Here is a 143,095-nt window from a genome sequence, read left to right as displayed (position 1 = left end):
GATTGGAAGAAGCTGCCAGATGCTTTCCACACCTCCTAAAGTAAAACTGAGTGTGAGGACTGGCCTGTGTTGCCAGCAGGGAGCAGAGCACAGAGCTCTTCACCCCTGCAGGCTGGGATCTGTCCTGCTCAGAAGGGAGCACTGCCCAGCCCCTGGCACTGTGGTCCACTGCAATTAATTAATTGAAATGCAAAACCACTCGATAGGGTTTTAAAATCTTCCTCCATGGCTGAGAATGATATGGGGAGAGCAGGAAGGATGACCCATACACTGATAGTAAAAGAGTGGGGGAATGTTCTCAGGAGCTATTCACGTGGATATTGTGGCATTTAACCTCCAGCAGGGAGTGAGCAGAGCATCAAAGACAGGACTCCTGTTCCCTGTCCTGCAGGGCCACTCACACGATGCTCCTGTGCTGTAAACACCATCCTCACCCTGGCTGCCAGGTGACCACAGCTGTAAATCCAAATGCAGCCTTTTGTTGTGATGCTGGTTGTAAAGTCACCCAAGACACTGAAATGTGGAAGGTGCTGTGGCAGCTGTGATGTATTTTTGCTCTTATTTTGCCTTGCAAGCAGTAAATTCGTCCGAAATTAATGGGAGAAACTTGAGCAGAATTGGAAATTACAGAGGTGGCACCAAACTTGGGGTAAAACCATGGGAGGTCTCAAGCTGGAACCACCCTGGAGAAGGGATATATGATACTGGCACTAAAGGAATGTCACTTAAAGACGTGTATGTGATAAACCTAGGGATAACTGCACTCCTCGCTGGAGAGTTGAATATCTGAAGTGTCTTCTAGCTAAGTACTTGCTTCAGGATCACAATTAATTGACATGCCTGTCTTTAGATCTATGGCTACATCTTTTACATCTTCTACAACTTCTTTTAAATGCTAGGAATCCCTCATAGAGCCCTCATGCAAACACATCTGGCCAGAGTGTGTTTATGAAATATGCTCTGCAATACAGAAGAGAGATTTTCTATTTTCCTTTTTTTGTTGTTGTTTGTTGTTGTTGTTGTTGTTTTGTTTTGTTTTGTTGTTTTTGGTTTTGTTTTTTTTCCTCTATCTGCATCCCTACTGTTTAGCAAGAAACAGTAGAGTTGGTCACATAAAAGTAAACCTACTTTTACTTACCAGTCACTGAAACACCAGGGTATTCTTAGCTGTGTTTGGAAATGCTCCTAAGATATTAGGTAAACACTACAAATTGGATGTAAATGGAATCAGAGGAACAGCTGCCACCTCTTTTGCTAGCTGATTAATTTTTTTCTGAGTCACAACAATTACATTTCAAAGTGGCACACCCATCAGGTTCTGAACACTGCAGTGGTTGCCACTGCTGCTTGTTGACGGGAGTGGGGTGGGGGCAGCTCCCCAGCAGTGAATTTTGGATTATTCTCATCCCGTTTTCCATGCCCTGCAGTTTCCCCTGGCCCCCGGGGAATCTCCCTGGCTGGATGTACCTGGGATCACCTCGAGATGAGACAGGCGTGGGCAGGTATTTACACACTGAATTTCCTGCAGCAAATCTCCAGTTTATTTCCCAGCACCACGGGTTCTGCCACGCTTTTTTTGAGCTTCCACTGTCCTCTAGTGGTGCTTTGTTGGCAAAACGAAGATGCGTAGAGGGCTGGAGCACCTGTGGAGGCAGGATGAGCTGGGGATGCTCATGGGGAGAAGAGGATGCTCCGAGGAGACTTCAGAGCCCCTTCCAGTGCCTAAAAGTGCTCCAAGAGAGCTGGAAAAGCACTTTGGACAAGAGATGGAGTGACAGGACAGGGGGAATGGTTTTAAATTGACAGAGGGCAGGGTTAGATGGGATACTGGGCAGAAATTCTTCCCTGTGAGGGAGGTGAGGCCCTTCTCTGGTTGCCCAGAGAAGCTGTGGCTGCCTCATCCCTACAAGTGTCCAAGGCCAGGCTGGAGCACTCTGGGATAGTGGAAGGTGTCCCAGTCTAGCAAATGTAAAGCTTGAATATGTGTCTGTGCCTCTCTCCAAACCTTTTCTCCTTCAGTGGTTCCCCAGCCATCACTTGGAATATCCAGATGTGCACCCCAGTGCAGACACAGCACATCCACTCCTCCTGCTCTCCCTTCCTTTCAGCAGGAGCAGTTATCTGTTTGGGTTTTTTCTTTTTTTTACCAGGCTGTAAATTTTGAATTAGCCTGGGTGTCAGCAGTAGTATTTAGATGGAATTTAATGGGTTTATTTCTTGCCTCACAAAGGGGCTGCCAATGTGGGAGGGAGCTGGGTGCTCAGCTGAGAACTCTGCAGCTGGGGTGGTACAGGAGGAGGGATTGCACTTAAGATGTTGTCTGCATGTAGTTTGCAAAATGCCTTAGGGCATTCATGGGAAAAGATGTTTGCAAATATAAAATATTAACCAGCCTTTGTTTTTAATAAACTTGATTACTCCCAGGGAACAAATAACATTTGTTGTAATGTGACTGTTTGTCCTGTTTGCTGAGTTCATTTTATGAGGATCTGTCTTATCCCTCACCTGTAATAGGAGACCAGCTGAATATTTAATAAAATCAGTATTATAGTAATATTCATATTATTGTATCAGTATTCCTACAGATGGTGCAATATATAACAAAATGAATAATTCTCAGAATACCACTTATTCAAGAAAACGAAGCCCAAATTCCCCAGAAACTCAGGTGTGCAGTTTCCCTTTCTCAGGGGAGTACTCTGATTGGATTCAATGTCAATATTTGCATGTTAACAACTTTAAGGCTTTTCCTTCTCTGCTATATATTTACATAATATAACAACCTTGAATTAATTAGATGACTGATTCTTTGAAAATCTCCTTTATTTCCTCCTTTGAGGTGCCTGTGAGTGGCTGAGCTGTGATTTGCCTTGGCTGGCTGTGATAACTTGCTGATTTGTAGTGGGATAAACACACAAACACTTCTAACAAGAATTCTTGCATGAGAGCAGCTTTCTGCATGGTTTTGGTTGGCTGGGTTTTGTTGTAAAAGCTAACAGGGAGAGGAACATAAGCCAATAATTTGCCTTGTGTTGAACAAAGGATAAGGTGTTCTTCTCCTATCCTTTATCTGGCTTTCCCAGTGCACAGGCTCTGCAGTGGAGACATCCTCTCCCCATCTGGGCTTTGTATCCTACCTTAAGCCTTTGTTATAGAATTTATCCTCTAGCAATAATGAATTTTTGATATTGGCTGTCTTTCTCTGAAATTCCTTTTCTTGAGTGCTGGCAAGGAGGGAGATTCAGCAGGATGACTGGTGGAGACTGGTTTAAGGATTCAGTGATCCAAATGATCACGGCAGGAAAAAAAGGAGGAGGATATTGATATCATCTGACTTCCAGTACCTGAGGCTGCAGGTTTTTTAACTGCTTAAGGGTGCTCTAAACACAAGCTGCTACTGAGCCATCACCTGCCCTGTACCAGTGTTTGTGGGGGCAGTTCAGTGCAGCCTAGCCAGATGAAAAGTAAGTAAAAATTTAAAATAAAATTTAATACCACCTCCCCCCGCTCAAAAAAAGTAGAAGCACTGGTGTTGGCTTGCAATAAGCAAAAAAAAAAAAAAGATCCTGCATCTCAGAGCAAGAGCCTAATTTAGCTCCTCAGACTTAAAATCTTCACAGCTTACTAACTGTGAAGAGGAGCCTGGAGAGTTTAACCTCAGCAGGCTGCAGCCGTCCTTGTGAACCCCCCCTGTCTCTATCTTACCTCAACTGATGATTAATTAAATTTTTGGGGGTGCCTTTCTACACTGCAGTCCCTATTTTTAATGGGAATTATGTCCTTGGGAACTGCAGCAAGTTTTGCAAGAGTGAGGAGCAGGGTGTAATGGAGGTGCCCAGCCACAGCTCATCAACAGGTACAAGAAAGGATAAAAAACAAGTTGTGCTGCTCTGACCATGCTGTTTACTCTCCTGCACTGCTGTTTGCATGTGAATATGAGAGATATTTGTTATGCCCTTCAGCAAATGTTGTTCCATCAATATTGACGGGTGTATCAGCTGTGGATTAGCAGCACTCATCCTCTCTGGAATGATGTATTTAGTTACTGGAGACCCTCCAAAAGGAAGATCCTTCACCTCTGCAAGCACTTTCTAGAAGAGAAAAAGAGCTCATGAGTTTTGATTTCAAAAAAAATTAATCTTTGAGTGTAAATCCATACTCCTGGAAAGGAATCTTGTAGTGGAAGGCCCCAGCAGTTGTGCAGAAGCAATGTCTCCTCTGTGAAAATACAGATCTTTAAAATGTGCAGTGGAATCGGACCCACCCCACGAGACGATGACCCTCAGTGGGGCATCCCCTGCACCAGGGATTGGTGTCTGGTGAAGTGCCCATGGTATTTCTAACCTCAGCCTCCAAAACTGTGCTGAATAAGAGAAGAGAAACACCCAGAGATTTCAGTGTTAAATGCAGACCTGTGTTTTCAGTTTTATTTCTGATTCGCACTCTTCATGCTGCATTTCAAGGAGAATTAGATATGAAATATATCTTGTTATTTAGGCAACACTTTAATGTGCCACTCTTAGCATCAAAATACTGCTGAGTGCTCACCTCTATGTGTGTGTCAACTTTTGTCCAGCCTCTGTAGATGCTGAGGTAGTTTAGGAGGAATAGCAATAATTTCCCTCACAGTTACATTCCAGTGGTTTATTTCTCCAGCTTGTGCCATAAGCTTCTTCAGGGGAAGCTGAAGAGCCAGATTTATAAAGAGAATGGATAATTTCATTGCAAAAAGACAGAACTAGCATTATGCATGTTAAGGGTAAACAAATCTCATGCTTCAGGGCACAAAATGATTTCCTATTGGGCTCAGGAAAGATGTTTTACTTCATGTAAAGCATTGTATGGTTGGCTAGACATATTGCTAAGGGGTTTATTTATTCTGCTGCCCTCTGAAGCATCAGTTTAGGAGACTTGGTTTTAGGTTGTGCTAGAGGCAGAATGCCAGATGTTGTTATAATTTTACTTAAGCATGGAGAGCCTGCTCTGTAAACTTCCTGCTCCAGCAGACCTGTGATACCTCACAGTGGAGTCCCTCAAAAGCAGCCCAGGCTCTCCAACCACCTCACCCAAAATCAGTAGGACCGAATGAGGGCAGAGCTGCTACTTCCCTGTACTTAGGAAAAAATCAACCTAGGATTCATCTAATTTCCACCCTACAATTCTTACCAGCTGCTTCCATGGTGCAAGCAGTCACAGCAGAGACAGGATTCTCAGAATGTGCTGTCAGGGCAGTGGGAATCAGCCACTCTTTGGGGTCTGTCTGCCAGGAGAACTGAAATACCCCACAAAAAAACATCCCAGAGAAGAAGCCAGCAAGGTTGTGAGACAATCTTTCAGCTGAGGGCAAGGAGCCTCCTGTGAGCATCCTGCCTGCTCTGTGCAGGGAAAGTGCCTGTGGCTCCTGCCTGAGAACACCTCCACAGTCCCCAGAGCCAGGCTCTGCCCATCCTCCCGTGCCAGCAGTAATTCAGCCTGTGACTTCAGCACAAAGAGCAGCAGACATGAAAGCAGCTTTGAAAATCCCCAGAAGAGCTGCCTTTGTATTTGCTGCCTGGAGTCAGGTTCCCTTAAGGAAATGGAAAGAGAGAGAAATAACTTCTAAGAGCCTTGGTGGATTTTCTTGTAAGTGGGAAGCCTATGTAACTTGGTAGAAACAGAAGGAATCCAAATCTGTTAATCCAGTGAAAGCCACAGGAATTTGTGTGTATGCATTTGGGAAATTCACTGACAGGAAAGGGAAGGCTTTCAGTTAAAACATTCCCATACACATCTGAACTCCAATTCAATTCATGTGCTTGTCGTGCTTGTTTTGTAAAGTCACCTCTCTCCCTGTGACTGTATTTTACATCTGTAAAATGAGGGTGACAACACCACCTTTGTCCAATTTCAGATGCAAGCTGCTATGGCCTGGGGCAGGTGCTTTATACAGAGTTTAACACAATATTTAATATAAATAGTCACAGTGCTTTCCAGACTGAAATTATTTAATTGTGAATAAGGCTGAAACACTTTTATCCCATTTGAAATGTCTGGGTCTTGTTGTCTGTCATTTCCTCCTCTCTCTAGCCTGACTTACGCTTTTGAAAGCTCTGACAGTTGCATGAGTTAATTGCACCCATCAGGCTGGGTGCAGCTATTTTTTAATGAATCAATCTGCTGGGTGAGGGGAGCTCTGCCTGTGGGTCACTGGCGTTTTGTTTGGGTGACAGATGATGAGCCTGACAGGTCTGTGTGTCCCAGGCTCTGTCACAGTGAGGATCAGCCATGCTGAGCTGCAATTGAGCTGCAATTTGAGGTGAAGCCACCCTTCCCAAGGGCCAGGGGGGTCTCTGCTCATTGGGGTCTTGTGGTTGAGGTTCTGCAGCTCAGCCAAGGCTCAGGGCACAGCAGGGCAGGGGACACAGCTCTGGGCTTCTCCAGGTGAAAAACTCAAGATTTGCTGCTGCTTTTCTGTGCAGAAGCTGAGGTGGTGATGGGACAACTCCCCTTGTAGCCTGATGAAAAATATTTGGTTTTCCACATCTTCACGACCTGTACAGGAGTCTGCAAGAAGAAATCTGCTTTTTCTGAGCACTGGAGGAGGAAGAGATGCTGCAGAATGATGTTTCCTTGTGCAGATGTCTGGGAGATTTAAGAATGTTTCTAAATGTCTGCCTCATAATTATCCCCACATTCCATTTTGCTACACAGCAGAATTGGGATGACCTGGAACTGCAAAGGATTTGGTTTGAGAATGGGGGGTACAACTGCATATAACAGGATTGACATGCTGTGAAGGGAGGTGGCCATGAAATAAAATCAACAGCTGCTTTACTGGGAGGCTGCTGGTATCTGGAAGAGGTGCCTTGCTTGAAGGTTATATGGGTTACCTTTTTTAATTTGAAATATACATATATCCTGTGTTAGACACTTCTGGTATCATAAAAGTACTTTTTTTTTTTTTTTTTTTAAGGTAAAAAGCTATGATTTCCTAAAATCTAAAACTTCTGAAGAGCAGCAGATTGCAATTTCAGGGGCACCTTGTCTTTAACAGAGGCAAATATTGCATCTCCATTGAGAACTGCTCTTCAAATTAGAAATTCAAGCCTTAATCTCTCAATCAAACAGCGCTAAATAAAAACAGCATTTAACTTTTGCTGTCGCTCTTCCTTGAAATAGAAGATAAAAAGAAGAAACTGTGTTGTTGGAGCCTACTCCAGAAATTCCACATTATTATGTTAAAGCCTTTTCATGTTGTAAGAGAAGCTTCTGAACTGCAAAGAGCTGGGCTTAGAAGTAATAAAAGAATTCCTACAACACTTCAACCGAGGGCACAAATGTTACTTTTAAAGATGCTGCTGAGATAAGGAGGGAATTGGGGTGTTGAAGGGCATCCTTGGTGGAACTGTGTTATCCCTTGGGGCCACAGACCATCCCACAGCTGGGACATCCTCCAGCACAGTGTGATATAATCACAAATAAAAAACAGTTCCTGTCCAGTGACAAGGGTGCACAGGAGAATTCCTGTTGTCAGGTTAGAGGTGGTAAAGTGAGGCACGTGGCAAACTCCTGACAAGAGTCTGTAGCAAGAGCTGTTCTTTCCTCATGGAATTACCTGCAGGTTAATCTCAAGGTCTGCTCTGCTCCTTCTGCTTGGGGCACAACTCTTCTGTAAAACAATGAGTAATATGTGGCCTCCAGAAAATTTGCTCCTGGTCTACAGGATTAAAGGTGTCCATCAGCAGATGTCCCTGTGTAACTGAGCTGTCTAGGAAAACCTTATAATCACTTATGGAAACCCATAAATTTATCTCATTTTCATCTCACTCTTTGCTCCTAGGCTGGACTACAGAGCAAAACCTGCCAGTCAAAATTCCCTCAGCAGCTGCTGTGAGCTCACTGGGGTCAGGTTTTGCAAGCAGGACTCTCTCATTCCAAGGCCACACGTTCTGCCTTTACTCACAGCCAGAGCTCAGCAGTTCCTGCTCAGGAAAACACAGCAATGTCATCTCCACGGTGGTAGAATGAGGCCATAACTGCAGCAGATGTGCCCAGCAGGAAACAACTTCAATGCATGGAAATATCAGAAATATAGATGAGTAACAGCAGCCCTGGTTAGAGCTCTGCAGCTCCAGCTGCTGCCAGAGTTCCTGCAGCCTGGCCAGAGCACAGTGAGTTAAATCAGCTCTGACTTGGAGCTTCTTTGTGCCATAAATCAGGGAGGCACTTGAGAGGTGCAGAGGCAAGGGCTGCTGTAAACCTGCCTGCCTCCAGCGCAGCTTGGATAGAGGAGAAAACTGACATTTTCTCCTTTATTATGCAATGCAGTGCTGGATGGTTTTTGCACAGAATTAGTTAAGGATGCAGGAAAAATCAGCTCTGAGACAAAAATGTCTCCCAGTGTAAGAATTCACCTGAAGGGGGAGGGAAACCATTAGCTCAGGAACAAGCCCTGTCTTTTTCTTCTGCCAAGTTTTGATGATAAAGCTTTCTTGCAGGAGATGTCAAACTAATTTGACTTCATTTTGCAAATATGTGGACACTGTTCAGTGTGTGATAGGAGTTGTCTGGAAAATGCTGTTCAGGAGGATCAGAAAGCTCTGAGCAGCTGTGCCAGGTGGCACATTCAGGGACATTTGCTGCTAATTTGGAGGGCTTGAGGAGCCCATCCCAGGCAGGCAGACGTTTGCAGCTCAACCCTGGGCTCTGTGACAGTGTGGAGAGCTTGGTTTCTTGTGGGTTTAGGTATTTTTTCCATGTTTCCATTCAGCTAAAAAAACCCCAATGAACAAAACAAATGGGTTTGAAATGCTTATCCTGGGATCAGCACTGTATGGAGCAGCACAGGCAGAGTTTCAGTAATAAAGGAGAGGCTGTCACATGAAGAGTGTGAGTGATGTCAGCTGAAGATCCACTCTCCAGACTTCCAGTGCCCCATTTGTCTGTCCCCACAGATACTGCAAGTTCCCCAAACCCATACATCCAGTCACTATAGGGAACATTCAAATTTATTTACTATTTTAAGATGACTTCATGGGTGAAGTCAAACCTCCCTGTACTCCTGAGGTCAGAGTCCTTACCTTGGGTCCATCTTTAAGCTCCCTGGGGCAGGACTGGCCTCAGCAGAGCCACAGCTTTGGAATTCCTCCTATAACAGTGTATTTATTGATTTCTCCTTTTTCATAACGTGACTCTAAAAGAGCCTTCAGGAAAGAAACTGTTAAATTCTCCCCACTGAAGGAACCCTTTCTTCTAGTTTGTAACTACACACAGTAAAAGCTGTTCCTTGTAAGCACAGAGAGCTTAAATGAGTGTGGTCTGGATCCTTCTGGGGCTTGCATATCATCAAAAGCATTTCTTCTATGCTCTAATTCTTCCTTTTTCAGCACCCAGAAGAGATGGCATAGCTGCAGGCCATTTGATGGGCTCTGTGGGCAGACACAGAGCATCTTTTGTTTTGTTACTGGCAAGGAAAATCAAGTTGAGATTTGATTTTCGAAATGGAAGGAGTGATGGTCTGAAGATTTATGAAACAAAATACTCAAAAGAAAAACTGGATGGCTCCTTTGGTCATTTCTTCCTGAGTGTTCATCCAGTTCACTCTTGCTGTGGTAATCACCCTTGGAAGTGCCCTGTTTTCTTCACAGTGGCTTCAGAAAGTCCTGGTGCTGCTCACGAGATCCCTGAGGTGTTTTTGAGGAATGGGAGAGTTATCTTTGTTTTTGAGGAATGGGAGAGTTATCTCTGTTTTTGAGGAATGGGAGAGTTATCTCTGTTTTTGAGGAATGGGAGAGTTATCTTTGCTTGCCCCCTGTGCCAGCAGCTGCCAAACAAACTTCCCACAAAGAGCTTTTACAAGATCAGGAGGAATTCTTTGTCAGTAGCAACGAATTGAAGAAAAAACAGTTCCAAGAAGAGCCTTTCATCAGAACTCCCTCTCTTACTCTGCTGATTTGGGGCAGAGAAATCAGAGCTTGGATGTTCTGGCTGGAGGCATGGAAATTTATTACATCTGCCATCTACTGTGAGTGCAATTTTCTGGGAGTCTGCTGTGTGCTGCAAACAGTTCCATCTTGGTTTTGCTCCAAATGTATTAAAAAAACCCCACTGTGCTTTGTCATTGTATTTACTCCTGCATCTCACCATCTAAAAATAATTTGAGCTGAAAGGTTATGAATTTTGTTTGTGCATGGAAAAAAAAAACCATAATGGTTTCAACTACTGTGATTTCAGGGAAACAAAGATGACAATAACTTAGAAAGTCAGTCTGCCTATGTTATCTATGGATTCAAGAAATGTTTAAAGTAGCAAAATTTAGTGCCATTTTTCCCATCACTTACACCTAAACAAAGAAGTCAAAAGCAACTATAAATCAATGCAGAATTGTACCAAAGAAAGCAGCTTGAGAAAACAGAAGAAACTGGCAATTATTTCAAAGAAAATGGCTTTAGATTTAAATTCAGTAACAGCAAATGGTGGCAGTCATGGTGGAAAGCTATAGTTTTGTTTTAAGCCTCTATTTTTTTTTGTTCACCACTGTAGCAACTGTTTAGGAAGGAATATACTGTAGATGAAGCTTGCTGAACTGGAGAATGGAGTATTTCCCTGGTGTCTCTGAGAAACTGTGGAACAAATTGGACTATGACAAGCTGCACAGTCTTATTTTAGTGGCTGCAGATAACTGGATTTCTCCTTCTAGGCATTAAATGTCACAAGTTCATGTATTAAGAGTCAGATCCTGCTGCTGGCCACAGAATTGAAGATCTCCAGTGGAGACTCAGCAGGGACTGAGGAAACTCAGAATTTATTGCTGTGCCACCTCAAGCAGGGGCTGCCCCTCAGGGCTCTGGCACCAGCAAACGTGGCTGTGTGTAGTCAGGTAAAAACTGAGTTTATTAAACAAATCCTCCACTGTTTAATACAGGTGTAGCTTATTTGTGCAGGTCCATCATGGTGATAGAGGCAAAGGACCAGATTTTCTGTGCTCCTGGACCAGGACAATTTGTTGGTGGAGTGATGCTCTGGTGATTTAGTTTTGCCTGTGCTGGCTTTATCTCCGCCTGTGTTACAAGTTTGCAGCTTCTCCAACATTTTATGTGTGCTGGGACAAGGGGGTGGTTGTGCTTGGGAAGGAGAACATCTGGTGACTGGGATGAATTAAAGCCAACTGGGCTCTTCTCGTGCTTCTGCCTTTGATTTCTGGTACGACCTTGAGCAGGGAGTGCTGCACATGGTTCTGAGCAAGCCTAAGGGGGGGCTGCAAGTCAGCTCCAAAACCAGGGGCAAAATAGCTAATTACCCCTAATTACTCCTGGTTCTTTGGACCTGATTGTATTCTGACACAGCACCATGACTTGGGCCAAACTGCTTTTGGCAGCTTGTTAGACACAAGCACAGATTCCCTAAAACTGGTTTTACCCTGCTGCACTGCAAAGTGCAGGCACGTCCTTAATCTCTGTATAGCTCAGTCCCAGGTTGTTCTGATCATCCTCTGGTTTGTGAAATGGTGGGGAAGGGTCTCACAAGCAGGGGTGAGGGGGAGTTAACACCAATGCACAACAAAATGTACCAAAGAGCAACTCCCTGCCCTGCTGTTTAAACTGGGATGTATTTACCATATAGGAAGAAACACAGGAATAATGAGCAATATTTTGAAAAGGAATTTAAAAAAATCCAAGGAAGCTCCATTGGCCATATTTATAATCATGCCATTGGTCTGTTATAGGGGTGACAGTGTTTAAAAGACAACGTGTTTACTTGTGCTTAACAGTTGCCTCCAGCAATTTACATCTGCTAATCAAAAATGGATAAAGTTGTCTCACAAACACTGGGGACAAAGCCCAGCATCCAATTCTTCTTTAGTACCTAAACACAAGTAAGATTTTATGAATCCAGAACAGTGTATGCCATTTCCAAACACAGACTGCACTGAGTGCAGCCAAATTTTTTCTTTATTGCACCTTGAAGTACTATTTCATTAGTGGAGGAAAGAACAAATTTGCTTTTTATCTCTTCCTTTACATTGAATTAAACTAGGTACTTTTAAATTATGGCCCTGAAATTACCAACACTTTGGACTTGTGCAGTTTCCCATTAAGTGTGCTAATACTGAATTATGTAACGTGTATTATTTCAGGTGGATTAATACATCAAATCTGTCTACATCCATTTAGTGTCTCTTAAAAGTGCAAATGTATTTGATCTGGGAGAGGTCTTATGTATTTTATGTGTAAGGGAGAGATGGCAAAATTTCTCAAATCTTTCACGTGCATTTATATTTCTCAGAACGACTAAGGTCAAATAGAAGTTAGAGCCACATCTCTCACCAAATAACAGTTGAGTGCAAAATTAAATATTTGCAATCAGAACCTACCAAAAATGTGGCTCTGTGTGTAGCATTCAGACAAAACTGTTTGCTCTGCTCTTGAATTTGTTTTTAGGGCAGACTGATGTTTGCATTTTTTAGCCACTGGACTGTGAGAATTTCAGTTGATAGTTAACAGTGCTTGTTCTCTAATTAACTGTCATTTTTGTGATGGTATGCATTAGGAAAATAAAAACAGCTTCTAATTTAAAATTCAAAGAGGCCTTAATAATATAAAATGCAATCCCGGCTTACTTTCCTCTGTAAATAATACAGAGAGCTCACGTGTAAGCAAGATCCCAACAGCTCAGGCACAAGCAGGTGAGCCAGTTCCCCTTTTGGGTGATAATCTGCTTTTCCTGAACCACCTCCAAATGTGTCTGTTTTATACAAGCCCACGAAGGCACCACAGCCCTGGGACCTCTGTGGTGCATCCCATTTGTAAATGCAGGCTCAGGGCAGGGGGGAGGACGTTAATGCCAGCAACCAGGGGAGCAGCAAAACAGGAATGAGTTTTCCAAAGGTTTATACCTGGCTTGTCTTTATTAACTGCTGCTGTTGAAACTTTTAACAGCCGCTCTGGAAATTGGACGGACAGCAGGGAGAAGCAGCCAGGATCATAATCTTCTGAAGGACGCCATAAAGATGGAACTCAAACTCCTCCTGAATTACCTTCCTCGCACACACACACAGGTTATAATAGAATTAGTAATTCTCATGATTCACTGAAATGACAGCTTCTTGCCCGGCATGATTTAATGGGGTGGTTGTTCCCTGCCAAAGGCTGCCACCTAAAATACTGGATTTATGAGCTGGCTCTGTGGCTGAAACTCTGTAAGGTCTCATTTTTAAAAATCTAAGGTGCTTGAATAATCCAGGCTGGCTCTCTCACATTTGGGAGGAGTGGTGGAGAGGTAAAATGAGTTGCATAGAGTAGAGCTGCAGAAATGTTTCTGACAGGAATATCCTTCCAATAACCAGTACAGCCATTACTGATATCAAGGTATCAGGAAACTGTATTATTTTTCATTTCTGTTCATAAGAATTTAATCAAAAAGCCACTAGAACTTATTTCTTTCCTCTGAAAGACTTCCACCAGGTGCTGTTAGCCCAGCTTTAACTCCTGAAGGTCTGTTGCAGTGTTATAAAAGACTGATGAGAAGAGGGAATTTTCCTACTAAAATGAGAATAAATCATCATTTTTCATTCTGTAAGACCTGCTCATACAAATGGGACACTGCCACCACAGAAAGACAAATCACTCTGTGTTACTGCTTTAGTCACTGAGTCCAAATTACCTCTGGAAGGGCAGGTCCCATCCTCCAGGCCCTCCTTCAGCCAAGCTCACAAACTCAGCGAGCCAGATGGAGAAGAGCAATTTGCTTTTTGCTGTTGCAGAACACTAATGGTTCTTAATGGAATGAGCAGTGGGTTTTGTCTCTTGCTCTGCTTGGCTTGAAGGAACCAGTCTGAGCAAAAGCAGCCTCAGAGCTTAGACCAGATGGGTCTGGGTAAGGGCAGCCTCAGCTTAGTCCCAGGTGACACAAAGGCTCCTGCTCTCCTTGGTGTGCTGGTTTTGCATTAATTGGCATTTAGTAAGCAGAGAAGAAGCTGCTAACCAAAAAGTGCCTAGTTTTGAATATTGGGGCTGGAGTATTCAAATTTACAGACATGAGCAAAGACATTTATGTTGAGTTGAGTAAATGTTGAAATAGATGTGATCTCACAAGAAGCTTGAACAGAGAGAGGGAGAGATGAGATGAAAACCTGCCCCAGGGAAGGAAGAATATCTCTGTTCCTAGAGATGCAGGTGATCCAAAAAATAAATGAAGAGGACCTGTGCCTTTGAATAGCTCATCCTTAAAACAGTACCCCATGAGTTTATGTGGCCCATAGTGCAGCTGGGGAGGCTGCGTGATACAGGAGGGACTTCACAAATGCAGATTCCTGGGCAACTGGGATTTGTGAGGATTGAAGCCATAAGAGAACTTTTTTTCTTGTGACAAAGTTTCAATGGTATGGAAAAAGAGACTCTTCTCTCTAAAAGAATGGATGAAAAACTATTTTAGAGGTGGTAAACTGACTTAAGTTTTGTCTCTGCACATTGTCAGTGAGAAATAAAAGAAGCTGTTGAGGGGAGGAGAGGTGTTTCAAAGGTTTTATTCTGGTTCTTACTAATTTTTTTCTCTCTTGGAGTTTTGTTAATAAACCTTTCTTTATACCCCTTAAAATTTTGAGCCTGCTTTGCTTTTTCTCCTAATCCTATCTTACAGCAGAAATGAGTAAATAATTCTAGTGGGCACTCAAACCACTGCAGTAATTGGTGCATTGGTCAGGAAGTAGAAATAGGGGAACTGAGACATTTAGGAATGATGAAATTTGGAGATGCAATGGCTTTGAACAGAAGGGAGTTACAGAGTGCAGAGGCTCTGCCATCACTTGCTGTGTGGCTCTGCACAGACCTTGCCATGCACAATCCTCTTCCTTCATTATTCTCCCCTGGAACGTCCCCTCCTTCCTCACAATTAGGTGTTGCAAATGGCAATTAATATTTATAAACTGCTTTGTTGTTTTCTGGTGGGGAGGCTGGATTCCTGCTCAGCAGTCACCCGTGACTGTCTCCCAGCTGTGCCATCCTTAATTAGTGTTACCCAGCAATTCCCTGGACCTGCCCATTGCCATGGCAACATTATTTAATTGCAGAGTCAACTGGTCCCTCTCACAGAGTATGGCCTGGCTCCTCTGTGTGTTCTGCTCTCGGTGCTATCAGGGGTGATTTCATGTTTTATTCTAAACTGGTAATAATTATAATTTCAAATTATGAAGCAAAAAAAAGTACTGAGAGAAAGGAAAATAAGAATTATTAGCTCCTTGTCAATGTCAGGGATAAAAAATGGGCTTTCAAATAGTAAATAGCATAAGTGGGTTGTAATTCCTGGTGCCTTAAGAGATGTCACAGGGGGGTAGAATTCTAAAGAAATACAAACAAGAGGATTTGAGACTCCATAAATTTAATGGAAAAGTTTCATTAGTTTCAGTGGGAGAAAGAAAATGATTATGTGTCAGAATATTACTAAATTAAAATTAATTAGAGCAACAGCCTAACCTGTGTCTATTGCTGACTTTGGCTGCAGGAAGCCCTTTTCAATACCATCAGAAAAGAATTTCAGTAGCATCCACCTTACACATAGTGAGCCCTCCTCTTCTTCTGGAAGGAAAAATGTCACAAGGATTATTTTAATGTCATTTTTCTTCTCAGGGGATATGAAGTTTTTGAAGCAATATTTTATAAGTTGTTTTTTCTTACTTTGGATCAGAATCAGCCATCCCAGTTAGACATAAATGTACATGCAGGGCAATGAAGCAGGCAGACAGCCTGGGACAGAGTCAAAAAGGGAATTTCAGCTCCAATGGTTTAAATCTGGAAAAGTTACTGGCAGCAGAAAATGTAATGGAAAGAGTCTAATCTGCTGAGGTGGATATTTTATGTATCCAAATCATGAAATAGGCATTGTTGTTATTGCTATTAGTGTTGTTGCAGACTTCCAGTGTGAGTTCACAGCAGGGTTTTTTACCACTCTGTACCCAAACTTCTGAAATCTTACTGGCTCAGGAAAGGAGAGGAAAAGGAGAAAACTTCCCCACTATTTGTGGTATATTTAAAGGGTAATTTTCCTTTGTGCCTTTCTCAGGACTGTCTTCTCTCCAGACAATGCCAGTTCTGCTGCCTCTCCTATCTCCTGTCCAGAACACAGTGTTATTTCAGACAAACTGGGAGCTCTCCTAATTAAAGTAGCTATTTTATTTGAACTCACATGCAGTTGAATCTCAAACAATTTGGCCAGTGAAACTGGAACTGCAAAAAAACACTGAGTTTGTCGCTACTCCTAATTTCTTATTTTCCTTCCCCTCCCTTCCATACTATTTGAATCTGACCCCAGTTTGACCCAGTGTAATTCAGCAGGAACATGTGCAGCACCTTATGGCAGTGAGGGAAGGAAAGCTGGTGCCAATTGCAGATCCAATTACAGCCAAAACAAAGTTGCTCCATTACTGCATTTGAAGCCATAATTAAATTTGCTAACTGTGAAGAGGTACCAAACCTGCCATTTCATTGGAACGTGGGACATCTGTTTAGTGCTAATGCTAATATGGGATTTGAGAAGAAGCATCAAAAGTCCCACCAGTTTCTGCTGTTTCATTCATTCATTTTTAAAAAATTCTAGTTCATATCTCCTTGGTTTCAGTTTGGCATTGCTGGAGGCATTTCTAGTGCAGGCACCCACTCCACCAGCTGCTGTCCAAACAAATGCCCTGCAATGAGAGATGCCCCTTGGTATTTCAGCATCCAGGTCCTTTATGGAGATGAAGCTCTGTCCTTTGACCCTCTGTTCTAATGCAATTTAAAACAGATTTAATGCATGTGTCTGTCTTCACATTTTCTTCTTCACAAGCCTTCTACTGAGATGACTCACTCTTAAAATGATAACACAATTTGCTAAATGGAATGTCAAAATACACAGGGAGTTGGATGTACTCTCATGGTGTAATTTTCCCCCAATGAGTTAATGTTTTTATGAGTTAATATTCTTAATGGTAATATACAGTGTGGTTATAAAAAATGAAAATAGAGCAAGTCTGTGTAGGAGAGAGAAAAAGCATCAAGGTTCAGGTAAAATGCCTCTGGAGATTCAGTTGGAGACAGGATGATGGATTCAGCTGTTCATTCCCAAAATATGTAATAGCTGCAAGAACAGGCATTGAAATATTAAAAAATTAAAACACGAATTTCATTCCCTTCAAATGGCAGTTGAGAAATTGGTGAGGTTTAAGGTTGCAGAGTGCACGTGTTATGATCTGGCCTGTGTGAACACCATTGGCTGCCATCAAAAGGGAATTACACTTCTAATCAGAAATTCATGTTTCATAATCACATCACACTTCCAAATGCATTTTTCCTTTTAGAGTTTTAGTGAAAAAACGAGAGAGAGAACCCAAGAGAATGCACAGCAGGTATGTTTATAACTATTTCTACACAAGCATTTGGTTGGCAGCCTCTGAAGGGGAAAAATCTGTGTCTGGTGGTGTGGAGCACCTGCCTGTAAATCAGGATTTCCTGGTTCTCTTCTCACCTGTCCCTCAATGAATGAATCCAGAGAAAAACCAGGTAACACCTGGGGTCTTTTTACTGGTAAACCTGAAATTCCAGTTACTCACCAGAGCCTGATTAAATAGTTAAATGATAACAGTCTCTAAAACCACAGCAAATGCTTCACAATTCTTTACAGTATTAGAAATCCTTAGAGATGGCAATGAACAAACACATGGCACATCACAGGTGAGTTACTGAGTGCTGTTAGGAATGAGGTCTGGAAGGGGCTCACTGAGTTTAGAGTTGGTCTTTTGCCCTGTCCTGTTTCAAAAAGTGGCTTTACCAACACTAACCTGTGTCAGATCACGGCCATCCAAATCAAATCAGCTTTCTCTCTTTTCTCTTTTTCAAAAAGCTGTGTAAAGCTTCAGAGAACTCCAAATAGCTCAAATGAATAATAATTTATTTTTATTACACTTACCCTCGCACAGATTTCTCCAAAAGTTGGCTATAGGATATAATTATATATATCCTATTTATAATAGGATACCTACCTTCTTCAAAAGAGTCTTTGGAGCTGGGTACATAATTCAGTTTTATTGTTGTTGAGACAATTGATCCAGATGAGTGCTTTCCTTTGCTCATTTCACAAATTCTGTTAGGTTGGTTTTTTTTTCACTTGACCAAGAAACAGAAGAGCACAGGTCAGGACAGAGACTTGTACAAATAGAATTGGATATGAGTTTTATACAAGGACATCTTCTGGGCCAGTGAAGTGCAGCTGATGCTCTTGGAGCTTAAGAGAGCACTTCCAGGTAAGCAGTGTTTCTCTGCCAGGCCATCTGCTTTTCCTTGAAGGACTCTTAACAAATGCTTGATGTTGAGATGATGCTTCGTTTAAAGCAGTTGAGCTCATCCTCATCACCACCACCTCAGAATCAGTCATGTAACAGGTCTGGACTCTTGAAAGGTGTGGTTTTCCTTCACTGGGGATTACAAGGACATGGTAAGGTATCACTCACAGAGACAGCAAGCAGCATTTCCACGTTCACAGTGTGTTACACAGCAGAACAGTTGTTCTCAGGAGCACTGAGGTCACTGAAGCTTGGATGAAAAAGTGATTTTCACTTTTTAAATGACCCTGCAGAGAAGACAACACTTACAGATATGAATGTCTTGCCCATAAGTTCTACTAGCCAGACATTTCTGATTTGAATATCTGTTTCTGTGGAGCCCCACAAAGTCAGTGCCACGACCTGGTGCATTGTCAATACTTCTGGGCTGTGTTTTATAACATAGATCTACAGCATAGATTATTTTTTGAGAGTTTTCTTTACCTCTGACAGGTTTTATTTTATTGTGGGGTAGCCAGGGTTTGACAAATCCGGTGCTACAGAGCTGAATGCAGTTAAGCTGCTGAGGATATTTCCAGCTTAGGTGTTTGATGCAGTTTCCTGCAGTTCCAGGGAAGTGGCTCAGTGACCTGAAGGATCCTTCCCTGTCAGCAAGACAAATACTTCTGGATTGAACCTGTAATGTTCTGATTTCCTGTAATGAATCACTGCTACCAGCCTGCCATGAAACAACAGAAAAAATGCAAGGCAACAGAAGTGTTAAATGATACACCAAAAAGCAATTTTCATACCCAATTTCTTTTGTTTCCAGGACATTTTGTGGTTTTGTTTCAACATAGATTAATAGGTGTTTAGAAATGGTTTGCAATGTAGAAGTTGTGGGATTTGATGAGCTCTTTGGAGTAAATAAAGGAGGTTTGAAATTCAAATGGTGAGACATGGCCCAAGCCAGATTCAGTGTGGCTCCTGCTAGCTAGGTGATATTTCAATAGGATATTTTACCCCTCTGATAATTTTTTCTCAAGTATCCATTCCTCTGGTTTCAACAAAACAAAAGTAGCAAAGGATTATGCACCTTCTTATTTAATTCCGTGTTAAATTACGAAAGAGTATTTTGGAATAAATATTCCTCTTGTAATCAGGCTCCAAGCTCACAGTAGCTGCCATTCTGCAGCATTAACCTACAAAATTAATGCACATTTTGCTTTCCAGAGGAGTTTGGGCAAGTGTACCAGGGCAGTGAGACTGGATGTGCAGGGATGTGATAGGAACAAAGACCCATTGAGCACTGAGGGGATTTGAGTTCCTAAATCACTCTCACACCTCTGAAAATGCTGCCCAGAGCTCTGTGGGTCTATTCTCACAGCACATCTGTCAGCAAGGGAAATGTAAGTGCTAAAAATTCTGTCTTTTCATCTTTTTTTTTTTTTCTCCAAAAATACTGGCCTTAGAGCAGATCCAAGTCAGCAGATTAAAAGGGATTGTTCCCAACAAGAAGTCTAACAGAAGGAACTTCCTGGAATAAGCTGGTCTGGGAGGAAGCCAAGTTAATAGCTCTTTTTAACAGTACTGCAGCAAGGCAGCAGGGTTACTGCAATGCCCAGTGCTTAATGAGAATCCCAACACTGTGTCAGGAAGGATAACTGAGCCCTGTGGTTATTAAGGATGCAGTTTTTAAGTAATTTGGGGGTTTCAGTACTTCAGCCTTTCAGGGGGACTTGCTTCCCAACAAGCCAGTGCTGCCACAGGAGCACCATCCTCGTTAACCCTTGGAGGATCCAAACGAGCCAAACTTCAAGGCACACACTCCTAGAAATCAAATTTCAGTGTTTCAGCTGTTCACAAAGCTATGGATTTTTCAATTAAAATTAAAGGTTCCTAAAAGGTGGAACGAGGACATGATTTGACCAGCTCTAGAGCTGGGCTAAGAAGACAGAGACCATTGATGTTTGTCAATGAAAATATCAGCTCAATATGAAGTGGAATTGCAGCCAAAAATATTTTCAAGTAACCACAGAAGCCTTGAAAAACAAACACCAGTAATGATTTCCAGAATACCAAAGACCTTCCTCTTAGGGAGAATGTTTAATTTGCTGATGAGTCTGTACACTGTTTTTTTGGAGAGTGGTGGCCAGTGTGTTCTGCAGCTGGAACATCTTCTCTGGCACATCAGTTCTCGTGGGTGAATTTGTGGTCACTCTTCACCCATGGCTCCATCAGGGGATTTATTGTTTTCCCTTTGAAGGCAGGGAACAGAGGTACCTGGATTTCATAGAGAAATGAAGACCAGAGAAGCAATTTCTGTGAGCTTATATGTTCTGGACTCTGATAGGTATTGAATATTGTTTCTTCTGTGAAACTTCATGAAATGGATTATCCAAACTTTTGTTTAATTGCCTGGTTGAAAAAAAATCCTGAGAGTAAATAATATCTCATTATACCAAGTCAGATAACATTATAATAAAATTGATGTGATGGAGAATAGCAAGAATCAATTTTTATGCCTGGAACTAATTTTCTGACCAGGGAACCACTGAAAATTTCCATATGGAAATTATTAGCACATTGTTTTCAGGGCTAAACTTCCCATGGAATGCTCACCATCATCAGCTGCAGCCAGAATTCTGGGGACACAATCTCAATGATGACACCAAGAAATTGGCCAATTTCTAGATCTAAGAATGAGCTCACTGTGTTTGCTTTTTTTTAATTTCAACTGATCCTCACCTCATTAAACAAAAATAAAGTAACTTGTGGGGTTTTTTCTGGGCTTACAGGATACTAAAATAAGGCTTAAGGCTCCCATGCTCAGTCCTGGCTGTTGGAATAGAAAGACAGCAGAGCTTTTCTCACACAGGTTTTCAGTGGATTTGTGAAGTTGGGCATTGATTGCAAATTCTACCCCCATGCCATCTTTGTGTGCAGGAGACTTAGCATTCATGGTGTCACTCAAAGTGAACTTTTACTGCCCACAACAACCTATTTCTGTAGCAAAGGTCACATTTGTTATCTATCAGGATGTAGCAGCACAGTGGAATAATGAGTTGCCACAATGAACTGGCCTTTTTACATCCTGAATGGGCTTCTAAATCAAGCAGAGGGAGCATTGACTGAAAATCATTGGGTCTGTCTACTTGAAAGGTCATAGTCTGAAATACTGCAAGATCATTCCACCCTGGTTTATGCAGTGAAGAGTGCAGAGCCCACCACCTACACCCATTGTGCAGATGTCTGCCTTCTTGGGATCTGAGATGGTAATGGGAAAAAAGAAAGACTACTTGGATCTGTCACAGCCCCTAGTCAAGGAAAGATAAAAATCAATAATGGTTTGGTGCTTTTGATATATTTTTTTTTCTTTTTTTTTCTCTTTGTGGCAAAATCCACCAGAGCTCTCAGTGACTTTCCTTGGGGAGAGCACCCACTTCCCAAAGTCCAAGCAGAGCTGCCTCTCCCAGCCAACAGTGGATCTCACACAGCCACGTGTGGGCAGTGCATCTTTCCAGGCATTTCTTTTATCCTGCTCAGTGCCCAGTTAATTGTATCCTTCCAGCCTTGCTTCCCAATTCTAAAGCTCCTCTCTTTTCACTCCCCAGTCAAGACAGGGCATTTCCTAAACACAGGGCTGCCATTTCCAGTGTAGCTAAAGGAATTCACATGTCCTTGTGGCCTGTGACAGCAATTTCTTGTTTGCAGACAGTCTGACATTCATTTTGTCACATGGAGATGCTACATAAAAGCAAAACTTAACATTATACCAGTAAAATATAAACTTCAGTGTCTGGCAATTTAGGGTCTTAATAAATTCAGTTGCTGCTTGATTTGTCTTGGAAGGGTGTTTGGCCCTTGACATGTGAGTGAGCATCCAATGTTAGGCAAAATCTTCTCTCTTTCCTCATTCCCATTTCTTTTACAGATGAGCAAAAGGTTAATTGTCAGTAGCATCTGAAACAAACGAAATGCTGCTGTTTAAATGAAGAATATTGGTGAAGGCAGGGTCCAATTCTCTACCCGAAACTGGCTTTGCTCTGTTATTTACCTTTACAATGTCATGTCAATATACTCAGGTTTTCCCAGGAGCCATAAAAATATTTGGTTTTACTGCTGCAAGACATTGCTGTGACTCTACAAAACATCCTGAGCTTCCAGGCCTGAGAATTTGACCTGGATGGATTTGTCCTCCTGACACAAACCCCTCTGGTGCAAGGCAATGTCCTCTCCTTGGTGCAGGAGGCAGAGCTTTTCTGGCTGCTGGTCTGAGGCTGCAAAGCAAAGCACTGAGAGTAAATGATTCCCACAGACCTCTCCATCTTCCCTATCAAAAGCCACCAGGCATCTCTGAATATCATTTCCTCGCTGAATACAGAGTGGATTAAAAAACCCTAAAAGCACATGCACCCCATGAAAATAAAGCAGAGCACTCCATGTCTCACACAGTGCTCTCCAGAGGCAGGATGAAAGAAAAAGGAATAAACCGTGTCTGCCTGATGTTAATGAAGCTCAGAGACCCATTTTAATGAAGCACTGGAGAGTGGCCAGTGGTGTAGCTGGGACATCATAAGCCATACAGAAAACAGCCATGAAGAACACCTTTGCTTTTCCCAAAAGTGTCCTTCTTTAAAGATTTTGGGAGAGTTTTTTGTGGCATGCTCATGGATAGAGAATCCCCAGCTCCTGCGAGGCAGAAGAGTCCTGTGCTGACTGGACATTTCTTGAATCTGCCTATTAAATCCTCCTGCAGCTGCTTGGAGAACACTTTCTAAAGGTCAGGAAGCACCACAAATTCCAAATGACAGTTCTTGAATTTGGCTCTGAATAACGTGGCTGGATCTGTTTCTGTTCTCTGCTGTAAACTCTGCTCAAGCAGTTTAGAGGGATGCGGCAGAACAGCTCTTTCCAAAAAACCCCAAAAAACCTCCAGCCCTCCTCAGCAAAGAATCAGCTGGTGACAGGGACTGTGCCTGACAGCTCTGAAGCAGGCTCTGTGTTGTTTGCAGCTTTTGTTTTATCTGCTATCACCAGGGAGATTGGGTTAAATAAATGTATTACATTTGAAGCAGGAATAAAATATTAAACTGAATGCAATAAAGAGATAAAGAAATGTGCACAAGGTAAAACGCCAGCTTTAGATACTAAAAGAAAGCCTAAACCAAATGAGTTGAGGGAACTTGTGGACCAGCAGTCTTAAGATGTATTCCACATTATTAAATTAACTTCAGAATTTAAATTTGGCTTTTGTTCCAAGCAGTCTTCTTAAGGAGTTGAGGCTAATTTTCAGCCTATTTAAGAATGTACACTGAGCCCTCCCCAAAGAGTAATTTCATTACTTGCTTGGTACTGCTGCTGCTTGGACTTATAATCCTTTTGTTTCAATAACAAAATATTCAAGCCACAACAACTTCCTTACAAGCAGCACCACAAAAGATTCTCCACGATTCTGCTGTGGCTGTTGACACAGTGCTCCTCTGCAAATTTCAGAGTATTTCTGGAAAGGGATCTGTTTATAATAATATTTGTGTGCACATGATCCCTACAAGTCTTTGCTCTAATCTTGGTTAAATAGCAAAGTAATTAAATAGTAATTCCTGGAGCTCAAAAAACATCATCTTCCCACGAGACAAAACAGGAACAGGGAATGTTTACAGCACTGGCATTTTAAAGCTAATTTAAAGAGGATTTATCACAATTAGAAAAAGAGTTAATGAGGGATATGTGCACATTGTCTGGCTAATGGTGATTCACATTCCACCACCATCATCAGGCTGAAGCAGAGGTTGGAAGGGCCAATTCTGCCTGCAAACATCCTGGTGGCTGCCAGGGCTCCAGCAAAGCATCTCCAGCATCCCTTCCCAAAGAACCACTGTGAGAGCAGCTGTAAGGAGCATTTAATAGCCCACGACAACTGCAATGTTCTTGAAAAGGGAAAGCCTGTGGCTTAAGGCAATATAATTAACCCTGCCTTCCACTCTGGTTTATCTATAGAAGAAATGCCTGTGACAAATTTCATCGACTGCGCTGATGATCTGTGGGAAGAAAGGTTTGTAGAAATGTGACTAAATCTTCTCTCCAGCAACACAAAATGCACTGCTTACAGAAAAGAAATTAGTAAAAGTGCTGCATCTGGGCAATGGCACCTCTCACCATTGCACTGCTGTTTCAGGTTGTTGCAGTAGAAATAATTTCCTTTATTATATCTGTATTCCATTGCCACAGGAGTTACTTAACAAAAAAAAAAAACTAGAACTGATGTCAAACACTGAGAAACCAGTGCAGGTGAACACATCTGTATTCAAAAGTCTGCTGACAATATTGCACATTTTCTGCTAGTCATTTGAGCAACGTGAACAAGGAGGGTCTCACTGTGGCTCAAGTGCCCTGTTCACAAGAGGATGGTACATTGTTAACCAAAACAAAGACAAGACCAAACAGCACTTGAAGCTTAACACCATTCAAGTGAGTCCAAAGCAAGCACAAATTTCCAGGTAGTGACCTTGATCTGTGGGTGTTGCGTTATCAGCTCCAGCTGAGGGGTAGGCATGGACTAACAGCAAAGAAATTTTAAAAAACAAAGCACTGCATGAGATGCTCGGTCTTGTGACAGCTACAGCTAGACTACAGCTGCACAGATAATTCGGCCTAACAAATACCAGCTCAACCAGCCCAGCTCATTAGAATATAAAAATTAACAAATCCCCAGGCATGTTTCTGATAGGTCAGATTCAAACCCAAACAGGGGACCCAGCCAATCCCAGGAATGCACCCATCCCATTGGCCAGTGAGCTGGGCGGAGCTAACACCTTTATCCAATCATGTGTAAGAGCGGGAAATTTGAAGCCCCTATTAAAGGGGACACCCAAGAATTAAAATTTGGGTGCTGCTGCACGATCTCAGTGTGGTTTTGTTGCCTTCTTGTCTCCATCATCAGCACCATGTCTGCCTTGCTCTCAGTCCCCATTCCCCACTAAGTCAGAAAATTGATGGTAACTGCACAACGTGTTATCACTCATGGGTGGTTAGAGAATTCCAATTTGAAAGGGCCGAGGTTATTCTTGCCTAGCAGACTAAAAGCTAACTATATTCCCATCCATTTGTGTGTAGCAATGGAAAACATGATTTATCTGGGATGTCAGGGATGACATTGCCTTTCATTAGCCATAAATAATGTTATGAGGCTCTGCTCTACCACTAGGTAGGTTCATGTACTATCAATTTCTGGGCATTTATACACATGCAGATTTAGGAAGGTGAAAATGCCTCAAAACCTTGCCAGGAGAAACCTGTTAAGAGCTTATAGGGGTATTTATTTTATGTTTCAAAAATTCAATAGACCCCAGTTAATCTGCCCTCTGGTAATCCACAGAACAGTGATTGAGCCAGACACTTAGCTGGTGTAATGTACTGAAGCTCTTCTGAAAGCAGCAGTCAGGCTGCTCCTCTGAGATATAAGAGGCTTAGGCTCAATTCTCTAATTCACAACAGGTCTCCTGTGTAACTTTGGCCAAATTCCTTCTATCTAGATAAAAATAAGGATTTACAGGTAGTGAACAAAGTTCAAATCCCAATGATGCTCAGACTTCCTACACAATGCTTAAGAGAGAAAGGCTCAATTAAAAACACAGTGGCTGCATACTAAGGAAGCACCCTCAGCACCCTCACGTAATTCCTATGTGCTTTAGGAAGCCAGTTCTATGAAAGAAGGCATAAATCTCTGTATTTCCAGTGAGAATCCTCTGTTGCTGTTAACAACAGCAGAGCACCAGTTCTTACTGCTCCTGAAGGCAGGTGGAAATTAGGGGCCAAGCAATCCAGTTCAGTCATGACAAAAGGCTTTGTGGGCAGGCCAAAAGCAAAATTTTCCAGTCTCTGGTCAAGCCACAGCTGAGAACAAGTTTCAAGCATCAGTTCCCTGGAAATAGGCATCAGAAGAGGGACTTTGGAGAATTAACAACTCCAACATTTAATCTTCCTATTGTTGCTTCAGAACTTCAGTGTGGGATTGAAAGGTAAGTGGATTAAGGAGTGTAAAGCATTCATTATTGTAGCAATGGGGAACATCTAAGCAGCTAAAATTGATGGGTGCTGTCATTTATAATTGCTGAAAGCTTGAGCACCAGAGTGTGTTACAAGTGAGTGCAGTGGGCAGGTTTGAGCTCTTCAGGGGTAATGGACTGATCTCTGATATCCATACAGGTGCAGCTGTCTGGAGGGGAATTGTGTGCAGATATGCCAGGCTGGAAAGGTCTGCCCTGCAGACAGGACTGCAGAACAGGCACTTCCACAGCAGTGAAGCAAAGCCTGGGTGTAGGTGCTCTGCAAGCAATGGTGTCAGTGCCTTTTTGGTAGCTTTGTGTTTCAGTTCATTACAGAAGAAATCTTTATTGTGGACGTAGTTCCAGGAATAAGTGAATGAAAACACTTTAGGGGACTATTCTGCCACAGAAAGGTTGGAGAAGTGGGCATGACAAAGATTCTAGAAGCCAAAAGTAACTGAGAAACAAGGCAGGGAAATACGAAATCAAACAAGGAATGTAGAATGTGGCCCTTCTGTGAAATGAGAGATAGGTTTTGGGGCAAATTCTGCAGAACACGAGAGGACGAGTATCTGAGGAAGGGGAGTGTGTGAACATGCTTGCAGTGCATCAGGAAAAAAGTTTCTGCTTCTCTCCTGCAGGATGCTGCCTTATCAAATGACATCTCACCATGAGCTAAAACGTTATTTGCTTCCTGTTACACTTGACAGCATTTTCTTCATTCTCATCTTCTCCCCTTCTTCCCATTTGACCCATGACAGGTATTAATATCCACTTTGACTATTCAGGAGCATTTTCTGACACAAAATCTCAATTTGAGAGAAGTGTGGCAATTTATAGTTGAGTTTCTTATTGCTGGATCTCAAAATCCCCTTACAGCAGGGCTGTCAGAAGGCAGTGATTTGTCAGTGGGAGCCCAGGGTTGTCCTTAGTGATGAGAACAGCCTGCACCAAGCCATGGATGGCTCCTGCCTTTTGACATTTCCTGGAACCAAACATGCAGGGAGAGTCCCAGCCATCTTTCCTTGTCTGCTGGATGTGTAAATCCCCACCAAAATTCACCAGTGGTGCTCAGAAAGCATTAGTGCAAAGGTGAGTGATTCTCCTAAGCTGAGAGGCCAAAAGTACAGTTCAACTCTGCATTTCTTTTTGAGCAGAGTCCTATTTGTACCATTTAGGAGCCTGTCAGCTCACAAGATCAGAAGTAGGGGATGCATATAAATGAGTGTCACTGCAAGGAAAAATGAGGGTACTGAATGAGCAGAAAAGATGGAAGAACTGTTTTCAGGAGTGACCATAAACACAAGCAGCAGCAGACTTGGTGTGATGGTCTAATATGGGAAGACCTCTGACATATTGACCATGGTGAAAAAAGCAAAGCATCAAATAATTTTGATACTCTTCTGTATTAAATATTTCAGTTTAAAAAAACCCACTGCTGACATTACTGCATCATTACCCAGAGACAGCTGTGGTGAAAGATGAAGTGCAGACAAGCAGAAATTTCCAGTTTGTCTACAGGACTTGTGCTGTCTCTCAGAGTATGCACAGAGCATCCCAAACCATCCTCAGCTTTTGGAAACAGCAGTGGGATTCCTGCAGTGCATGAACTGTGCCTTTTACATGTAATGATAAGTGTTTCACACAACATTAAATTACTTGTAGCTGCATGGTCTTGCAAACACCACTGCTCCAGCTCCCTGAGTAAAATGTTAAAACTCTCCAAAAACACTGCACTGTTTGCCAAAAACATCAGTGTGGAGGTGCAGCCAAAGCAGGGAGTGTGTTCTGAGCTTTATAGCTGCTCTGAACGGAGATTCAGAGATTTTGACCTTAATTTTCAGAGCAGCAACCAGCACTAATTCCACCCTGGTACAGAGGATGTACCTGCTGCAATTTCTCTCCTTACTGAAGCTAATTTCAGTGAGCTCAGGCTCCATGACAGGGCACTGTCCAGCAGTTTCTATAAACCTGCAGTGCAAAGAACTCCCTGAGAAAGGTGTGTGTTCCTCAGTTGACAGACTGGAGCCTCAGGGTGGCACAGAGGTGACAGGGCCACAAATCTCCATTTAGTGTCAACCTGTGAGCCCCCAGCCCCACAGGTGAGACCCACCTGCACTGACCCCGCCCAGGTGTGGTGGAAGTTCAGGAAATCTGAATCCTTTATGCTCAGAAGATTCAGTCCAGCCACAAGCAGACTTTGTTCCTGTGTCCAGGTTAAGAACCCAAGTGAAAATTTGCCTCCCTTAGAAAAAGGTGTTCTTCAGCTTTCACTGAGTTACAGCATCAAAATCTGCATTTATTTGTTTATTTTCTTAACTGGCAGATATATGGCTGATTCTTCCAATTAAACAAGTTGCAAAATTTTCTCTACATCCTATAGCACTCCAATAGTAGGAAAATCACTGCTTTCAAGTGGGGTCTTTTGGCTGGTCCCCATAACTGTTTCCACTAGTGGAAAGAGGTTTTGGGTTGGGTTTTTTCACTTCCTAGCTGTGAGATATTTAATGTGTAATAAAACCTGCAGCTGATGGGAAATTTTTCCAACAAAACACCCCTGATGAGCAAATACTGACTTGTCAAAATCAAAACTGTCCAAAATCCTGGTTCTGAAATTGTCAGTGTATCTGGTTCTGCATGCTCAAAATGAAACCTAATGATTTTATTGTCTTTGAATAATTTTTGGATACACTTGGATGAGAAGCATAGTTTAAACTGTTGTTTTATTTAAAAAAAAAAATTAGGGAAATCCCAACACTTTCTCATTTTTATATGGAACTAACACGTGACAAAACCACAGAATGGATTTCTGAAGAGGATGGAGCTATAAATTGCATATGTATGTCAGTGTGAAAAGAAAAAAAAACCTCAAAAAATAAAACTCAAAGCATGCAAACCCTATAACTTTTTCTTCTAAAGCAGAAAACCACCCCAGCAGACAGAACCTGCATCCAAATGACCCCTCTGTCTGCTGAAAGCCTCTTTCCTCAGTTCACCTGACATTCTCCATGTCACCACGATGGATGAGCCTTGCTGAGACCATAGATAAAGACTCCCATGGAACAGAATAATTGATGGAGAGCTCAGAATAATGGCACTAGGTTCTTCTTGTTTTTCTTAAAATCCTGACCTTGGCATCTTTTCAGGCCCTGCCTGTGTTTGCTGTAATGCATTTCATTTCATTCAAACTTGTTTTGAAACTGCTTTGTCAGGTGATTGAAGCTATTAGTAAAGTTATGACCTTTGTTATCCCTTAGAAGAGATGAAAAGTAGTGGTTTTCTTCGTGAGAGATGCTGAGTAACAAACTAGTACCATTGTTTACCTTGGCATCACACAATTCTTTAAAATTAGCAACCTAAAAAAAAATAGTGGTTTTTATTTTTAGAGGAAAAAGGAGCAAAATTACCCCAGAAAAAGCTAAAAACCCAATTAAGTACACAATTTATAAGCTTTTTTTAAAAAAAACAGGGTCAAACCTTTTGCAATTGTTATTTTTATGCTGAGAAGTCCCCTTGCACTGCAGAGGAGTCCCTGGTACTATGAACGCTGCTTACTGAAAGGCAGCTAAACCTCCACCACTCACTCCTTTCATCATTCCTGAGTTTTTCTGCCAAGCACCTGCCTTTTCATTTGCTACAACCAGCCTGAAACATCTGTCAATTTTTTTTCCCTTCATGAATTAATAATGCTGTAATTAAAATCCAGCAGGGAGCTCAGCTAAGACTCCTGGTTAATTAGGGCAGTGTGGCACTGCATGGCTTGGGGAGGGCTGGGACTGGAACCAGAGTTCCTGCCAGTCCATGAAGCTTTTGGGTGTTTGTTCCAGCAGCCAGTACAACTATTTGTGGGCAGTCAGATACTCATGAAATTATTTAATTTGGATGCAGTGCCCCCAAATTATTTTCTATATATGTATTTTTAAAGGGACTGTGTTTAGTTATTGTTTCTCTCTAAGCACTAAGAAAATGAGGAGCAGCAGTGCTGACCTAAGCCCTTCCTGAGAGGTGTTTTACACTTCAGGGGGCAGTGGGAGTGTCACAAAGAGAAAAATGAACTTTGTGGTAAAGGCCATACCTGCTGCACTGGGCAGAGATTGAGCAGGGGAGGTTCAGCCAGGATTGATTTCCACGCTGATAATGGCAGTGGTGCCCAACTAATCGAGATTGTTCGTGGTACTGAAAATATGAGCTTGATTCAGGCTTGATGCTTGTTGATTCCTGTAGCTCCAGTTCTTACACCACACAGTCAAGATGTGGATTTGAGTATTGGCTGATTTGTTTTGGAACAACAGACAAAACTATTTCTAGTTTTATTTCTAGTTTTATAGTCTCAGCACGCCTAGAAATGAAAAATCCATCTGAAGACCTCATCATTTATCAAGTCATTTTTTAATTTTAAAAAGTGGACAAATTAAGCTTTTTCAAGCTTGCTCATTGAAGGCAGAGAAATTTATATTGCACCTTGGAGTGAGATATAGGAAATTTTTATCATGAACTTAAATAATTTGAAAACAAAGCTAAACTTGTAGCACATAGCAGTGTACTCCATGTGTAACCTCAGTGTGCACCAGTGCCATGAAACTCAAAAAGTATTCCTGATTTAATTGGGCAAGTGTGTTTTACAACTGTTCAAATTCCCAAGGGATCTCCCACAAGCTCTAAACTTCTTCAGGTAGCCTCTAATGCAAAGAGAACTTTGGCTAATTCATATATTCTTTATTGTTAGCTTAAACATGAACCACTTGTTTTCCACTTTCCTTTGATGATAGAAAAATTCCCAACTTCTCATATGTTAATTTGCTATAAATCTGAATTTTCCAGTTCATACTTAATTTTCAATTGTGAGCTTTTTTATGCAGCAGTATATGTACATATATATATTTATGGATATATATACACATACATACAGCACTCACATCCTACTAATGAGAAAATTATCTACAATTCTTGTAATTTAAAATTAAGGGAGTCTTTATTTCTTAGTGAGTTCTCCTGTGAGAGTCAAGCTGAGGATTCTACCTTCCAGTGGATAAGATATATTTAATATTTACCCTCCTACAGAAAACTTAAGTCAAGACTCACCATATTCTGCAGTATAATAATAATTTCATAATTTTTTTATAAATCTAGAATCCATTTGAGGAAAATACACTTCTAGAAAGAAGCTCAGAGAACTGGATGATGCATCTTTGCCTCTGAGAAAGTGAAATTCAGAAAGGCTTAGGTAAGTTTCCTGAATTACAACAGAATATTTATCTCCAGCTTTGATCCAGGAAAAAAGGAGAGTTGTTTCCTGAAAGGGAGGAAAGTTTGTTGGATTAACACCACATGGCGAAGGTAAAATCCCAGAGGGGAGTAATGTATAATATGTTAAAAAAAAAACCCAAAACCAACAACAACAAAAAAAGCCCCACCCAGCTGAACAACAACAAAAAGCCACAACTCCAAACCAACACAACCCCCAACAACAAACAAACAAAAACCAGAAAAATAAAGCCCTGAATAGATGCAAAACAGAAAATTAAAGCCCTGAATAGATGCAAAATACTTATTTTCTGCAAGATTCTAGCCTGCCTTGTGTAAAACAAGGTAGACATGATTTTAATTTCAAATTAGCTGACACTCCTGTAGTGTGTTATTAAAGAAAAAAAAATCATTTGAAATTCTCAGTGTTTCAGGAGGGGGAGAAATACAGATTTGTCCAGCTTCACCTGAGAGTCCCAGGGCAGTGAGAGCTGCTTAGGGCATGTGATCCAGGAAATGCAGCAGAGAAAACCTGACCCTCACCCACAAAAATGCCACCTCCCTGACCTTCTCCTGACCTTTTGAGAGCTTGGCATTGCATTTACTGCACTGTTGGGTTGGGATTTTTTTTAATTATTTCAAATTGCAAGAGAGCATGGCAAGGCTAACGAGCTGTATCCAGAGCTCAGTGTGTAAAAGAGAAAAACCAACATGGCTGAGGGAATTTTCCTAAGCCACCCTTCACTTCAAGTAGCTGCTGCCTGAAAAATTAGGAGATTCCTTGGCCAAGCTTGCCCTCTGCAGGTCTCTACCTCCCTCTGGCACTGCCAGATTTGTTCCTTTTTTACACAGGTAAATTAAAGGTGCTGCTGACATAACAGCACTTGAAAAATACATTTTTAAAAATAAAATAGTAATTACTGAAATAGATATTTGGGGACAGCTCTGTATTCTTAATGAAACTGGGCCCCAAACATTAATTTAATTTGCCCAAATAGCCGCTGATTATGTTTGCTGTTATGTGAAGGCAGTGAGCTAATGGAGATGGTGCAGAAGGGGTTTGATTTAACCCTGGAGCTGTTTGTTCAAGGAAAGCTCCCAGCACAGGCCATAACAGGAGCTGGTTTAATGAGGCACAGTGAGAATCCCAACAACTCCAGTCCTGCATCTCCTGTCCTGGATAACAAGGAGGAGTCACACTGAAACAGGCTGCTGGTGAGGGCAGTGGGTAAATACAGCCCTGGGAGATGGAGGAGAGGATATTTCACAGCTTAATGTCTGATGGATAAAAGCCTTTTAAGAATTTTTCATTTTTTAAAATAAACCAAAAAATCATCACAATGGTTTTTAATTTTCATGTAACAAATAAAAGGGGGTATAGGTCAATACCATAAATCAGTTTATGAATTAACAGCTGTTTAAGTATTTCACTCTATGTCTTCTCTGTGTGTGTATGTGATTCTTTGAAAGCAGGACTGAAACCTAAATAAGGTAAAGGTGTGATTTTTGAAGTTAATTAATGAGCTATAACTCTGAAATGTAAAGCCAGCAAAACTAAATTTAAAAAGGAATCTCTGAATAGCTGTAGCAATTTGGGATTTTTTATTTGTAATTGGCATAACATCATCAAAATCTCTGTTACAAATGAAATCACATTGACAATCCTGCTTATGCTGGTATAATATACATTATCTGAGCTGAGACACACAGAAGCTATGCCACTCAACATTTTTGTTTCAAAACATTTTGCAAAGAGAAGTTATTTAACCTCTTCCTTCTTCCTTTTTAAAACACACTCTATGTGTTTGCAAAAGGCAGAAAATGTCCATTAATAGTAATAATTAAATGTAATGGTGTCTCTTTAATAATACTAAAATTGCAAGGAGTGCACAAGGGCTCTCCTGGGACTCTTTGACCACCAGCTCTTGAATTCTAAGGATTCCAGCCCTGAGAAGGCTGAAGAGCCAGAGAGGTTTTGTTTCAAACAGAACCTGAAGTCCACTAGGAGTTCTCAGATCTATACCAAAATCTGATTTCAATGAGTAACTTTAATCAGTAAATTCCAATGATAAAAAAAAATGCTTCACTGGAATTTTTTCCCTTGATCAGCTCAATAAAATATGCTCTTTGAAACAAGATCTGACTCACATTGCAGGTTTAACAAAGGCTAATTTAAATAGGCCCTCTTTACAGTTCCAGTGTTAAAGAGCAAATGAATTAAACACCTAAGTTTAGAGGATGGCTTTCAAATTTCTGTGAACAAGAATAAATAAACAGATTCCTGTTTTGACAGCTGGTGTCTGGCTTTTAGCCAAATAACAGGATAACAGAGGTGTGGAAAATTGAGATGTGTTCATTAGAACAGTCTCAAATGAAGCCTCACAGGGCTGCGTGATGGATTCCACCCATTTACTACAGACTGAGTAAGAAAAAGACTCCTACATTCGTGGTACATAATCAATTTGCCTAAGAGTTCTTTGATAACCTGTTTTTCATAGAGATACTTGCAGGTGCACCAAAAAATGTGGTTTTCTGCATTCACATTAAAACCATCCAGTAGATGGGGCCACAGAGTTGTACAAAACATGGAAGATTTGTCAGATTGGTTCCTCCTAAGATAAACCCTCATAGTGCAAACAGAGCTTTGTTAATCCATTAAATTCTAATGTCAGGCAAGTAATTTATTTGCTTATACCATGCCTTGACTGTATGACTCATTAAGCTCTACTCAAAGGCTACTTAATATGATTCCGTGTTTGATACTGAAATAATTACAACTCTCATCCAACAAAAATTACAGCTGAGATCTTAATTTTCATTCATCCCTGTTCACTCCCAGGTATTGTACAGGAGGCTTGTGATGAAGGGACTCAATGGAAGTCGTTGACAGTAATTGTAGCAAGAAAATCCCACGTGTGGAAAAGTGTTTGAGGCAGGAGGGACGTGTTAGTGGTTCCTGCAGAACACAAATGATAACTTGATAAATGTAACGTGGATGTATCGTTGGGGTCTTTTTTTTTTTTTTCCCCTGTTTCTTTGAGGTCGTTGCGTGTATTCATTTTAAATGTGTGGGTCAGGAAAGAAGGGAGGGGTTGGAGAGCAGCTGTAGGGAGGTTGCAGGAGCAGGGGCAGCCAGGTGGGTGCAGAGGTTTAAACCGTGTCTGCACATGGGGTGCAGCGCGGTACCAGCAGCAGGAGGGGTTCTGAGCGTGTTTCTGAGCTTTGCCTCACGAAACGCCGAATTTGTGGTGAAATCAGCTGTGAAATCCCGTCCGTGAGCGGGCTGAGGCAGCGCTGCCTCTGATCGGGGGCTCGCAGGTTAAACACCGGCCATGGGGCAGGAAAACGAGCCCGTGGCTGTGTGACCGGGGGTGTCAGGGGCTGCCTGGGGTCCGGGCAGAGGGGCTGACCCGTCCGTGCTGCTCTGCCGGGCCAGGCTGGGCTGCCGGAGCCCCCGGACGGGACAGCCCCGGCCGGCCCCGAGCCGCTGACCGGGGTCAGGGGAGCCCGGCCCGGGGCATCCCTGCCTTGTCCCGGCGGGTGTCGGGGAGATCCCTATCTGTCGGGTGGGAGCCCGGCCCCGGTGAGTGTCTGGGAGAGCCCTGTGCCAGGGGATGCCCGGGTGGTACCCGACCCGCGGCATCCCTGCCGCGTCCCGGTGGGTGTCCGGGAGAACCCTACCAGGGGGATGCCCGGGTGGGAGCCCAGCCCCGGCGGGTGTCGGGCAGAGCTCTGTGCCAGGGGATGCTCCGGTGGGAGCCGGCCCCGGTGAGTGTCGGGCAGAGCTCTGTGCCAGGGGATGCCCGGGTGGGGAGCCCGGCCCCGGTGAGTGTCCGGGAGATCCCTATCCCAGGGGATGCTCCGGTGGGAGCCCCGGTGAGTGTCCGGGAGATCCCTGTGCCAGGGGATGCTCCGGTGGGAGCCCCGGCCCCGGTGAGTGTCCGGGAGATCCCTATCCCAGGGGATGCTCCGGTGGGAGCCCCGGCCCCGGTGAGTGTCCGGGAGATCCCTATCCCAGGAGATGCTCCGGTGGGAGCCCCGGTGAGTGTCCGGGAGATCCCTATCCCAGGAGATGCTCCGGTGGAGCCCGGCCCCGGTGAGTGTCCGGGAGATCCCTATCCCAGGGGATGCTCCGGTGGGAGCCCCGGCCCCGGTGAGTGTCCGGGAGATCCCTATCCCAGGGGATGCTCCGGTGGGAGCCCCGGCCCCGGTGAGTGTCCGGGAGATCCCTATCCCAGGGGATGCTCCGCGGGGGCGGTGCCGGGCTGGCCCGAGGGGCCGCGGCCGCACCTGGAGGCCCCGCCCGAGCGCAGGAAGGGAGCGCCCGGCGGGGCGGGAGGGAGCGGCCGGATCCGGCGGGGCTGGGGCCGGGGCTGCCGGCCCGCAGAGCCCGCGGGACGCCGGCGGCAGCGGCCATGGCTTTCGGGAAGGCTCCGCGGGACGCGTTCGGCACGGCCGTGGGCAGCCTGGTGGGTGAGTAGCGCGGAGCGCGGCCCCCGCGCCGCCCCCGGGCCCGGCGGGCGCTGACCTCGGCTCCCCTTGGCCTTTCAGAGCGGGCCACGCTCGGGTCGCTGCAGACGGAGGAGTGGGGACAGTTCATGCACATCTGCGACGTGATCAACGCCACCGAGGAGGGGTGAGCCGGGCCGGGGGCGCTCCGGGGCAGGACGGCACCGGAGCAGGGCAATGATGTGGAGTGACCCGAAACAAACCAGCGCGGGGAGCACAGAGCTCGGGGGGCCAGGGAAAAGCCGTGCCTGTCCCGCGGCTGTCAGGGCTCTCAGGGATTAGGCTCGGAGGTTCTGCCCCATAGAGAAAGGCGGTGATAAAGATTTCTCGTCTGATGTGTTTTGTACAGCCTGTACTGCTCGTCGGGCTGAGCGGGTCCCCCTGTGCTCTGCAAACCCACCTGGGAAAAGGCTTTGGGCACTTGGGTGCCTCCAAGGCTGTTTCAAACTCGTGTTTTTCGCCTGGCAGCTCCCCCGGTGCGGGGCTGTGCCGGGCTGGGTCCCTGCAGCCGCTCCATCCCCGCCGGGTGCGCGCCCAGGGCTGAGCGGGGCTCTCGCACCGAGCGCCCAAATCTGGCTTTGCTCAGCCCTTGCTGCTCTGAGCTTCCTTATTTCCACCTGTAAAAAGGGGAAAAAAGAAAACTTGTTCTCGTGTAAGATCTGCTTCAGCACTGCATTGTGAGAATTCATTCTAGCATGTTTTAACACTGCCTGAAGAGTTTTCTCCAGGACAATGAGGTATGGCTTACTTTCTGCACGTGTCTTTTTTTTTTTTTCTGTATCAACTTTTCTCTCATTGTTTTGGATTCCACACTCTCACCCGTGGAGAGCTTAGTGCTTGGAATGTCAATAATAATTACTTCCTTCTGGATATTGCCATAAGCAACAGCAGGCTTTGACCCTCAGTGTTAGTTTTTATGTAAAGTTTCCATGCAACAGGGCCTTTTTTTTAATAAACTGCTTCCTCTTGTGCACAGCTTAGGCTTACAGAAGAATTCATTGTAACTTCCTCCTAGACAGCTACTACTAGTCCCAGTCTGTAACAGGATTGTAGGGGCAGCAGAGCTGCTGCATTTAATTAGGCAAATGGTTATTTTAATGCAATATCCAGCTCCTGACCAGAGCATTTCCAGATGCTCCAGCAAGGGAAGCAAGCAGGAGAAACTTCTTCTCCACTCTCGTGCTCCCATCCATCACTTGATGCTCTACTGATGTGCCTGGGTATGACATATGATTAAGAAAAATAGAGAAATGGCTTCTTTTTTATGAAGTATATATCTTTCCAAATAAGATATGCAGTAATGGTGAACACCCACTTTGAAATGCTTTCAACAGAGGTTTTTTTGGGTTTTGGGGGGGTTTTTTTGGGTTTTTTTTTTTTTAGTGGAATGTTGTATTTGGGCCTGTTGCTCCATCTTAGATTCTGGAGAGATCCTAAAGAGATGTTAGGACATCTTGTTTATGTTGATCATGAGCTTTGGGCAGGTCCTAATAATTGTACACTATAGGTAGTCCAAGTTAATGAGGTAAAACTGCTTCCCACATGTGATAACCTGGATACCATCTTCCCTTTTCCTCCTACACAGATAGTTAAAAGATACGGGGTGTATATATAGAAATGAAAATGGCTGGGTTAGAAATGCCCCTATCTCTGGGCTGGAGTGGGTTGTCCATCCATCCATGGTAATTACTCAGATGAGTTAAGTGCATCCTGCAATTATAAGGTTGGAAGTTATCCATGACATCCCTACTCCTGACAGCACTCCCAGGAGAATATTTTCTAATTGCATCATACCTGAAAACTACCAAACTCTTGATGCATCTGGCAATTAATATTTCCTTTCATGGCCATAAAAACTAGATAAGAAATTCTATTGTACAACAGTGCAAAAATATCATTTTGGAGCAGACTTTGCAGAGGAGAATAACTTTATTTCTCTTCACAAGTCTCTGGAGTAATGCACAGTCTGCAGTAACAAACCTGATTCACTGCTTTGTTGCTCTACTTCAGTGCTGAGGAGATTTTGCTGAAATCAATGAGGTAATTGCTCTGGTTTTATGTGGGTGTAAACACAGGGGTTTGATCCTGTATCTCAGGCTGGTATTTTTGGTTCTTGGATGAAGTTATGAACTAGAAAACTTCACTGGTGACTTTTCCTCTTTCATTTCTTGTCACAGGCCTAAAGATGCAGTTAAAGCACTGAAGAAGAAGCTTTCAAAAAACTGTAACCACAAGGAGATCAGGCTTACCTTGTCTGTAAGTACAGCTATGTTTATATTAATTAGACACTAAGAAGGTAAACAGTCTAAACGATAAGGTGGCATGCAAATTATCCCTGACACAACTCTCCAGGATGTTTTCAGTCTTTGTTGTTTGTCTGCCACAGTGCAGATCAGATGGTTTGCTGGCATTCCACGGACTCCTGGATGATGCAAATTCTGGTGGGGGGTGGGAGGGAAGAACTAACTTGTTCTGTGTAAAAGTAGGATAGTTCTGACTTGCTCCAGTGGCTGTCCTGCTGTGAGAGCCCCACCCAATCCCACAGAGCTTAGGATTTTACATGAAATCTGCATTTGACCATTCTGTTACTCACCTTGTGGTGTTCACCTTGGTAAAACTAAGCACAGCGTGCAGCATGGTGGAATGTGTGATACGTGCTTGGGAAAAGGAAATGTTATCACACAGAAATGATAAACTTGAAGGAAAAGGTAACCATGGTGAGTTCAGCAAGGGAGGGAGAGGCAGGGTGAGCTGGGTGAAACTCAGGTGTTAAAGGTCAGAGTGGCTGGAAATATCCTCACTTAATGTAATGTGTAGAATCTGACAGTGTTCCTGAACTGCCCCAGGCTTTGGGGAGCTGTTGTGATTTCAGTTTAAGATTTACTGGAGTATGTTAATGCAGGAAATTCTAATACTGTCCTAACTCCTGAGTTTCTGACTTAAATAACTCTAGACTACCAATAGTGCAACTGTGCCAAGAGTCATATCTTTTGTATTTTAAGTTATTGAGGATTTTAGTCTTTTGTTAATTGGCTAGAAGTATTTTCTTCACCATTTCCTTTTTTGAGGTTTTAGAGGCCTGTCTGCATCACTGAGTGCTGTTACTCATGGGTTTGGTATTTGTTGTGCAAAATCATGTCTGTATCAAGATGTGCTGAGAAGTGATTAAAGAAGATGGGTAATTGATAGTGCCAAATTTTAGGTCGCTTAGCAATCGCCCAAATGTCTCCTGACAAGTTAGAGATGCAGATAATTGTTAAACATATCAATATAAACCTTCACCTCGCTCCATTTCCGCACTTCTTCCCTGGTTTCCTCCTCCACTGTCTCATGAGTCACGTTTTTGTGTGTTCTGTGTTGTTTGCATAATGGAAGCACTGAGTTTGCACAGTGCCTGCAGTCCCTGTCTCGGGTCTGTCTCCTGCAGCAGGGCCCTGTTGTGATTCTCTGATAACCCAGGGTTTGGGTTTGGGACCTGTTCCTTGGCTATTTTCAGAGCAGATATACCCAAGGTGACATTAGAGCTTGGCTTTTGGCTATGTAAAAGTGGGAGAAGGATCTTGTTCTGTGTCTGTCCCAGGAAGAACTTTATCCCACTGACCTGGGAGCTCATTCTGGTGCAGGTGGAGCCTGCAGAAGGTGCAGCTGGGATTGCAATTCTTGTCCTGTTGCAGCCCCTTTCTCTGTCCTCACCCACTCCCATGCACACCTGTAACTTGCCTGCCAGACACGCTGCTGTTTTCTTTTTGCAGATTTCTTCTCCCTGTATTCCTTAATCTTGTTTCTCTTTTTTTATTTGAATAAGTTCCAGCCTTTCCTCTAACTCTTTCTTTTTCCAGTTTTAGTTCTTATATAAGATCTTTTATGCTTTGCCTCTCCCTCTGGCTTTTTTCCTTTTTTTTTTTTCATATTTTCAGCATGTGTAAAATCTTTCCTTTGATGACCTCATTGCTGGCCATGTGTGGCTTTTACCTTTCCCACATCACTCTTCCTATGTGCAGTATCTTCTGTTTTTATCTTCTTAATTGCCTTAATGAAATTGTTCCTGTTTTTCATTTTGAAATGCTTATTTGCAATTGATTGCAAATGGAAAAAAAATAAGTAATTTTCAATTCCTGAAATACAAGGCCTTCCCTTCCTGTGCAACTTTCATCTCTTAAAAATTGTTTTCCTCCCAAAGTTTTGCAAAAATAAGGGTTCTTTTTGGATGAACTGTTAGTGCCTGTATTTGTTACAGTAAATGTGCTCCTCTAGCTCTTGAGACTCTACATCAGATTGTCTCTCCTACCTACATTAGATAAAAATAAGAAGGATCTACAACTCACATTTCTTTAGAAGTGCACTTTGATCCACTTCTATCTATTCAACCTTGACACCCTTGAATTTAATATTTCTAATGAAGCTGCTTAAAGAGCTCATTCCCAGAGGATACACACAGAGTGGAGAGTGAAAATCCTCATGGAAGCAGCTCAGCTGCACACGTCAGCCTGAGATGGGTTAAATCTCAGCAGCGTGTTCCTCCTCCCGGCTCTTGGATGATGCTTTATTTATTTATTTGGAGGAGGAAGGCTGAGTGCCAGCTGGAGGATTGCTGGCTCTGGGCTGGCTTCAGGTGCTCTGAGCTGCTGAAGTTGCTGTCACATCACGTGGATGGAGGTGTTTGTGTCAGGCTGTGGGGTTGCCTCATGCCCAGCCTTTGATAACTCTGCGAGATCTGGGCTGGCACTGGTGGTTGTGCAATCACAGTGCAGAGGATTAGAACTTTCAGGCAGGAATCCAACAGACTGTGAGTGTGTTACTTGACTTTTTACTGCTGGTAGACTTTAGATACATAAATTTTGTTTATGTAATGAGCACTGATAGAGCTGTTCAGTTGCCTGCATGGATTTCCCTTGGTTTTGGAAAGCCTTTGCTGCAGTGCCCCAGTTCTGATACCTGTAAGGTCTCAGGGGCTGAACAGCACGTGGGGAAATTCTTTATTGAATGTGTCCCTCTCACTCCTGCATTCAAAGCAGTGGGCAGAAATTTAGGATTAAATTACTATTTCACCTCTGTATTGTATTGTTGGAAAATATTTTGAAGGAAGTCATTTTCCCAGAGAAATTGTGAATGTCCCATCCCTAGAAATGTTCAAGTCCAGGTTGGATGGGACTCGTAGCAACCTGATCTAGTGAATGGCAGGGGAATTGGAACTAATATTGAAGGTCCCTTCCAATATAAGCCATTCTATAATTGCTTAGAATTAAATTTTGATGGGTATTTTTTCCTAAGAATATTTTCACTTTTCCTTTTAATTGTGTATAATTTTTTTTCTGATTCAGAAAAAATTTAGCATGGCACATGTGGCCTTCAGATTTTAGTTTGTTAAATTAACATTCCACAAAGAGGAGGATCTAAAAAACAAAAGCATGAGAGAGTCCTCCAGCTCCTCAATAAAATAGTACAACTTTATTTTATTGTGCTTTATGGTATATGTTGACAAAGAGGAAGAGGACATTGAGTGGGAGCAAAAGAAATCCAAGTCTCAGTGTTCGGAATGTGAAATTGGAAAAACACAAGAGTTCTGGGAATTCAGTGTTTTTGAGATGCTGAACTTTGGTCAAGTGCCCCCAGCCCCTGCACTGTAATTGGTGCATGGAGCAGCTGAAGGAGCTGCTCATACCGGTTTGCTTTAAATGCTGGCCTTGGAAACAACATCCTGCAGCTCCAGACCTCAGCTGGGCAGGCTGTGCTCAGTGGAGTGTAATCCTGCAGGTGGATTAGTGGCTTGTTCCCCTTGAGTCAGAAGTTTGAAGAAGCAAACTGTTCACCTGGGTTTTCTTGGGTTGAGCAGTGCCCTGATCAGTGCCCCTGGTTCTGTTGATAAAGGAACAGAGCTGACTTTCTGCTGTACTCACCAACTTCCCCCATTTCTTGTTTCTGCCTTGGCTTCACCTCTCTGTAGATGCCTTTTATCATTTTCTTTCTGTGAATCAGAGGCCTTGGATGACACAGTTTGCTTTTTTTGCTCAGTGCACCTCTCCAAGATAAGTTATCCTGGAATTGACAGCAGCTCTTTCAATTCCAACACTTCTCACATCCTGTCTGCCATTGTCAGGGAGTTGAATGGTTTGACTGAAGTTAATTTGCCAGTTTTGTTATTAAAACATGTTTCTGTTGAGTTTCCATTGTGCTGTGGGGAGTAATGGTTGGCATGGCCAGCTTGGATCTGTTCCCTCCAGTGGAAATTCTTGGGACTATGGAATCCTATTTACACTGGAGTCCTGTGTGCATGATAAATACTCATATTGGAATTCTAATGAAAGGTGTTATTAGCATGAAAGTGGCTTGTTCATGAATAGTCCAGTTAAAAGTAATTGAGTCAAATTCTTATTTTTCTTATACCAGCTTAGTTTTCCCCTGAGTGAGTGGGCTGGGCTGGCATAATTGAGTGGAGGTTCCAGACCATTAGTTCAGTACTTTCATTCAGCAGGTAAATATGCAGTCCCCTAAGTAGGGAATTAATAATAGGGAGTAGTATAACAAGTTTCCCATGGACTGGGTTGAAAATATTTTACACAAAGAATCTTTGAAGTACTGCACAGGCAAATGACTTGGCTTATTAGCCTATGTTTCATGTGCTCTCTATGAAAAGTAATGTTTTGAGCCAAGATGTTTTTGTAATTATCTTCCAGTTAGCTTTTTGCACAGCAGTCTGCCAGTGTCTCTCTGTTCTACCCTGTTTTCATTTTGGCAATATATTTTCTCCCAGTCTTAAACCTGTTCTCCTGTAAGTTTCTGATCACACTGAGAGAAACATCCCTGAGTCTTGAGGCTAGAAAAGGAGTTCCTAAAATGGTTTCACTTAGTCAGAGGTAGTCTGCTTTGAGTAGGAAAGTATATTTAACCTACTTTTATCAAGATCACAATATCATCCCTTTAAATACTTGTATCCCTTTGAGAATATGCCCTGCCTGCTACATGATTCAGAGGAAGTTTTGTCTCAAAACACATGAAACTTTGCAGCCTTTTGGTAATGTCAGCCTTTTGCTTTCACCTTTCTATCTTCCCTCTTACACTGAGAGGGAAAATGAACCTACAGCTGAAGAGAAAGAAGCACAAGAGTGACCATTTTTCCCTGTGTGGGTCATGATCAATCTTCAGATTTGGGCCAGGCAGGATGAGTTCTGCTCCTGATCCTGCACCTGACCCCAGTTTCATGTCAAGTCCCAGGTGGCTGGGCTGTAATGGCAGTGTTTGACATCTCTCCTGCAAAATGGGAATTGTAATCAGCCACCTCCAGATGTACAAGGGAGGGGTATTATAGCACATCCTGCTGTGTTTGAAAGGGCAGGCATGGTGCTTGCAGGGATCCTGCTCTGAGCATTTGATGCAGGCTTGTGGAAGTAGACTTCCTTCATGAAGATGAATCTGACAATTGGAACGTTTCAGTTCATCTGTTTCAAATCAATGTGACCTTTGAAACGCGTGCAGAAACTGTGCTCCAAGCTGGTGAATTTGTTCTCTCCTATTTTATCATTATTCTCTCACTTACAGGGCAGATTAGAGGACAGGCATTTAGTAATCTGATTTTCTTCTCTTGCAGAGCTCTTCAGGATCTGTCAGACCAGGGTACCTATGTGCTAGGCAGTGAATTAATTCCATTGCTGAACCTGTACAAGTAATTTTTTTAAAGATATTGGGCAGATATCGTGCTGTTAAGGTACCTACCTTGTGTTCAGTAAGTGCTGTGACATAGAAACAAGTGTGAGCATGCCCCTCTGTTAAAAATGGTGTCACTCTGGCTCCTTTGGACTGGCACAGCTCCTTTGGACTGTGTGGGTATAAGAGAGCACCCAGGGAGCTGCTGTTTCCCTCAAGTGACTTCATCAGGCATTCTAGTGAGTAGTTCTCTCTTCATACCCATTCCTACTCTTCACTATAACTCCTTGAAATAAATTAAACAAAAATAAATAAAATCCATCAAGTTGTGTGGGTTTTTCCTCCTATTCTTTGTGTAACAGAAGGTTTTTTGTGTGTGCAGCTGCTTGAGATGTGTGTGGAGAACTGTGGCCCGAGATTCCAGTCGTTAGTTGTGAAGAAGGATTTCTGCAAAGACAGGCTGGTGAAACTGCTGAACCCAAGGTACAACCTGCCCATTGACATGCAGGAGAAAATCCTGACCTTCATCATGGTGAGTCTGGAGTGAGCTGTGGGTGCTCACAGTGTCTCTGCCTCGTGGGGAATGGTTAATTGTGCAGGGTGTCCAAATCCTGGGAACCTCTTCCAAAAGCAGAGCTTAACTTTGGAGCTGTTGTGGTTCCTGTGGCACTGAATGGAGTTATCCAGAGTGTGAGAAGGGAATGGCCTGTCTGTAGGACCACAAGTTTTAAAGCATTTGTCTGACCCACTGAGTGGCCATTTATGTGACTCTTGCTGTCCCTGATATTTCAAAACCAGGTTTGGGCACGAGGTTTTCAAGGGATGGTGGATGTGAGCGAAGTAAAAGAGGTTTACCTAGAACTGCTGAAGAAAGGAGTGGAGTTTCCATCCTCTGACACCAGCACTGGTGGATCCAAGGTGAGGATGTACCAGGACACTTCAGAAATGGGATGTGTTCATTTTATGGGGCACAGAGGGCGTGTTTGATCTGTTGGTTTTTTTTAATTTAAATGCTTCAGGGCAGAATATGACCAAACTATTTAAGCACGTAAACAGGAATCAGTTTCAGTTATAACAGCTAAGGTAACAACAAAGAAACCTGACTTATGTAGTAGTTTATATCATTTCTAAGTGCAGATTCATGGATATGTTCTCAGAAATTAAGTATCTCTGTCTTGAGACTTTCCAAGATTTGTGCATGCTGTTTACTTCACAATAAATAAATGCTTAGTGCTCCAAACTTGTCAGCTTCTGAAAGCCTCAACAAAAATGAGTAAGATTTTCACAAAAACATGTACTGTTGAAAATATGAACATCATCTATCTTGAAGATTAAATGGAGAGATGTAGAAATCTATAAGAAAAGATTATTGTCTGCGTATCTCTCCAGCTTTGCACAGTAAGTGTTATTTAAGCCTATGGCATAGGCAGTATTGTGTGGCATTTAGGACATTAAATATAAGTATAGTTTGGGCATTGTGCAGCAACTGAAAATACAGTACAAGCTTTAATGCCATTCTTTCTAGATTTCTTTTTTTTGTAAGAAGAATTTTCACAAGAGCTTTGGGCAGTGTGAAAGCCATCCATCACTGCAGGGAATCTCGCAGATACAAAATTAGATGACTATAATCAGTGCATTCAGGAATAATTTACATTTATCCTGAGTGTGATCTGCTGGTTGAATAGTGGAGTGCACAAAAGCTTATGTATTTAAAGGGTGTTTGAACAAGCTGTGTGAAGAATTTTTTCCCTCACGTAGTACATCAGAGATTATTTTATCTACTTCATATACTTGCCAGTTAAAAGTTAAACCTTCTGTTTGTCTCAGCAGACATGAACACAGTTTCTACCTCAGTCTCCAGAAAGTGAAGGGTTTGTAGTGTGTGGTGCAGCCTGGGGTTTACATTTGAATTTCTTTTTGGCAGTCAGTTCAGATGCAATGCAGGTGAAGCTTTCTCAGACTGCTCCTGCTTTTCAGTCCAGGAGACTTTTGTATTTTACCTTCTGTGGAGACTCAGACTCAGCCCTCCAGCCCTTCTGCTGCTTCCAAGTGTGATCACATTCCAAACTGTTCTTCACTGCAAAATTGTAGTGGCACTCTGGGAAGGACTCTTTGCTTTTAGATGGCTTAATTATTCTTTGCCAGCCCATTCTTGATCCATTCCCACTTTATCCTGTGATGGAACTTACTTGCAAACCCTTTCTAAAGGTATTTGATTTCCAAGCCTCATTTCATAACAAAATTGCCATGAGATTTATTTTTGTGAACAGGATTTGCCCAACAAATTCCCTGGGAGGAGTGACCATGAGGAAGCTCCTGCCCGGCTGTGCAGGCTGAGAGCTGCTCCTCTCTCAGCAGCATTCCTGCTGCAGTTCTGTCCAACCCCAGCTCTGGTTATTTTGTGTTTTCACAGATTTCACCTGGGCCTTGTGCAAAGCCCTCCCCATCCTCTGCCAGCCCTGCCAGGCGTTCCCTGCTGCCTCTCCCCACGGGCCCCACGCTGTTGCTGACTCCGGAGCAGGTCTGCAGCTTTAGGGGAGGGTGGGATGGGCTGGGAGTGTGGCTTGAGCAGCCTGGGAGCCACGGGGGGACCCTCAGCTCACAGGGTTCCTGCTCTCAGGTCTGTGGAATCACTACTCCAGTGTGTGGCTATCTAATCACATCTTGCAGTGCAAAGTGATAAAAGCTCGTTCAGAGATAAGCGAGAAAGCCAAGCACACTCTCACACAAGGCTCGTGTGAAGAGGTTGTTGTAAAAAGCAGGAAGGAGAGGAGAGTTCTCTTTCATTCCTGCTTGCCCTGTGTGTAACTAAAAGGAGGAGCAGTAACAACAGTGAGAGGGATTAACTGCCAGGAAAACAAGTAGTGCTACCAGGCTTGGATCTTAGTTTGAGTCCACATTTAAAAGCTGAACTAATTCCATTCATTTCCATGGCGTGTTTCCAGAGTGAAATAATGCTAATTAAGTCCATATTGTACCTAATGAGAAAGAAAGTGTGTATTAGAGGTAAGAATTATTCTGCTTGCTCTTTTTACCTACACAATGTTCTCCTGCTGAATTTCAACAGATTGGGAAGCTGTACAGTGAACTGGATATGGCAAAAATGAACGTGAGAGTCATGTCATCAATACTGAAAGAAAATGTTCCTGGCTCTGAAAATCTGGATGATATGAATCTTTTACAGGTACGTGATAATTCATTGATAGGGGCTATTGGTTTGGTTATAACTGCTTTTTAAAATGTCACATCTTGTTTTTAACATCTGGATTCAGATTGACAAATGGAACCCAACAACAAGTTTCTAGCTCTTGTTTTACTCAGCTTTTTTTCATCTCCTTCACCTTCCCTTGACATCTCGATAGTCAGGAAAGGACAATACAGCTTGCAATGCAAATTTAAGCTCTAGGGAATTCCAATGGCAAAGGAATTTCATAATGGAGCATTCTCTGTGGAGCATGTTCTGTCAAACAGCCCCGAGAACATTCCAGCTGCAGAGTAGATGATGACACTGTGGCACTCTCATATCCGTCCTGGAGCTTGCAGAGCTCTCTTTATTATCACCAGTCCCTCAGAGGCAGGCTGAGGGCCAGTGAAGAATATGAAGTGTTGGCTTTATGTGTGTGTGACCTCAAAGGTTGGGAGCTACAGAGGAATTCATGTGCTCTTAAAGTGTAGCCTGGAGGAAGCGTATTGCAATAGTCAGTGATGTGACAGGGAACTTGGACATGCTCCTTCTGTGATAGATGTGCTTATGCTGTGTTTTCCAGCTTAGAAATTAAAAGTACAGTGGTAGTTTAGCATTGCAATAGTGACCTATGTTAATGGAAGCTTTTTGGTTTTATGTTGTCTGCGAGAACTTAAAAAGCTTTTACCACATCCTTCTGTTTCTAACCTTGCCTCCAATCTGCTACAATGAGGAAGCATTTTTGGCTGTTTTGCAGCATTAAGTGTTTTGAAGAGCTGATCTAATTTTTGCAAGCCTTAAGTGCACTTTTCCTGCCCAGTGTAGAAATTTTCCTGTGCAGTGAGCCCTTACTGGGTGTTGTTGGGAACACACTGGTTAATTATGCTTGACCATCTCTGTCCAGTCCATGACAAGGTTGGGAAACAGAAAAAAAAATTGTCTTTTATTTCCCGTCTCCTGCTGTGGCACTTCTGTATGCAAGTGAACAGCTTCAGCTGCCCACAGTAAACCAGTGGATTCTTATTGACACTCCCAGTAATAAAATTGTTGGCAAAAGGTTGAGGACAGGGTGTGGAGTTCCAATATGTGGGAGAGTGAATGAAAACTCATTCCTCTCACTGTTGTTCTTTCTGTTCTTTTTCCCCTGTGCACGGAGGGGTGTAAAACATCAGGCATGGCCAGCCTGTTCCTTGAACAATGTTTAATGTTCTCTTTTTGTTTGTGGCACTACCTGCATTGCTTGGATTGGACTTTTGTTGTCACAGAACAAAATCCTTTCTTGAAAGAGCAGCTTGTTTAGACTTTGAGTGAGTTGGAGACATTGATTTTAGTCCTCCAGGTTATCTGGAGTCCCTCAATAAAAACTGTAACACGGTGAACTTGACCACCTTGTTACACATTGTGTAATGTGTTTATAGTTCTTTATCTTCATTAGTGGCCAGGCTCCTCTCTTTCCCCTCCCTTGTTTTGGATGAGCCTTAAGATATCATATTTCACTGGAAATAATGTGCTGGCCAATAACTGTAGTTAAAGAATAGTTTAGGATCAGCCAAGAAGAATAACAAACTTTTGTACTGGATGGTGAATAGACACAGTGAACAGATAGTGGATGGATGTGCAGGAATTTGGGTCCAGACCAGCAGATGGTAAGAATTAGCACAGATGTATTGGGATCACTCATGATTGTTATTCCAGCTGCTACTCCAGCATTGTAAAACTCCAGTTTTCAGGCAAATCCTGCCTGAAATGAGTGTCTCAATTTCCTTCTCTATTGAGTATTGACACTTGCCAATCTGCCTGTGTTAATGGAGTCATAAGAAATACACTTTTTTTAAATGTAGATCAGGTAGCAGAATGTGGATCAGGAAGGTTTAAAATGTACTTACAGCCATTAGGCTGAACACATTTTTGTGTGTTTTGTCCTGGGCTGTGAAGATAAGTACTGAAAAGTACAGCACTCTGCCATCTTGACACAGATTTAGCAAAGGGATGCAAAATCCTTTTTAAATAAATAATTGATTTACATGAAGTATTGTATTTTTTTCAGGAAAAATCAGATCACTTTGAATATCAAAGCAATTTCTGAATAGCCGTGTGCAAATAGAGCCATTTCCCCACTCCTTTTCTTTTGTTTCTTTAAGCAGAGCCAGCCTGCATTTGCAAATGCAGTGTGAAGGAGAAAAAATGTTGGCTGAGTTAAAGTTCCTGTTGCTAAAGAATTTTTTTCTTTGAACATGCAAAATCTGCAGAGGGGAGTAGTAGAAACAGCCTGTCTTCCACTTCACCAAGCAATTATGCAAAATTCTGCGTAATAAACTCTCCTAATTCTCCTATCTGCTGATTCTCTAAGATGTGTTACTTTCTCCAAAATCCATAGATTAAGTTTATCCAGACTTCCCACTTAAATGAAGAGTTGGAGCTTGAGACTTGTCACAAGTCTCTTCTGACCTTTAGACTAATATTGTCTGTTCTTCAAGCAGACGTTGGACAGGATTATGTCCAAGTATCCTGCTGAGTTTAATCAGCTTCAAGCAGGATCAAATCACGTTGGCTCTACATCACTCAGAGGGGTCTTTGTTATTCTGCAATTTGTAATTTAGGCTTTAGGGACACTTATATCTTGGGAAATGAAGGTGAGTGGAGAGGTAGGGGTTGTGTAGGAGTGAGGCAGTGGTGGGGGCTGTGCCCCTGTATTGCAGAGATCAAAGGGATCAAACACTGTTCTGTTTGCAATGGTTGGTGTGAGTGTGGTTTGTGTAAATTAAGGAATGCTACCTGTGATTCTGCAGTGTTTGAGTGTCTTATCATTCATCTCCACAACTGACACCCTGAGAGAGCACAGTTAGGATTTTTAATTCTTTTTTTCCCTTTCCTTTGCCTCGGGCAGAAATTGTACAAGACGTGTCGGATGATGCAGGAGAGGATCATGGAATTGTTGGTGACAGTGGAGAATGAAGATGTGATTGTTGAGCTAATACAAGTAAATGAAGATCTGAATAATGTCCTCTTGGGACATGAAAGGTAAGGGCAGGGCCTCTCTCCTCACATTTGGAATCCTACCTGAATAAATGCACTTAATGGAGGGATGGTCCCTGTGCCTGGTGTTGATCTTCCCTGTGAGATTTTATCCTTAAATTCAGAAAGGAAATATGATTGCAAAGAGGAAATTATTTATTTGCTGCCTCCTAAGCACTTCAGAAATGGTTCAGAAAAGTAGTTAGGAAACATTAGAGTGGCATAAAATGAGTTAACAGCATGGGCAGGAAATCAGATAGGGGCACACAAAAATAATTTGCAATTTGATGTCCCTTTTCGGCAGAGTCCAGTGAATTTGTCAACAACCACTACAAATCCTTTGGTGCTGGTGCTTATCTCTGTTAAGTGCCTGTGCTTCCAGGAAAGAATACTTGTCCTCCTTTCTAAACAATTTTGACAGTTTTACTGCAGGAATTGGCCATGGAGCAGCCTTCTGCCTCATTGCACACTTAGGAGAGTTGCTTGCTGTTCTCAGCTGGATGGAAACATACTGTTCTGCTTGTCTTACAGCAGAAAATGTTTCTTTCTTTCACACATGAAAGCACAGCAATATTCCTGTTGACATCCTGGGTGTTTGTCTGTTATAGCACTGGTAGCATGACTGGATGCTGGCAAAACTGAAATTAATTTTCAACTTAAAATTCCAGTGTTGTTCCCCAAAATATCACAAATATACTTTTGGAGAGTGTTCTAATTTAATAGGAGATACCCTTCCATCTTAAGAAGTTGATCTCTTCCACAGCTAAAAAGTGTTCTAGGAATCATTATGCATCAAGTGCAATTGTTCTTTATTAAACTTTGCAAATTTATAGAATTTAGTCATCTTTCCTTTTTAATCCTCTTTTGAGTGCTGCACTGAAAAAATCACTGATTCTTCTAAGTGTCAGGCATAAACTTTGGGCCTAATCATGACATTGTTAAGTTTTCATTTACTCTTAAATCTTTGCTGTAGTGTTGGTGGATTTTACAGCAGCTGTCTTGAAAGGACTGTGTGCTCACTTCTTCCTTTAGGAGGATTTTCCTTTTAGTAAGCAGAAAAGGAATTTTATTCAGCTTTTGTGGAAAATTGAAGTCAGATGTAGGCTTACATTTTTGTTACAAGTGATGAATACTGAAGGCCAGGAACCTCAAACTGTAAATAGGAGCTTGTGGTTGAAGATTCCTCACTAAAGACATGGTGATGGAAAGAGTGATTAATTTGGACAGAAAACTACTGTATTCTAGTATTGTAATGCTATGGTTTGTATGGTACAGGGTCTGAGAGCAGATCCATTGCACTTCAGAGTGGATAAGTATCAAAATGTATCTGCTTAGTTTTGTGTTGCAGAAGGTTTGTTCTTTGGGTCTCCCTCTGAACAATGAGGTGTGTAAAGGGCCAGCTGATTTTCATGAACTGCATCTGTTTCACACTCTGTGTGTTGTAGGAGCATGGGTCGTGCTGCATTTTCTGTTTCTGATTATTAATGTAGAGTCCAAATTAAATCCAAGCAATTTCCACTGTGCAGCCAACAGCTCATGTGTGTAACAGTGCCTCCCTCTAGTGTCTCTGCAGCTTCTTGGTCCTTCCTGGATTTCAGATAAATACTTTCTGCTCTACAGCTGGAGAGGTTTTTTCCTGTTGTTTCTTCATTCTATGCTCTTTTTCTGGGCCTCCCTAGTACAGTGAGTAGCAAATGCAGTTGGATAATCTGTCTGTACATCTGTCCAAACAACTCAGGGATCCTGGTGCTGACACACAGTGACCTTCTGGACACTCAGTGTCACCTGAGGGGGTCTGCTCTGCACCCACAGTAGCACTGTTACCACTCCTAGAACATACATATTTATGCAGATAGATTTTGTTTGTTTGTTTGTTTCCATTTTTAAAAGAAATATTGGAAAGGTTTGCACTGATGAGAAGGCTGTGTGCCAGAATAGGTGTGTGGTGTGTCCTGGGAGGGCAGGAAGGAATTCCCAGAGCTCTGAGGACAGAAGGGACTCAGCTGGAAGAGAGCTCTGGTCAGAAGGAGCTGGGTTTGGCACAGTGGATGTTCACTGGTGTGAACAGAGACAAACCAGTCAGAGGAGCCTTGGTTTTGTTCAGGAACAAGCAGATGGCTGTCTCCAAACATGGGGCCAGGGACAAAGCAGCTGCTGTTGGTGTAGGAGGTACCAGGAGCACAGCCCTGGAATGGGTCAGATTGCCCAATAAAGACAGGAGCCCAGAGACAGCACCTGCAGGGTTTGTTTGCTGCTTCTGGAGGGTTTTGAGAATCCAAAATCTGGTTTCATATTCTTCTGAAGCACATCCTACAGGAATGTAAGGATGAACATTTAACCCTGCACCTTCCACAGGTTCTCACGGAACAGAGTTCGTTTCCTGGAGAACCAGAGGATACAGCGGGAGCGGGAGGAGGTAATTAAGGATGAACTCCTGAACTGCAGGGCTGCAGACATTCCTTTCACTCTTCTTCGTGAGAAATGCACTTCTGAACATGCAGAATTTTATTTTCTAGTTGAGAGGTACAGGAAACAACAGATTGATGCTACTCTTACTGATTTTTCTGAAGCCTCACTTGCAGAATTTCATGCAGATTCATGTAACTAAAGTAGCAAATAATGTCAAATCTAAGAGGGAACCTTGGGCATGAAAAATGAGAGAGAGATCTATTCAAATGCTGGGTTATTGCCTCTCCAGCTAAGCACAATTATCTGCCATGCAAAAATGAGAAACCATTGGTTCTTTTCATTAGTTTCCTGTTAATGATCTAGAGACTGAAATACTGCTGCACTTTGAGAATTCACTTCTATTGATTTTTTTCCCTGAGTCAAAGCTTTTTCTGAATTGTGAATAATGGCTTGTAGCAAATCTTTCAATGACTGTCCTTTATTGATTGATAATTATGGTTGTTAATTATATTGCCCAAAGTAGTTTTGCACATTTCACCTTCTGCTAAGCCATAATTGTGCAGTCATCTAGGACTCGACATGAAAATGCATTGTGAATGCTGAAGTACTGCTGACAATTATTAAAAAGATAGAAGATGGTCTTGTTTTCCTTGAAAAGCCACTATTACTACATTCTGGTTATGTAGGTGGATGGTTTCGCTTGATGGATGCACTGTTGGGTTAGTTAGTAATCCAAATGGTGCAGTCTGTGCATTTTTATGTTATTAAGGAGATTCCGAGTTTTAAATGCATCATCTTTTATTTATTTATTTTTCATCTGATGTTACCAAACCTGTGTGATTCAAGCATGTGGTTTTATTAAACCTTTGGCTGGCTACGTTTTTAATTCCAACACATTCACAGGACAAAGGAAGGGAAGTCTTTTCTATGTCCTAGGAAACATTGTACTTTAGATTTTTTTTTTTTTTTAATCCAAAATGAGACTGGGAAACAATCAATCTTCTAAGTACATATCAAATCTCATTAACATAAGTAAGTAGCATGAAAAGAATTGTACAGGACTGATCAGAGGATAAATATGAAACCTGTATCTAGGCAAGTTCAGAATGGCTTTATAGACTTGAGTCCTTTCTATTTTCTACTTCAGAACTGGTTTTCTTTATTTTTTTGAAGCTGATCTTTTCTGACATGCATATTTTGTTTCATTAGCTATATTTCACACACACACAGTCCTGATCTTCTCTTATACTTAACAATTTTTAACTAAGATTTTAAAAGTTTGTATTTTGTGAAAACAGCAATTTGTTTAAAACTATGCAAGTTCCTTAAAAAAACCCAAAACACAGGGGAAAATCCCAAATAACCTATTCTTTTTCAAATGTTAAGCTGTACAGGAAACAGCCATCTGCTCCCTCAAGTGATCTACTTGGCCTCTCCATAGATTCTCCATCTTCTGTGGTGCAAAGTGACCCTGCAGTGTCTCCTGCAGGAAGTAAGTGGTGAATGCTCCTTTCCCTTCCACTCTAATTCCCTAAAACAAAACCACCAGAGCTTAGTGGAGGAATCAAAAAAGTTCCTTGTAAGAAAGAAAACAAAGAAACTCCTTAATTTAAAGATGTTCCTTAAATTTTCTTAAAAGGAGAATTGAAATGTGTCCATAGGAACAAAACTGCAAGGTATTATGAGGTTGCCTGTAATTTTTTTTTACAGTAATCTTTTTCCCCTTTTACATAGATTTGAGCAATAGCACATGCTCTGTTTTCTACTGCAATGAGGCCTGTAAAACACTCTGGTAGCTGCTTCTTCTGTAGACTTGTCAGGAAGAAACAGGAGTTTTTTCAGGAATGTTAGACTTGACTTCAGGTACCCAGAATTGCTGTTTGCAGTAGCCCCTCCTTTACCATTTATGGAAGCCCATATACTAAAGCTAAAGGTGTGAATGTCCCCCAGGAATAAATCCCTAGAATTCCATTTTAATCCTTTAGAAACAGTGACAAGAGTTTTAAGTGGTATCTATCATGTAGGGCTCTGCTGATGCTCTAAATACAGAGATGAGTATCTTGGATCTAAGACTTTTCAGAGTCATTAAAACCTTGCCTTTCATGTGATAAACAGCAATTCATTTCAGACTCCTTACAGGCCTTCCAAACAAAAACTTTATAAGTGTTCAAAGTACAAGTAGCTACTTTTGCATAATAATGTTTAAATTACCATTAATTATCACTTTGAATTTCAGATGGCCTATCTGCACACCCTGAAGATAAAGCCAGGCCTCATCCATCAATTTACCCACAGCTGGATTCAGCAGCTCCTACAAAAGCTCATCAATCTTTGTGAGTAGTCTCTTGTCAAGGAATGGGAATGGAAAGCAGATCCTTAGGGGTATTAGTGCTCTGTAATTCATCTAATGAAGATAGGAAGCTCTGAAGACACAGATTTACTACTTTTACATATTAGTCCAGTAGAACAAGTGAAAATTCCCTCTGTGCTAGACGTTGTTTGAGAGGGTTCAGAATACACTTACCCTGCATCACTATTTTGTCATAAAAAGACATAAATGTACCTGACTTTCAGCAGGGAAAGGGAGAAACATGAAACAGGTCAGTAAAAGAGTTCAGGGCAGAAGAGGTGTCCTTTAATTCCTGTGCATTGGTCCATCTGCCCATGCCGCTCTCAGTGGTGACAGACAGACAGACCGGCCAAAAAAAGCAATGGAACAATCAGAATAAACACTTTTGATCGTTTCTTACTTACATTCAATCTATTGCTCTCTCCTAGATTTACAGCTGAAGCACAAGACAATAGTTCAAGCAGCCCAGCTGGACACACATACAGCAATGTGAACATCTACAGCAATGTGAGTAATACTCGTGTTGGGGGTGATGGTTCTTGTCTGGCAGCTGTCAAATGAGAACTTCTGGATTTATCCCAGCTTCTGTGTAAAGATCTCTCCTGTGGCCCTTCTCCATACCTCAGGGAACATTCTATTTGGTAACCAGGTCAACTTTCCTCTTTTGCCAGCACAGATCCTCATGTGGAAACCTGTTTCCTTGGGTCCCCCACAATCCAGGGGAATTTGCAGGAGGCACTTGCTCTATTATTTGTGTTTAATTTGTTGCTGTGAAAAGTAGGCTGAGATCTCTTCCTATTGCCATGATGTTACTCTAGTGTACTTTCTTTCTCAAATAAGGTATTAAAAACATACAAAAAACCCAAAAAAACCCCCAAAAAAACACAACAACAACAACAAAAAAATAAAACCACAAAACAAAAAAAACCCACTCAAATCCCCCACAAAAATACAGCCCACCAAAAAATCACTTAAACCCCAAGTACAATGCAGGACAAATGTCATGCTGCAGAGAAACACCCATGACAGAAGGAATGGGGAGAATCTGAAGGAGCTTTGAGATAATGTTATGAAGGCAGTATGAAATAGAAAAGATGGGAAGAAGCTCCCAAACAAACATGCACAGTCCTTATTTTAAACTGCAAATAAAAGCAGATGTTTGAATCTGCGTGGTGGAACAAGTCACACAGAAGTGAATTATACAAATGTGCTGTAGAACACTAAATGTTGCTTTGAAGGTTGTGTGGAGAATGAAGATTAATTTGGTTGCTAACTGTTGGCCTTGGAATTTAACCTGCAGAAGGAAGAGAGTTTAAAGATAAGTCAGCAATTATGAAAGTTAGGTCAAACCAGCTCTCATAGAATAATCTGTTTATGCAGTGTTTTGCTTGATGTCCTTTAGCTGACGACTCTTTTAAGCCCAGTGCCTCTGAATCCAATAAATCTGCAGGCTGGACAGACTGTGCCATCAAATGGACCATCACCAACAGGTAATAAATACTGCAAATCACATGTTTCATGTTTAATTTTCTTGTTGGAACTTAAGGCCTTTGCACAGTGGCTGTCAGTGACTAGGAACAGCAACAGACTTTGACAAAGTCGTATTTTTCATGGATTCTATTACACATCTGTCCATTTTAGCATGTAAAGCAGCTGAATCTATAGCAGATAATGTGCTGCTTTCAGGAAGACAGAAAAACCATGCAGTAATCATACTTTTCATTCTCATTTAAATCTGAATGTGTCTGCCTGTCTTTATTCTTCAGCTACATCAAAAAACAAGTCGCAGTCACCTCATTACTATGAGATAATGGAATTCGATCCCTTGGCTCCCACTGAGTAAGTAACTTCTAAAATAGAATTTTAAAATTCCAAGGTATCAAAGGCAAAATGGCTTTTTCTTCTGAGAGGAAAACCAGACCACTCTGGTTAGGCTGAGTTAACTGACCAACAGCATCATTGATATGACAGTGGCCTTATTTTGTATGTGTACTTCCAGTATTTCTGGCATAACCAATTAAGGAATAAACTGTAGCGAGCTTATTAATTGGCATCTGTAAAAATGGAGGAGTAATGCTGTATCAAAATTACTAAAATCTTATCCAGTGATACAAAAAGGAGAAGGAAATATGGTCAGGGTCCTGCTGGAGGAAGCTGATTGAACTTCAGCATAGGTGGTTCTGGAATAAGGTAACCAAAGGAATTCCTGTTCATAGCAATTGTGATTTTAAAGAATGTTTTTCTACTGCATATGAAAAAAAAATCCTTATTTAAAATATAAACTACAAAAAGGAATGGATGCTGTGTCTCTCCAGAAGGCCAAAACAGTGAGACAGCAAACTAATACAAAACCTAACAGATGGCAGAACTCCCCTTTCTAACAGTAAATTGTAAAAAAAAAAAAAAGGAGCTATCTATACAAAACTTATTTCTTAGGAGCCGTTGTATTTTGAGGTAGGGAAATCTCAACAAAGAGATTTTTTAAATAGTGCAGTAATTACACAGTGGTGCATGTGCCATTTGTGTTTTGCAGTCCTGCTCCCAAACTTGTTTGATCAAAATTGACAGTGTCCAGAGGTTCCTCATTAAATTTACAATTAGACAATCAGAGCAGGGTTGGCTCTTTGTTTCCAGGGAAATCTGGGCATCCTGCAAGGGAAGCTACACTCTGAACTTTGGGCAGGATTTCCCTGGTGCATTTTGTCAAAATGAAATGTGACGTAGGAGTCACCCTGCTCCTCCTCTTTCAGACCTATTTATGAAGAAATCGATGCTGTGCTGAAGACAGAAGTTAAAAACAACACAGACTGAAGGTAGAGGTGGAATCCTTTCCTGAACACTCCCTGGTGCTGGTGCTGTGCAGTGCTTCCTGTGACTACAAGTGAATAACAGAAGAGGTTTTGCATTTTGACACAGTAATTAGTGTTGGAGTACTAAGCTGTGTGCAAGTTCAAGAGTTACTCAGCTCTACACCTGAACAATTTGTCCTGAATGTTCAGCTGTGTGTTCTTCAAGGTCACTTGCATGGTTATTTTGAAGTATTTTAGGGGCCTGTAAAATGTGACTTCCAAATTCACCTGTGTATGGAGTAACACTTGACACGTGGCACAAGTAAACAAAAAAGACATTACATTCACAGGAACTGCAGAATGCAGTTTCTCTTTTGGCCTCACTGCTATATTCATCTCCCTAGAAATATTTAAGGAGCTTTTGAGATTTTTTTTTTCTAGAATTGGCCTCTTGATAGATGTCTGAAGACATGCAGTGTTACTTTCCTACATCCTTCATACAGATTTTCCTTTTTTATTTTCTTCTTAAAAATCCACAGTATAGTTGGATTTTTTTGTCTTGGGGAGAACCTAAGCTGGGACACAAAGTGCTGTTATCTGTAATTAACAGAACAGGAAAAAAAACCTGCTTGTTCCTATGTGGTTGTTGTTGCTTTTATTTACTCAGTAAATATTGGAGGAGGATCAATTATTTCTTTCAATGTTCCTGCCCTGCAGAAATGTTCTGGTGAAGGAAAGATTAATTATCTACAATGCAGATGAGCAATAGTTACCCATTTACTTTAATTAAGTTGTTTAATCCTGTTAATAACTGTTTTCTTTTAGTAAGTGCCTTATCTATTTTCATGCTGAATGTAAACTGTGCACTTTAACAGGTATAGTTCTCTGAATTTATAGCTCATACAAAATTTGAGACCTTAGTTCATGTTCATACCAGATAAGCTACTTTTTTTTTGTGAAATAACTGCATTTTAAACATTCCTTATGTTAACTGTTTAAGGGATAAGAAGTTCTCAGCTGCTTTTGCAATTTTTGTAGCATAAAATTCCAAATAAAAGCAAATGCTTACTGAGAAGTAAACTCTCATTGCTTCCAAGTTTTTCTCTATTTGTATATTCCCTGAAACATAAATGGAGGTAGCATTGGAAGTATTTTAGTGTGAATCTGTGCAGTTTGCTGCAGGACCATTAGAACAACTTGCTTCTGTCCAAAACACCACCTTGAAGAAGTCTGGGAGTTTTGTAAGCTGAGGTGAAAAGGTGAGGTGCTTTACTCTCATTTTTCTTGTAAATTTGCAGTGGTCTGGACAGCAGCCTGAGGAAACAGCTGAAAATAGGATTTGAGGTGGATTGATTTTTAAATTTTTCCCCTACAGTTGGGTTGTATTGGCAGAACCCCCACAGTGAAGGGTAAAAAATCAAACTGGGCTGTTGCAGTGTAATCCATAATGCGTGATTGCTGACAGAACCTCTCGTGTTTAAAGCAGCACAGTGGTCACAGAGGGATGGAAGGGAACTGGCTACTGACCAAGGTTAGAGCCTGGGCTATAGAGGGGATGTGCTCAGCATCAGTGCAAATTGGGGCCTTCAAACCCAGGAGAATCCACATTTTTATGGCATTGCTGCTTGCCAGGGGGATATTCCTATTCTTCTGAAGAATGTGGCCAGAATGAAGCAATGGGCAGAGAGCTGCCACCATCAGTTCAGCTTTCAGGACAAGGGACTAAAGACAACTGAGGTAAGAAGTTGGTTTTAGTTTTTTTTTCCCTAGCCTGGATTCAAGAATTTGTCTTCATATTACTTTTTTTTTCCTCAAGCAGACTGGAATTATAAAGCTTGCTGCTATCTTCATACAGATATATTTCACATGTGTGGGCTCCACATGTTCTGCTGGATAAAATGCATTAGAGAAATGAAAGAATGAAAAGTTTCAATCTTTAATAGACAGCTAAGACCCGTATGTCATCCAGAATTTGTTTAACCAACACAAGTAATTGGTACAATAATGCATTTTAAAGGTAGCATCCATTTATTTTTAAGAAAGCAGTTTTTGAGTTACTGTATGCAACTACAATTGAGATTTAAGTAATTGAAAGTTATTTTTGAAGTACCCATTGCCTTTTCAGAGTCCAAGCTAACCAATATCAATCAGCCTTACTTTGTTAGATCTCTGCTGGAAGGGGTGGAAAGACCTGGCCCAGCAGAAGAGATACTGGCTGATAGCAATTTCTGTCTGAAAATGAGCAGGAACTTGCTCTGCTGCTTGCTCCTGGTTTGCAAGGCAGTGATGAGTTGTTCCTAGACCACAGATAATGACCAAAAGTTACATAAATACAGGCTTACGTGTCCTGATGGTGAACAGAGTCCCCCTGGAGAGCTGCTGCATTGCTGGGCAGGCTCTGGCCAGCCTGATGGGCTGATTTTGGATTTTGAGGAGACACCTTATGCTCCAGAGCAGCTGTTTATACACTGCCCTCCCCTCAAAGCATGGCAGGCACAAGCCCAGCCTGTCTCCTGTGGAGGTGCCCAGAGCAGAGCCCTCAGCAGAGGCAAAGAACACTCATTTAGCAGCACAGACGCTTCAAAGGAGTGGGACACAACATGGAAATAAGATGGTGTTCCCAAAGGAAAACCACCCCACATATCTATGTGCTTAACCTTAAATTATTGTTCTCATGATAACAGTTATAGAGCAGTCTGCTCTTACCAAATGAGCTACTGATTCAGTAATAACATGAGAGGGTGTATCACCTTCTGAATCATCATCTCCTCCTGTGCCAGGGAGGGCTGCACAAAAATAACACTCTAACTTTGCTTAATTATGAATTACCTTAATTTATTACCTGGGTTCACCTTTTTCTAAAGTAACTTAACATGCAAGTCATTTTCCAGAGCCAGTAATGGAATTTTAGATCCTTAATCAACTGATTTTTTTCTTCTGTATTTAAATGAAGATCTTAATTTTCATGTTGGTTTAAAGATTTGCATTGTGGTATTCAGAAAACATCTTACAAAAAGATGGTCTGAGAAAACCTTTCTATTTCAGGAACAGTGTGTTCCCTTCCACTATCTGATGAAGAAATACTATCCCTAAGAAATAGGGATACACTGATTTCCAAAATAAATATATATATACATATACTTTGATAACAGTGTGTGCCCATGGAGGTCTAATAATACAATTCATACTGCACAGTCCTCCTGCAGTTTTTTCTTCCAAGGAAAAATGGCATCAAAACTGGCACTCAGATGTAGCAGAAGTTACATTTTGCAGAAAAGGCCTGTCACTGATAGCCAGGAAGTGGCAACTTCTGTCCTTCCTTTGCTTCAAAGAAGGTGTAAGAGAGGGTGATCAAATCAACTTTAGCCATTTTAGGGTCCTCTGCAAACTCTGGGTCAATGTAGAAAAAGACAGGCATGTCCACTTCCTCCTGAGGATTTAGCCTCTGTTCTTCAAAACAAAAACACTGCAGGTGGGAGGAAAAAAATTCACAATTAGCAATAGTGACAATAAATTTTATCTCTGCCAACATGAGAGAAATCTCCATGGTTTAAAATCAACTTTCATTCCCTGTACACCCCTAAAATCCTGGGAAGGATCAATAAGATGAGCAACAAGACAGCAATTCTGTTACTGTGATGATAAAGGAAAAGAATAAATTAGCTTTTAATGTAAGTGTGTAAAGGTGTCAAGGAGACTGGTACTAAATAACACAGATTCTGGAGCCACTGTGATGGCATGAGCAGCTTCATGTGAGGGCAGTAAGGCTAAGAAATGAACTGATGAACTTTATCATCTGAAAGAAAAAAAGTAGTTTTGAAATGCTGACATACCAAGAACGGTATCCAGGATTAAAATGCAATTTATGGGTAACTGTTTTCGTTCACATAAAGGAAAATGCAATCTTTGCTTTGCTCACACTTACTTGTATTTTATTGAAATACTGTCCTGCTTCAAAGGGGACAACGTTGTAGGTGGAGATTCCAATTATTGGTTTGTCCGTAGGATTTTTTGCTCTATAAAATGCCAGTGCAGTCTCTCCTGGTACCACCTGTGCAACATAATTGTACAGTGATTTTCTTTTTTTAATCCACTGCAGCCCTCCACCTCTCAAACCACGTTCTTTAAACTTGATCTAGAATTTTCTCTTTTGCTGTTCAAATTGGTTTATTTCACACGTATTTTTGACTACATGCAATTCACCCATATTCAAAATTAAAAGCTTTAATACTGTTCTGTGTATTTTTCATCTTACCCATTTTGTCTGAGTCTTCTATTATCCTCAGCAGTTCAACAGCACACAGAGCTTTTTTAAGATGCAGATTTAGATACGGTGTGCATTTAATTTCTGAGGTTGTTATTTCAGTACTGGACTGAGAAACTATTAAGTAGCACGACTCCTTATTTTAAGAACTAATTTTAAACAGAAAAGTTAATCTGTGATTTTTTAAAATATAAAAAAAATTATAAAAAAATAAAAAAAATTATAAAAAAATAAAAAAAATTATAAAAAAATATTAAAAAAGGATAGCGCAGTAAGAGAAACAGTACAGGTTTAGCTGTACTGTTATACTATATATATTTTAAGTATATATATGCACTTTTACAGTGTATATACCATGTGCATGTGGTGTATATACCATGAAGCGTGTACTTGACTAAGTACAAAAGTTTCAGTAACTTTTGACAGCTTAATGGGGTGCAGGGGGGCAACTCCACACAGTGTCCTGTAAAAAGGATCTCACCGTGCTGGAGCATGTCCAGCAAAGGGCAGCAACGCTGGTTACAGTTCTAGAAAACGTGTCTGGGGTTGTTTAGTCCAAAGAAGAGGCTCAAGGGGACCTTGACTGCTTTCCACAACTACTGCCAGCAGTGTGTGGTGAGGGGGGATCGTGCCCTGAGAGGACCAGAGGAACTGGCCTGGGGATGCGACAGCAGAGATTCCCGTTACATATTAGAAACATTTTCCACTGTTGGCGTGGCCAGGCTTTGGAAAGGGCTGCCCAGGGCGGTGCAGTCACCATCCCCGCTCTGTCGCTGTGCTTTGGCGGTCGGACCGGTGCTCCCCAAGGCGCCGTCCCCGGCTCTGCGCGGGGGAAGGCGGCACTCACGTAGATCTCGCTCTGCTGCGGTTTGAAGTTCCACTGGATGCTGGCGTGCGTGTCGGCGTTGAACGTGACCCTGATGAGCCGGTCCCGCACGGGCTCCATGCGCTCGATCCGCTCCGCGTCGCGGTCCGTGCCCGCCGTCCCGCCGAGCCCCGTGGCCTGTCAGGGAAGGGCAGTGAGGGCTCCGCGCCCGCGGCACCGGCGCCGGCCGCGGGCCCCCCGTACCTGGCAGTAGAGGCGGTAGAGCGGCACGGCCGCGTACGACAGCCCCAGCATGCTCACGGCCGCCGCCGCGATGTAGCCCACGGCAGAGCGGTTCCGCCGCCGCCACTCCTCCTCCTGCTGCCGGGTGAAGGGGTTGGAGCCGCGAACGCCGCGTGTCCCGCAGAGCCGGGGTGAGGCCCCGAGGCGCAGCCCGTGGGGAAAGCGCGCCCAGGAGCAGCGGCACAGCGCCATGGCCGCGGCGCGGGGGCTCCCGGGACGGGCGGCCGGAACGGGGCGGGGACGGGGCGGGAATGGGGCGGCACGGAGCCGGGAATGGGGCGGTACGGAGGTGGGCACGGAGGTGGGAACTGGGCGGGAATGGGGCGGCACGGAGGTGGGAACGGGGCGGCACAGAGCCGGGAACGGGGCGGGGACGGGGCGGCACGGAGCTGGGAATGGGGCGGCACGGAGCTGGGAATGGGGCGGCACGAACGTGGGAATGGGGCGGGAATGGGGCGGGGACGGGGCGGGGACGGGGCGGCACGGAGGTGGGAATGGGGCTGGAGTGGGGCGGGGACGGGGTCACGGAGGTGGGAATGGGGCGGTACGGAGATGGGAACGGGGCGGGAATGGGGCGGGAATGGTACGGCGCGGAGGTGGGAGTGCGGTGGGAGTGGAAGGGGGAACGTAGAGGGGCGGGCGGGCCGAGCCGCCATCGCACCGTGCCCGCCGCGCCCCCTCAGATCGCGCTGGGCGCGGGGTCCGGCGGAGCCGCCCGCGGTCCCGCTGCTCGCCGGCCGGCGGCACGGCTCGGGCGCAGGCTGTGTACGAGGTAACTGCAGCAGCCCCAGCGGGGCTCCGAGCGGGCTGTGCCGGGCGGCAGTGGCACCGAGAGGCCGGCCCGGAGCGGGGCACCGGGAGGGCGGCGGTGCCGCAGGTACAGCAAGCGGAGGTGCTGCTGCCGCACGGGTGACCGGGGCCCCAGGGACCTGCTCGTTCCTCAGCTTCGCCCCAGGACGGGCGCGGGGTTCGCCTTCCAGGGCCGTGCAGTTTCTCCCCTTTTGTAGACACTTGACACCGGTTGGGTTTTTTTGGTCCTTTTCCCCCCTGGTGCTTTGTCTCACGTTATTTCCATTTCTAGGGGTATGGTTTTGTTGAGGCACAGGTATTGACAGGCTGCAAAGGCAGCGAGCGCTGTTGGTAAACAGCAGTAACCTGAGGATGGGCAAAGTCAGGCAAGTTCACAAACAATAGTTTTTCACACGGCTGGCGCCGTGCACTGTAATAAAGTCTGCTGTAGCAATACTTGGATTTACTGCTTTGAGGCTGTGCCTCTCTTCTGTGGTGGTTCCAGTAAGGTGAATCACACAAGGACTGGTAGCTGCTGGTACTGTTTCATTTTCCATGTTGAATAAGAGAATAATGTGGTAAAGGCTCAGTGTGGCCATACTGTGGTATCCCCCCTGTGTTCACATGTCTGGGGGTTTTGGTCCTTTAGTGAGCAAAACTTGAAAATGTTTACTGCAGAATTTGTGGTATTCCTAAGTGGGTTTAACATCTTTTTTCCACACAAGAAATACAGACGTGCAGGAATTGGTGTGGTTTTGTGAAGGCTGACACTGCACCTGGGGATTCTGCTGTATCTTGGCCAGGGTCTGTGGTGTGACCCTGCTGCCAGGAGCGCCTGTGCCACCTTTCCCTGTGTGTTGGGAGAGTTCCTTGTCCCTCTTGTCTTGGAAATAATTCCTGTTCTGGGTTGTGGCATGTGAGGGTTCAGCCGTCCACCTCACAAGGTCAGGAAGATTTGCTGCTACTGATACAAACAACTATTTTTTACATTAATGCTTTTGTAGCGGTTTTTGAAATGATGTAGTTCAGTACATCCAGGGTTGTATTTCCTATCAACCTGTTAGTGTGCAAGCCCATTTTGTGAGTTTTGGCCTGTTCTAAGTGCTTCACATGAGAAGTTCAGAGACACTAAATACCAGAGAGTAAGTTAAAAAAACATGAGACAACAAGAGACACAAAACACCATTCCTTTTCCAGGTAACCTCCAATGGAAAAAAAGAGATTGTCCTTGACGTGACATTATGTCATCCTAGAATTGTAGTCTGTTTTTTTTTCCTTTTTTAGAAGATTTTAATCACAAGGAATTCAGGTTTACCCTTATTTCTTCCTTATAAATTAAGAATGAGTTAGGATGTGAAATGTTTCACTACTACTACAGCAGTGTCCAAGTTCACAGCTGTTTTCAGCAGTGAATTATATCCATTTTGTCCTGGCAATTGTCTTCTTCCAGTTTGGTTTCAACTAATCAGTAATAAATACAATTGTTTCCAATGTCTGAAAATAAACATGGCCATGTAAATTTCAGAAAGTGGTTTCCTCTTTTTTTTTTTTTCACAGCAGTTTTGATCCTGGGTAGGAGCCTGTTCTTCGTGTGTCAGAACTCTTCATTTTGAACTTTATTTTAATAGTACTTCTAAGAAGATGTCCAGTACAGATCCCCTCACAAATACAGAGGAGTAAGTACTTTTTTGCTGTAGATGCAGAAATACAATTACTGGATTATAATAGAAAAATTCTTGCAGTTTCATTGGTAGGATCTTGTCTTGATGAAGGAAAATAACTTTGATATTGAAGCAGTCTGCAGTAACATCATAGAAAAGCTGACACCAACAACCAGTGAATTTACACATAAAGGGAGGAATTGTCCCTTAAGCTTTTCATTAAGTTAATCAGCACTTGGTCAGGACTAGTTTTGTAGAGATAAAACCCTGCATAGAAATTTTTTAATTTAATGCTTCTGAACTATGAAAATATATTTGTATATAGATCACTTCTTTGTACATTTCCTCACTTCTGGGGTACCTGCAGTAGCATAAGACTGGAGGTTTTGTGTTACAGTGCCTTACTTTTTCAGAATACTCTGTCTCTATACCTTTAATATTTTATATGTAGTATTTGGGAACCATATTTTTACCAATGTCATGAGATATAAATTAATTATATTAATTCTATAAAACTTTATCTTTTCCATTTAAGAGTTGGATCAGATTCTAAATGTCAAACATGGATTCATGATTGAAAAGTGTAACTCCAGACCCTTTCCAAACTGCCAAATAGCCGTGCCAATACTGTCATCAAAACCAGAATTAAAACCAGGCACAGGCAGCTCTTGTTGGACTTACTGTGTTTGCTGTATTTGTGCAATAGAATCCAGCAAAGAGTATTCAGAAGAATAATAAAACTATTTAACATAGATTTAGAATTATGCCACCTCATAAATAACTTGATTGTTTTGGAAAGCAAAACCACAAAACATTATGAAAAGCTGACTTGCTTTTTACAGGGACCTGAAGAAGCCAAAACTCTGATGGAAATTCAGGGTATGTGATCACAAGGATTCGCCTTTCAGCTGTGGCATGCCAGGGTCATGTGAAAGATGAGCAGTTCACATGAGTAGCTCCTAGCTCACTGTATTCCAAAGGTGATTTTTCACATTAGAGATCAACAGGAAAGGCACCTAAAGCACTTCAGCTCCTGCTGATGGCAGGCTGTCATCTTCTGCACTTTTATTTTTTATGGGGGATGGTATCAAAGCTTCCAAGAATGGACTTGGTTATATGTTAACTGAGGTTTACCCAAACTTTAAATCATACCTTTCTCCTCTATGCAGGGGTTAGCCTCAAATCATTCATGCTTCTCTACAATTACAACGTTGCCCAAGCTTTTTTCAAGCTTAACAGTTGCCATGTAATGATGTATGTTTTCTTTTAATCTTTATAACCTAATCAGCAGAATGTATTTTGAATAATGAGTGGGTTTGGATGGATCACACTGAGTGCTCATCCATGCTGTTTGATATGGCATTCCTTTCCTGTGGTCCTTAAAATCTGAATTTAGGGTTAGTGAAGCTGAAAGGCTGCAGTTGCTGAATGGATTTGTATAGGACTTTTGTAAAAGGCCTTTGGTTTGTTTACAACAAAGATCTTGTGAATCAAACTGACAAAGATTTTGCAGATCTTTTTGTCATCTGCTAAATTATCCTGTATCCCATCTCAGTTGCTAAACCATGGCAAAACTTCCCTTGGGAAAGGCAAGTTATAATTACAAATGCTGCCAGAATAAAATAGTTCTCCAGCTGTGTGGAAAGGAATTCTGCTTAATAAAAATAGATAATTCTTGAAAATTTAGTCTTATTGATATTAAATTTCATGGAGTTTTGAGTTACAATTTTCCTAGATCTTTCTGGAAGTAAAAAGTAATTTGTGTTCCTCTGAGCATGTTCTTGAAAGGCAGAGGAGTTGCAAGAGAAACAATGATGCTGTCATTCATTAAAAGCAGCACAGCAACAGAATTTCTAGGTAAAGAGGGCTAGAAGCCTTGGAGGTGAGTTCAGGAAGCTGAACAAAGCACAGTTTACTTTGAAGAAGGGGTGGAGGACCAATTTTCTGAACAAGTGATGTACTACTGGTAATAACTCTAATAAAATAAGAGCAATAAGCCGAATACTAATTTATATCAGCCTAAATGGTTCATAAGTTTGTCATGTCTGGTTTAATAAAAATAACTTTTTGCTTTTTAACAAGGAAATTGCAGAGCCTTGAGCCGTGTGCTAATTGGGGCATTTCTGTAGCAGAAAATGTGATACTGGTTGGTCTGAGTGATGTATTTTGACAAATGCTGCTGATATTGATAACACAAATTGAACTCCACTGGTGTTAAGAACAGAGGTCATTTTGTTGGAATAAATCTATTGGTATTTTATCTCCTGTAACCTTGCCTAGAGCAAATCTAATTGATATGAGGCTTAAAATGGCTTTTCTGTGATGCCAGTAACACCAGCAGAGTGAGCTGAGAAAAGGCTACAGAGGGGCAAATTTTCATCTCTGAATGGATGTGATCACTGTGCCAGTGGGGCTTTTCACCATTTGGGAACTGGCAAGGCTGTTTTATATTCCATTTCCATCTCTGATCTGCTCCAGTCTGTCGTGGGTCTCCCTGCCCCTTCTGTGTGTGCACTGCAGGCTCTCAGGACTCTCTCCATTTGAACACTGTTCAGCACGTTGTCTCCCAGCAAAGGGATCCTTTCCCCAGAACGATTATCTGCTACTGAAACCACAGTCCCTGCAGCTTTAAAAAAAACAAACAACACTGTGTCTGAGATAAGCGTTTGCATTCCTGGCATAGCTGAGCCCTCCTGCTGCACCTCCAGACCTGACAGATGCTGTCTGATCACCGGGTTGCTCCTGGCTAGAGAGGATTCACCTTTCTACTTAAAGCCCGCAGTGAGCACAGGGTAGCTGGCGTTCATTTCGGGCTGCACTCTTGTTGTGATCTTTTGAGAGAGGGGGAGTAGCAGAGGTGCTTCTTTAAGGCAAGCCTGAAAGCAAACATTGATTAAATAACCGGTTCCATGCTCAGAACTTCTGAAAATGTGCATCTCTCTGCCAGACCAAGTCTCCTAGCACAGGTTCTGACCTTTGGGAACGGGGGTTCTGTTTGACTTCTTCAACTAGATTATTCTCAGTGCAATGACATAAATGTGGCAGTTTTATTTCCTTTCACAGAAAAGCACGTCAGCTTCCATTTCTAGAGAATGTACATAACCCAGGTTCTGTGTTGACTTTTGACTGCTGTATCTTGAAAGTCTAAAAACCAAGTTAGATCGTGGCACAAGCCAGTACTGTGATTGAGAATGAAAAGTAACAGCATAATGGCATTTGTTTCATTAATACTTTCAGTCTGCCTTGTTGGCTTTCCCTTTTGTGTGGCTGTCCATAATCCAGTCTGCTAGGAAGATTGCTTTAGAAAGGTCATGAGTTACAGCTTTTGACCTTGTTTGCAGGGAGCATGTAAATAAATTATTAGAAGAACAGGAGGAAGTGAGTTTCTTTTAATCATCTCATTTGCCTTTGGCTGCTGGATGCAGATGGCTTAATCACAGTGTAGTAAATTTCCTCCTTTGCATTTATCAGTCTTTAAAGTTGCTCTAAATGGCCATTTCAAAGAGAGAAAAAGTAAGCATTACCTCTCTAGGTGAATTAGTGGATGTGACGCAGAGGCTTTCAGAGGAGATTAAGTAGGCAGAGACGCTCAGCTGGAGCTCTGTGTTTGGGTTTTTTAGTTGGGAGCAGGAATCATCCTGCTCATAACCTTTATCCGGCTGAACTGGAAACCTGCAGCGTGTTTGGGTTGCGTTGTCCTTGTTTTTCCTGCTGTGCTGAAGGATGTCCTTGCTTTCTCCAGGGGCTGAAGATGAACCAGAGCGTTTTGATGGTCTCTCTCTCTTATACTGGTATGCTGAACCATTCAGTTCTGAGGGCATTGCTCTAGTCTGTAATTGGGCAAAGGACAGGAAAGATCATTTGAAAGCTGTGGGTATTTTCAGCTTCTTTTCATCAGCAGCCACAATTTATAATTCAGATTTTTGTGTGTCAAGTAATGTGTGTTTTGTGAGCAAAGTGTATTATTCTCCCATTGATAAACATAGATAAATATTTTGTTTGTGCACATTAATGACTTAGTAATTTCTCAGGAATAGAGATCAAAAGGATATCTGGAGCTGTATGTTCTGATAAGTACTAAAAGAAATGAAACCCAAAGTTGTTGAACTTCCTTGTGTTTGCTGCTAAAAAGTAGTAGAAGCAGGTTTTAATTGCACTTACTAGAGCATCTACACAAAATGTTGCACACTTACGTCTGTTAGCATTCCAGGACTTCAGCTGGAGTTTAGTATTTTTTAGTGAAAGAAGGTTATAGTGTACTTTTTGGTCAGTTTTGCTTGTTTATTTCATCTCTTGCCTCACATCTTCTCTGTGTGCTAAAACCTTGCTTTAAAGTACTTTTACCTGACCTCAAAAAATGAGTACCAACATCTGATTATTTAATTTGCATCTTTTTCTGCAAAGAACATTGAATTACTTTGTTACTCCTGCCAACTGGTTTAGGAGCCTTTTTTCTTATTTATACTGTTGAGCATGTTTCTAATGCTCTGGGAGAAATATTCTAACATTTCATGAATATTAAAAGTGATGACATAAAATAAATGTTGGATAAATGACTGAATCCAAGTCATTTTACAGTGAAATGGTTAAAGCTCTGTTTATTTTATTAGAACTATGACAAGTAGCTTGACTTGAAGACCTAAATTGTATGGGGAAAAAAACCTCTTAACACTGAAAGTCAACTAGGTGTGATAGGCTAAAAAAAGCCTATCTTTGTAGGCAAGTAAAGACAAATCTTTGTCTTTACTTTTAGGTGATAAAGTAATTTTACACTGCATGTATTAGAGGGATTTAGACTTTGGAGTATAAACAGACCTGAGTAACTTGTAAAAGCTGTCTGTCCAAAGTGTCAGTTCTTTCTAATTGTAGGTGGCAGCATCACAATTCCAGTGTTAGAGAGATCTTATTCCTCTCCACTGTGCTTTATTAGTTGTGTGTTCTCTGTATCCTCTTTCTCAGAATCCATTTCAGTTTCGTTAGGATCTCTCTTTTGAAAGTATTGCTGATTCCTTCTGAAAATGTAGATCCTTTCCTACTAATTGTCCTGTTCTTAGATTTGATCATATTTCATGCTTGTTTTATATGGTAGTATATAAAGAGGTTCTACAGTTTCTGGAGAACTGTAAACTTCAGACTCGAAGTCTGAGATTTGATCTTTTCAGACTTCACAAAAGTAAAACCTCCGTGTGTCAGTCTGTGCAAGGTTGAAGTAACTTTTGTTCTTCCTTTTTAATTTTAACAAAAAAACTGCCATGTGAAAACTGCTGAGAGGGAACAGCTGACCAAAACCAATAGCAGTAGTAGCAAAAGGCAAGAGATAAAAAACCAGAATAATTGCTTATTTTAAAGATCAGTGTACCTTGTTTAAGATTTCAGAGATGGAGACAAATCAGGACAAAGCATGACTAGTATGCTGTCCTTCAGCCTCAAAACAAATTTGTGGGATACTTGCAGTGACAGTGCTGGGTAGTAATGCAAAATGCTCTGTTCTTGTGTTGGAGTAGGGGGTTGTCCAAAGGGTATTCTTAAAGAAATATCAGATTTTGGGATTTATTCTTCCTTTCAGGCTGTGATTAAGTAGAAGCAGTTTGATTCACTTTTAGCCTTACAAAAGGTACCTTATGCTGTGACATATCATGGCAAAGTCATGTGCAGGTCAAACACACACCAGATATTCCGGGTCTCATTATTTCTTTTCAGCTTGTGAAACAAATGCTTCAAGAAATATTACAGTGAAAATTATATAGTGCTTGAAGCACAGGTTTACTTTTTGTTTCTAATGGTTATTAGAATTATTAGGTCTCTTCTTGTGGCCAGCCTTTCTAAAGCAAAGGCTAATTTTGCAAATACTTGGAAATACGAGGTTTTGGGAAATTGTTGCTTTTCAGAGCTAGTGCTTCTGCCTTGATAAAAAAAACTTCATCCAGTTTTCTTCTACAAAACCAAAAGAACTGCAGGTGTTCTTTAGGAGCTGAGTCTCTTGGCTACTGCTAGAATTTTAAGAACATTTGGATCTTCTGGATTTTTCCCTTCCTTCTGGCACAGCATCTTTTAGTGATGTACTCTGGCTTTTGCAGATATACCCGGTTTCAGGCATGAGAGTTCAGGCTTGTGCTGGATTAGGTTGTGTGGAAGGATTTGGGTCACTGTGTCCTCCAATTTGATCTTCTTTCCCACCCTGCTAATGAATTCTTGTTCCATTTCACTGGCACCCTCTAGAAAATACAACTCTTTATGTAATGTAGAACAGTATGTCAGTCAAAGCAGGAAAACCTCAGTGGTGCTTCTGCTCTTTTCTAGAAGAGATCTGCAGAGTCTTCTCCAAAAATTGTGCAATGAAAGGACAGAGGAGCTATAATACAACTTAGATTTTTGTACCCATAATTCATCAAAATTAAAATAAAACCTGGTAAAGGGTAATCTGGATTTACTTGTGTTCTTAACACTCTGTGTTCCCAGAGCAGTGTGCGAGTCATGAGTCTGAGGAAACTGTAAATTTAGCTTTCAAAACTCTAGATTTACTTTGTAATCTTTTTAAATTCGGTTGCATGATCAACTGCCTTCAAAATTTTCCTCTGCCTTTAGACAATTCCAAGTGCCATCCTGGCATTTTCCCTTGGGGTGGGAAGGTGCACAGAGGAGCAGGCAAAAGAGTTTGGAAAGAATCCTTTTTTAAGAGAAACAAATCAATGCTGAGTGAAGAAATTAGGAGATTTGGGAAAAGATTATGTTCATAAATAGCCACAAAATTATATTTTAGATATCTTAGGAAATAATTTATGTACTGGTTTAGCTGTGCTTTTGTTCAAATACTCATTACCTGATGAAGACTGATTTTACAGTATTTTTTTTTGCCTAAATGTTAAGGTGGGCCAGCTTCTGGAATTTTGTTTATATTTAATCACAATCCTTTTATTACACAAAATGTGATTCCCGATTCAGCCTGAAATTCATTGGGGGAAAAGGAAGTAAACTCTGTATATTTATTGTACCTTTTAATCTGATGAGTAGATTGATTTTTGGCTAGGGAGATGGTAACTCAGACATATCCAAGAATATGAAGTTGTCAATGGAGAAAACTGGTTTAGGTTTCTATTTGAATTGAAAACACAGTCACTGTAATTTCTGTTTACACAGCTCTACCTACATTTCTGTAATTTAATAACTTTTATTTTGTTCCTTAGGACCATTATGGGCCCTCATGGAATTAATCGAGCTGTTCACCGCATCTCTTTCTCTGATTGCCAGAATGGATTAGGTAACTGAGACTGCACATTCTGTTATTCTGAATAAATCAAACCTAAAAACACCTGGGGAGCTTTGCCAGCTCATACCTGGCATCAAGAAAGTTGATTTGGCTTTCGTGGATTTGGCTGCAAATACATTTAGCACAGTAGGGGGAATAACCAATTTTTCATTTTTGCCTTTTTGTTTGTTGTTCAGGAGTTAAAATTATTGGAGGTTATCGGGCACAAACAGCAGAAGATTATGGGATTTTCATAAAGAGAATTCTACCTGGAGGGGTTGCTGCTGTAGATAGTAAGTAATTTAAACTTTTTTGGCTGCAAACAAACTGCATACAAAAAGCTGTCAAAAGAAGTCTTTATTTTACTTTGTCAGTAGGGATATTTAAAATAGTATTGTCTAGTCAAGAATTGGTTCTAAAAAACCTTCTAGCTGATTTTATTAATGTCTAAAACATTAATATATCTACACATGGTAACTTAAAATAATGTTAAGAGCAAGATTTAAATAAAATTAGTTCCACAGCTGTGAAATACTAATTCTAGTCTCAAAAATATTTATGCTGTGTGTAAATAATACAAATAGCTAAATGACTGTAATTTCCAGTGGCTATTCTGTTGTTAACAAGACTGATTTATGGTTTCTAGTCTTGCCTCAGTTATCTTAAGATCATGTGCCAAGAGTTATAAAGCTGTTTAAGGCATTAAATCACATAAAATTGAAAGGAAAAGTCCTGCTTTAATACAATATGTTCACCTTTTCTTGTTGATTCATCAACCCCTGTTGGTTTCACTTAAAGGCCGTTTGCTCACTGGGGACCTAATTTTAGATGTCAATGGAGAAAACTTGGTTGGAGTAACAAATGAAAGGTATGTTTGTACTGATTCCTGAATGTTAATTACAGCTTGGAATGTTATACAGGGATTAGTTTGGACATTAGCAGTGACTGACTGAAAGAGCACAACTCCCCCAAAATCCTTGGAGTTCAGCTCACAAATAATTTATCCTATAAATCTAATTCAGCAAAACTGTTGTGCAAAAGTGAAGGACTTTGTATGCTTCTGTAATGCCAGAATTAGCTGGTTTCTTAATGACACAGATTACAGAATGTGTGTGAAAACAGCAGGAGAACCTGTTAAAATATAACTTACCTGCTGGTTGGGTACTGGTGGATGTAAATGATGGCAGCAATCATGTAAGGGCACAATGAAGGGGAAAGAAAAAGCTGTAGATGGTTTGTGTAGCTGGATCTGTAGAGATCAGTGCAGCTTTCAGTGCTGGGGAGGGAGGTAGAAAATGGAAAGGAAAATTGTCATTTGTATTGCTGAGGGAGATTCTCAGTCAGGCACAGCTGTGGCTTTTGTTGGGGTGGGCTGTACATCCTGAAGGAGGCTCAGGAGGGCAGCAGGGTGGCCCGGGAAGGGAAGGGAAGGGAAGGGAAGGGAAGGGAAGGGAAGGGAAGGGAAGGGAAGGGAAGGGAAGGGAAGGGAAGGGAAGGGAAGGGAAGGGAAGGGAAGGGAAGGGAAGGGAAGGGAAGGGAAGGGAAGGGAAGGGAAGGGAAGGGAAGGGAAGGGAAGGGAAGGGAAGGGAAGGGAAGGTCAGTCCTGGTTTACTGCTGTCAGCAGCTGCACCACAGCCTGTCCTCTGCTCCATTCCCCAGTGCCAAGCTCTGTTCTCTGCATCTGGCCATGAAAATTACTAATTACCTTAGCAATTTGTCCATTTTCCTGCTCTTCTAGCACTGCTCACTTCTTGCCAGCACCCTGGTATATTTATTTGGCTCTTTTCTGCCCCATCTAGGGCTGTTGACATCTTGAGAACAGCCTCAGCCTCCAATCACATGTCTCTGCTCGTTGCTAGAGATGAAGAAGCAAAGTAAGAGAAAAATCATTTTAACCTCAAAACTTATAAAAATCCAGTGCTGTATCTCAGGGTGGGTGGGCTTGCATTTAATTTTATTTCAGATTAGTTTTAATTGCAGAATTACACCACATGTGACTTTTTTCTGTGTAATATTTGATACCAGTTTATTCTGAGATCACTTGCATCAATCACTTCAAGTAGCAAGCTCAGACCAACTTCAGTTTAAAGAGGAGGATTGTAATGTTATGTTTACAGCTAATACCATTAAAAATTATCTGCTGGGATAGTTCTTGAAATACTTCTCACATTTTAAAATAATGAAAAATGAGGACTCTGTTAGAGCTACCACAAAACTATAATATTTTAAACTTGATCTTGTATTCTAATAAAAGGCAGATTCAATTGTTCTTGCCCCTCAGAAGTTTGATTTTCAATCTCTAATGAGCTTTGAATAGTTTGGATAAGTAGGTTAAACTGTTCACTGCAGCAGGTAGTCCAAAGTATATTCATTTTAAGGTCATTTATGTTAAATATTGCTTTAACCTGACTGTTGAAAGCTAAGCATATAAACCAATACTGGCAGAGAATCATCAGCAATGTGAAATCCAGGTCTATATCCCCTTTGACTTAAATCTCCAGAGAAAACAGCTGTTATGTAACTGTTTTTTATAATCATTGAGAGTATCTGCTGTTATTTGCCTTTCCTGGGATGTTCCACTTCCAGAGTAATCTCCCCATAAAGGATTTTTTCTCTAAATTCCTTTAGCCTTTTGTCCGAGTTAAGCTTCCTCTTTCTGTTCCTTTATTTTTTTGTATTTGACAGACATCTAAATCACTCTGTAGCCTCTGATCTCTCCTTTTTTCAGACTGCCCACATATATGTGAGGTCCACTCTTAATCTGCTTTTATCTAAAGCATACTGGCCTAGTTCCTGTAAACTCCTTGAATAATTAAAATCATCAGTCCTTTATTAACCACTCTGGGGGAGAAGTGCAGTGGCCTGGGCAGAATTTGCCACTCCATGGAGTCCCTCACCAGCCACCTGTGCATTCATTTATTGTGACTTTACATTCTGTGCTTAAATAGGATTTGATTTACATTCAGCTGTGTTTGTGTGTGTACCCTGGGGCCAGCATTAGTACAATAAATGTTGTTCTTTTTAAAAAAATAATCTATCCAGCATTTTTGAATAGCCTTCAGATGTCAAACTGGAATTACCTGAGAGTTACTCTCCTTGCAATCAGTTAATTTCTTCTCTCTCTGACTAATTCTGTAATATTAATTTGGTGATGTTTCTGGCTTACATCACTCTAGATTATTTCTATGTTTTAAATCAGTTATCACTGAGGTAATCAGAGCTCAGATTAGAGTCTTTTTTCTTAATTTAGGCTGGATTCAATATCAGATAAATCAAGTGTTTCTGTATTCTCTTCAATGCCTGTCACACAGGATGTGCATCTTTGCCAGTCTGTTACAATATGATTTGTGTCCGCAAGGAGCTTCTGCTGTTGGCTTTTAGTAGTTAATAAATATTTCTTCTCTTGTTTTTAAGGGGCCACATCTTTGTCAGTCCTTCTGGGTTCTTCTTCAGTGTAATTGAACTAAAAGCATTCCTTAAAAGCATGAATATGCTGTAGGTGTATCATCTGATTCCCTCTAATATCAATAAATTGTTCTGGAGCTTGGTAGTACCACTGTCTTATTATCTGTAGTTGATTGGATTGCAAGTTTTTAAAATTTTGCATTTCATGGTAAAAAGCGATAAAAATAAAGCTTTTTTTACCAGCAGTCCATTTCACCCATAGTCTGTTGTTTTCCCATCTTTATCATGCATTACATTATTTATTTTTTTTCTTTTTTTTTTGCCTTTTCTGACCATTTGACAGGACTTTCCTCTTTCAGTGGAGGTTGAGCTTCCTCCTCTGAGGAGGAGCAGGTTCAGTACAGGCAGTGCAGGTTTCACAGGGTCCGTTCAAACTAACACCAAATTCTGACCAAGAAAATCTTTTCATTGGCACAGGAAAGAATTTCATGACCTGATGGATAAGTATGGCTCTCACAGTGACACCAGCTCTGCAAGAACTTCTCCAACACATCAGTTAGCTGGTGAGAGATCATTTCCCAGCCTGAAACAATCTTGGGGGACGAAAATCAGCCTTGGGTGGAGTAGAAACTTGTATTTAAAATTCCTTATTTGAGAGGAGATGTATTAGAGAAAGTGGCTGAAAGTCACACAAAATACACATGTACCTTGAAGAATTTGTGTGTCAGCTTCTTCAGCTCTTAAAATAAATATATTGATATCTACTTTCAATTTTAATTAATGATTTAGGTGAAAAGTTTTTGGTATTTGTAGCTGAAATGTGCTACAAAATGCTAATAAAAATTTGATCTAGAACACTATAAATTCTAATCTTTGTGGAACTGCTGGCTAATTAAGATGCCTTTATATAGCATGGGGCATTAGTAAGTTTTGGATATATTTGAAAAAAATCATCACTTGTTATGTTTTAAAAAATTATTGCTGGAACCCTGGGTGTCTCTCAGTTCTTAACTATGCAGACTTTTTCTTGCTTGTCTGATTGTTTAGTTTTTCTGTTTTCTAATATGAAAATAGTCCTACTGAACTTACTTATGTGAGCTAAAGCTTTGTGCTTTTTCCCAAAAATTTCATTTATTGATTTATTTTTATTATTACTGTTTTTTGTAGCAAAATCCACAGACAGCCTTTCTTCTGGGTCATCCTCAAGATCACAGAGTCCTCAGTTGCATCTGAAGGATAACATCACCAGCAGCAGCAGCAGAAATAATTCTGTCCTACCACCATCCCCAAAACTTCCAAAGTAATCTTCAAAACTCTCTTGTGGGAGCTGCAGGAAATGCTGAATTTGGCTGGCCAGGAAAATTTGGGTTGAGCACTAAGTGCTGAAATTTGGTTTTATTTTGGGCTCATAATATCATTGACATTGCAGACTTCCCATTTTAATAAGTTATTTTTCTATTTATTTATTGTTTATGTGGTAGAAGAAGATTAATCAGGTTGATTTTTTAATGTCTCCTAATGAATTAGTGTTCCTGATTTATGTGTGCCCAAATACTCCCATAAGCCTTGGGATATAGTATATATCTCTCCTCTATAGAATAGAGAGGAATTTTTAGCCTTGTAAAACAGAATATCAATTCTTTTGTAGTCAGAAGTGTCTGAGGTTGCTGATTTTGTTGTACATAGTGGAATATTTGAAATAATATTTGAAATTAAATGTCCACTATTTCTTTTGTTACTGTAATACATATTTGCATAGCCTGTAAGATAAAATTAAGTTATTGTTTCAGTCTTTCTAATCTAGTTCTGTGGAGTAATCCTACTTTTTCTCTTTGTATCTCCAGTGACAGTGCATTTCAGATTATCTCTGTTTGCAAAGGAACAAGCCTAGGTTTGAATATTGTGGGAGGAATTAACAGAAATGAAGGGCCTTTGGTATATATTCAAGAAATTATCCCTGGTGGTGATTGCCATAAGGTAAAGGCCTTATTTCACTTTCCTCCCCTTCACACACCTGCATTTTTGCCTGAATTTAGTACTTGCTTTGGTATGCTACATCTGCAGTCATATTTTAAATACAAAATGTGTTTGTGTTCCTCCTTGCCTTCTCTTTTAGCAGAATTATCTCACTGCTCTGCAACAGAGTTACATGGTAATGAAAATTTATTCATAAGTTCATTTGAGGTAAATGAGGATCTTATTCCTTAGTTTATGTATGAGAAGGTACAAAACCAACTTCTAGAAGAGATTGCACGATGCAAGGTAAATCAGGAATGATGGGACAGAGCTACAGATTGCACCTCTTTTTTATTTTCTTGGACTTTGAAAAAATCATATTTCCCTGAGACTTAATTTAGATGGATCCTTGCAGTTGGAAATCATTGTGCAGGCAAATTAGAAAAAAAATATTCTGAAATATACTAATAATATGTATGAATTGGTGTTGATTACTGTTTTAATTTGTGACAAATGCAATATGTAAATCAGGGGGATTTGTCAGTGTAAAAAGTAAATAAATAATGTAATTGCCTGGTTCAGGTACACAGAACTGTTTATCCAAGTGTCTCCTCTGGCATCCTGAGTAATTATGGTTATTTGGAAGTGTAGATACCAGCCTTGGCCTCTAGCCCAGCAACAGGGGGTGAGCTCAATTCATAAGCAGTGAGTTTTGTCCCCAAGCAGTTTATAACTATTTGTTATTGAATTTTTGTAGGCTAAGTTTAATTCTAAAATGCATTCTGGAAGATAAAAATGCAATGTTTCTCAAAGACCTCTTTCAGTAGATAAATGGTAATCATTCCTCATTTATTTTCTTCTATTTTGTTGTGGCTTCTAAAACATTTTTCTCACTGTGAGCGCATAATTTAAAGCTTCTCACACATAATCAATAGACTAAGACATCAATTTTCAGTAAGCTCTAAAATTAGCAATAATAGAGGTAATTTCCCAGTCCTGGTTATCCTGTTCGGGAAGTTGAAGCAGGAAGCTTTTTTAAGACGTATTTTAAATGTCTGCCACAGGAGGGCACCATTGAAATGGATATCTTAGAACATGCTGCATGAAAGCAATGTAAAAGATCTACAGCTTTATTCTTTAACCAAAACAAAACACTAAGTGACAGGAAAAAAAAAAGGTAGTAAAGTGCTGGCACAGGTTTGAAGCAGCACAACTAAAATTATGGTGTGTGGGTGTTAAGTAGGTAAAATTATACTGGTCTTGAGAAGATACTTTACTTATTTCCTATGTATCATCTTCTGTACACATTTTTTTTTCACATAGATTGATTTTGTGTTTCATTTCTTAGGAGCTGAAGAGCAGAGACATGTTCTGTGTAATCTGATGTATATTACATTAGACAAATGTCATCACTAACTGTGTAACCATAGGTGAATTGCATGAATTTCCAGTTAAATTGTTGAGGGCTCTGTTAAAATGTGAGTAAAGAAAGCTCTGTCTTAGAAATCAGCCTGGCATGTTTAAAGTCTTGTCTTAGCATCTCTGGGACAGAAATGTGAGATGTTCTTGTGCTGGTAGAGAGTTTGCAATTAATTCAACAGAAGCACAAAGTTGACAATATTTGACTGGTGAGTACTAATAGATCAATCTGGTTTTCTCACTGACATGGCCAGTGAGTGTCTGAAGAGTTCCCTGTATTGCCATGAGCATTTGCTTTTGAAATATGAATTAATCCAGCTCAGAGCTGAATTAATTAGTAAAGAATCTTCCCAAAGTCAGATGGGTTGGTACTGGAAAAATCTGTTGTTTCTTTCCGTGGTTTATTTTTAACAGAAGTGTTTAGCTGGGTCCAGAGTTCTTCTTTATACAATTTCTGAGGTGTTTTCTCTGATGAGATTTTAAAATGACTGCTTTAATGGTGAGGAATGATTGTTTAATCTGTTTCTTTCTGGAAGACTGTCAAGCACAGGCAGACTGCAGAGCTGTTCTTGATATTTCTGTTCCTAGGAGAATATGTCCAAGTGCAGTGACTATACAATTCTTTCTGTAGTGTTAGCAATTAATATAAAGTTTGTGGGTTTGGTTTTATATTTGTTATTTTAGGATGGACGATTGAAGCCTGGAGATCAGCTTGTGTCCATCAACAAAGAGTCCATGATTGGAGTCTCCTATGAAGAGGCAAAAAGTATAATCAACAGAACAAAGATGAGGTATCTGTTACTGTCAAACAGCCAATCATCCAAAATCGTTTAATAGAGGATATTTATGATCAGATTAATGTGAAATGTGTTTTTGTATGCTTAGAAAAAATGAGGGATACTAATTTTTTTAAATATTCAGTTGTAATATTATTTCGTAGAAAAGACTCAAGTGCACCTTTTAGACCTGCAAAATGATCATACTTTAATGATTAAATAAAAAATTATGGTATTTGTCTTTGTAATGATGGGGAACAGGACATCCTTTTAGAAAAATAATTAAAGAAACCGACACACAGTGTTTGGAAATGTGTAATTTTGGCAGAAGTGTAATTTTATGAATAGTACAAGTAAACAATATGTTGAAACTTCTAACATTTTAGTTCTAGGTTTGAAAATTTATGGGAGATAGCTTTTATTAGGCAGAAAAACATACCCAGTCCTCCAGAGAATCTGCAGCATCCTTTCAGCCTCTTAACATCTTCTGTAGCACATGGAGAGCAGCAGGCTGCAGCCCTTGGTCCTCTTCCCTCTCCTAATGGGAGGCTGCTTTCAACACTCCCTCCAGAAGCTGTGAGTGTACTTATTTCTCCTCTTAGAACAAACTGAGCAAATGCTTGTTTTTCTCCTAATTGTAATTGAGTTTCCATTTTAGTAAGAAAATGACTGTCTATTTTCCTGCACAATATTGTCTTGGGAATATCAAAACTTTTGGAACAGCCATGTTGTATAACAGGAGAGTAACCCACACTGATGAGAGGAATTAGTTGACTTGGGGTAAGAAAACAAATAAGCATTAACTGTGTTCTTAGATACCAAGTTCCCTTTTACTGTTGCTCTGAAGTTTTGGAATTAGATATAAATAGTTATGTATTTCAGAGATAAAACACTCCCTCTGTTTACTACATATGTGTGAGCACAGTACAATCTCACACTTGCCCTGTGATGATGACATTTTTGCTTAAAAAAAGACCTAGAAGTATTTGGGATTTTTCCCCTTCCTTTTGGCTGAGCAGCAAATGTTTTAATTCATACAGCTCACCATTGGTGTAAAGAAATAATGTTCAGCACGAGAAAGAAGATTTTTAAAACAAATATTTCCATTTTTGAAAGAACATTTTCAGTTTATCATATTTTTAAAGAAATATGATAATATTTTAAAGAAATATTTCAGTTCATTGTATTTTTAAAGATAAATAAAGTATTGCTTTAGAAGGAGGAAGAATAAGATGTTCTCGAACACGAAATCAAAACAGGTGATTCTCAAATCTTCTTATATTTGTACTTAAAATTCTTGCCCATTTTTCTTTCCTATTAGGGATATAAACATTGAAGTGGGTTGCCTAGAGAGCCTGTGCTTAATCTGTGAAGATTTTCAAAACCCAAGGTTTTGATGAGGCCCTGATCTGATTTTTCCCAGTGCTATTCCTTCTCACCACCACCCCCTCCATGCCTTTCTTTTTCTCCTGGGCTTGGTTTGATCTACCCAGCCCTTTCTTCTTCCCCCAGTCTCCCTTCCTGTCCCTTTTTTCATTAATGTGCATTTCTGGTCTGGCTTGTGATCTGCTTTAGAAATGGTATTTTGTGACTTTTCATTTCCTCTCGTAGATGGAAACTGGAGTCAGGATGGGAGAGCAATCTCCAATTACTGCTCTAGACAGCAATCCTGCTGCCACGGGTAAGTGCTGATTTAATTCCCTGCCACCCTTTTCCTTGTTCTTTCAATAACAGTCAAAGAGAACATGGTACATAATGAGACTCAATAGTCTTAAAAAAAAAAAGGAATATTGCACTGTTTTTGTACTCCTAAATAAAAGAATGAGATCAATGGATTTTTAGTAGCTTCTGTCAAATATAACTTACATTGTCTCTAATAAACAGCTGAAACCAAACAAAAATGAGTGATCACAACATTTGCTATACAGCAGTAATGATAATAGACTCAGTAGAAACCATGTAATGAAGACTTACATATAGATCAAGATTAGGTTGCCATAGAAACTGTGCTTTCTTGATTTGATGAAATTCTGGGGATGGATGCTGCTGGCACGGTTTGACTGCTTAAATCAGGGCAGCATATTAAAAGGATAGAAATAACATGCAGCCCTCTTAGCAGCTTTTCAGTTAATAACAAATAGAATATATCATGTATATTTGTGTTTTAGAGTCATGACATTCAAACAAGGACAAGAGTCACTTCGATCACATCTCTAAATATCTATTTTGAAAACAACATTTAAGGAAAAACAGAGTTTGTGAGATCTGGTCAGAACCAAATCTGAGCTGAAAAATTGTAATTCCTGTGGGAAACAAATGTGTTGTGTTTAGGAACAGTGAAAATGCAAAAGTGTCACAATAATGGAATCCCCATTGACACACTGATAGAACTGACTCTGTTCAGGGTTTCTCTGTGCAGACCTGAACTTTATCCTTTTTCTTCAGGCAGTGGCAATTAAGCATAAGCTGAGCTTTTCAACTTCATGTCTAATGTACTGAGGAGAGGAAGAACAAATACACAGGATCTGATTGGTTCCAGATGTCTCTCCACTGATGTTATTTAAATTGTACCTGTATTTATTATAGCCCACATTAGATATTCAGATTTGAAATGAAGCAGTTCCCACATTGCAAATCTGAGCAGTTGGTTCCTTTCCTTGAAGGGGGAGCTGACCAAATGTGGACTGTTGAAACTGGAAAAGTTTTAGTATTGAATACACCTAGAGATTAATGACCACCCCATTTTTACTTATTGACCATGAAAAACATTACAACTAAATCAAAGGAACAAGACAAAGATCTTATTTTTTAATATGTTCCATATATAAAACGCTTGGTTAATATAATTCAGTACACAGGACCTTCTTTGTTTGAAGGCACCAAGAAGGGGAAAGTCTCTGAACACATCTGAAGATTGTAGGTAGCAGAGCAGCTCCAGTTTGTGCTGCTTCTTGTCATGTTTCATTTTCTCCTTTTTAACAGCACATCTTTTGTCAAATCTACCACTCCTTTCATGCTGCCCTTTTTCAAGGATAAACTTTCAAAGATAACCTTGAAAAATTAAAGCATCTCTTAGATGAGATACTTTTTTTTAACACTTTATGAAAAAGTCAGCATAGTTTAGAGAAGTTTTTGCACAAACTCACACATGAGGCTTTTTCATTCTGAGCTGAAGGGAAATTGAGCCAATTCCACCAAGGTTCTAGCCCACTGTCTTCAGAATTTAATATAGCATGTGAGAGGTGTTAATGTCAGAGATTTTCAAGATATTTTGGTTGATGCTTTTGGCATGTAAAGAGTATGTAAATTACTTTGAGCTTGGAAACAGATACGCTGTGAATCTAAAAAAATTTAAAAAAAAAAAGAATTCTCCGCGATTCCTTCTGTTCCTTTAGAGAGAATCTCAAACTGCAAGATCCTTTCCTTGTCAAATGCTGGCTTTGGTTTCAGTACCTTTTTAATCCATTAATGAAATGAAGAATTAAGATCTACATTTTATTTATAAATAACGAATGCAAACAACAATTTGTTGGTTTTATTTGCATACATCTAAAATCCAAAGTGGTAATTAAAAAAACCCACACAAACTCGTGTTTCTGACTGTAAGGCCAGAAGGTGCTGATGGATGGTGGCCTAATGGACAGGAGCTCTTGGAAAAGAGCTCCTTCCCAGGAAAAAATGCTGAGGAGCCAGGGGAGTTCAGCCTCAGCTCCCTCTGCACAGCCCCTGTTTGGGAACAGCTCATTCCCTCTCTTACCCCAGCGTTTTCTGGATCATTCCATGTGTTTTTGGCAACTCTCCCTCACACCAAGGGTGTGTCTTGGAGGTCTGTCTTGGAATTCACAAGTGTGTTTCCCCTTCTGTTTCCTGAGTCTCTGTGTATCTCTGAGAGAAGAGAAAATACCACAAGGGGAAGCCATATGCTTGATGGAGCACTCAAAGCTATTCCTGGTTATTTTCTGTTAATTTGCTACTTGTCAAATTTTATGCAAAAAAAATCGTGGAAGTGATTGATACCCATAATTTTTGTGGATTACAGTTATGTCCTTAGAAAAAAGAAGTCAGTCTAAGGATTAACATGTATTTTTGCAAGTGGGTATTTAGCTGGCATCCACTTGATGAGCAGCGCTTCAGAACAAATTTTTTCAGAGCAATAGTTACCACTACATCATTATTACTTTTTTATTTATTTTGTAGTTATTTCCCCCAGCCAGAATGATGATTATGAGCCCCAAGGAAAGAACTGGAGTATTCATCTGAAAACAGAAAAGCTGGAGAGGGTAAATACTTAAAATCTTCTGAGTTCTCCTTCCTCCCCCTTCATGATGCAGGTAAAACATCTGAACAATATTTCTAGGCTGACAAACTTCAAGGTATAAATGACACACAGAATTTTGTGTTTGGATAGTGCTTTCATGTTGCAGGCCAATATTTCAGTTTATATATTGGGCAAATTACTGTTTTTGTTAATCTAATTACTGATTAACTCTTCTGGGAATCCGAATATCCCTCAGGATTTTTAAAGCAGTTATTAAGGACAAAGGGGTTTGCTTATTACAGTCATCTGTATTCAAGGTTAAAGAATATCTGAACATCTCTCAATTAGAAGGAAAAGTCACTGAGTGGCTCTGGAATAAAAGTGTTGTCAGTGAGAGTGTACCAGGATACAAAGGCTCTTTGAAGTGGAGCTCTTTAATTACTCCCTCATGTCTCTGCAGTCATTATCCTTAGTCCTTTCTTTTTTCACTCCAAAATAAGTTTTTTCCTTCCAGGCACTGAATTATCTTGGGATTCAGCTCACAGATGAACAGCAGCAAGCCCTAAGGCAGCAACTTCATAAAGATTCTAAAGGAACAGTGTCTTTTGGAGGTAATAATTTGTTAATTACCATAGAAAATAATAAAAAGTAGGAATACAGAAATGATAGATAATAACCTTTAATATGTTTTTTGTCAGTATTGGGTTGCTGCTGCAAATAAAATGATAGTTTGAGGCCAGAACCTTATTTTACTGTATGAAAATAAGCTTGAAGTTCTGAAACTAAGTAATAGGAATGCAAATCACAAATTTATCTTATTAAGAGCAGCCTTAGGAAAGTTTTATTTTGTGCTCAAAAAATCCATAATTTTTTGTTCAAAAAATAGGGAACTGTAATTTTTCCAAAAATTACTTGGGAAAATTTTGATTTTTGGTTAAAGAGGCTTCTTGAAGCAAGTAAACTGATGGATCACTTAACTTTAGTATGTGGGAAGCAAGAACATTTCAACTATTGCATATAGAAACAGGTTTGCAGGGAGACCATCACAATTCTTCCAGCTAAACCTAATTCTGATGGGAATGAGTTGCTTCTGTTTCAATTTAAAAACATTTTACAGAATCTGTGAGACATTTCACTTTTCCTCAAGTCTGTGAAAAACACTAGTGTGTGAAAAATAGTATTTTGTACTTAAACATCCAAAAAAGATTTTCAGTGAGAAAGATATTGGATATTTAATCAGATGTAATGACCTCTATATTTCCACCTTTCTGTCATAGTGTAACAAAATTTTTAAATTCAAAATGTTTGGGTAATCCCAAGTCATGTTGATTGTGCAGGAAGGACTGTTTGTATTTAAAACTTTCAACTTCAATTTTACCAACCTCTGTTCAGGGGTTTAAAGGGCCTGAAAAGGAAAACCATGAGCTCTGAGCTAGCAGGAAATTTTTCCTTTTTCCTGTCTCCTCTGGTAAGGCCAACACAAGGGGAAGGGCAGGTGTGTGTTCCCGGTGTGCAGATTTATTTCATTTTTCACAGACACCTGCCAAACACAGAACATCTCAGGCATTTTGAAGGTGAACTTCACATTTTTTGCTTTTCTCCTTCACAATTTGATTTGAGGATATTTCAGTCCACAATATGTTTGGGCATTTTTATTCTTACCAGCTTTACCAGAACTTTCCCTTTGGAGACACCTCTCTGATTTTCTTTCTTTAGAAAGCTTGCAGGGCAGGCACTCATTTATCCGAGTGGCTTTTCGTGGTGATGACTTCTGTTCCATCAGTGATCTGTTACTAAACTGAACTTCCAGACTACAACAAAAAAATCTGGTTTTTTTTTAGATTTTGTTGAAGTTTCAAGGAATTTATTGTCCATGCACTCAACTGATGGTGGCCACAGATGTGGAACCTTTGGGGTGAGTGAAGCTGCCACCTTCCAGGACTCACAGGTAAAACTGTGTCTGCTCAGGGTTTTAACAGTGGGGAGGAGATTAATGGAGAGTTTATTGTATGGAAAATAACCCCAAATCTGGGGCAGATGTTTAAAACAGCTCCACAGCACGGGGTTCTTTAAGATAACCTAGTTTCTGTGAAGCTTTTTAAAGCAGCCTAATTTGCAAACAGCAATTAATGTAATTAAATTATGGTTTGTTGTAAGCTGGACAACATTGATTTACTGAGGTTTTTTAGTAAAATTTGGATTGTTACATGTGTGAGTGAGAAACAATTACTGGGCCCAGTGATATGAGTTACTGCTACAGAGAAAATAATTTTATTCTAGAGGTGGCTTTAAAAAGCAACATTTTTAGTATATGAACACAAAAATAAAATGCCTTATTATTTAAAATATTAAAATAAAGATGTAGTCTTGATTCATTTAAAAACACTTCATTAATCCAGTTTGAAAGGAAAAGTAATTGTTCATTTGGAAGATAAGTTGGTTAAAATTTTGTTAAACATTTTTAGCATTTTCAGATCTATAAATCATCCTAAAATTAATATTTTCTTATTTTATTAACAAGAACTTTTAATATAAGATGCTAAAGATTATGGAAGACACAATTAGCAATACATTCTAATCTTATGTATTTGTATACACACAGTTTGTAACCTGTGATTCCTTGGAGGATGATGTGGAAAAACTTAAGAAAGAAAGAAATGAAGCTTTAAAAGAAATTAGTAAATTAAAGGTAACACCTAATTTTTATTTACTTTAAATTATTCAAGAGACTAATTTTTTGAGTGTGTACAGTAATTTACTGATTTTTTTTATTTCATGTGCAGCTTTTCCTAGATAAATAGAGTGGCAGTGCTAACAGTCCTTATCACGTTTGAGGATTGCTTACAATATATTTGTGTAGAGAGTGAATTTTAGCCCTTATACTGAATGCTAACACATTTTTTAATCTCATCCATAGAGAAATGAGACTAAGCAGACACTTCACAGAAGTGAATTTGGAGAAATTACTGATTTGCATGGCAATTTTATTTAAAAATGTGTGATGCTAGTAACTGCAGAGTCTGAGTGTGTGCTGATGCTTCTGAAAGGAGTCAAAATTGGAGGATAAATTAATCTGTGTGCAAAATAAATACATATTTTCCCAGACATCACAAAATTCCCAAGTCCTAAAGCAATAAATATTATTTCTTAATATCCCAGGTTGCTACCACATTCCCATGGTCCTGAATTTCTGTTTGAGCAAACCATAAGATAGAAAGTTCTTTATTCAGCATACACAACTCTGGTTCTTAGACAGGAATACTGAGCTTGGGATAAAGACAAGTTAAAAAACTGACCCTTGGTCCAAAAAAAATCTTGCTGGAAATTCCAGAAGCCTTGGGTTGAAATGGCCAGAGATCAGTTCTGTGTTCTGTGCACAAGGATTCTTCTTCTGAGAGCTTTGTACTGAAATGAGAGAACCCCATTTACACTGAGCACAGTGAATCCTGACCAGGAGTCCCTAAATTGCTGATGTGGAAAACTTCCAATGATCAGTCTGTAATTAATTGCCTTATTTCTTACACTCTTTTTTACACATTTCCCAGAAATGTTCAGTAAATAATTATAAAATACTCAAGAAACTTAAACAGCATCAGTGAACTCACAGAAAAGTTAGCTTTTAGAGATGGTTTTCTCACAGGTTTTATAAAAGATGTTGATAGAAGTTAAGCATTGCCATCTGTAGTTTTGGAAGAGCTAATTGCTTTAGGACCAAAACTTTCTCTTTCAAACTTACTCTTCTTTTTTAACAGGAAGAGTTGTCTGAATCTGTGAACTTACAGAAACAGCTAACAGAGCAGCTACAAGCAGTCAAGCAAGTATGTTAAAGTCTCTAAAAATTACAATTATTTAAAAATTTTTCATTGTTTTTTGTGGAAGGGAGAAAGGAGCACTTCTTTTTCTCTTGCTGCTTGTATAGATTATTCTTTCCCATTGATTTCAACACAAAGTGGTTCTTGTGTCACTACAGAGTTTTTGATTAAAAGTGGAGAATTGATCATTCAGTTTTTAGAGCAGTAATCTATTTCTCTGCTATTGAATTGAGATAGGAACCTGGAGACCAGCTAGATCAATGAAGTGGGATAATGATGTGGCAGAACCTTTCCAGTCTGAAGTGTTGAAGAGATTTTGCTGTTCTTAGGCTGTGGTTGCCTAATTTACACTCCTAACATTAATTACTTTATATGTCAGCCAGTCTTGAGTGTGAAAAAAATTACCAGGAAAAAAAGTTGTAGTCAGGGTTTCTGAGGAAAGTCCTGTTTCTGCCTCCAAGTCTATAATTATGAGCCAATAAATCAGAGTATTTGGCTTCCTTGTGTCTCTTAAAGGAAATTCCCAATTAAATGTAAGTCTCATGTCATTTATAGCCTGGATTCAAAACCAAGGAACTTTTCCTGTTCTCTCTTCCTCCTGAACACCCTGTCAGCTTTCCCTTCTAATGAGCTGCCTGCTTTCCTTCCCTCCTGCACTGCTGCACGTATTCTTTGCAGATTTCTCATGTCAGATGTCATGGAAAAATGCAAGATAAAGTTTTAAAATCCCCTGTTTTAAGATGAGTTTTACATTTTTGCTCATAAGATTTGTTGAACACGTTCTTTATCACCTTTTATTCCTCGAATATACAAGAGCTTGCTTGGAAGCTTTTTCCATTAGTGTTGTTTCCCTCTGTACACTGTGGGAAATAAACTGGGTTATCTTCTGGATAAAATTTAACTGGAAGATTGTTGCAGTAATGCACTTGAAGTTCCCATTCTCTAATGGGTTGATTGTTGTTCCAGAGCAGAACACTTGTTCAGTGTGTTAGTCCAGACTAAAGCTATTACAGAGCCCAATCCCCAGAGCAAACCTGCTTTTCCTGGGCAGGCAGCCTTGGGCAGGGCTGATTTAAGATGTTTTAAGTGGCAGCAGTGCCCATTTGCCACCACTCGAGGTCCTCCCACTTTTATTTTTCTCAGGTACTGTCTTGTGGTGGTGAAATCAGCTTTGCTCTGCAAAGCTCCCAGGGATAAACAGATTGTCTTATAGGCATTGAAAGGGTTCCATATAGTGAAGTCAAAGATAAATACTAAATTAGATATAATTATAGCGTTGTGTGATCTATTTTAGGAGATACAAGTGGGCTTTTAATGGACATTTTCTTTTGTTTATACTTGGTGCATGTTCAAGTGTTTTATATATATTATTAAATATATATATTTCTCTTGTGTAAAACCAATATTGGCATTGAGATTCATGGTGATAAGTTTCTTAAAAATAGACTACTTATAGTACAAGTTGCCTTTTAACTTATGATGTGCATTCCTGCTTGAGTTGGTTAGTGAAAGGAGTTAATGAGTCCATTATTGAGCACTAATGGCCTGATTAAAAGTAACAAACAACTAAAGCAAACAAAAAAACGAATTTAAGTCTGTGCTTAAGGTTTTCTGACTTCAGTGTCATTTAAACTTTTTTTTAAATGACTGCTTTCCTGAAAATACAAGGTTTTAAATGAGGATTTAAGTTATCACGCATGTACTTGGGTTCATTTTGTGGCATTTCTCTTTTCTACTAATTGTGAATTGCAGAGATTACAGATTAATTAAGACAGGGGTACAAATATTCTGGTTAATGAACATGCTTTGTTAGTACCAATTCATTAAACAGTGCTTGACTCAGTAACTAACAGCATGAATAAACTCCTAAGATTAGAAATGCTGATAAACTTGGAGAGAGATAGTAATTATTTTCTAATACTGGTATGTGACAACTCAAATTCATTAATTGATCTATTTTTGCTTTGAAGTTGTGATATAGCACTGTATCTTTGGGGCTTCCTTGAAATCATATGTAAGCAGAAATTGGCATAGAACACAGAAAGGCAATTTTGAGTACCTGAAGTCTTGCCAAGAGCATGAATGTGAAATCTGTAATGATGTCTTCTGTCTTCCTGGAGGAGTTGGACTGGATCCTGTGCTGCCTGAGAGTCCTGGAGTATTTCAGCCTGAATGATCCTTTCTGTACTACAGCTTTTCCTGGGTAGTTTCTGTCAGCTGAACACGGGAAATGGGGGAGGCTGTAAGGATAAGATGCTGTTTGTGATGTCCCAAACTCCTGGACTTGGTTCATAGGGCTGAGATTTGCTACCCTGGGCTTGTTTTCTCCAAGAGGAAAAGAGGGGCTTTGAAAGGCTGCTGTTTTGGAGGGACTGTCTAATTTATTTCACCCTTCCTGGAAGAAGCATTTGGTTTATTTCATTAGGTTTTTATTGTATTACATAGTAAAGATATTCAAAGTTCTTTTAAAGGATGATTTCAACATACAACTTTTGTAGAATTAATCAACATGCATAGTTGATTCGTAACTACAGTTTTCTTGTAGTTTAAAAGAATATCTTAGTTCTGGTGTTTATTTAAGTAATTTAATTATGGTAATTTATCTAAGGAAGAAATAAAACCTGGCTTGGGAAGAAACCTGTACCTTATAATTGCTTTTTTAAGGATTCAGCTTCTCTCCCCTTATTGATTGTAGTGGCTTCATACCAGATCAGGACAATGGGTCCCATGAGGCGTTTACATAAATGAAATATTAGCAGCTGCAGATCCCCTATCTGTGTGCCTTAAAATCCTAGATTGGTTTGGATTTGAAAGGACTTAAAAGCTCATCTCACTCCACCCCCTGCCATGGAGAGGGACACCCTCCACCATCCCACATTGCTCCAAGCCCCATCCAGCCTGGCTTTGGACACTTTTTCACACATTTGAGTGGGATAAAAGCTCGTGTTGCTGAAGCAGATTTTACCCCTCAGTTCTTCACTAGTGGGACCCCTTCACCTGCCAGGTGAGACAACCCCCTGTGTCCTCACAGTGCCATTTCTGGTAACTGGAGAATGGGAAAACCTGATGGAATCATTTCCCTTTGTGCCCCTCTGCTGCAGCAAACAGCTCTGGTGTGTCAGATGATTTTACTAATTCCGTTGTAGTGTGTAATTGTTTCATTGTAATGTAAGAAGCCATTGTTCCTTAATTATTCCTTTAGGTCTTTCACTGTTGAAATCTGGTCATACTTAGTCTGCTATTACAGAGAAATTAATATTCAACAACTGGGGTTCTGAAAAAACAATGGAGAAGCAAAGGCAATTCTGGATTATAAGAGATTAAACCTTTATCTCAAGGAGGTCTTCTTTCAAAATGAAGACCTCCCTTTTCATAATAGCAATTTTCTATTCACTTTCCTCGTGTCAGTTTATTTAAATAATTCCTAAGTGTGGGTTTTTAAGATGCCACCCTTTTTCAAGACCTCTGTGTTCATTTAGATTAGTCAAACTTAACGTCAGAGCATCTTTTCATTTCTGTCTCCAAGACTTTTTCCCACCTCCAGCCTGTTTCCCAAGGATGCCTTTGCTGCTGAAGGTTCCCAGCTCATCCTCTGTAGCAGCAGGGCCCAGCTCTTCTTGCTGTTGACTCATTTTATTTCTTACAGTGGCAAGAAAGTGCCCTCTCCAAAGGCAGTAATTTTGACCTTTAACTTTGTAGGTTGATAACTTCTTAGAAATGCCTGTGTTCCCTGAATTGTTTCTAGGAAAAAGGAGTGCCAGGGGCAGCTTGCAGGAGGGGTGATAGCTGTGTTTTCAGGGAGTGGGAGCAGTAATGCCCCTCACACTGCTCTTAGTGCTGTAAACACCAACGTGAGGAATTCACACTCAAGGAGCAGTCAGCTCAGGATGAGCCTGTGTTTTCAGGTGGTCCCTGTGGAGTTCCAATGCTTCTAGAGGAAAAATAAAAAAAATCATTCTACTTGCTGTCAAATTAAAGATCATTTAAATGGATCTCTTAGTGCCTGTGCCCCGTTAACAGAAACCTCTGAATTATACAACACCATTGTTAGCTGTGCTCACTAATGGTGTTGCTGCTCCACATGTGTGGTTACTTCTGCTGCTGCTCCATTTTCTGAGAGACCAGGATGTCCCTGGCCATCGTCCAAATTGGTGTTATATTGCAAAGATGAGGAAGATGATGTACTGGTTATGTGTCACTGAGATTAGCTGATTTATGGCCTGGGATATATTGTTCATTAAGACTAACAGTGTAGAGGTTAAAAGTCATATGAAGCTGAGATTAGTAGGTCATTTTACAGAAAGAACATTATCACAAAATACAGGAAAACCTGACTTGAAGGATATTGATTGTACACAACAAATGCTTCTATGTTAGGAAGGCATTAAATCTGCATTTTCAACTGACCTCTCTAGACATTTCTATTATGACACCTGTTAAATGCAATTTCTTCCACAAAACAGGAAGATCATCTAGGTTTTTTAGAAACAGCAATTTCAAACCTAGCTTCTAGAAGGTTATTTTCTCCATTTTAAAGACTCATAGTGCGTTTCTCCTCTACACCCACCCATTTTCCCTCCAGTTCATTCCCAACCAGGATAAAATTATAATAATAAGATGTAATAGGTAGACCAGGACTGGAATATTCACCTAAGTATTCTTAACTGAGCAACTTCTACAAAAAACTTCTGTGAATTTGTGTATTCAAATCTGATCACTTTAATTATTCAGAAAACTGATATAAAGTGACTTTTCCTACAGATTAATTAATAGCTGAGGGAAAATATGGTTTTGTGGTTTTGGTGCCAGTGAGCCTGGACATTTTGTGTGAGCAGTTGTTTCTTCTGTTCTTAGATGAGTGTAGGAACTCATCCAATGTACAGACCTTTAGTTTGGCTTTCTAATTTATTAATCAAAGTTAACTTCAGTTCATATTCAGTCTGAACTGAGCAATATCTTTCTTGAAAGGAGATTTTACAACATTTAGGGATTTTGTTAGCTGAATTAAAAGCTAACAGTTTCTGATTTTCGGTTTTCTGTACATTATTTATATATAAAAGTTTTATCTAACACTCTTCTGTGATAATCCAGGATATTAGGAACATAATAGGTGCAGGAACTAAGCAGAAAAATAGATTTTATAATTAGTACTGATTCTGAGAAGGGTATGGACTGAATACTTGCATTAAAAGTCCATCTATACAATGTGTGAGCTGTGACTAGAGGGTGAATTCAGGTAATAATAATGAAGTAACATCTCATTAAGGTACTTTTTTGATATGGAAGCAACGGGGCAGATCAACAGCATCTGCTGCATTTCAAGAAAATCTTTCATTCAAGTAGATTTTCAGTAACTATAGAACTTGTGATTTAATTTATTAGGCAAATGATGTCTCTGTAGATCTCTGTAGATACCTATTTTCCATTTGCACATCATATATTAAAAACTAGCAGCTGAGCCTTCTAACCATGAACACTAACAGGTATCCCCGATGCCAACCGCAGCTAAATCTGCTCTTTTTGCTAGCTGGAGCTGTAACTTTTGCACTGAATTATACAACCTGCAGGAGGCCAAGGCAGCTGTGGAGGAGACGAGAGCCCTGCGGAGCAGAATCCACCTGGCAGAGGCTGCCCAGAGGCAGGCCCGGGGGATGGAGATGGACTATGAGGAGGTGATTCGCCTGCTGGAGGCTGAAATCGGAGAGCTGAAGGCTCAGCTCGCCGAGCATTCTGGCCAAAATAAAGTAAGCAAAGCCTGGCAGAGTTACCATGGTTTCCTCGCTGTTGTCATGTATCTTGTTTTCATTTTCTTTTCATCTGCTTTTCTAAAGTAGGTCACTGTTTGTCTTGTATTATTCAATAACTGGGATGGTGTGTGGTGAAGGGGGTGATGTGAAGTGTACGAGGCTTCCTTTATCCAGGCATCTCTGGGAAAACAGGAGCTCTCAGCTATGTGGGTTACAGGTCAGAATGGCACATCTCAAGCATTAATAGTTTCTGGGCTGCAGATATATTGTTTTTAAAGACTACACCTTGAATGTGTTTGTGGGCTTTTGTACTCATGTGAAAATGGCCTTCAGGTTTATGTTGCTGTTAGGCAAAATAACCACCATGTAAAGTCCAGTCCTGCTCTAAAGTAAATTTAGATTTAATCAAGATGAACATTTAAATGCTACTAATCCTGCCCCAAAAAATTATCGAACCTTATATTTTAAATCTACTTCATCTCCAGTAAGGCATTTCAGGACAAGCTAAGAAATAAAATATTTGATGCACTTCAAAATTTTTTCTCAGTAACTCCTGACTTGTGTTTTAGCAAGCAGGTTGACATTTGTGAGGTTACCTTGTTTATCTCATGAAAAAATGTATGTGCATATGACCTGGTGAAGAAAACCTACTGAAATGCCTTATTTCATCCTGAGAATTAATTTTTCAAGACATTCGAAGGTAAAGTCAAGCTCTGTGGTAAACAAGCTTGCAAAGAACAGCTTAGCAAATCCCTGGGGCTCCCAGGAGGAATTCCTCTCATCTGATTGTGAGTGATGAGCTGAATCACACCCTGGATGTTCTTTCTGAACATCTGGGTGAGATGCCCCATCTTTTATGTCAGTTGTTCTTGCAGCACTGTTTGTTTTCTAGCTTCTAGATTTCTGAATTTTAAGAAATTCAGAGGGCGTGGGTTGCTCTCCTGGAAGTTTGTTCCAGAGATTCTAGCTTAAATTCTGACTGAGTACTACAATACCTGTGTGGAGATTTGAATCTCTGCATTTCTTACCCAAAAGGAGCAGTATCAAGTAGGTACCAACTCCATCTTTAGTCTCACCCTTTTGTAAAAGGGGAGGCGGTTGCAGGCACCAAGTTTCAGGCAGGGTCACACCTGTTTGTTTTTTTTCTCTTCTTTTAATGCCTGAGTAAATCTCCCCCTAAAACACACTCACTAAACAGAATATAACTTATGTTGAGGCACAAATAAAAATCAGATTAGTACCTCTCACTTTTTTAGTGTGAAAGAATGAGGTCTCTCATCAGCTGCTTTTTCAGAGTGGATGGTGAAATTACCAAAAAAAGGTGTTTGAATCAACAGATTCTTTGACATTCAGGGTGATGATGATGATTCTGCTGCTTTGTACAGTGCATACAAAAAAATTACTTGCTTCCAGTAAAGTTAATAAGTGGGTTTTGGTGATTATTTTGTAAGGGTTTTAGAGTAGGGTGTGGGCTTTCAGAGTGATCACCTGCAATGTGATGTAAAAGTTGGATTTTAACTACCGTTCTTTATTTTGGAGAGATCTTTCTGGATCTTGTGCCCAGGTCCATGTGAGGGTTGTACTCGTGCTCCTGTCACAGGAACAGTGTCAGGGACTCTACTGAAACCCTAACAGGGCTCACATCTGCACTGAAGGAGGGAGGGATACATAACACTGATCAATGGGTTATACAAGTGCATGCAGAGACTTCCTAGGGGGTAATTTCCTCCAAGATGTGCCATAATTACTGTGCTGGCCAAAGGATGAACAGATGCAGTCCAGGAGACTGAGTTTGTTCTGGCTGTTTATTGCACCCTGCTGAGAGATGCTGTCACCATCAGGTTGGTATTTTTGATCCATTCGTCAGTCAGTTCAAACTCTCTTAATTTTCAGCCCTATCCCTGTTGTTATATTCAGATTTTAATTGACCTTTCTGCCATTTGCCAAAATCTGTTGCGGTTTGGAGCTGATTTGCCAGCTGGTCAGGCATTCCAGTTATGTGTTTTACAGAAATGTAGAAAAGAGCGTGGTAAACATTCCAAACACTCTGTTCACATCATGTCTCTGTGTGATCCATGGCAGGAAAATTAATAGAATAAAAGCCATAAAATACCTTTTCCAGGAGAACATTCAAGACTTGAGGAAGAGGGTTACAGTGCTCGACTGCCAGCTGAGGAAATCAGAGTCTGCCAGGAAAACCTTTGAGGTGGCCACTGAAAAATTGCTACAGTTTGTGGAGGTAACCTGGCCTTTCATTTCTAACAATACCTTACTTGGAAAAGGTTTGTGTTGATGTTTGTGAAGGAAGAGCATATTAAAATAGCTATAAACTAGTTTGCAAAGATCCTTTCATTCCTAGAAATACAGATTGTGTATGAGTGTACAGGTCCCAAGGTTTACATAATCTTTGTGTTTTGCTATACTGGACAAATGAAAATGATCAGAGAATTTTTTCCACCTAAACTCTTTTCAATTTCTGTGCAACTCCTCAGAAGAAAAAGGCTAATATTTGATACTTCTTTGGCATGTTACAAAACAACAACAAAAAAAAGTGATGTTGTTATAGTTACTTTGTTTAAAGGGGTTATAATAATTTGGTTTTTACTTTTGCACTTCTAGCAGGGAGACATTAAATTCTTTAATTGCAAATCAAATCCCCCAGCCCCAAGTAGAACTATGAGGTATTAACTTTTTGACTGTGTTGATTTATAAACTGTTAACTTCTTGACTGTGACCAACAGGTTGTGCATGAAATACTTTCAGATAACTCTACTTCCTCGACAGTTTTAAGGTAATGAATGGCAATATTAGTAGTGAAAAACTCTACTTTTGTTTCCAAGTCTCAAAAAACTGCCTTGTTTTTTCTGTACTTTTGCTGTATAGTTCTGAGTGTCATTTTCTTGAAGGAGAGGGAATGGCATGAATTATAAATTAGGCTTTCAGGATACAGCTTCATTAAAAACCTCTGAATTAAATTAAAACAGTTAGTAATTACATAGCTATGATTATCTGGATGTTTCCATAGAGTAATTATAATGTACTAAGGATTAGTTAAAATGCAAGGAAACTTAACAGTGGGTTATAATTTTTAAATTTTTTTTAGATCCTCCTAGGTGATTTTGCATCACAATGAATCTAGTAGCATATAAATAAATTGATAAAATGTGTATCCATTTACATTTTATTCCTTTTCTTGTTTAAAAAGCTGCTGGGAATATTCAAGAAGATTTAAGCAACCTTTAGTCCTTCAGAAAATTGGCATGATTGTGCCTATATATCCCAGATAGCATTCCATTAATATTTATGTAACAGTAAAATTGTTCAGTCTCTTTCCTGCAGTTCGTTTTCAGTACAGCTCTCAAGGAAATCAAATGTATTTAAGTGAAGTGAACTGGAACTTTATTTCACAAAACCTGTGCAGGCTCAGACCAGCTAGGATATCGTAGATAATCAGTGAGATGCAGTTCCCATTGGCACTGCACACAACAATGATGTCTGTTTCCTGAAATTCATAGAATTTATTTTAGTGAATGGATTAATTATGAAATACTAAACCAAGGTGACAAACTGATTCACTAACAGCAGAGAAGGTAAGAGTTGTGTCCCTTGAAGCAGTGTCCCTTAAATGCTGGTATGAAAATTCCATCCAAATTCCTTTCCTGGCACCCACTGAGTCCTTGACACTGCATTTTGAGTTGTGATTGTTATTTGAATTGAACCTTCCAAATCCCTTCAGTGCTCAGCCAGGACTGCTGCTGGGGCAAACTCACTGACTTGGGAGTGTGAACCTTTTTTATTCATACAGTGAGAACAAAACCACTTTAGAAAAACAAGTTTACCTTATTAAAATGAGCAATTTCCTTTAACGTCTTACAAATAAACACTTCATTTTTATTATCTTAGTGACAGAAGAACATTGTCCACTAAAGCACTTCTGGCTCGTCTGGGAAGGGTTGGACCTACTGTCACAGCAGCTCTTGCAGCAGAAGCCAGGGACCTTGCCAAGTCTGTCCGTGCCATTTTGGAAGTAGATTGTGAGTGAGTGTGTCCATCTCCGTGGGCTTTGAAATCTGGTATCTGTTCATCAGCCAAGAAGATGGATAATTGCGTTTAAAATTGGATGTGAACTGGCAGAATAAATCATTCCTAGCATGTAAGGACAGAGCAGGTTCAGTGTCAGCTCAGGATGTATCTTCATCAAACTGTAATTAGGATATAAAGTTATTCCAGAGTACATTTCTTCACAGGAAAACTTAAGGCACAAAATTAATGCCAAAGTAAGGAGTATGAAGATTACCAGAATCATGTAAAACTAGCAGAATTTTGTTACTTTAATGCTCTGTTTTTCATACTGGAAGATTTGCAAAATGTTATTCTGCTGGATTTACATGAACATGTATCAAAGTGTTTTAATGAAGATGTAGTTGCTGTAGGGAGTGAATGTAGGCAGCAATTCCATTTGGAGATATCCATGTATGGCCTCAGGTCATGAACAGAAATCTGTTCCCATTGGTGAAAATGATGGTGGTTCCTGAGAGTGACTGTAATAAACTGCATCAGTTAAAAATCTAACAAACAGCTTTGAATTATCACATAATTCCTGGTTCAGGTCATTGAAATGATTGTGTATTTTGATGGTATTTGCCTATAATTGAGCAGGCTTGTCAATTCTAATCCAGTTTAAATGGATTGATTTACAAAAATGGAATAGAAATGGTACATCACAGGAGGTTTTGGAAAGGTGGTTAATTATGGCTGGCCATAATTATTGTATCAAATATTTGAATAGCTTTGATTGTTCAGGAATTAATTTAGAAAGAGACTGAAAAAATGGTTGTTGAGAAAATAAGATATGAAAAACAATTTTTTGATGTTATTTATGAATCATTTATTTATTACTCACTCTGTGGCAAAGAAAGCAAAATATGAAGATAAAATTTGTTCAAAAGTGTCCAGAATGTTAGAGTTACTGGGGGAGAGAAGAGAATAACAGCGACCAGGAGAGGAGATAATTGGTTTTCCAACAATGACAATCATAGTTCTGTCACACTGAATTGGTTTTATTACACTACACAGGAAATTGTGCAAAGAAAACTTTTGGTTCTAAATGCAGCTGGATTCTAACATGTGTTTATGTCAAACATAATAGGTAGAATACATGTTAGAAAGCTCTGGAGCCACAGCAGGGCTGTTCTGGGATCCATTTTATGAACCTGAGAATTAAAAATAGGTCTGCAGAGAAGGATTTAAAGATTGAACGTCATCTTTCTGAGTTCATTCTGATTTGGAGAGCATTACAGATAGATTTGGGCTCTGACAAGCTTGGGTATGAGATTAAAGCTTTAAACCTCACTGGCTTTTTCTCCCTCTCCCTCCAAAAAAAAAGTAGTTAAGGCAAAGGAGCTATGTAATAACATTCTGTCTGCAGTGTTCTCTGCCAGCTTCTCACTAAACGTTTTCCATGGGATCTGAAATTTCGTTGCAGATGGGCTGTCACAGAAAGGGGGCTCTTGTGTATGTGGCATTTCATAAATATCATCTATCAAAGAGAAAAGTGTAGTAGAGACTACAGGGCAGATTGAAGGGTTTCCCTGTTCCAGGAAGGTGTCCACAACATGATAATTTGCTATTGAATGCTTAGAGAGAGAACTGGAGTTAATATTTTTGAGGTTGCTCAGTGGATCAGAATGTCTGGCTGGGCAACCTTTGTGATATGTTTTACCTTCTAAATAGAACTTCTCTTTCATTATTTGCTTCATTCTTGTAAATACGAAGTAAAGGAGCCCCAGCTAAAATTCCTCTTTGATTAATTTACAATACATGTGAAACAAAGTCTGGGTGCCAAGACAAGGTCGTAGAGTGTAGAAAACTGTTTCCTTTGTAAAAAATCTTCCTTGACAGCCAGGTCAGAATGACATATTTATGAGTTACCCGCACAAACTATCCCCTTCCTCTGTATTAGCCTGATGTTGTGCCTGAGGGAAGAGGCCTGAAGATATTCAGTGTATTCCTGAAAACCTTCAGGTACACATTGCCTTGTGATCAGCTTGCAGCTCTGCAGGCTGAGTGACAGCTCTGTGAAGGCACTTGGGCAATTCTTCAAGCAAAGACTCTGAAAAAAAAAAAAAAACAACAGCTCGTTTGCCAGGCCTTACTACTTCAGGATCCTCCAGTTCCCAAAATGCAAATAATGAAGTAATAAACAGAATAATCAAGCTCATCTCTTGAAAGAGCCATTCTTCATCTTCTTTAAAGACTGAAAGGTATTTTTAGAAGCCAAGCCTTGAGAGGCTGTTCTGCTTTACAGAATGTGAGCATCTCCTGAACACTTGAAATTACTTTCATCATACAGAGGATAATAATGCCTCAGTGAAGAACTGCAGCATTTAAAAGTAGTTGCTGCCTGCACTTAGTAGACCATATGGTGCAAATCATGCTAAATAGAATAGAGATAGCATTTTCTTCTTTTCTATTACAAATTTAGAAAAGGACTACACTGGGTACTGGTAATGACCAAAATCTGATTAACCCTGGAACGTACTTATCTCCTCATCAAAGAGCAGGCAATCAGCATTTCGAAATGGGCACTCCTATCACACAGCTTTCAAGTAGTTTGGCTGCTGATTTTCCTCCCTCTGAAATTTCTGTCCAAAAATACAATCTTGCTGTAGTTGACACAATCCCAGCCATCCTCATGCAGTGCTCTGAAGCCAGGTTCTCCACTGAGCAGGAGCTCAAGCAGTGAATTTTGAGCGACTTTATCCCATCACGTTCCTCTGACACAAGGCAATCATGCTGGAGTTCACTCAAATGATCTCCAAACTAATACAGTTTCCAAAACTCCTGCTTAATTTACTCATATCGATGTGGCCAGCCACTATGCATTTGATTTTGAAGATCCTACAGGCAGAAGGTTTGTTTCATTATATTCATTCATATAATGAATTTTATATTCATTTTTCTTGAATACTGACTAGATTCTGAGACTAGAAACTGCTGCTGCTCAGCATCCATTAGTGCTTGTTCTCTTGATGGTTAAATTGCTTTTGATTTTTGGGCAATGCCTTTGGCATTAAAAGCTGAAATATTGGATCTATCCATTTCTTCAGTTTAGGGGTTTTTCAACTGCATTGTGTTCAAATGCCAAAACCATCCCATAGTCAGGAAAGTGTCACTTTTCCCATTCTTTTGACAGCGTGGGTGGAACTAAGCTATAAAGTAAAGTAGCAAGGCTTCACAAATAACAATTTTGCTATTTTGAAAAGAGCCAATATTATTAAGTATTCACATTTCTTTTGTTTGTTGCAGGCCTGGTGTGTTTGTTTATTACAACAGAATAAGTGCTATTTATTTATACATTGATTATGCACTATTTATTTATACATTTGTTAATCATTATTTATTTATGCATTTTTGCTATTTTGTTCTTGAATCTTGTCTCTTATGAACACAGCAGGGCTGTAACTTTGTGCAGGTAGCTGGCTTAGTTTATCTGCCAGAATTCCACAATTTCCAGTTTGTGGGAGGAGAGTGCATTGAGGGAATACCTCTGACATTATTTCAGCTGATGAACTAGAACTGCACCTTTCCTTCCTCACTGGAAGAGCTGCTTGGGAAGGAGCAGCATAATGATAACTGAAGAGATAACTCTGTGTATTCATTGTTCTGGCAAGGCCATAAATATTTCAGTGAATTACTGAAATCAGAAATAGAAGAGACCTGATGAATTATACAGAGTATGTCCTGAACACAGCTGTACAGCTCCCTTTTTAATAGTTTTTGCTAGCAAAAGAATTCATATTAGTGTTAATGTTGGTGTGTGAGTACAGGTGCTATCTGACAAGCCTTAAAAACATTCCCTAAACCCTGTTTCTCTGGCCAGGATTGCCTTGGGTTTACAAAAAAATACTTCAAAGGAGAGGAGAGAGGAGTTTTTTGGTGCATAATATAATTAAAATGTATGACTTCTGTGAACACAAGCCATAAAAATGCCTGGCAAATGGGAAACAGAACAAATGTCTGCATGTAATGTAAATGACACAAAAGTGTACAAAAAGTAGCATTCAGTTGTTTGCCACCGAGGCATCAGAAAAGATTTAGCTGGAAAAGACTTTCAGCAATTAGACCATCCATCCATGTGCCTCCAGCAACACCAATTATCATTAACTCAAACAAACAGGTATTTGTCTGGCATATCCCACTGCCTGTCTGGGCCTGCTATTGCTGTCCTTCATTATCTTTGCCACCAGAAACCTTTTCCTTTGGCTTAAACCCTCCTCACTGTGGCTAAAGCCTCTTACTTCTTGCCTTGAGCCCTGTAGCTACTGAGAACACCCCACTACTTCCTCTTATTCACAGTTATTAACATGTTTGAAGACCATGTAGCATCTCCACCCCGTTTGCTGCTCCCCCAAATAAATCACACCAGTTTGCTGAATTCTTCTCTCCACCACATCTCTCCTGGCCCCTTCCTTACCTTTGTGTTTCTCTGACTTCTCTCCAGTTCCTCAGAGTTGTACTGAGTCCTGTACTTGAGAGCTTCCTGCAGGAGACAAAGACGCAATAAGCTTTTTTGCTTTCATATGAGCTCACACCAGGTCCCAAATGGTGTTTGCTTTCCCCAGTAGCTCCGTGTCACTTGTTGGTGTGAAGTTTGGTCTTCCTTCTCCTCCCAGAACTGAAGGCATCTGGGTGTGCCCACTTCTTCTGGGCAGCTGAATATCCACAGGTTGAATACAACACTTTGCTGTTGTCTTTATTCAGGTGCACCCTCTTTATTTCAGACATTTGACCCAGTTAATCAAGCCCTTACAGAATTCTAGTCTTGTTTTTCAATGGCATTTCAAAGAAAGGTCCTTTTACCGATGGGTTTTAAATCCTGAATTATCCCCAGACTCCCTTCCTTGGACTAAACCCACATTTTGTTGAGTGTGAGTGAGGAATGACATTGTTTTCACCTGTGTTGTTACAGGACCCAGGAACTGGACCCTGCTTATTTAATTTGGTGTCCGAGAATCAGAACATTACAGTAATTATAGACAAGCAGAGAAGCTAGATAAAAGCTGACACTAATAAGGACAGAATAATTTCAGACACTGATCAAATCAGAAAATACATTTAAATATCAGTTATGAACAAATTGCATGCTGATTTATTGGTGATTGAATATGCATGTTAATCCCCATGTTTCACAGCAAGTAAAAACACAATTCAGTGTCTAAAACTTGTTTTTCAAGACAGTTCTTTAATGTGACCTAGATTTCAGAACTCTGTTGTTGCTGCTAGAAAAGCAAATTATTCTCTCTCCATTCACTTACCTTTAATGAGAAAAGATGAGTCAGCTTTTGAATAGGCACTGCCTGTCCTGACTTTCAAATCAAAACATTTTAATAATGAAAAACAAGTGATATTATTACATCTTAAAATACAGATGACCTAACAAGATTAGCGCAGTCTCATTAGGATAATTTCCAGCATCTCTGAAAAAAAACTTCATTAAAAGTCTGTGGACTTGTTTAGTTCAGACTGTGACCCCTCTATGAAAAAATTAGTTGACTTTGTGCCTCTTCCCATACAAGCTGCATTTGCTCTTGGTAACTATGGAGACTGAAGTCAAAACTCTCCAGATTCAACAATTTTACTGGATGGTAAATACTTCCTGAACTGTCTCTCTGTTAATGTCTGTTGACAAAATGCTTAGAATTTTGATGTATCAATCCCTCATTATAGCATGGTGTTTTGACATAAGGGAGGAAACAAACTTTGAAGTTCTGTGGCACGGAGATGCAAATTGTTCCCAAGCTGGAGAAAATACACTGGGGAGGCAGGGATTGGTCTCAGCCCCAGATCAGTGTCTGAAAGACACAAAACCCTGGTGAGACAGGAATTTATCCTTGAGGAGTCAGTCCCAGATCCAAGTCTGGCATCCTCCTTTTTTGGCTGGCAGGGACAGCTCGGATTCAGGCAGCTGGCTGTGGGGAGAGGGGATACCCTGTGTCCCCCTGTGCTCTGGGTGTCACCAAACCCCAAAGTGAGCAAACCCCAAAGTGACCCAAGCCCAAAGTGACCCAAGCCCAAAGTGAGCAAACCCCAAAGTGACCCAAGCCCAAAGTGACCCAAGCCCAAAGTGACCCAAGCCCAAAGTGACCCAAGCCCAAAGTGAGCAAACCCCAAAGTGAGCAAACCCCAAAGTGAGCAAACCCCAAAGTGAGCAAACCCCAAAGTGACCCAAACCCAAAGTGAGCAAACCCCAAAGTGAGCAAACCCCAAAGTGAGCAAACCCCAAAGTGACCCAACCCAAAGTGACCCAACCCAAAGTGACCAACCCCCAAAGTGAGCAAACCCCAAAGTGACCCAAACCCAAAGTGACCAAACCCAAAGTGACCATCCCAGCGTGGCTGCTCCAAAGCTGTGTGTGCTTTTGGCAGTCAGTGCTGAGTTCATTTTCTCTGAGCATCCTGAGATCTGCATTCATGCTGACAAGGGGAAGGGGGATGAGCAGCATTCCCTTTGTTGGGAATCAGTGTGTGCTGGAGCTGTCAGGGCTCATCTCGTCTGCGAGGGCTCGTAGGCTTTGCTGTCAGCTCCTGCAGTTGTCACATTTTTTCACTTCTCCTGGGTAGGTAGGAGTGAGAAGCTGAGGGCCAGCAGAGTTCTTCAGACATACACGGCGCACAAGGGTGTTCATTTAAATGGGAAGAAGTACAGGGAAAGTTGATTGCCAGGAATGAGAGAGGAAGCTTTTTTAAAAGTGTGTTTTAAGGAGAATTTGCTAGAGGAAAACATAATTACTTGGTGCTTGTAAAGGAGACCTGAAGGAGGTACAAAATGTATCTGTGGCTCTCTCTAGATGTGTTACCTCGTGGCATGAGGCATATGGATCATTAACTGGGAGTTAAGGAGGGAGATTTTTGTGATTGCTGTAGGTTTTGTGTTTGGTAACAGAAATTTTCCTTTCACTGTAAATTTTACTTTTACACTTCAGGTGAAGTTCAGTGTGCAAAATGGAGGCACTTCTTCATTTTTTTTCCTTCGGATTTATAACAAAAAAGGAAATCTATCTTCAATTTTAAGAACTTTTAACGTTATTGCTAAAATATTTAAAATAATTTCTAAAACCCGTTCTTTTACCTATATGCAGCTACAGGCTTTTTTATATCAGGCTTAAAGGATGATATTCTTACAATTCTTGCTTCAAAAGGAAAAAATATTACTTTGGTCAGTCCTTGCTGTGAGATGAGCTGAGCAGAGAGTGGTTCTGTCTCTCAATTGTAGGTGGTTCGTGCCAGCCCCTTCTGCAGTTTAATTTCATCATCAGTGCAAAAAAAGTGAGATATTACTTAGCAAGAAAGGCATATCATGTAATACTATTGCTTTTTAAATCTCAGACAATTTCTGCTCCATTCTAATTTTAGGCAGTCATTTTAATTTGTTACCAATGAATGCTTTCTAATTAAACTTGCATTTAACGATCACATGCGTCAGCGAGCAATGGGAGCTGACAGTGATGGAAGTGGGTGGGTAGCACAATAGATGCTGACAAGAGAAGTTCATCCAGCAAGGAAAGGAGATGGTTGAACTCCAGAACAGAGGAATCAGGGGGAAAACTGAGAAAAAAATTATTCCTTGGGACATACAGTGAGGTATTCCAGGCTCTTCCTAATTACCTGGTCCTGGTGGTGAATGCTCTGTGTGCAGAGATTTGTATTTCTGGGATAAGATGGGTTATTCCAGGTTCTTTTTAATCAGCTGAAAGTGCTTGTACCAATTCAGAACAAGAATGTCCCCCAGAGAGTACTTCCATGAATTTAACTTTTTTTAGCCTACATGGCATTGGTGTAAAATTCCCCAGTGAAGGACTGTTTTTCTAATTTAAGAATTAATAATGTGTTCCCTGTCTTCTCTTCAGCAGATCAAGATTCAGAGGTATAAACAACATTAATTTCAATTTAATTTATGCAAATATTCCTCAAAAATTACTTTGTAACTTGCAGTGTGTTTGGGCAGCAGTGGAAGCAATAATGTGTTCTGGATTCATCCCAATGGACAGCATCATGTTAACAGTCAGTAGTGGGAAACTGCAAAAAAAAGCCTGAAATTAATTCATAGAAAGGAATATTAAAAAAAAAACTGGAAGGGGATGAGAAAAATGTAATGAGGAACATCTTTTTACCATTTTTCAACCTTAGCAGGGAGCACTACCAGCCCTGTGATCCTTGGGTACTGCATTTCTCTCACTGTGTCACTAATTGAGACCCAGCTATAGAAGCCTTTAACACTAAAATAAAACAAAACATCTTTAACTTTGCAAACTAAACAGATGGGAGCCCCTGGAGGATATGGAACACTGGTATGATTTCTTTTTCTTTGCAGCCTTTTCTGTGAAAGAGGTGGATTTCTGCATTCTGCAGTTTTCTGATTTTTCTGTGTCGCCTCCACCTTATTAACAGATTCTTGACCACAATAAGCCAAATAATTTGGAATGTTTTGTCCTTGCATCTTTTTGTATTTTCACTAGACAGCCAATAGCATTTTAGAAGGAAGCAATGTAGGTTAAAAATGCAAAAGTCAGTGTCAGATAATCAGTATGTTAAAGGCATTTCTAAAAGCAAATAATAAGAGCCAGTAGATTATGCAAATTCCAGTGGTTGGTCAGAAGAAGCTGATCTGAAACCCCTCCCAGCTTTCATTATCCCTCACTTTTGAGGGTTTATGCTCTCCTGAGCTAATGCCTAAACAAATGCATTGCAGCCATGACTGAAATGTGATAATACTGAGGGACAAGCAGCTCCATGGTATCTAGGCCTCCTCAAAATCCATTTTTGAACATCTGACTATCAAATGTGCGATGTGGAAAGACTTTGGAAGCCAGTTGATTAGAAACATATTGATATAAGCTTGGGGGGTTTGATCCAAGTTGCTAAAGAATTACTTTTTTTCAAGAGATGGTTATTTTATATTATTTTGACTCCTACTAACCTCCTGCACAGATGAAAATGAGCATTGGTTATTCTGTTTGCTTCTCATCTTATTAAATAGTCCAGATTGCTTGGAACCTACAGCACCCAAGAGTTTTGTGAAAGTAGATAATTAGTCTTTATCTGAAAAATATGTACTTTGAGGGGGTTTTTTCTGTTGTATTTCCAATATTCAGCTTCTGAAAATGTGCAGTTTTAAAGGTAATTCTTTATCCTTCTCAAAGACACACAACAGGAACCTCAGTGTGCAGGTGGCTGTAGCTCTCACTCTTTTCTGAAGAACTTCACATTGAGCAGAGTTTGTTCTAACTTTGGATTTCCTTCCTTGTTAGGTAGGAGAGGAAAATGTCTTTACTAATGTCTGACCACATGTGCTGTTTGAGGTCATTCTTATTTCCTTAAACTTTAGTCAGTTGACTGGTCATTGTTCACAAATTGCAATTGCTCTTATGTTCAAACTGTTTCTAATTAACTGTACCAAGATTTTCACAGACAAGTATTAGAATAGAAGAAAGACATTTATAACAATTTGTAATTTCAGAATTACCAAAAAGATCTAAAAGTTGTTCATATAATCCTTCAGCATGAAACACAAACTATTTAATAACTCCTTCTAAATTGTAAGCCGTAATTGTTTTAATTCAAGATTAATGAGTTTGCCAACAAAGATGGGTCAATATGTTATGATTAATAGGCAGTGGAAAAACACAAGCTCATGTTTCACCATGCCCTAGATGTCCAAAGTAAGGCAAATATTGTTCTGGAGCCTGGTTTCTAGGAACAGACTGAAGGGAGACAAGCCAATCTGCCAGACAGAGTCCAAATCAGCAGAAGTTCCAGTTGCTACTATTTCCCAGATGTCTCCACTAGAAGACTACTGAGTCCATCTTTGTTTTATTAAGTGACCAACAACAAAAGAATGATTTCTTTAAAATGGAATTTGATATGTGAAAAAAAAGGAATGGAATGTCCCCTCAGCAGAGTATTATTTATGAAAGGAAATGTATTTGGTTTTGGGAAGAGCACTTGAAATGATCTAAAGTGACATACAAGCAAATGCCAGAAGTGCATATATTCACTTCTGAAAACTGTTTTCCTGAACCTGTTTATAATCTAATTCACAAAAAAGCAGCAAAATACAGCTTATATTATTGATAGCCTCAAAAAAACAAAGTCCATTTTGTGCCTGCACCCCGCTGAACACTCTGGACAAACAAGGGTGGATATTTCTCCACAGATTTTTGCTTTAGCTGTGTCAGATTACATAAGTCACTGAGGAGTTCCTGTGCTGGGCTCACACCATGAGACCTCTGGTGTCATCTCGGGGATGTTCCCACATTTCAGTAGCACTCAGGAATCCAAAACCAGGAACTTAGAACCAACAAATCAGAAATCAGACCTTCAGCTTTCCATCCTCTCTGCATGGCTTAAATAGCTCAGAAGAGAAGAGCCAAAGGCATGGGGGATCTTAATTTAATTAACACCTTTTCCTTTATTATTGAAGCCACTGGAGGAAGGTTTCAATTTTGATAAGAGCTGAAATTATGGCTATTGAAAAGAGATCAGAATTCAAAACCACATTTACCAAGTGACAGAGAAAACTGGTTTTAATGTCCTTTAGCAAATCTTCTGTATCAGAAACCCTTTTAGCAGGTAGTTCCTGTTTCTTAAAAAACTCCATCGTTTTTGAGACTGATACTAAATACAAATCAATTATCAGGAGATAAATAAAGGGTATGAGCTGGCCCATACTCTAGTATGTAAAAAGATATGTACAATGGAAGAGTCATAAAAGGATATGTAACAAAGACATCCTTATTTCTGTTGTTGATCAAAGAATGGTTCGTTGTGAAACAGAGTGTGTGTACAATCTGGCTTGAGCATTCCAGATCCCTTAAACTTTATCTTAATTCCAGATACTGACTATTAACCCATAACAAGGAGGGAATTGCAGCCAGAGACCCTTTTAATGGTGGGTAAAAAAGGTGTGAACAATGCTGGAAATGAGTTTGTGTTTCACAGAAGAGCATTTAGGGTGAGATTAGCACCTCTGGGCAGCAGCTGTCCCTCAGCACTCCTTACAGACTCATCAGAGATGTTTGGGGCTTGTAATGGAAGGAGGGTTTTAAACTCTGGCCCCAGAAGAAAGCACTTAAGGACATACTTATCTTGAAGCATCTAAGTAGGCTAAATCTAGATAAAATCCTAGTGCACGGTGCATTTCTGTGATCGATTCTTACTTACTGGCTCTAAATCTCTCATTTCCTTTGAGTAATTTTTAAAAAATAAGGAAAATAGAGCAGTTTTGGACTGCAGTATTCTGATGTCAAGACTGCAGTTTTGAGTCAACTGAATATTCTGCTGTCGTATCTGCTTTACTGCTTTCATCTGCTGATCTCCATATATCTTTTGCTTTAATAATTTTTAACTAGATTATTTAGGGAAAAAATCACCCAATTACATTACTGCAGTTTCTAGGGTTGATAACAGCCCAGGAAAATGATATTTTCCCAATAACACCTGCATTTCCCCCTTTTTCCTTTAGAGACATGAGGGATCATGCCGTGTGCAGTGTTATTGAGGGAGAGCACACACATCCTCTCTTGGGAGCTGCAGCAAAGTCTTCCTTGTCTGTCACTTCCTACAGGTTTATATCAGGGGGCTGATATAAATATTTATATCAGGCTGATGCTCATCTCTTTTTTTGTTTGTTTTTCTGGGACCCAAAGTGGCAGTGCTGGTGCAGTTCTTGTCCTGTTAAGCCAAAGATCCATAAGCTCCACACTTCCAGGGATCAGGAAGGTTCTGTTTGCCCAAGGGCTTCATTTCCTCTCATTTTTATATAAAACTCCAGAGCAGTGATTATCCCAGCAGGATCTCAGGGAAGGAGGAGCAGTCCCCAGGGACCCTGCCTGGCTGCAGCAGTGCTGGGCACAAACAGCAGCAGCTGATCCTTGCTTGTGTTCCTCACAGAGAATTACAGACATTTCTTTGGCATTAACCCTAATTAAATCTATACACTCAGAAGAAAATGCTGGTGGGTTATTGTGTGTTTTGACTAAAGTGCTCTCTCTCAGGAGACTGCTCCTTTTGCATGCACAATTGCTTTTGCAGTTTTACCTTCTCTTTACCTTGCAGAAGGTAAATAGTCACAAATATTTGAATGGCAAGAAGCCTGTTATTTTCTGCTGAAATGAACTAGTTTTTAAATACTGTAAATCTGTAATTTCTTAAGATGATCTATGCAGACAGCTGCAGACAAATATATTATTTATGAAGATTCATCAAAGAGACTGTAGCAGTTCACACAAGAAATTATAAATATGCAGGAAATCTGAGATTGCTGGAGTTTATGTAGGCCAAATCCTGTGTATTTCAGACTGTTTTTCTGCCTTTTTCAGTTCTTTTGCCTCCCATTTACTCCAGGTGAGAGCTTAGCAGCCCTTCAAAGCAAGTCCTGGGACAGACAACAAATTTGACCCTAGGACAGAAAGCAAACTTGACCCTGGAGGGTGTGAAAGGATAAAGCAGGAGGAAGTAGATCAACTTATGAATGATTCATAGAGACAGTGAGCTTGGAGGAAGTGGGGATGATGTCTGGGGAAATACGATGCAAAACATGAGAGCTTCCTAGCTACCAGGGGAAATACAAGAAACAGAAGTAAAATCTGAAAGGAAAGAAAGGGAACAGCGCTGAAAAACCAGCAGCGAGCAAGTAAAAAATGTGGAAAATTAAAGCATTAAAAAACCTACTGATGTAGGTAGAATGTGGAAGCATATAAAGGATGGATAGGATACACAATCTAATGCATACAAAGTCAAAAAGGCAAATAAAGCATTGGAGATATTTCCAGAGTTCCATTTCTAGGTGACAAATGTATTCAGTGGTTTTGAAAAGCAAAGTCTTCAGTGGGTAAGGGAAGAATACAGAGCATTAGTTATTGCTAACTATGTACAATTCTTCATTTAGAAGAGGAAAAAACCTCATAATTTTAATGAAATCACCAGTGGGAAAAAGTGTAATTATTGCTGATAAATAAAACAGGTGATGTAGGGGATCCATGTGAGTGCAGAGCAGATGCTGGGCTTTTACTCATAATTGAGCAAATCCACTGTCATTTATTTGGACATGCATGTTTCATGCAGGAAAAGGAAAGGCCAGGGCAGATGGAAGCAATTGAGGACGAATCCCATTGCCATTTAAATAATCAGAAAATACCCATGCTGAATAAAGGTCCCATCTTTCATGGGAGAGGAAGGAAGAAGCAGTGAGCATGTCTAGTGTATTTATAGCTTAAAACATCCTTTTCTTCCTCCCTTCAGAATGGAGTCAGAGCCTGAGAACTGCTATGCAGCAGCTACCTTGTGTTTAAAGGGAAGTGGCTGTGGATTATTCTCTTTGAAAGGTAGTGGGTGGCATGTTTTGAGGAACAGATTGTATAGATCTGATCTAAACTGAAAATGGGAAGAAGCCTGAGATAAGTGACTAATGGGGGTAAAAGTGATAGGAAAAAAAAATCAGTCCAGTGGTTTTTTTTTTCTTTTTCAAGCTGTACTACTGCTCATGGTGCTGTTGTAGTGCACCCAATTCTCAACTTCCCTTCCTGAAATCCTCAGTTTTGGGTAGTTGTTGCTCCTTGCTTGGAGCCTACAGGTATAATTCCTTCCCAGGAGGTTTGTACCAGCTCCAGTGTGCCCAGTCCTGATTCCGTGGCTGTAATGAATTCTGCTTATACTGGAGAACTGCAGTTATCCCTCTCCAGGCTTTTAAGAAGAATCACACTGGAGACAAAGGTGTGACAACAGAAGAAAATCAGCCTTTAAAAAAAAAATTAAAAAATAAACATGAGCACTTTGAGCAGTCCCTGGGAGGAGGCAGCTTTCAAAGCTCAGATGGTGCGTGCAGTCCAGCACATTTTCCAAATAAAAGTTTTAAACCAAAAGCAGGCTCACAGATGGTTCTAATGAGCTGGTCTTTGAGATACACTGGGACATGAACAAAAATAGTTTAACTCCTGAGACACTAACATTTCAAGACGAGTTTCAGGCAAAACACTTCAAGAACAATTTTGTCTTGCGTGTTGAAATTTAATAGATATTTCTAGTCTCAAAAACCCACAGTTTTTCAGAACCTTGCCCTTGCCATTCTGTACTTTACAGTACAGTATCTCAAAACTGGGAGCATTTCTTCACAGTGACTGGTGCTTCTTTCTGCAGCACTTTTCAAACCCTACAATGGGTTAAATTTGAACAAATAGTTACTGAAAAGGTAAAGATTTGCTAGGACAATTTAATTTTTAAAGGAATATACAATAGTACCCTACTAAAAGTATTACTCATCATTCTAGTAATAGAAGTGTCATCAAATGATACTTATCAAAAAGTATCATCTGTGAATAAATGTATGATCAAATCATCAAAGTTAGCTTTATGGCCCAGCAAGTATTTGTTAAATTGTATTGTTTGTATTATTATCTGTTACAAAAGGAGGAATTGATTTATGATCTTTTAATGACATTGTTTGAAATGACAGCATTTTAACTTACACTATCTCAAAACTATGTTCTCTGCGTCACTTGAGTTTTGAGAGACTTCTTATTTCTTTTATCTCCTCATAGGTCTGCCTTATGGATGGGAAGAAGCTTATACAGCTGATGGAATCAAATATTTCATCAAGTGAGTTTTCTGGGGAAAACGGATCAGAGTTGAAATAGAAGCACATCAAACTAAACACATTTTCAGTCTTAGAATTAATGGAAAAAAATATTGCACATTGCACTGTATGCTGTTGTTTTTTCTAGAATATAGTGAATATTAATTTATATAATGGGGGGGTATTATTGCTCTAAGCAATTGAAGGAAATGGTGAAAAATATGATTTACCTCCATTCCATAAATATCATGATTCAGTTAATAGTAAGTTATTCTAGCTGCTGAAATTTCCACAGTGTTTAATTCTTACAGGTGCCAGAAACACAGAGTTTCACAGGTGGATTTCTGCAGTCTCCTAAAAGAGAGGAAGGGCAGCAAATAAATTACTTTTATCCCAAACTCTTCCAAAAGTCACGTAAATAACACTGAAGTTGATGCATTAACTGGCCAAGAAAAGCAGGGTTTTTTCCTTTTTTTCAAGCACACTGCTCAGTTGTCCTTGCCTCACCCTGTGCTGCCTCGAGCGAGATGTATTAAAGCAGACATGGTTTTTTCTGCAGAGGTTTCCAAACACACTGCATATGATCCTGCATTCCAGCTCTAATCAAAGGGTGCCTTTTATTTCCAGACAGATGTAGGTTACTACATGAGATTTATAAAAAAAAAAAAAAAAAAGTAGAAATATAGCTTAGGAAATGAAAGTGAATTAAAAGCCAATTTCATTGCAATGGAAATAAATAGAAGAGCAGCTATTAAAAAAGAGCACTGTTCCCTTGGGCTCTCTGTTTGTTCAGAGAGCCATGACAGGACAGTTGGGAAGTTAAGGTGGATGCTGGATTCTTCTCTGGGTAAAAATCTGGGTTTATACCTGTGTGACAGGAAACTGAGCTTGAAGATTGCATTATCAATAACAGCAAATAAAATTTAGAATCAGAACAGAAGAATGACACATCCTTGAAGCACCCCCCTGGGATTTTTTGGGTTTGTTCCTGTGTTTCTCATATAGATACATATTTCAGTGACTCAGCAGAAAGCTGGATTTGCTGGATATGTGCAGACACTTCTGAGCTCTGCACTTGGGTGCTGAACCATTGCAGATGTGACAAGCAGATCCTTATTAGCAACAGTAGAATCTCAGCTACTCTAGGTGGTGCAATTTGCAGAAAGCATCAGATGTTTTGCATCTTATCCCCATTTACTGAAAGTACAGATTGGAACTCAGGAGTTCACATGGAAAAGCTTTTTCAGGGATTTTTGCAGATCTCACTCTCAGTGACTCTCTTCATTTGCTCCTGGTGACAGTGCCCAGCTTTTCCATTGCTGTTTGCCTGCTGTAATCTGTCCTAAAAAGTTCTGTCAGTCTTTGTGAGGAAGGAAGGCAAGGAAAATTTGTCCATTTTAATGGCAGAGAAGGGTGTGAAATCATCCTTTATGACCACTGGCTAAAAACTTCTGAGTGGAGTCACCACACCAAAGTGGAGTTCTTAATGCAGCTCATTAGAATGGCATTAACTGAGCATTTCAATAACACATCACAGTAATGAATATTATTTTTAACTATTTCCTTGTTTTGCTCTCATCACAGTTTCCAAATGCCTTAGCAGAGTGTAAGCCAGGCTGTTTGCATGCCTGGCAATCCATACCTCTTACTACACCTCTTACTACCCTGTGTAATGTATGTGAAGTCAGCTGTTAGAGTTAACTGTTTGGAGCAAGGAGCATTGGGGACTTGCACAGCCCCTTGTTCCTAACACCAAATGGTGCAGATTTCAGGGTGAAAACCAACATTGAAAATATCCTTTTTCTAGAAGGAACTTAGCTTGTTGAGGGGTTATTTTATCAGCTGATCCTTTCCAGCAGGATTTAATCTTAATTGTTTAAATGGGGATTATCAGAATAGTTGATACTTCACAGCCCTGGTACTAATGCTGTAACCTTCTTGTTCTCTTTGGCTGTGAATGTCAATCCTTTTATTCTACTTGAGAATCCTTTCATTCATTTTTAGCCCAGCCAAAGCCATGAGGGGCTTAAAAAGTACTTCAGCACTAGCCCACTTCCCTGTATACAAATATACAATCAAGTGTTATTTTAATTAGCAGTTGCCTTCAGTTCCAACATGCTTTACTGGGCTATCAAGTAGCTGAGTCCATAAATCTATACATTATAAATCTAATGCAGTAAACACCCCAGAAAGGAATCTTAATAGCACATAAGCTTGAGACAGCTTGCTGTGAAATTCCCATAAATATCTCTGAAGGGGTGTAGCAATATGAGGTGCATGAGAAATCAGAGTTTAAAAGAAGCGAACCAGCTGGCTTGTGTTACACACTGAAGTGAAACCCACTTATGTGAATAAGTGACATGAATAAAACATTTACATGGGGCTGAGCAGCTCCCTGTACCTACCAGGGAAAGCTGCATCCTATCCATGAATCCTGACCTTAGGACAGCTTTGGAAATCACAACTTTCACAAATCATTTCAGCCTCAGTGAATTATTTTCAATGAACCAGATTGTCAGGACTGGTCAGTGCTGCAAGTGTGAGAAACAATTCTTTAGACTGCTAAAACTGACTTGAAGCTGGCCTGGGCATTGAGCTCATTTGTACAGCTTTACCATGGAATAGCAAACTGAAATTTTGCCTCTCTGAGTTACAACTCAGTGTGCACTAGGAAAAAAGCAAGTTCAAGTGTCTTACTAAAATAAAATAAATTAACAGTAATCAGAAGGACAAAAATTACAACAGTAGATATGGATCAGCTTCACTGCAAATGTAACTCCCCTCCTGCCAGGCAGTAAAAATGGAATTTGTGCCCAGATACGTTTAAAGATAACTTGGTGTACTTTAAAATAACAGAGGACAAGCACTGTTGTGTTTTTATGTGGCAGTACCACCAGTCACTCACACATGGCACCAGATTCATGCCCCTCAAGAGAAACAAAGCACTGGTGCCTGTTTCCCCAGCAGTTTTCCTCAGCCACAAACAGTGGCTATTCATTCTACCACTGAAGTGATTTTGTGAATTAGGAATTTCTGGGTTTGATTTTCAACTAGGAGAACGAGTCTGTGCAGAGCTGCCCTCCCAGGGAGGCACCAGATCTGCTAATTAATGGTTTCACCCTGCTAGTTTAAAATCACATAAGAACAGCATAAAACCCCTTAGCTGGGACACACCAACTTTTCCCCAGAAAACCCATTCTAGTTCATCTCTTGCATCCTCCCACTGTGTTCACCTTTAACATATGGCAGCTCTGTATCATGAGGCTGGCACCTAAAATTAGGCAGGCCCTTGCTATGCTCCCTCCTACTCCCACCCACCCCTTGCATATGTATGTGGTTTGTAAGGACCAGCTGTGAAATTTGCCCCTGTAAACACTGCTTTTCTAGCATTTTAATAGGACTAGATTCCAAAATATTCTACATTAACAGCTATTTTCCTCAAGAACACTTATCTTAAATTTTCACAGAAGACAAGTAGAAGTTCTCAAATATTTTAAAGCTTTTGGGATCTTTTTCCTTAGATGTATTAAGGCTTGTCATGTTTTCTATCTTACAGCAAAGGGGAAACAATAATGTTTCATTTAGGGTTATCTTTCAGCAATTTATCTAAAAATCAGAAGTTTCCCATGGAGGCATTGTGTACTTCAGATTCCTCCATTGGAAGGTGGAGAATTTGCTCCAGGTTAAGTAAAAGCTGAAAGTCAATACTTATAAAATACAGATTGATAAAAACCACACATGATGCTCTAGTGGATTTTTAAATCATGCCTAACAAATCATGTTTCTATGTGGAAAGCAGACACATCACACTATAAAATCCTATTTTGTTTGATCTTGCTTGGGAAGGAGACACCACTCACTTTACTGAAAACTGGGCATTCACAGAAACTGTTTATCATTGCAGCTGAGCTAAGAATAGCAGAGCATGTGTGCTAGATGGAGAACTGCTGTAGTATAAACATTGATGTTTTACAACACTGGAGTTAAAGGTATCATCATAAAAGGAAATAAATCACAGTTGATTTTACTTACCTCACAGTAACTTGAAAAGAGAGATTTGTTCCTTTTCTAAATGTTCTCTGCACATTTCTGCTGCTTTATAAATGAAGGATGCAAACCCCAACACACTGAGGTGTGTTCTGCTCATTCCTGAATAATCTTGTGTATTACACTATCCTGGTTATCTTCAGGTTATCTCCAGCAAGGGTTGTGGCCCTTGCTAGAAGAAATTAATTAATTTCAAATCATAGCAGACCTTATGTAGAAGTAAACTTCTGTATGTTCCACCTAATTTTCAGTCAGTTCAGAGCAAACTAAGAAAACCCGTGATCTGCCATACTTTTCAGCATGGAATTGAAATTCCCCTGGACTGAATCCAGTTCCAGCTCTGCTCCCAGCTCCCTGTAAAGCAGTAGGCAAGTTACTTGTGCCAAAATTAGCAGTTATCAAATCATCATTGTAGGTGTCCCCATCTTAACTCTGCTGTTTTGTGGGTGGGGATGGGTAATTTGAGGCATGCCACGCTGGTTCCACTGAGTTCAAAGAAAGCTGCAGTTACTTTGCATCTCTTAAAATTTGGACCTTTCCTATTTTATGTTTCACTCGCAAAAAAAAAAGGTTGTTTTTGAAAATATTTCCTTTTACCTGTCATCCTCATATTCTCCTGAATGAAAATAAAGAATAGTTATATAGTCACAAGAAGTGGCAAATATTTCAATAGTACTGGCTGAGCACTAACCAAGTGCTATGTGCTGTTACTCCTGTTTAATGTACAGGGATCCAAAGCTGGCTCCATCCATCAGCTCAGCATCAGTTCACACCTTCTGATGTTGCCACATGAATCTGGGTAGTCCTGACATGTTTCTCTTGGATTTTTGGAATTCAGTTTCTCTGATTCTCACTGAAATCATTTTGCATGACTATAAGGAAAATAATCTCAGATGTAGAACTAGGAAACTTGGCATTGGGTTTTATGATAACATGAGCTTGTAATACAAGAATGTTAAGACCTTAAGCTGCTTTTGGTTGGGCAATCTTTTTTTTCCTGAGAGGTTGTTTGTTTTTTAATATCAAGAACCAAAATGGAGAAACATTCCTTCAGCTTCCACAAATACTGCACACTCTCTCCAGCTTCTGGCCTGTCACAGAAGGCATCTGTTAAAATTTCTTCTGTGAGAAAGAAAGTGAATTATTTTGCTCCCTGGGTTTTGGGTGGGCCAGCAGAAGCAGATCAAAGCACACAGCAAGGTTTTTCAGGATGTGCAAAGTCACTGCTCCAGGTCCATGGCAGTTTAGTACACCAGGAGTGTAAAGAAAAGCCTTGCACATGCTCTGGTGCATTTGCAAATACACAGCACTGGAATTTTTCTGCAGCTCACTCGGAGACAGGACTGGGAGTAACTGCACACATTCAGCCAGCACTTGGCTGACACTGGGGGAGACAAATTTCAGGTGCTGCTTGCAAGCTGAGAAGTTCCTGTGCTCTCACTCAAACCTTAGTTCTGATTCAGCCGTGGCTCAGATCTTGCTGTTGTTACTGATTTTATTTTAGTTCGGGCCATTTGTTTATTGTTGACAATTTTTAATGATGCAGCACACGCTATTTGGCTGGATAAATCTTCTTCCTAGTGATTACTGCCCTCTGAAATGGCTTATAGATTTTTCTGAGTAGACAAGGGTTTAATCGGTTTAATCAAGGAATAAATAGCAAGACTGTCTTCTGAGGTTTCACTTTATATCCCTCAATCTTTAATTAATAGTCAAGCAAAATCTGCAGTCCCTGAGGGAAATACAAGAAACATTCATGTTGCCTCAGGACACAGCTCCATGAGGTGACATGTGCTCCTGATCTTATTACAGCCAGTAAAAATTAAGGTCACTGACATTTTCCAGGACCTGCCCAGCATCTCCTGGGGTACTATCAGGGGTTGTATGTTCTTTTTGAAATGTCTTGTAAGAGGACACAGGCTGAAATGAATTTTAACAAAAAGGAAAAAGGAAAAAGGAAAAAGGAAAAAGGAAAAATGAATGTTTCAGTTCAAATAATCCGGTGTTGATGAACGCAGTGCAAAAACCTTTCCCAAACTGCCTTTAGGATTCATGTCTGGAAACTGTCATCCTTAGATGCTCTCAGGATTGATTGATGGATTGATAGATTATACTTGCATCAGTGTCACTCAGTTGTTTTATTTTGCTCTAATTGCTTACCCGCTAAATTAAAATGCTTTAGTTACAGCTCAGAATAAGCTATTCCTTGCAGATCTTCCCAGCGTTTGCTCTTCAAAATAGCAAGAGTTTTCCAGAGCTTGACAGCATTTAGTGTCTGCTTTCTAACCACTGGCCTTTCCAAAGTGCAGAGATAAGGAGCAGCTTCATGAGCCTCAGTGTTCTCCAGCTGAGCACTAGTGCATGTTAAAGGACTAGTGGAGACTAGGAAATCAAAAAGCAATGGAGATTAAAAATTTAGCAAAATTACTGCTATGGATTACATGGATTTAGTTTGTGGGGTATGCTCATTAAGGAGGAAAACATGGTGTTTGTGTTGTTTTACATGAGCAGAGCTTCACTTTCATCTTCCAGACTCCTCAGTTTGGTAGAGAAGAACAGGGCTCATCAGAGGCCAGAATTTGGTTTTTTAGGTTCATATACAGCTAAATCATTTTCAGCTTCTAATGAGTAATAGTCCCTGTTCATTAGGAGAGTTTGACTGAGTTATTCCTTAAGGTGGCCTCTCCTCCCCTGAACTGATCTCAGCACTGATGGGTTTTGCACAAGGTGGCTCCTTTTAAAGCTCAGGATCCCTGGTGCAGTTGAAACATTGAGCCAGGTGTTGTCAGTGTCATCCCATGTCAAAATGGGGGAAAAAACAACAAAAACCAACTTTCAGGAATGCTGCATGTCAGGCTTGTATCTCAACACTGAGACCCACAGCACTTACGGTGTCTGCAAAACTTCACAATTCCCTCCAGAGGCTCCAGAGTTTGGCCCTGGCTGGAGAGCACAATTTAAGGTGAAAAAGATGTCTTGATAATTCTAAAAAAAGGTGCAGCTATTTTTTCCATTAGGCTTTCTCTGAATTTTTGAGTTATTCTTTTCTTAAAAGATTGTCTGAGGTTGTAATTTTATAAGAAGTCATTTTCCATGTGAAGAAGGAAGGGCCATAAGGAGAGTCATTATAATGGCATTTGAAATAATCTGCTACTATTTCTTTGCCAAAACATCCCTCTGTTCTCATGTTATGTTTTCCCAAGCTCTGAAATTTGTCCTGCAGTTTGCTAATGTTAAAAAGACAGACTAATCTACTGACATATTTCCAGATCAAATGTTTCTGTTTTCTAGCAATAAATTTGGCTGCCCTCCGATAGCAGTGATTTGTTTGAAAACCTAAAAATCTTTAAATGTTGCTAATTGCTCTGAAAATGTTAAATTAGACTTTTGAACAGGAACATTTGCAAATGGAAAATGTTGTACATTTAAACTTTGCAATGGTGGCTCTCCAGATATTCCTTTAGTATTCAAACCAGTTGCATCAATTAAGCAAAACCTAGAGGCAGATTTGGACTCCCTCTCACTTTTTATTGCTGGCCCTAACACACAAATCACAGAGGATGTATTTCTAATACAAGAATGTTCTCCAAACCAGTAAATCTGGGATTATCTCTTCAGACTGATTATGTCAAAGCTCTTTAGTCACAGCACTTTTGGAGAGCTAAAAATAAATAGCAGCAGGGTTTATACATTTATTCTCTACCTAAATAATCTGCACGTATTGTGTGTGTCTGTCGACAATGTGAGACATGGTATCTGGACTTAATGTTTATTTATAAGAGCTCTTTTCCTGGGAAGGATTTTGGCAAAGGGTTTAAACCAAACTCTTAAGAGAATCACCTGTGGGATAAAGTCTTGAGCAAGTAGAAAGGAGCTGGGTTCAAATCAGAAGCGTTTGCAGCAGCAGCTTCACAACAGAGCAAACCTTGGCCCCATGTGTTTTGAAAATGAATGAAAACTGGTTCTTTTCTTTCTTACCAGTGATGAAACTATCTATACCATCAAATACAGATAATTGTAACCCAGATTTCAGTGCCACAGTTTTGCACTGAGAATTTTGTGCATTTAATTTGTGTGAGAGCAAAGTGAAGTTCTCAGAGCAGCAGCAGAAGTTGGGCAATGCTGTATTTTGCCTCCTGGCCCTGGAGGATGCAGGAGAAAAACCGTCTGAAGAAGAAACACTTCACAAAGAATTTTTTAGCTGGATACATCAAAGACCTGTGGATGCCTTTCCCTGTAACTCTTCTGTGCAGTTTCTCCCATTTCACAGGGTTGGTGCTGCATGCTGAGGAGAAAATGGAGCCAAGGCTTCAGGTACACAGCAGGTCAGGGCATGCCACATGAGAAAGTCACATGGGAAAAAGAAACTATTTAAAAATCGTTTTGTTCTTATTTAAATTCAGCAATGGATTGCTCAGAAACGGTTTGATAAAAGTAGGCAATATAAACACTTTAAGTAGTGCTGGAGGCAGTAAATCTTGCATTGGCAGAGGTGGAATGGATGGAATCCAGTTCATTCAGCTCCTGTAATTCTCCAGGTATTGGAAGAAGTTCTGTGTTGTTTTACCAATAAATCACATGCTGGGACTTCAATCTGGAGCACATCTCCAGTACTAAGCCTTATTGACTGAATATTTTAATTGGGGGAAAAAAGGCATTTCCTGGCGTTATAGAAAACAGAAATATGCAGCAGAGATATTTTTCTGAGTATGTTTACAAATGTAAATATATTCATAATATAAATATGAATGCATAAATTTCCCAGTGTTGTGGAATAATGAGGACAATGTTCTTCGTTACCCAGACTTTATTCACAAGTCTCTCATAAAACACTGTAAAACAACTCTTTTCATGTTCATGTTGGCTGTCACCTGACTTTCTAAAGGTAAACATTGGAAATGTTTGGCAAATTGCTCTTATTCTTAGTAAAAAAAGTACATTTGCTTTCTTAGAATGAAACAATTACTGTCCTTGAGAGTGGCCATTGTCTGCTGCAGTGTATTTTCTGTAGGAACATGGTTTTCATTTATCCTTTTATTTTAACTCCTGTGAATCTGATCCTACAACCCCAGTAATGCACATTTTTGTAACAAAAGAAGGAATGGAATCCATCCAGTCCTGCTCTCACCAGAAGGGCACTTCTGAATTGGTTTTACACATAAATGGAGCTTTGGGGTTTGATTTTTTTTCTTTAATTGCTTTTTGTTTTGTTTTGTTTTTAATGTATGAGAACCAAGTGTGGGGCCTTTATATTCCACTTTGTGTTCGTGGTCTGGTCCTCACTCAGGCGTTGCCTCAGTTGAAGCAGTGCCTGAATTCATAGGTGACTGTTCAGAGCAGCTCCTGCTGGGATTTCCATCAGGATCATATTTACCTCTTGGTGAACAGCATCACCCTATGACACCCAGCTCATTCTGAGCTCAGTGCACTCAGCTGCAAGGTGTGGGTTGGGTGCTCATGTTGATGGGAACAGTGATCCCAAACCCATCACTCAGTGCAGTGGGACATTGACTCAGATTCCTGCTTCAGTAGATCTGTTTCCATAATCAGTTATTCAAGTTATATATATCAGTTATTCACACAAAGACAAAACCTGCTCTGACTTGAAAAGGTAAATCCAGAGTAGTTCCTTCAAATTTAATTAAACCAATGCACCTGAAAAGTGAGTGCAGACCTGGGCTTTGGGGACACTGTGTTAGGACGTGTGAGAAGAGCCATTTGTCCTTTATGGCATTTATTACACCAACAATATTTTTCAGCTTATTCTTGTTGTGAACTTGTATTACAAAATTAATCTTTGCACTGACTCGACTATAAAAGCAGTGAATTTATTAGCAAGATTTTTTTTCAGGTGAAAAGCAGCTATTTCCTTTCCCAAGAACAGATTATTCCAGAAGGGAGAAGAGGCAGTGAGTTGCCCACACACAGTATGGCTCACATGCACACACCACTCACAAGGTGTGCAGTGTTCTCAGCACAGACTCCAGACTTGTCTGTGTGTCTGTCCTTCCTGAGCCCTCCCTGGGCTCTTTCCACTCACACAGGAGCTTTCCAGAAACTTTAAAGCAGCTTAGCCTGCATGGCCAGTGTGGGGTTTAAACCTTAAAAATCAGCACTGGTGCCCTTTTATTGTCTGTGTAAAGGCTGTGGGAGCACGTCCAGAATTTGGGCTAGAGGACATGTTAAAAAAACATAATTTTTTTATTTATTCTTTCTGCAAGAAGAAGAATTACTCAATGATGCTACAATAGTAATCACAGAGTTGTTTGGGTGGAAATGACCTTAAATACCCCTCATTGCAACCCCCTGCCATGGGCAGGACAACCCTCCACCATCCCAGGCTGGTGCAAGCCTGGCCTTGGACACTCCCAGGGCTCATGTTCTGAAGAGCTGAGGGTGTTTCTGTGATGTGATTCCACATTGGCTCAGCTTCATCTCGACCACCCTGCCTCCCTCAGGCTGGAACCAGTGAGATGGCCATGTTAATACTCCGCTGTGTTAATTGTCTGCAGCTCCAATAATTAACAAGAAATGTCACCAGTCTGTATCAGGAATCTCACACGAAAGCATTTTCTTTATTGCATTGGGAAATGGAACCTCCAGTCCAGGTTCTGGCTGGCTGAAGACTCCACATTTGGTTTTTAAAAATCTTGCAGTTAGCACAAAAAAGACAATTCTGTGTTTGAAGGTGTCCTGATGATTGTCACAGCTCCAGACTCCACCTGGAATTCCTTGTTTCGGGATGGGAAAGCCTCTTTTGGGTTGCTGATAGCATTTCTTGTTGGTTTTCAGCCACGTGACACAGACAACGTCCTGGATCCATCCCGTCACGAGCGCGCTGAGCTTGCTTTGCTGCGAGGAGGAGGAGGAGGATGGGATCAGAGACCCCCCCGGGCCCAGGAGCTGAGGACAGCTGTGCACACAGAGTATTTGTCTGCTTTTACTCCCTTAGTGAGAAGATGCACAGGTTGTAATCTCCCTGTTTCCTAGTGTGATGTCGTAGCACCTGCTGACATTTCTCCCCATCAAGCTGGAGGAAGTTCTGCTCATTTTGAGATGGGTTTGTTGTGCTGCAAAGGGTGCAGGTGCCACAGGAGTCCTTCCTCTGCCCCATTTTGGTGTGCCAGGGATCAGCCTCACCTCAGTGAGTCCAGTCTTTTCATGATTTTCCCACAGACTCATAATTTCCCTGACCTGAAGCTGAATTTTCCAGGTCAGCTGAAATGTTCCCAGGTTTAAGTAACATGAGATTTAAGATGGGAGCACTGGTGGTAGATTCCAGCTGATGGTTGACTGAGAGATGCAAAATGAGGTGGGGTTTTTGAACCAGTTCTAGTGAGAATAATGTAGATGACTTAACTGAAAATTCTAATTTCTGTGGGAGAAATCTGCAAATAAGTTTTGCTACTAGAAATTTAGTGATTTATTACAAATATTGGAGTGATGACTTTTTAAACAAATATTAAGATTGGTTGTTGAGCTTTAGAAAAATTTGTCAAATGTGACATGTAAGTTGTCAAGTAAAAAGGAAGTTTTTGTAGAGGACATCATACTCTGACAACAATATGAGGCAATATGAAAGCTATTCTACTTTTGTGCTCTGCTAAACCAATACAGACACACATCAAATACTTCAGTGGAAGCTGTGAAGTTTCAAGTACAATGAAAGCTGTGAAACCACCTCCAGGATCAGCAGAAATCAGTCACCTCCTCAGAACTGGTCTTTTAAGTAGAACAAAATCATTTTGTACACATTGGTGATGTTGTAAAGAGGATAAAGAAAATGATGGGGGGTGCTAGTGCAAGTTAATGAACAGGTTTCTGTGTACCTCAGTAGCACAGGATATTTTAAATCTCATTATTCCCAGCACAATGTCTGGTGTCAGCTTTGTCAGATGTATGATTCTGTGCTACATTTTTCTCTTTATGTGTGTATTGTGTATGTACTGGTGGGTGTTACTAATGAATGAGACAGACCTGAACCTGCAGAAGCACTGATGAATATGCCAAAGGAAATCTCTATCTCTGCTTCAGTCCAGGAGGGAGGAGGTGATTGTGGCAGTGTGAGCAAGGCACAGGCTGCAATCACATATTTTGTGATTATTTTGTCTGTCTTCAGCAGGTGTGAATTGGAGTTAAGATGCCTTGTCCTCTGAGGAATGAAATATCATTCATCCAATATCAATTGAATATCAAATATCAAAACCAGACTCCCTGGCAGTTCTGGTGCCTCGACCACGCTCGGTGTCCTCAGCAGAGCAGAGCTGTGCCAGGTCAGGCTCATTGGAAGGGTTGATCCTTTTGAACCAAAATAATCCACATTTTTTTGAAATCCAAGTCAGGCCTCTGAATAGCAGCTCAGTAATCTCCTGTGCTTGGCCTGAGAGCTGGAGAGCACATCACCAAATGTTCTTCCTGCAGCTCACAAAAGAGACCTTTACAGGCTTTGCAGGAAGTAGATGTCAGGGTATATTGAATAAGCAAATAGGAAAAATGTGTTTTATACTTTTAACTAGGTCAGACCCAAATTATCTGTGAATCTACACAGGTGGTGTGGATTAAGGGGAAAAAAGCTTGCTCAGCAGACCCACAGTAACTCACATTTCCAAGAAAACTTCTCCCAGCAATAACACATGAATGGTTTAGCCATATTTGCTCCAGTGGCTCCTGCGTGCTCCACAGCCTCCTTTGTGCTCCTGGAGAGCTCAGGCCAAAGGGACAGAGCATGTGCTTCACTTTCAGGCTTGGACACTCCAGAAGCATTTTTATTTAAATCCCTTTCCTCAGAATGGCACAGACCCACAGAAGATCCGTGATGTTCTGAATTCCTTGTGGTATTTGCTGTAGCCATAGGAGTCATTTGGCTGCTTTATGACAGCACTTTCTGCTCATACCTCAGTAGATCCAGCCTGCACACGGATCCCAGCTCCCAGCTCTGCTCAGGAGAGGGTTGAGCCACCCCTTGCCTCTTGCTGCCTCGATTCCTTCTGTGCCAGCTGGGTGCTCCAGAGGGGAGCAGCTATTCAGGGATGGGGCTCAGGGAGGCTCTGCAGGGCTCCATGGGGACAGCTCAGAGCTGTCCCTGTGCTGCATCAGCTGCAGGGGCACAGCTCTGCCCATTGCCAGGGGTGCAGCCTGCTGTGCACTGCCTGCTCCTCTCCCTGCCACCTCCCACAGACCCCAGTTGTGCCCAGTGTGCCCAGTGTGGCACCACCCTGCTGTGCACTGCCTGCTCCTCTCCCTGCCACCTCCCACAGACCCCAGTTGTGCCCAGTGTGCCCAGTGTGGCACCACCCTGCTGTGCACTGCCTGCTCCTCTCCCTGCCACCTCCCACAGACCCCCGTGTGGCACCACCCTGGAGCTTCTTCCTCTCTCTCTCTCTTATAAACCTGCCTAGAAATCAAAAATTTTAGGAATAGATCTCTGCATCTCTTCAGCTGCTCCAGTGAGTGTTCCCCTCCTCAGATAACCCACCAGCTCGCATTCTCTGGGGTTGAGAATACATTTTCTTACCTACAATCTCCAAATGTTCCAATCTATTTTTAAACACTGGCATACTTGTTTCCTAGGTTATTTCTCTTGATCTCCCCTTGTCTCTTCCTTTCTGTGAAATAGTTTTGTGAAAATTCTTTTGCTTAAGCTGAACTGTGTATATTGAGAAAATGGTTCTAGCATAACTTGGAACAGAATTTGTAAAGAGCAGTTGTCAACATATGCAACACTGTAAAAACAGCAATTTTTCATTTTTATTCCTGAATTTAAAAAATTAGGTGGAAAAGATGCTAAAATGTATGTTACAGCCTTTAAATTAATAAAACTACACCGTTATATTGGAATGAATCTGTCCCACATAACATTCTCCATGTGTTGGAATGCCTCTTGTAACAGGCTGCTTCAGGAATGGTTTGGTTCATTTATTTAAGTCTCTTTCTAACACTCAGGAGGTGCCTGGTGCCACTGAGGTAAGGAAAGGAAAATCCTTTAAGAAAAATATTTGTGTTTGTGGAACAGGCTGGGCTGTGCAGGACTGACTCTGGGCAAGGCTCTCCCGGAGCTCCAGAAGTGCTGCTCTGGCTTGGCTTGTGAAATGTGACATTTTCTGGGAACTGATGGGATTCCCAAACCTCAGCTCAAGACACACACAGGACTCCAAACTAAGCTCCAAAATTCAGTGGCCTTTTTGCAAGTGCTGCTCTCAGTGACTTTCGTGTGGCTCTATTTTAAGTCAGCAGCAAGAATTCAAGCTGGCCCAGGAGCCTTTGTTCAGTTGTGTGTCCTGTCCTGGTGTGTCACCTCTCCCAGGAGCAGCAGCCTGCAGGGTGAGCCCAGTCACACCAGTTCAGGCTGGCACCTGGCAGCCCAGCACTGGGGCCAGCTCTGCAGAGATGCTCAGCAGCTTAAACATCTTCGTGGAGTTAATGGGAATTAGGCACCTAACCTACTTAGATGCTGCTATAAATGCTGCTAGGCATGTTTAGGTACCTAAATACCTCAGTAAATCTTTCCCCTGGCTGCTTGCAGTGATAGTGTACCAAAAACCAAATACCAGTGGCTAAAGCCTCACCTTTGTCCTCTGTAACCAGCTTTGCCTTTCCCTAGGGATTGTTTTCATGTAACACTAAAAATAGCAGCCAGCTCACAGGTTGTACCATCCAGGCTCTGCTCATATTTTTTTTGGTGGCTTGATTATTTATTGCTCATTCTAGATTTTTTTCCACAAACAGTGGCTAAGGTTGGCATGGATTTAATAGGTTGGTATTTTCACAACACTCATTTAAGATGTTTATTACAAGATGATAGTATTGAATCCTCTTCCCACAAAGATGAAATTAATTTTGTGTCATTCATCAATAGAGTTGAAAAAAAATTGCATCATCCAAAGATCTGTTAGAAATAGAGCCTCATGATTCCCAGTATAAAGCTGGGAAGTTGAAATCTGATAACCAATGCTGATTCTGTCCCTGTGTTACAGTATCAGTCAAACCCAAATTAATTAAAACTAATTTAAAGAGTGGATAAAAAAATCTCTATCCTGCCTGCTCTCAGGTATGTTTTGGGAGGTTGGTTTGTCCCCTGCAAATTCTGGCCCTAAAGCCACAAGGCCGTGTTTGATCTGATGTCCACGATCAGAATCTCTGTTTACAACCTCCTGGTTTAGCTGAGGTTAAGTTTGTGCAGGGTTAACTGCTGTCTGAGGATATTCCCTTGCCTGTACCTTGCAGCCCAGGAATTCCCAGCACACCAGCCAGGACAGGCATGATTGGGGCTTACCATGGAGCTCCAGACTCCAGAGAATTTAATCCAGCATTTTTCCAAAGCACACACTGAAGTGCAGCCACACAAACCTTATTATTCACTGAGGGCTCCAGCGAGGGAGGTTGCTGAAATGATCCCTCATCCTGAAGAGGAAGATTCCAGTTTCTCCAGCCAGTCACTATGAGGAATTTTGGTTTCATTGTTGGGCTTCTTGGGTAAAAGCAAACCATGACAAATCAGTAGTTTGGCTGCCGTTTCACATCAGTCACTATTTCACCCTGACCCCCAAAAGCCACTCTCTGATCAGAAATGTCTTGGTCTCCTCTCGAGTACCCTGCCTGTCAGCTGCCCACAGGCAGTATTTCCCTATGGCCCAATTATTATTATTATCATCAAGAACTATCCTTGCTCTTGTATGTGAAGAGAACTCATTAAAATGTGATTGAGATGGAAAAAGAAATAAAATTACGTTTCTTGCCTGAAATAGAAATATAACAATAACTGCTTATATGGGAAAGAGAAAGGATCCTAGGAAAGCAGAGCATTGGGGTTCCTGCTGATGTTTTCATTTTCACTCCGAAGGCTGGCAATGCATCCCTGTTCCTTTCCAACCCCGCTGCTCCTGAGGTCAGCAGGAGCACAGGGGAGACCTCAGGCCCTGCCTGAGCTGCACATTCCCATCTCCAGACTGAGCTGCACATTTCCATCTCCAGGCTGAGCTGCACATTCCCATCTCCAGGCTGAGCTGCACATTCCCATCTCCAGACTGAGCTGCACATTTCCATCTCCAGACTGAGCTGCACATTTCCATCTCCAGATTGAGCTGCACATTTCCATCTCCAGTCTGAGCCACTGGGGACCCATTGTTAGGGACTCTGATCAGTCACCGTGGGGTTCCTGTTCCTAGTGCTGCAGGCTGGAGATTCACAGCTCGAGTCCCTGCTGACCATGACACAAACATTGGTGTTTCATTGTTGGGGTCCCTCCCAAACAGGGGGTTCACATTTTCCAGGCTTCTGCCTGTGATGTGTCTGCATTTTGGACTGAGCATGATTGGCTGAGGCCCCAGTTTGGGTTCAAATCTATCCTGTCAGTGCTCACCCAGGGACTTGCTCCACTTCTGTTCCAGAACGAGCCAGGCCAGCCAAACTGGGTTTGTGTTGTGGCTGGATTTATCTTGTCCAGCCACAGACCGGCTGTGCTGTGACACCAAGCCAAAGACAACTGCCCATCACTGATGGCACTGAGCACATCACTGAGCAGGAGCAGAGAGGCCCAGTGAGAACCTGCCTGGCACCCTCAGACCATATCACTCCTTCAATTAAATGCAGAACTGTTGTAAATAATAAAGATATGGAGGATCAGGAAATAGTTCCTAACTGTTAAAGTATGGTTGTCTTGTTATGTGGCTAATTGAAAGGTGCAACCAAAAGGAATCATTTTATTAACTGAAATTAAATGAAAATGTATAAATGCAATTAATCTCTCACTCCTTTCTCTGCTCAGCTTTGGGACTGCAGTCCAGTTCCTGGAGCCTGAATTCTCCATGGATATGCTTAACCCATTCTGCAGATGCTGAAGCAGCACAGTCCTGCAGGCTCTGCTGTTTCCAGTAACCACTTAGAGTCCTGCAGAGAATGCTACAAAAGCCAAAAATGAAATCAATAGTAAATGTTCACCAACAGGAAAACTCCTGTGGCTGGCTGAGGATAACAGAAAAGCGTTTTACTGCTGTGCTCAGAGGTTGTTTGGTACAAAACCCTGCGGTCTGTTTCAGACCTGGTTTGTTATTGTTGCTTGTCTCGATGTTTTGGATACACAATTTCACCCACTTAAAATCAGGAAATCAGAGGAAAAGGCCTTGGTAATTTCACCACATTCATAAAAACGCAGGTTTTCATTTATAAGAAAACTCAGCAGCCATCATGACTGAAGTTTTGAACAGCCCCAGTGGCTGCTCCCAGGGGGCTGTTCTGGCTCAGGAACACTTGCCTGGAGCAGGGGGGGAATTAGCAATTCAGCCTCTGATGTGGCTGAAGGAAATTACAGCTCTCCAGGTAAGGAGAAGGATTGAGTTCCTGTTTTTTGCAATAGCCAGAAGGGAAAGGCAAGCCAAGGGCTCAGGGGCTGGAGTGAGGGCAGGGGCACCCTGCCAGGGGCATCACCACCTCCCTGAGCTTGGGAGCTGGATCCTAGGGAGGGTTACCAGGAGAGCTCTTCCTTGCTCTGAAAACTTTTAGCTCACTGTAGTGGAAAGCCCTCAATCCAAAAACCAGTGTGCTCTGCAAAGGCACCAGCAGGCTGCAGCTGCAGGCAGGGAGGGGAACGAGCAGGGACGTGCAGAGCAGGCTGCAATTCCTTGCCAAAGCCGAGGCCACGGCTCAGCCTCCTCCCTGTGTGCCCACTGCATCCAGAACTTGTTCTTGGGTCCATCCATCTGCAGCTCTCCTGCCCTCCCCAGTCTGATCGGGATCCCTCCCCTGGAGCAGAGCAGTGCTCAGCTCACCCTCTGTCACTACCACGTTTGCAAGGGGAGGGCTGCAGCTCTGAGAGCTCTCAAGTGGGTAAATTGAGTTTGCAGTAATCGCAAATACCTGAGATATTGAAGCACAGCTCTGCCATGGAGGCTGAGGGCTTTAAAAGCAGAGAGGCACAGGGACTCGGATGTACGTGCCTCATGTCATGTGTCTCTGCCAGGGCTGGAGCCTAATTGGATTTCACAAATGTGACTTCTGTGCCTCTTGATCACAAAACCAAATTAAAGCTCAAGAAGTTTTGAATAAATCCATACCTGAAAGTTTGCCTCAAAAAAAACACAAATAAACAAACAAACAAAAAACCCCCAGTCTCCTCCTCTGCCTCAGCAGGGGAACAAAATGAAAACTTCAGAACTGTTGCTTTAAAACAAATAAGAGAAGCAGAGCACAGCCAGCAGATCTGAATTCCTGGGTGCACTGAATAAAATCAGTCATGTGATAATGATGGGATTTTCTAGAACACCTTTTAGGCATGCAATTTCTGCATTAAATCTATTCAGATGTCCCTAGAACATCTGCTTCATCTATCAAATGGGAGTAACAGCCACTTTTTACAGTGTACTGACAGCTACAGATAAAAGCCTGGTAATTGCTAGCAGGAACTACTGCCTAAGCAGAGATTTTCTTCAAAGTTAACCTGCCAAGATTTTTAAGACTATTGCACATGATACCCCCTGTGCCAGTTCTCACAATTTGGGAGGTGGAGTAGATGTTAAAATTGTAGGTAACGGTGGGATTCAGATTCCAGCCTCCCTTGAAGGCAGATCAGACACGGCTGATGCCTGGAGCCTCAGCAGCAGAGGGAGCGGAGCAAATCCCCAGATTTGCTGTTAATGTGACCTAAAATCAGTGGGAGCTGCTGTAGCACGTGGGTGCCATGGGCTGCTGGGCTTCCCTTCAGGGAGACACCTGCTAAAACCCCGGGCAGCCCCGAAAGAGAGAGAGGAGCTGTTTATAGGAAGAGGCACAGCTCTGCAGCAACACAGTCCTGGCTGCTTCTCATCCCCTCCCTCTCTGCCTGTGTTTATTCATGAGTCAGGGTGCAGGGAGGATGAAAAGGCTGCTGGCAGACTCCTCCTCAGAGTCTCCACTTGAAATGGCACCACATTTCCAGGGAAGCCTCACTTGTGCTCCCAACAAGGTTGATCCTCACGGGAACGCCGTCATTCCTCTGCAGCTCTCAAGGCACAAAAACTCAGTAAACCTCCTCTGCTTTGGTGAGATCCAGAGCTGGAGTGAGCTTTTACTGCTCTTGAAAAACCCAATATTTGGATGGATTAGCCTGGTGCCAGGCTGTCCCTCTGGTCTTTACAGCAGCCACTTGAACAGCAGTAAAACAGCACCGAAAAATCAGGGGACTGCTGGCACCCAGGGCTCGAGCAGAGCAAGTTCTGCTACAGAAAACCCAGCTGAGATCGTTCTTTATAAAAGGGAATAGCAGCTAGTGGGACAGAAAAAAGAAATCCATGCCTGAATGAAAGTGACATTAGGGAGGACTTCAGAGCTCAGAATAGCTCCTGCCATCCTCTGCCACAGCCTCACTCCATGAGCCAGGGAGAGGCTGCCAGGGTGCTCAATTCTCCTCTGCCTGGAGCACCTGCAACAAAAATCAGCCTGATTTTTGTAATTTTGAGAGGAAGTGTTAAAATATTAAAAAGAAATCACATCTCCTCTTAACTATCATAAAGCTGGAAAGCCTTTGTAGAGATTACTCTGGAGCAACTAATCTTGGCATAACAAAGCCTTTGACTGACTTCCAAAGGGCCTCAGTGCAACTCTTTAGTAAATCAGTCTCACCCACTCACCACACAGAGCAATCAAGGTGTTTTCTTGCAGAGCAGCATGTCCCAGTGTCCCTGTCCCAGGATGGCCCCCACCAGCCACGTTCATCACTTGCTCCGAGGGGCTGAGGGTGGCTCAGCTCTCAACAACCACCAGCACCTGTCAGGATCAAACCCCCCAAATCCAGCTGGGATCTAAGCAGTTCAGTTTTCCTATGAGGAGCAATTGTAGGAGGGTTTGGACAGAAATCTGCAATAACTGAGGTCGATGCTGATGCTGTTACATTGCTGAGCAGCTCAGTGAAGGGGCTTGAGAGATGGAGGAGCTTCATCCAAAAAGGATGTTACTGTGAGGTTCAGAGAAATCTAATGTACTGCTGTGAGGCTTCTTACTGGAAACAAGTACCTGGCTGCTGTGTACAAGAGGTTTGCAACCTGTCAGAGTCACAACAGACCTTGTGACCTTTTATATCTGGAAATCACACAGTTAACTCTGCCAAATACTCACCTGGCATACAGGTGTCACCCTCTTAAAATCCCCCTACCTGAAAGAGGGACAAAGAGAGAGAGAGAGACAACGCTGATGAAAACTCAGTGACTTGTCCAAGGTCATGCAGCAGGTGGTGGCAGGGGCTGGAGAGCTTCTGCACCAGCCTGCACTGAATTGTCTCAATAAATGAAAGCTCCAGATAAAATATAAAGGTTTAAATTATAAGAAAATTTTATTCTTCAAAAATAGTAAAAAAATGTTTCTAACTTTTTTATCCCCTGCTCAATAAAATAATAGACAATATGAGCTTCTGGCAGAAAGGACAGGTTTTCCATGAGAGAATTTACACAACAGAATAGTTGACAAGTCAGTTAGATGATGACCAAGATGCCTGAGCAAAGCATCAGAGAAATGTTCCAAAAATCTTGTCTGAAAGTCTGCAGCAGCTGACGTTTTATTTCTGCTGCATGGAAGCTTCTTAGCCATGGAGGCATTGCCCTGCCCGATGGCTCCAGGATAAAGAGAAAGGAGTTCCCCAAGGAGAAAAACAATCCCCGAGTTGTACAAGCACAAATGCAGAGCACTGTGAGGGCTGATCGTGCTGAATGGAGCCGGCGGATGGGACTGTGTATCCATGGCAGCTGAGGAGGTGACTCATGGCCCCACTATAAACACAAACTTGCCTGCAAAGAGCACACTCGAGTAAAATCTGCATTTGTGCCGCGTTTGCACAACGAGCTTGAGGCTCCACTTCTGCCGGCGCTCCCAGAGCATCCCTCAGGATGAGGCAGTGGTGTGAACAGGAGAGAAGCCACAGTCCCCCTCTCTGCCTCCCCTTGTCCCCGCCGGTGGCACTCAGGGACATCAGCAGCACATCCCGGGCCGAGGGAGGGATCCTGCCGTGCCATCGGGGGACCAAAGCGGGGAGGGGACATGGCTGGGTACAACTGCAAGAGCTCAGCTTACAGGAATTCAAAGTGTCTGCTTCACAAAGGAACAAGCCCCGGGCACGGGCAGTGCCAGCGGTCACCAGGAACAGAGCGGTGGCACGGGAGGTGTTTGCAGATGGGACAGCCATGGACAGCCGCAGCAGGATCTGTCCTGGGAAGGAAGAGCACTAAAATATCTGAAAGTTCCTCGAAGGAATCGCAGCCCTCGTAAAGACATCAGGCAGAGCTCTGCTGGCAGACTGGAACTCGCATCAGCCAGGAGTTTGGGATGTTTGCGCCTGCAGAGGAGACTGCAACTTGCCTGCCTGGAAAAAAGGGGAAAAGGCAGCCTCTCCAAAGTGAGAGCAAAGCCATCCGCTCCGGAGCTGCGGAGCTCAGCCCCCGGGGGGATGCAGAGCCGTCTGTGGGTCTCAGACCGCGCTGCTCCCGGCCAAGGCAGCGAGGGTGGAGCCGCCCTCCGCTGCTGCAGTGATGGATGTGAGTCAGTCCCTGGGGAAAGAGCTGCGAGTACCGCTGCTCTGCAGCCAGAAGAGATAGAAATAGGACTTTAAAAAACATTGCACCGAATTCTTAGTGATTTTTAAGGGGCACAAATAACTCTCTCATTACAAGAAGCTTCTTCTCTCCGCGTTGTTTAAACATCCCCTGGCTCGGAGAAGGTGGGAAAAAAAGTCAGAGAGGTGATTTGGTTAAACACTGAAAAACGCTTTGAGAAAAAACAGTGATAGACAAGCACTTCCTCTCCATTCAGGGTCACAAACCAGATGAAATCTCACTGATCTGGTAATTTTTTGCAGGTGTTATTGTATGGTTTGAGATTCCGATAAAATGGAAAGATAATCAAATTGGAATCCCATTAGTATGTACCTTTTGTAAGATTAGCAATTTCACAGCATATTAATTTTCCCCTGGATTAGTTTAAATGTGTAACAGCACTTGATTTAACAGAGCTGCATGGGCAGACAGTATTTCAACACTGTGAACATCTGTTCTGAGTTACCAAAATTCCAGCTCAAAAACAAATATTTCCCCTACAAATCAACCCAAACATTATTCTGAGTGTTGTAACAGATGCAAAATGATTCTGGCTCCCTCTGCCCTGTGGTTTGGCTCTTTCCTTAAACTTGATGTGAATATATTTATTTAAACACTTCAAGAAATACACATCTGAAATGGCTATTTAAGCTTCCTTAGAGTGTGTCTGATGTTGGTTCAACGTTTATGGTCAGTTGACAGACTGCCTCATTAACTGAAGATTCTATTAATTAGTGTAAGCTCTGGTTACAGCTTTGCAGATAAACCTGTTCTAGAGCAGCACTTAAAGTCCCACTCAAGTGTTCTGAACACTTTAGCCCAACAGCACAGAACTAATGAGCCTGAGTTTGTGAGAGGGGCAGAGTTTATTTTGGGGTTTATATTCATTCTGTTCTGACCTGTTTCAGTGGGCTCTTTGCCCCCATTGTTACTGCTGCTGGTCATCTTTCATGAGCTAAATGAATCAGAAGAGGTGCTGATGTATCTGGCATAAAGAAATGAGATTTGTTTACTAAACACGAAATTTGGAAAGAGGCTTTGCAAGAGGGTTCCCAGTTAATGGTCTGAGTAAGTGAATAAAAATGTTTACTTAGGCAGAAGCAGCAATTCTATACTTTGAGGTGTTTAATTGCATTAAGCTTCATATAAGCAACTGGGATCCAAGATTTTTTTTTAATAGTTTATGTGTAATAGCTCAGCCAGACAAAGAGAAAACTGAATTATGGTACCATAAATAACTACAAATTCCAGTATAGAGAAAAATCCTCTTGGTTCATCCCTCCTTGCACAAAATACCCTTCGGGGGCAGAAACAAGGCCGTGCTTTGAGGATGACGTTTTGGAGTTGTTAATAATTTTCTGTCTTAAATGCTTGGAGAAAAACAGAGTGTGTGGACTAAATATAACCCTGCCTTCAGTGCTGGTTGGGAAATGGGAGTCCCAGGCCAGTTCTCTTGCACAAACAATGGGAACATGTGTGCCACAGGGAGGCAGGGGGATGGCACAGGGAGGCAGGGGGATGGCACAGGGAGCACTGCAGCACCCAGGAGTGTGTGTCAGTCAGAGAAAACCACACAGGGGCTGTGTGCATTACTGCCCTGCAGGGATGCCAAAGTTGGTATGAATTTGATGGTCACGTTTTCCAAAGGCAGCTTGTTAATATGGCATAACAGTAGAAGGGAGCTGCAGATATGTAAACCTGCATAGAAATTCAACATTGCATTTTGTTCAACATTTCTGTTTGTGAAGAGATGGGAACCCATTCTATATGCAGTAGGCTACTTCCCTCTATCGCATTATACATTAGCTTTATATATTGTTAATTAGACCTAATTTAGGCCTCAAAAAAATCTCATTAAAATTCTGATTAGTGCTGTTGGCAAGCAGCCATCTAAAAAGCCTCTATTTCTTTCTTTGATAAGTTTGAAGCCGCTATAACAAACAGTAAAAATAAGATCACAGCCTTCTTTCTCATGCCAATCAACATAATGTATTCTCCAGGTCAAAGTCATTTAAGGGAAAATACAGGAGGAGGACATCTTTATTTCCCTGCATAGATGCTGTCAGGTGACTATAGAAAATTATATGTTTATGCCCTTTGGCATTTAAAAAAACCCAACCAAACAAAAACCCCCAAACCTAAGAAACTTCTTATGAAAATGCCAGTTGTAAACCTTCAAAACCAACTTACTCTGCAGGCCAATTAAATAAAGGGATTTTTTAAAAAGGCTTTAAAAAATGAGAATAAAAATATTACAAAGCTGGTTTAATATTAAATCCAGTTCTGTCCGATGTTTTCTGCATAACTTTCTGCCTGATGCTTCCCATATAGCTTGTAGTCTAAATGCCTGGCCAGGAAAACATACAGACAAGAATATCTTTAGTCCAAATACAGTCCATTATGCACCCACATCGCTGCAGATAAGAGCACATAACTTTAAAAGAAATCATGGCATTAAAAAAAAAAAGTCAAAGGCAGAATAAAGCAACAAACAATAGCAGGGCTGCTCTGCTTCCTTGTGCCTGTGTATGTTGAGGGGTTGTTATGATACAGCTGCCAGCTGTCATTGTATTCATCTCAATTAACTTCAACGTTTCACTGTAATGCAGGAAATCTTTACAAAGCTGAGCACTGCTTGAGAAGGCAAACACGAGGTGTGTCTTTCAGTGTGTGCTGTCTCTGTGCACATCTGTCCTCGCAGGAGACACAGGCAATGAGCCTGGGCTTGCAGAGGAGCCGCCAGGACTCTGCAGAGCTGCTGACTCCAGCACAGGAGGGGCAGGACAGCTCTGATCTGTCCCTGTCCCTGTCCCTGTCCCTGTCCCTGTCCCTGTCCCTGTCCCTCAGAGCACAGTCCCCAGTGAGCTCCATCCTGCATCACCCTGGACACTGGTAAGACAAAGCCAACAGATGTTTATTGGAAAATACCACCTTTTCCTTCTGATAAACACCCAGCCATGCCACTGAAATCCAGCTTCGGGATGCTCTCCATCAGTAAAGCTGATTCTGGGTTGGAACATACATTAAAAAAAAGTCCAACTTACTAATATTCTATTTTTCCAAGCCGTTTTAAACTGTAATTTTTGAAGGTCAAATCAGACTTTCTGTATCAAATAAAGTAGGGAGATAAACACACACAGAATCCAGGGTGCATCTGCCTTTTAAGACAGTGTTCAGTCTCTGTTGTTGCATTCATATTTGCATAAGTAGGTTCCAAAAACCTGGGAAGCCTAGTAGGCTGCTACTGAACATATTCTGATATGATATGGCAACTAGTTACCAGCTGAAATTCCTGACAAGAGATTTAAATAGAACAAAATGGGCATAAGAGAGGTGGTAATTTAGCAGAATGCCCTGGCTGGGTGTACCTGGGGTACCCAGGGAGGGCACTGGGGCTTGGCAGCAGTGTCAGGAATCTGCTCAGGTACTGCATGGAACTGAGAGGGGGAGTGCATTAAAAAGGGAGAGGGGGAAAGAACACTCCCAATCTCATCAACAAGATTTAATGAATCTAAACCTGCAGGACAAACTGCATACAATTAATAATGTGCATTTCTGCACTACTTGCTGCTGTTACAGTAATTCTTTCGTAAGAAGACACAGCATGACTTTAATGCCTTTATGTTAGAAGCCTGATTTTTGTCTGTAGGAATTTTCCCAGTCTTCCAAGAAGGTCAGGCTTTCCTGCCAAAGATAAGAAACATTTACCACATTTCTGGGTTCTTAATAATTTAAACCCATATGAGTAAGAACTGGTCTGTGCTTTCTGCATTTTGTTTTTTCTAGAGAGCAACCTGGGAGCAAGGTGGATGTCACAGAACTAATCACAAAAAAGAAATCCCAAACTTAGGGCAGCCTGGCAGGACTGAAGCCCAGGGCAGCAATCACTTTAGTGGTTTTGAGAGAGCTGGTTGGAGAGCACAGGTTTGCAGTATCAAGCTGTACAGATCCCGAGCTGATAAGCCTGTGCATGTGGAATTCTTCAGGCGAAATTCTGCCTGACCTTCCCCAGCACCGTGCCTCCGGCAAGCTCTCTGAAAGCAGCCATTTGAAGTCAGGGAAATCTGGGTCATTGACTTCAATAGAAACTCTGATTAAGGAGGGGATGATGCTCGGCTCCTGCACCTTTCACTCCTCCCTTCTGCTACAGCTCTGCCTGGGGATGGGCTGTTTTATTCTGTGCTCGTGGGTGCTCTTCTGTCTCCAGTAAAACCAATGCCAAATTCCAAAATCAAACAGCCTGAGCATGTAAGAACAGCTATTTCTAAACTGTCTTTTTGCAGCACGCACGCCAAGAGTGAAAAAGGAAGAGGAATGGAGTGCAGAGGAATAAACGGAAGGATCAAGTTGTTTTTCCCATTGGCACCAGCTGGGAATTGTCCTTATTCAGGGGAAGGTCTGACTGCAAAACGGGCCAGCTACTCCCTTATCTCTCGTCTCAATCCACTTCTGTCATCTTACACCTACTGGGTCTAAATAATTCGCCAAAGCACCAAAGGCACGAGGTGCCTGGAACGGCCTTGAGAGTCTGGTTAATGCTTTACAGGGGGAAGGCTGCTTTAAAAAGCAGAGCGGAGAGTTTTTTCCAAAGCTGTAGTCATCACTGAGAGCCACACTTACTGAGTTCAAACCAGGTCAGCTGCCCAAGCAAGAACATGTATTTGATCTACCCTGCCATGGTAAAGGCTGCCTGTAAACTTTGGCAGAGAAAATTATTAATCTTTCAACTCACAGCATATAAGCAATGACTAGTAATACCTATTTTTCTGAGAACTGGAATGCCTTTTGGAACCAACCCAGATTACTTAGGAGAAGTTCCTCTGCTATCACCCAAAAGCAGTTCCAAACCTGTCTCTCCCACATTCAATTAAACTTTAAAAAAAAAATTAAAAAATAATGGGAAAAAAAAAAAAAAAAAAAAAAAAAAAGGCGGGGGCAGCTCATGGTTCACTCAACAGGCATTTTTCATCTGGTGAGGAGCCCCAGCAGCTCGCTCAGCTGCAGCACCGGGACAATAAACATCCATTTTTCAGTGATTCAGTGCTGTGGGTAGCGGCTTTCACTTGGAAAGCCGAGTGAGGGCTCTGGCCAGAACCTCTGTGGAGGGGAGGGAGGGGGAGAGCAGGCATTGCTCCTCGGTGTCTCTCCACCTCTTCAAAAGCTGCTGCTTTTCGGCTCAGCTGGGTGTGGGTATCTGAGCGTTCTCATGGGGCTTTTCATGGCCCTCCGCACTCTGCGTCACACAGCTGGAAACGCACTGCCCTGTGAGGCCAGCCTGGGAACTTGCACTGCTTTGGACAAATCAGAACTAAAACAAAGGCTGAATCAGGAGCCTCTTCCAATTCTCTCCTGTTTAGTTTTTTGGGGTGGGTTTGTGTGGGGGTTTTGTGGGTTTTTTCCTTTTCTTTTTTTTTTTTTTTCTTTTTGTGCATCTCACTCAATCCTTTCATCCATTGTTTTGGCTCCCAAAGGGCTGAGGTGGAGATTCACTCAGTGGATGAAGCAGTGGGTATTTAAGGTACTGTAAACCATTTGCTTTTTCAGTCTGTCCTGTGCCTTGACCCGAACACTTGTTCTGCATTATTTATCCTCTCCATCTTGCAGCTTGTTCTCTGCCCGCCTACTTTTGCAACTCTTTTCTCCAGAGAGAATATAATTCACAGAGGAATGAAGTGACAGTAGCTGTTCAGCTGTGACCATGCAGATACCTGACTAGAAGCTTTGCTCAGGTTTGAGAGATCTCTCTCACTGCACATACAGTACTGCTCCCATTTAACCCTGAGAAAAAGAAAAGCCTGAATTCTTCAGACCAGTCTTTATTTAAATACACACAGTTCTAGATCACAAGCTGACTGTACAATACCTGTCCCCCAGCACCAGAGTGGGTGTCACTCCATCTATCAGTAACCATATTTCTGCTGAGCCACAATTACTGCACCATCTTCCTGCCCCAATTTTATCCATGTTTATGGAGAAAGTACAGGTAGGTCCCTTGGAACATACTGGTCAGCTGGATCCTTAAAAAACTCACTTTCACTCCAGCTTTCTGCATGAGGAAAAAACCCAGCAGTCGTGTTTCCAGGAGATATTTCAGAACAGAATTCCCAATTTCCATTACATGCTATGCCAAGGCAATATGTAGGAGAATGGGAACTGCTGCAAAACACTGCGGAAAATGCATCTCATGAACCGTGCTGGAGATTTTTACCTAAAACCTGCAGTCCCTCCTTTGTAAAAAGCACTTAAAATAACTTGGAGCGGAGCGGGGGAGGTTATCGAGTTTTCAGAGAAGGGGCATGAACAGATTCAGACGCAAGGGCAGGACCGAGTGCAAGCCGGGCCAAGGGTCACCCAAACGCGGCACCCGCGCTGGGAGGCCACGACCCGAGCCAGCGCTGACCCGCAGCGCTCTGTGCGCGGCTGCAGCGGGAGCGGCGGGGCCGGGGAGCCCTTCCCCAGCGAGGGCACGTCCCGCACGGACACAGGACACGGCGGGCGGCATGAGGGGGGGACAGGGGGGCAACGACGGGATCGGTGCCGGAGCCGCCGCTCGCCTGGGCGGCGGGAACACATCCCACAGCAGGGCAACGCTCCCAGCCTGGAGACCCCCTCCCCGGCCGGATCCCCACCCCTGGGCAGGACAACATCCCTGGGCAGGACCGCGGCCGCCGGGACAGCCCTTCTCGTACAGGGACAGTTCTTCTCGTACAGGGACAGCCCTGCTCCCACAGGGACAGCCCTTCTCCCACACGGACAGTTCTTCTCTCACAGGGACAGTCCTTCTCTCACAGGGACAGCCCTGCTCCCACAGGGACAGTCCTTCTCTCACAGGGACACCCATTCCCCACAGGGACAGTCCTTCTCCCACAGGGACACCCCTGCTCCCACAGGGACACCCCTTCCCCACAGGGTCAGCCTTTCTCGCACAGGGACAGTTCTTCTCCCACACGGACACTTCTTCTCCCACAGGGACAGCCCTTCTCGCACAGGGACAGCCCTGCTCCCACAGGGACAATCCTTCTCGCACAGGGACAGCCCTTCCCCACAGGGGCAGCCCCGCCCGGCCGCGGCGGGGGGCGCTGAGGGGGCCGTGCGCGCGCCCGCCCGCCGGCCCCGCCATTGGCCCAAAGTAGGTCACGGCCCGCGCGCGCGCTCACGTGACGGCCCCGCGCGCGCTGCCCCCCGCGCCGCGTGACCGGCGGGCGGGGCCCGGGGGCACCGTGAGGGGAGCGGGGTCGCGTCCTTGTCCTTGTCGCTGTCCCCGGCCGTGTCCTCCCCTCTCGGAGCCAGCGCTGCCTCCCCCGCCGAGCCTGCGGCACCGCGGCCAGCTCTCTGCAGATATCGGGGTGCCCGGTGCCTCCGGGCGTGATCGCTCCGCGGTGCTTTGGCTGAACATCCCCCGAGCTCACCCCGCTATGGCCATCGGTGTCCGTGGGACCCGGCTGGGATGGTCCCAGGGTGGTGATCACCATGTCCTTAGTGCACCTTGGTGGAAGGACCCCTGAAAAGTATGAAGATTTTTCGACTTCAAAATGGCCTTGCAGTTTGTCTTTGCTACAGATAATAATCACACTAAAAGAAATAAAATCATAACGGTACATTAACCACTGGGTACTTGGTTTGAAAAGAATCGGATTTTTAGGGCTTATGAGTGATCCCAGTGATGGAAACAACCGTGAGCAGAAATATAAACATGGGTTGAGATAATTTTTTTTTAATAAGGCGCCCATCAAGATATTTTCGATACAAAAACCAAGCAACTGCATACTCTTTCATAAGCCATAAAATAAACATTTTATGGGTGAATGCTAAGCTCAGAACACAGAAATTGTATTGCAATTGGGAAATGGAGAAATTCAGGTAGGGTATCATTAGCTCTGTTTTGTCTTGGTTGGCTTTACCTGGAGTGCACCCTGTGGGGTCAGCCAGTGGTCAGAACAGCACGAAGGAATTGGGGGCACCTTTGGAAAAGTGTAGCAAGTACAAATCAGTACTTTGTACGTACAGACAATAACATGCTGTCCTGACAGCCTGGAATTTAGGCTGTTTGGGATGAAAGCTGCCTGTGTAGCATGGCTGGAGTTAAATTACTGTTCCTGTTGTGTGAGACCGAAAATAACAGCTCCAGCACCCTGCTCAGGTACTCTGCTCGGCTTTGCTGGCTGGTCTATAAATCAGGAAGAGTTATTTTGGCTTTTTCATCCAGGAAATTCCCAGCTCCTGCATGTTGGGAATGCAGAGTCTGTAACAACAGTGCTCAGAGAGGCTTCCTTTTGCTCCACACTTACACTGATCTGCCCATAATTTACCCTATTCAGTGTCAAGCAGTGAAGCAGAGCAGGTTTCCTGTCCTGTGGTGTTGAAAATGCTGTTTCTTTCTGTTGAGTTGGGTCAATAATCATAAAAACACAAGTAGTTGTGCTCAAGTTGAGCTTCCATCCGAAACTAATCTTGTTACTGGTGTTTCCCAGTATCCCCATTACTTTTACATTTTCATTCTATTTACTCTTCTTTGCTGCTTATCATATCTCCTAAATATATCTATTTTTCTTTAGGCAGCATAGAAGAAACATTCTGTACCACAGCTGCACGTGGATTGGCAATCACCCGAATCCTTGTGTCACTCTCTGTACCTCTGTAATTAAAGGTTTCCACCAAGCAGCAATTTGGCTGTCTGAGGCAATGTTGGTACATGTACAGTCCTTTAATATTCCACGGCTTTTTTTCCTTGCTGAGGTGACATAAAAACTCCTGTGCTGCTGCTCTCACACCCCTGCTCCAGCCGTGAACCATGTGGCATCTGTGGCATCCCAAGGTTCTCCCAAAACCTGCTCAGGCCATGCCCTGAATCTGTTCCTGTCATTTGTTCTGCGGGGCCCGATGGCCACAACCCCCAGTCTTCATGATTTTTGTTGTGCCAGTGCAGTTTTACTGATTTGAATGTACTTCGGACTTTCATCAGTTGCTTGTT

General features: G+C 41.4%; 3 protein-coding genes across 11 annotated transcripts; 2 read left to right on the top strand and 1 right to left on the bottom strand.

The window, feature by feature from the left end:
- The first annotated feature begins 35,864 nt into the window (after positions 1-35,864).
- Positions 35,865-58,537, top strand: TOM1L1 (target of myb1 like 1 membrane trafficking protein). 3 transcript variants are annotated; one of them, XM_063410306.1, is made up of 15 exons: positions 35,865-36,029; positions 36,112-36,196; positions 38,247-38,325; positions 44,093-44,242; positions 44,509-44,628; positions 46,124-46,231; positions 46,778-46,894; positions 49,782-49,915; positions 52,265-52,325; positions 53,705-53,810; positions 54,555-54,651; positions 55,097-55,175; positions 56,071-56,158; positions 56,435-56,507; positions 57,419-58,537. In XM_063410306.1, exons 2-15 carry the CDS (start codon positions 36,159-36,161, stop codon positions 57,477-57,479), a joined length of 1,311 nt encoding a protein of 436 aa, XP_063266376.1. In that variant the 5' UTR covers positions 35,865-36,029; positions 36,112-36,158; the 3' UTR covers positions 57,480-58,537. The 3 variants fall into 3 exon arrangements, with proteins under 3 accessions (XP_063266376.1, XP_063266377.1, XP_063266378.1); XM_063410307.1 differs by having other exon boundaries at positions 35,865-36,033; XM_063410308.1 differs by lacking the exon at positions 35,865-36,029 and adding an exon at positions 38,016-38,109 and having other exon boundaries at positions 36,145-36,196.
- On the bottom strand, positions 57,961-63,065 carry LOC134557354 (cytochrome c oxidase assembly protein COX11, mitochondrial). The gene is made up of 4 exons (XM_063410309.1): positions 62,791-63,065; positions 62,569-62,724; positions 61,383-61,508; positions 57,961-60,923 (listed from the first exon to the last, which is right to left on the bottom strand). The coding sequence occupies exons 1-4, from the start codon at positions 63,019-63,021 to the stop codon at positions 60,741-60,743; spliced, it is 696 nt and encodes a 231-aa protein (XP_063266379.1). The 5' UTR covers positions 63,022-63,065; the 3' UTR covers positions 57,961-60,740.
- A 359-nt stretch (positions 63,066-63,424) lies between these two features.
- Positions 63,425-129,250, top strand: STXBP4 (syntaxin binding protein 4). Of its 7 annotated transcripts, none has more exons than XM_063409473.1 (23): positions 63,430-63,706; positions 65,176-65,294; positions 72,464-72,537; positions 72,723-72,818; positions 73,324-73,393; positions 74,325-74,399; positions 76,408-76,493; positions 77,098-77,230; positions 77,775-77,907; positions 79,990-80,096; positions 80,468-80,657; positions 81,693-81,762; positions 84,279-84,361; positions 84,854-84,950; positions 86,181-86,287; positions 86,942-87,028; positions 88,092-88,157; positions 93,719-93,895; positions 96,021-96,137; positions 96,640-96,689; positions 97,802-97,932; positions 112,494-112,551; positions 123,368-129,250. In XM_063409473.1, the coding sequence occupies exons 2-23, from the start codon at positions 65,260-65,262 to the stop codon at positions 123,480-123,482; spliced, it is 2,157 nt and encodes a 718-aa protein (XP_063265543.1). In that variant the 5' UTR covers positions 63,430-63,706; positions 65,176-65,259; the 3' UTR covers positions 123,483-129,250. The 7 variants fall into 7 exon arrangements, with proteins under 7 accessions (XP_063265548.1, XP_063265543.1, XP_063265542.1 ...); XM_063409472.1 differs by having other exon boundaries at positions 63,431-63,601; positions 65,179-65,294; XM_063409471.1 differs by having other exon boundaries at positions 63,431-63,601.
- Positions 129,251-143,095: the final 13,845 nt, after the last annotated feature.

The sequence above is a fragment of the Prinia subflava genome, chromosome 12, assembly GCF_021018805.1.
Source record: "Prinia subflava isolate CZ2003 ecotype Zambia chromosome 12, Cam_Psub_1.2, whole genome shotgun sequence".
NCBI classification, from domain to species: Eukaryota; Metazoa; Chordata; class Aves; order Passeriformes; family Cisticolidae; genus Prinia; species Prinia subflava.
The sequence above is the reverse complement of the archived record's forward strand: the minus strand, read 5'-3'. Positions and strand labels throughout refer to the sequence as shown.

What these genes read in the sequence shown, in the direction of transcription:
- LOC134557354 (XM_063410309.1), bottom strand. Translation starts at nt 63,021, where the DNA reads ATGGCGCTGTGCCGCTGCTCCTGGGCGCGCTTTCCCCACGGGCTGCGC. An exon ending in CGCAGCAGAGCGAGATCTAC is followed by an intron (nt 61,509 to 62,568) that starts GTGAGTGCCGCC and finishes TATGTTGCACAG; the next exon opens with GTGGTACCAGGAGAGACTGC. An exon ending in AGTATTTCAATAAAATACAA is followed by an intron (nt 60,924 to 61,382) that starts GTAAGTGTGAGC and finishes TCCCACCTGCAG; the next exon opens with TGTTTTTGTTTTGAAGAACA.
- STXBP4 (XM_063409470.1), top strand. Translation starts at nt 69,003, where the DNA reads ATGTCCTTGCTTTCTCCAGGGGCTGAAGATGAACCAGAGCGTTTTGAT. An exon ending in CCACCTTCCAGGACTCACAG is followed by an intron (nt 86,288 to 86,941) that starts GTAAAACTGTGT and finishes GTATACACACAG; the next exon opens with TTTGTAACCTGTGATTCCTT. An exon ending in TGCCATTTTGGAAGTAGATT is followed by an intron (nt 97,933 to 112,493) that starts GTGAGTGAGTGT and finishes ATCTCCTCATAG; the next exon opens with GTCTGCCTTATGGATGGGAA.
- TOM1L1 (XM_063410307.1), top strand. Translation starts at nt 35,976, where the DNA reads ATGGCTTTCGGGAAGGCTCCGCGGGACGCGTTCGGCACGGCCGTGGGC. An exon ending in GGCCGTGGGCAGCCTGGTGG is followed by an intron (nt 36,034 to 36,111) that starts GTGAGTAGCGCG and finishes TTGGCCTTTCAG; the next exon opens with AGCGGGCCACGCTCGGGTCG. An exon ending in TGTTGCTGACTCCGGAGCAG is followed by an intron (nt 46,232 to 46,777) that starts GTCTGCAGCTTT and finishes GAATTTCAACAG; the next exon opens with ATTGGGAAGCTGTACAGTGA.